Consider the following 144,179-nt stretch of genomic DNA (forward strand, 5'->3'; position numbering starts at 1 on the left):
GTGCCACCGGATCTTTGGAGAAAGAAGGGTTGTGTTGTTTCCAATTGTAAATGTCAGCTGCTGAAAATGGCCAGTATTGGGTCTGGCCACCGGTTCCCTGTCTAAGTGGGAAAGCCTGGGAGGTTGAATCTGGCATCACCTCGCGCTTATTGCGCAACCTCCCTGCGACAGGGGAGAAACCCTTATCAGACTGTGGCCCGGCAACTGATCTGGCCGGCGGCTCTGCCTCCTCCGTTTCAGCCGGGCCTGTCAGAGAGAAGATCTATGAGAGGGGAGTTTGGGTCTGCCGGGAGGACAGGTTTCTTAAGACGTGGCCGGCAGACCGGGCGGGGCCGAGGGGACAGGCTGGGGGTTGAGGGGAGGCCAATTCGGGTCCACGAAGGGTTCTGCCCAGGGGGAGGGTTTTAATGCGAGACTCTCTCAAGTGATAATATAAGAAACCTGGTCAGGATGTCTGTGGACGACCCGATCTTTAACCTGTAAAATAATGATCTTATTAAATGTGTCATTCACTGGCCATCCCGCTCCGAAAGTGGGCCACTCGGATGTGTAGAGAGTCTGTCATTTTCCTTTTTTTTTAACCTCGACGGACTGGTTGTGTGTCCGGTCGTGGACGTCTTTCTAATGATCAAGAGTGAGACTTAGGGGCATTGTTAGGGACTGTCCCATGTTAGTTCTAAGGAAGATTAGAACACAGAGAAAACAAACAACACCAACAGTCAAACAAACAACAGACAGGCATGCTGCATGGCTTTGGTAGCAAACTGAAAGCAAAAAGTCAGATGGAGGTGGCAAAGGTCCGGGGCCCTCTGAAAGCCAAAAATACAGACAGAGGTGCCGTTAGTCCGGAACTTTCTCCTCTCCCAGATTGGGCCCCGAAAAGTCGGGCCCCTAACACCCTTGGAACGTCTTCCAGGGCTGCGGGGCGAGAAGTCCGAGCTTGTCAGCTCCTTCTTTGTCCCGCCCAAATTCCAAACAACCTGGCTGAGCGCTCACAGAACAGACCTGGCTGAGCGCTCACAGAACAGACCTGGCTGAGCGCTCACAGAACAGACCTGGCTGAGCGCTCACAGAACAGACAGAATAAGGCAGAACGAGACAAAATCAGACAGACAGACAGACGCCGGCCGGCTTACCTCCCAGTGGGTGGTCGGTGGTCCCTTGGTGGAGGATCTCCTTTCCCGGCCAATGCACCAAATGAAAAGCTCTCAGGGAGAACTTTCCCTCGGGATGGAGACCCTCCAACTCCAAAGACCAGACCGAGACACCACAGGATGCAATCAGCAAGAGGATTTGGTTTATTGTCGGGATACACAGGCACAGGCACCTGCGGGCGCTTCAGTCACTCGGGGGACTGGCGCGCCCCACGGAACCAAGGATGGGCTTTTATAGGATTTTGGGGAGCAGAAGCAAGCATACAGAAGCAGATGCATGGTTACAGGGATATAATTGGTGGATTCTAATATGGCAAGGGTTTAGCCCGGGGGGCAAGTTTCCTAGCTACCTTCCTGAAACATAACGGCTGACTCGGCCCCCCAAGGGTTCAGCCCGGGGGCAAGTTTCTTAGCTACCTTCTTGGAACATAACGACTGACTCGGCCCCCCACCAGGGTGTGGGACCTCTCCTGGGGCTTTTTTTCATTGTCAGGTGCTCAACCGAAGTCGTCCTGTTGCCAGGCCTTCAACCAAACATATCTTGCTTGGCAGCCGCTGTGTACTCAGTGTTCTAACCTTTCCCTGAACCAGTCATCTTAAGTACAGCCTTGCAAAATGGCGTTACTGCTGCTAAGCTGGGGTCTTTCATGATGATGCCATGTAGTCTTGGTTTCTGTTGCTTGGGTACCTGCGCTTGCCTCTCGCCATCAGATTATCTCTAGTGTTACTTTGTTCTTCTATTTCTGACAGTGGCTAGACTGTCCTATAAGCCTGTGTGTCAGGGGTGCTGTAGACCTGTTTTCCTGTTTTCTTTCAGCCAGTTATGGGAACAGAGTGTTCTGCTTTCGGGCGTGTAGTTTTTCCTATCTACTGTTCTTCAGCTGTTCCTGTGTGCCTGTGTCTTGAGTACACCAGGCAGGGGGCTTGGAGCTGGAATGTTTGTCTTACCTGTGGTCCCAAGGCTCAAGTTTGCTCCTGCGGTGTTGCTTATGAGCTCTCCGAGGTGGCAGCAACCAGGATGATCTGCACCGCCCTTTCTGGGAGCTTCTGTGCACCAGGGTTACAGATGGCATTTGGTGTTTTCCTCTGGAGTCAGAGATGTGGGCTGAGTGTAGACTCTTCTGGTTTCCCAGGCATGTCTGCCTCTCTGAATGTTTAGCTCTCCCTCCCTCAGGATTTTGGTGCAGAGAACTGTTTATCTGGTCGGTCCCTTCAGGTTCCGGCAGTGTCTCAAATGCAGCAGTTTTCCTGCTCCTGTGCCCTTACCCAAGGGAACCCAGAGGCTGTATACAGTTTCCTCTTGGGCCAGGGATGTGGGCAGGGGTGGGCAGTGTTGGTGGTCTCTTCCACTCTGCAGTCTCAGGAGTGCCCACCTGTCTCGGCGATGAGCTCTCTCTCTCACGGGGTTTGGGAGCAGGGAGCTGCTGTGGGCAGGGATCTGCAGGTTTGGGACTCCTGCTAGAAACCACGATATATGTTTTGAGCAACAATATTGTTCAGTATTCTTATGTTATTATCTTAGTTTTAAAAATAAGATTATATTCTAAAGTATGTTTTGTCATTTACATATTTTTTACCTTTTTGTGTTTTAAAACAGTAAATATTTTATCCATCACAATTCCCCTTCCAATCTACTCCAACTCCTCTCATATATTCTTATCACTATTCCCTCCTAATTTCGTGTACTTATTCTTTTGTTTTATCATTCGTCGTCTACTTTGTATCGACAGTATGTGCTTGGATATAATGTTATCTGCTGTAACATGCACAGACTATCACTAATGCCTCCTCAGCTAAGGGTGTAATATATATTCCACCCCAATGTATTTTTGAATGTTGTCTGGCTTGATCTATGTAGATCTTGTATGGGCACTGACAAGCCCTGAAAATTTGTGTGTGCATTGACTCTCTTATGTCCAAATAACACTATTTTTCTGCAGTCATCAATTAACTCAACACTTACCATCCCTCCTCCCAAAACATACTCTTCTCTGATGATCACTGTGTCCTAGGAGGAAAGTCTATATATGTTCCATTTAGGGTTGAGATCTTCTCAGTCTCTTATAGTCTGCACATTGACTAGGTAGTTTTGCGTCTCTCTGTTAATAGTCATCAATTGCAAACAGAAAATTCTCTAATGAGATTTGAGAAATAACTAATCTATATGTATAAAGATAAGTACGCAAGGGTCAATTTTATAGTAAATTAATTTAGCATACCACAGTAGGCTCTCCGGTAGTGTTTATGGTACTTGGATCAGTTAATAGTATAAGCGATGTGTAGACCATGACTTAAATATAATTATAAAATAATTGCTGACTCACATTAACATTTATAACACTCATACTAGGCTTTATTATTGCTCACAAGATTCATAGCTAGGTACTTCAAGGTGGGTTTAAGCTTGATTTCTCCATGTTATATGACTCAAGTATATGCAATCTTAAGCAATTTTACCATCAAGTTTTAGAAGACCTACAAGAACAATGACAAAAACTGTTAATGTTTGAAGGAGAGTATGAGATGGGAACTCATTGAGTAAATAATGGGACACTGGGATCTCTTTCTCCCTCTGTCCCTCCCTCCCTCTTTCCTCCCCTCTCTGCCTTTCTCTGTCTCCCTCACCCTCTCCCTCTCCTTCTCCCCCTCCCCCTCCCTCTCCCTCTCCCTCTCCCTCTCCCTCTCCCTCTCCCTCTCCCTCTCTCCTCTGGCTTCATACCGACACACCTGGGCCACACCTGGGTGGTGGTCAATTCATTCCTGCCTTTTGTCTTCTCAGCCTTTGTCCTTGAGATTTAGGGTGGTCTTCCCGGATTTCTCCCTAGTTAATTCAGGTCACAAAGTCGGTCTTTTGTTACCGAAGTCACGAGCCAGGGTTTCCCACTATGCGTCCCAGATATTTTCTACCTGGTGAAATTGGGTATATAAGTGGTGAATAAAGCTACAGGAGCCTCTTCCTCTTCTGGCTTGACACGAATAACCTGTGTGTGTGTGTGCGTTTCTTTAATCCCGCAGGCTTTTGCCCAATTCTCGGTACCATGTCGGTGCAGGCATGGGGCACCGACAAATGGAGGTTCCACCGAGATTTGAACTTTGAATCCAGTGATCGGAGATCAGGAAAGACACGGTCTCCTGACAGGACGTCCCAGGAAGCCAGTGCAGGGACGTATTGGGGTAAGATGGGCTAGAAAAAGCCTTGATGATTTGGGCTAGCATGAGTAAAACTTGTAATAAAAAAGGGACAAGGTAATGGTAAAGTGTTTTTGTGTATGCATTCTTTTAGAGTTATGTTTTAGTCTTTAGACCCTGAGTAGAGATAGTTTATGCCCTAGATATGAGAGAGAATGAATGGGTTTAAGAGAAACAGTCCTCCCGGACTCTCTGCAGATGCTTTGGAAATTTTTCAGAGCTCTCCTAGGAACAGAAGGAAGGCAGGAGACGTCCTGCCTCTCTGCTGGCTCCTACTGGAGAAATGTTTATTTCTGGTTCGTGGTTCCATAGGTAGGATATGTGGGTCCCTTTGGTGGGACACCATCTAGTTTTTTCCCTCTATGTGTATTGTCTGTCCTTGGTGCACCAAGCTGTCCATGTCTGTCAGTTTATGCCTGTGGTTTTTGTTTCTTGTTGCTTAAATGTTTTATGTTTCATGTTCAAAAGAAAAAAATGATAAAAACTTTATCTGCTGGTCGTTCATAGCTTGATTTGGTTTTAACTCATTTCAAAACAGAAACCAATGAATAAAAAGCAGTTTCAGTTGGCCTTTGGAGCCCTGCACCTGTAGCTAGGAGCCTAGGTCAGCTGGAGAAGCTGCCCAGGGACCAAGCGTCTACATGAGCTGATCTTAAAGGCGCCAGCAGCTCCTCAGCTTCTATGGTACGGGAGCTGATGGCTGTTTCTCTTAGAAAAATCCCTGACTTATTATTAGACTTAGCAGGTGACAAGATGCTTCTCTTAAAACCACAGCTAGAAAAGTAAAAATGGTGCTTGGTCTAAATATTAAAGATATGTGTAGCCACTTCAATTTTGTTTCTGATTGGTTTTAAATGTATAAATATGCTGTACATGCCTTGGTTATGGACTATTGGCCTTTAAGTTATTGGATATGGTTAAAAAAAAGTAACATTGGTAACAGAAAATTGACATAAAACTTGTAATTTGTATGGAGTCATTCTAGACAACATGCGGCATGAGCCAACCTAGGGAAACAGGTCTCAATTGAGATAATATTTTTATGGAACTCTTATCCTAGAAACCAGGCTTCTAAAAGATTTTAGGGCAATGTCTCTTTGTTGAGGTATTGGAGACCTCACCATCATGTGTTCATATGTAGGAATTGGCAGTCAAACTTTGTAGCATGAAGGACAGACTTGGTGTTTTGGAGACTGGATTTTGGAGACTAGATTGTTTGTTGGAGGTTGAGTTTTGCTTTCCAAAATTGTGGTTTGTCCTAAAGTTATCTGTATTTTGATGCTAATTCCACTGCCCCAAGGACAGCTGCATAGTCACTTACTCAGAACTCAGGTGACCTCCCAAAGTTGTGGTTGTGCTCTGGTGTTACATGGAGAACTTAAGGATTGTGATTAAGGATTGCCAGTGTTACATTGACTAACTCAAAATTATTTGTAATTAAGAAAAAATCAAACAGGTAGAGATTGTTACAGGATTTACGAGGGATTGATGAGGTTTTGGAACTTGTGAGAGCATTACAGACTGTTTGCTTACTCCAACTGCCATTTTAAGATAGATTTAGAAGATTGTTTTTATACAGTTTGTTTATGTCCTGGCGATCATGAGGAATTTTCATTTCGTGAGCTTGCTTATAATTTTACAGAACCCATGAAGTGATATCATTAAACAATTTGCAAAAGAATGGCTAATAGCCTTATATTATGTAATTTTGTCACTTCTTCAATATAAGAAGTTAGAACTTTGAATCTTTCAGTGAATATGGAAATTTTTACTACAAACCTTCGGTCTCAAAATGAGCTTCAATATTTGGGGAGTAACTGTTGCTCCAGAAAAGATTCAATATTCCTTTTTAATATTTGAAACTAATTTTAAGCTTCTAAGGATATGTTAATTGGCTAAGTACCTCACCTTACCAGAGGACTTAAGCCTTTGTTTGTTATCCTCATTGGACATACAGCTTCAGTTGTGTTAATACAGAATTGTAGGCTAGAGTCTTGAAAGTATTTTAAAAAATAAACCTGGTAAAACATATATTATTCCAAACAGCAATTAAATTGGTTATTACAAAATACTGATATTTGCCCTATCTCATATACAAATTTTTCAGGCAAAATTGATCATTTTACTCTTTGCATGCTTTTGTATTTACTGTAAATTTTGTGCATGCAACCCATAGAAAATGCACTTACTGTATTTATAGGTGTTTCATCTAATGAAAATGCTACATATATCATTGAACCACTTGTTTATTCTCTAGAGTTTCCCCTTTTTCAGCACTGATTATTGAATTATGTGCTGTAGCCGCTGTTTTTTAAATGTTGAAAAATCAAGCTTTTAATTCATATACTGATAGCCAATGTGTGGCTTGTGGTTTACAATTGATTAAAAAGTTTTCCTTTTTATAGATACTACTAACCCTCAATTTGTATAACTACGTAATGCTTTATTAGAGACAAGTTTTCTACATGAAATCAGTGAGTGATGTTTTCAGTGTGAATGTCTGACAACTCACTGTCCTTTCAGTGCTCTGTCTCAGACAACTAAACAAAACCATTGACTCACACCCAGCTCTTTGAAAATGGTAATGGAGTTGATAGCACACCCTCACAAAAAGAGGAAGACTCCATTTGCTTACTCTTAACTCCCAGCCTTGCTCTGCCAGCTCAGGGATTTCTTAGTATGGCTGAATCTAGACAATATTTACAGGATTTTGCATTTCTAATTAATGCTTATGTTTAGATAAATAAAGTTTGTGAGGGGCTGGAGAGATGGCTTAGTGGTTAAGAGCACTAAATACTGTTCCTTTATAGGCCATTTAAGAACTCAAACTGGATTGCCTGAACTCCTTAGCAAGGGAGGGCAATGATACCAGGCAGATTATAGGCCTTACAAAGGAACAGTTAGTCAAAAAATCTCATTCTTTATATATCCAAAACAATAATTCTGGAGACAATAATTTGGTATACAATCAATTTATAAATACAAGTGCTCAGTGTCCTCAATTTAAACCTCGAGGACTTAGCTTAATAAACAATATTTTAACAATCTCTTAATAAATAAAAAGGGGGAGTTATCACTGTATGCTAAATGATGCTCTTTTTATTTCAATTTTAAAATGTGGATGCCAAGGAACACTCTGAGTGTTTATGGCACCCTACAACTAGGCATACTTCTGCCTAGGTGAAATAGAAAGATCCACATATTGGCATGATCCTGTTCAGGTATTTTATATGGGGAAGGGGGAATGTTTGTGTTTTTCCTACACGATGCTGCAGGAGTATGCCAGCTGCCAGAGGTGGCTGGTGAGACTTGCTGATCCTGGGAGCATGAAGATTCAGCTCTCATGGTTCGGGTCCCTGGAGTCATTTCTGTGCCCTTAGAGGAAGATGGAGGATTCCCCCTAATCTTTTGTCATCACAGAAATTCTGGCATTGCTGCAGTCATTGTTACTGCCACTGCATGTCCTGTCCCACCGAGACCTGATCTCCAACCCTCTTTGCACTGCTGCTTGCCAGAGAAGACTGGTCTCCAGCTGTTACCCCTGCTACCCTCATTCCCCTGGTGACTGGTGTTGTCATTTTGCCGTCTGTAGCTTCACAAGAATGCCATCTGTGTGAAGCTGCTGTGGACCGGGGAACTCTGCCCTGGTTGTTCGGATCTCAGACATGGTTCCATTGCCTGCCGGTTGTTCCAGAGAAGAATGGCTGATCCTGAACTGTCCTGGGAAAGACCTTGGCATTTTATCTGCTATTATAGCAGCCATTGCCTCTGGAGCCATTGTGTCTGCAGTGTCTGGAATTACCCTCCCCCAATCTATTGTTAGGTAAGCACAGTGGGTGAACGTTCTGGAGTAGTTGCTGATGATTGGGAATTCTAAATTTTACTACAGGAGCGACTTGACAATGGCCCTTGGTGTTATGGCTCTAGGGTCCTTGTGCTTCTTATCACATGCGCAAACAGCACTTCCAGTCCTGGGCAGCAACTAAGAAGGTGTTGTTCTCCTTGATAGGAGACAAACCTTCTGCCCAAATTGGGCTCAGCCTTCACAAGAAGCAGTTAGCTAATGACGGGAAACTCTTTGGGACCAGGCTTCGCCTAAGGTAGGAAATTCTGAGGATGGCAGAATATTCCAATAATGGGAAAGAAGCTTGTTATCTCAAAGTGACCTAAGACAGGCTGCTGCTTGAAATTATTATAGGGGGGTTGCTTAATAAATAAAATAAAATAAAATAAAATAGAGGGACTTGTCAGACCCTCCTGGGTCCACTGCAATGTTTCACCCCCCTTGTCAGACCCTTCTGGGTCTCTTGCAGGGTTTGACCCCTGCTGAGCCCTGCTGATGCATGTGGAAGCCTTTTGTTCCTAACAAAGAAACAGTCTGGTCTGGTACCGACACACCTGGGCCACACCTGGGTGGCAGTCAATTTGTTCCTGCCTTTTGTCTTCTTGGCCTTTGTCCTTGAGATTTAGGCTCATCTTCTCAGATTTCTCCCTAGTTAATTCAGGTTAAGTAGTCAGACTTTTGTTACTGAAGTCACAAGCCAGGGTTTCCCACTGTGCTTCCCAGATATTTTCTACCTGGTGAACTTGGGTATATAAGTAGTGAATAAAGCTACAGTAGCCTCTTCCTCTTCTGGCTTAACAAGAATAAACTGTGAGTGTGTGTGTTTCTTTAATCCTGCAGGCTTTCGCCCGATTCTCGGTACCGTGTCGGTGTGGGCATGGGGCACCGACACTCTCCCTCTCCCTCTCTCCCTCTCTCCCTCTCTCCCTCTCTCCCTCTCTCCCTCTCTCCCTCTCTCCCTCTCTCCCTCTCTCCCTCTCTCCCTCTCCCCTTCCCCCTTCCCCTCCCCTCCTCTCTCTGTGTGGTGTGATATGGTGTGTGTGTGTGTGTGTGTGTGTGTGTGTGTGTGTGTGCGCGTGTGTTTAGACAATGTATGTTATATTGAAGAGTAATCATTTCCCTGCTATGGAGTAAATACATTTTAACTCTATACATGTATATATTTTGGAAAGCTTACACAGCACTATGTTTACCTATAGCTTTTCCAAAAAAAAAAAATAGTGTTATTTGTCTCTACCATTCCTCCTCACTTCTACCCACTAAATCCTTCCTATTTTTAACTCATTTTTTTCTCCTTTGTAGCATCCATATTCTATCCATCCCTGGTGTATATCCTTAGTGGTGGTTTGAATTATAAATGTCCCAGAAAGACTCAGTTATTTGAAAATTTTGTCTGCAGTTAGAAGCATTATTTTGGGGGTGGGGGTTGTTCCAGCCTTCATGCAGTTTCACCCTGAGAGTTTAACACCTTGCTTGACTTCCAGTTTGCTTTCTCTGGTTCAGGTTTGTGGATCATGATATGGGCTCTCAAATTTCTGCTCCTGCCATCATGCCTAAAAACTACAGCAATGCTTGCCCACCATAATCTTTTCTCTTTGGAACCTTAAGACAAAATAATCTCTTCTAAAAATTTTCCTTGGTGTGATATATTTTTTCATAGTAACAGTATAAGAAATAATGAAATTTTTATGGCTTTTTACCAATTTTTGTCTTCTAGTACACTCTAATTTTAATATTGATATATTTGTATTCCAAACTATAATACATATGCCAGAATACATTCTTAACATATTTAAATGTATAATTTGTAATGTTCTTCTTCCTTTGTGAAATTCCTAATTTACATTTATAAAGAGTTATTCAACTTAATACTTTAACATTTTTAGGTATATATACTGATAATGAATTGTTTTAGTTTGTTAGTATAAACATGTATTTTTTCTTCAATATATTGTCTTTGACATAGAATTCCATATGCACAGTACTTGCTAACATTTTAATTATCTTCAAGATCCTGTTTCAGTGTTATTTCACTTGTATTTATTCCAGTGAGAATTCTACTGTTTGATTCTTTTCATAAAATGTCAATTTTTCTGTTTCCTTTTAAATGTTTTTCCTTAGTTACTAAATATACCCAGTTTGATTGTGATATTTTTTTACCTTGATTCTATCATAATTTATTTACATGAAGATTGTTAAGCTTCGGCGTCTAGGGCTTTAAAGTTTGTGTCAACAGTAGAAAATGTTTAGTCAATATTTTTAAAATAGTTTAAATGTTTATTAATTTGATATATTTTGGAACATATTTATCCTATATCTTCTCTACCCTACTTCTCTACCTTCACAACATTGTGCTTTCCTTTTAAAAGTACTTGTCTAGTTTAAGTGTTAGTAGTTTAAGTGTTAGTACAAATGTAGAAGAATGGAAATTGATCCATTTTTATCTCCTTGTACAAAGTTCAAGTCAAAGTGCATCACAGACCTCCACATAAAACCATATACCTTCTAAGAGAAGAGACAGTGAGAAAAAGCCTTGAGTACATTGGCACAGGGCTAATTTTCCTGAATTAACACAAAAGGCACAGGCTTTAAGATCAATTAGAGACAAACGGCATCTCATAAAATTGAAAGGGTTCTGTAAGGCAAAGGAAACTGTCAATAGGACAAAATGGCAACTGAAAAATTGGGAAAAAATCTTTACCATTCCTACATTCAATAGAGGGCTAAAATCCAATATACACAAAGAGCTCAAAAAGGTAGACTCCAGAGAATCAAATAACCCCATTAAAAATGGGGTACGGAACTATACAAAGAATTTTTAACTTTGAATGCCTGAGAAGCACCAAAAGAAATGTTCAACATCTTTAGTCATTGGGTAAATGCAAATCAAAACAACCCTGAGAATCCACCTCAACCAGTCAGAATGGCTAAGATCAAAAACTCATATGACAGCAGATTCTGTCAAGGATATGGAGAAATAGGAACATTCTTCCATTGTTGATGGGATTACAAGCTGATACAACCACTCAGAAAATCACTCTGGCAGTTCCTCAGAAAAATGGACAAAGAACTACCTGAGGACCCAGTTAATACCACTCCTGTGCATACACCCAGATGATGCTCTAACATATGATATGGACACATGCTCCACTACATTCGCAGCAGTTTTATTTATAATAGCAAGAAGCTCTAAACAACCAATATAAACAATATGGTACATTTACACAAAGGAGTACTACTCATCTATTAAAAACAATGACTTCATAAAATTTTCAGGCAAATGAATGGAACTACATACAACATATCATCTGGAGTGAGGTAACACATTCACAAAAGAGCACACATGGTATGTATTCACTGATAAGTGGATATTAACCCAAAAGTTCCAAATATCCATGATACAAATCACATGGAAATATGAAGCTCAAGAAGTAGGAAGACCAAAGTTTGGATGCTTCAGTCAGGCTTAGGAGGGAGAACAAAATAATCAAGGGAGGTAGAGAGAGGTAGAGACCTGGGAGGAAGATAGGAGGTAGAGAGAAAAGGGGGGAAGAATCAAGCATGGCAGGAGACAGGAGAGAAGTACAGAGTGTCAGGAAATTGAATTGAGGTAAATAGAAGTGGGGAATGGGAAACTGGGGGTAGCTACTACAAAGACCCAGATGCCACTGAAGCAAGCGTTTTCTAGGACCCAACAGGGATGACATTAGAAGAAATATCCAACAAAGGAGATATAGAATCTGTAGAGACAATAACCAGGGTTGGTTGAGGGATAGAGACAACCACCCATATCAAAAAGATTAGCCCAGAATTGCTCCTCTCTAAAGGAAATGTGGGGACAATGAGTTGAATAGAGGCTGAAGGAAAACCATCCAGAGACTACCCCACCTAGGTATCCATTCAATCTTCAGACACCAAACTCAGACTCTCTTGCTGTTGCCAAGAAATGATTGCTGACAGGAGACTTATACAGCTGTACCCTGAGAGGTGATGACAGAGCCTGACCAAAACAGATGTGGATGCTCACAGACAACTATTGCAGTGAGCACAGGGACCTCAATGAAGGAGTTAGTGGAAGGACTGTAGTAGATGAAGGGGTTTGCAACCCCATAGCAAAAACAATACCAACCACACAGATACCTGAGAACTCCAGGGACAAAACCACCAACCAAACGGTACAGATGGAGCCACCCATGACTCCAGTTGCATATATAGTAGAGGATTGTCTTATCTGGCATCAATGGGAGGGGAGGGCTTTTTCTCTGTAGAGGCTTGATGTCCCAGCATAGGGAGATGCTAGGGTGATGAGGCAGGTGTGGGTGGTGGGAGATAGGATAGGGGTTTTTAAGAGGAGAAACTGTAAAGAAGAACAACATTTGCAATGTAAATAAATAAAATAAACAATAAAACATGTGTCCAGTTCAATTATGATTTTGTATTTATAGCATATGTTGTATATCAATCTACACAAAATAAGTTTAGAGAAATTAAGCATAATTTTTTCCAGTAAGCAAATTTAATATTTTATTAAATATTTATTTAATATTTATTTTTGCTTTTTTTGCAAATTGTTTATTTTAAATCTTTTTAAAAATTTTTTATCATATATTTCTTTACATTTCAAAGGTTATTCCCCTTCCTGGTTTCCTGTCCATAAGCCCTCATTCCCTCCCCTCCCCCTCCCCCACACGGGTATTCCCCCTATACATCCCCCTTAGTGTACTCCCCCATATTCCCCTGCACTGAGGGTCCAACCTTGGCAACACCAAAGGCTTTCCCTTCCAGTGGTGCCCCAACAAGGCTATTTTCTGCTACATATGCAGTTAGAGATCTGGGTCAGTAAAACATTTTAATGCTAACATAACTCAAGGATTATATCATTAAATTTTACCACATAGCCTTTGTATAAAAAGAATGATTAACAGTATAGGTATTTTTTCCTTTATTTTTTTTTTCGGAGCTGGGGACCGAACACAGGGCCTTGTGCTTGCTAGGCAAGCGCTCTACCACTGAGCTAAATCCCCAACCCAGTATAGGTATTTTAATGATTACATTATATAATACCAAAATAAATTACATGAAATAACTCAAAGCTTTCATAGAGGGAATTAGAAAGAAATATCAAACTTTATATAGTATTTATTAAGTTTTGAGAATCTTATACAATATGTGTTTTCTTCATGGCTTATGAAAATATTTTTATAGGAAAGAAATTTTGAATCTACTGAATACTGATCTTTTATATTATATATAATTTAATTTAATATGATTATAGCCTTGTAAAATATATAAATATCAAATGTAGTGATTGATTATGAAAAACATGGTGAACACAGTACTCAGTATGGACCGAACTATATCCTTTCCAAAACTTTATGTGTAATCCAATTCTTCAATGTCATTATATTTGTAAATAAGGCCTTCAGAGCATAGGTGCTTAAATTGTAGGGCATGTAATTAAAGGCAGTGTTCTGAAAATCTTTGGCCACTTTGAAAAGTTTTCTGAAAAATGCAATAATCAGAGATGAATTTAAAAGAAAATTAAAAATGAATCCAAAGTGTTTCTGATAGCACACTCTTATAATGCATTCATTGTCAATCAAAGAAACATTAGCTCTGAACATGCAACAAACATAAATACTGTCACATGCTACAATTGCAGCAAATGGTGCTCCAAACAACAAATTCAAGGTTAGAAAATGTAGTGTATCACAGAACATTTTACTGTAATTCAAACAAACCTTAATTTCCATGTATGTATTTCCCAGGGTCCTAGTTTCATCCCTTCCACTCAAGAATGACCTCCGTATTGTGCTTGATCTTAGAACTAAGAACATATTTAGAAACTATTAAAGTATAGTAAACTGAAGGTATATTAGGCATGCACCACTTGTTTTCCTTCTTCTAGAAACTGATATTTTAGTCAGACTGCTGCTCAATGTCTATAAATCATTGGCAACACTATTTTTCTTTAGCTGTTTAGACAGAAAAATAAAAAAGACCTAGAAACAAAAGAAAGATTCTTTCCCTAAAGTATAAATACATATTTGTAAAAGCTGAATTTATAATTAGTTTGGAACTAAAGGGATTCACCACAATTTGGATTCAGACACTTCTCAGGCTTAGGAATGCCTGTCAAATATCCCGAGTATTTATGCCCCATTTTCCTATTTTTAGCTCTAGGAAGCAAATAAATAACAAAGTTTTCTGAGTGGAATATTTTCATTAGAGGTAATATATCCATCAAAGGTTGAATTCACTAAAGGAAGTTTATATACAAATAATAGGAGACTTTTACATTATTAATCAGACCTAGAAAGTTACAATTACATTATAATTTTATTTATTTATTATAATTATTCTTTAATATCATTTTTTCGGTTCAGTCATTATCCCCCTCCCCGTTCACCTCACTGTTCCTCATCCTGTTCCTCCTCCTCTCCAAGAGGAAGTCCATCCCCCACCCCAACAGACCTGCCCACTGCCTGGAGTCTCAAGCATTTTAAGCGTTAGGTGCATCTTTCTCGCTGAGGCCAGACCAGGCAGTCCTCTGCTGTGTATGTGTCAGGAGCTTTATATCAGCTAGTACATGTTGGCTGGCTGGTGACTCAGTGTCTGAGAGATCTAGGAGGGTCCAGGTCAATTGAAACTGCTGATCTTCTCCTACGGTTGCCCTGCCCTTCTTCCAATTTTTCCCTAATTCAACCACAGAGGTCCCTCTCTTCTGTCTATTGACTGAATATAAGTATCTGACTTGTTCTATCTATTGACTGAATATAAGCCTCTGACCTGTTCAGCTGCGTGTTAGGTCTCTCAGAGGTGAAACATACTAGGCTCCTTTCTGTAAGCATACCATAGCGTCAGTAACCTTGGAGCCTCCCCTTGAGCTGGACTCTAAAATGGGCTTATCACTGAACCTCCTTTCCCTCCATAATTTCTTTATTTTTGCCCTAGCAGTTCTTTTAGATAGGAACAATTCTGGGTCAGTTTTGGCTGTTCAATTGGCAACCCCATGCCTACTCTTGATACCCTTTCTACTGGAGATGGGATCTGCATGTTCCCTTTCCCCACAGTTGGGTATTTCATCTAAGATCCCTCCTTTTGAGTACTGTCTTTCACCTCTCAGGTCTCTGGAATATTCTAGAGACTTCTTCCCTACTTCTACATGCCGCGGTTGCCTGTTTCTATTCTTTCTAATGGCTCTCAGGGATTTACTTCTGTCTGTCCACCCAATTCCTAATCATTTTCCCTCTTCCCCCTTTCTCCTATTCCACCCTGGTCCTTCCCTCCCTCTGCCCCCTACACACGTGATTGCTTTCATCTCCGTCCCAAGTGGGAAAGAGGCATTTTCATTAGGACTTTTCTATTTGTTAACCTTGAGTTGAATTATATCCTTGATATTATGCAATTTTGGGGAATAATATCTACTGATTGGTGAGCACATACTATGCATGTACTTTTTGGTATGAGTTACCTCACTCAGGATGATATTTAATAATTATATCCATTTTCCTGCCAAACTGGGAATGCCCTCATTCTTAATAGCTGAGTGTATTCCATTGTGTAAATGAACCACATTGTTGTATCCATTCTTCATGGGACAACGGGATTTCCAGTTTCTAGCTATCATAAATAAGGCTGCTATGAACATAGTGGAATCTATGTCCCTGTGGTTGGGTGGGGCATTTTTGGGTGTATGCCCAAAAGTGGTATAGCTGGCTTTTCAGGTATATCAATTTTCTGAGGAAACTTCAGATTGATTTCTACAGTAGATGTACCAGTTTGCAATCCCACTAGTGTTCCTCTTTCTTTACATCCTTGCCAACCTGTGCTGTCACCTGAGTTTTTGATCTTAGTCATTCTGATTTGTGTTGGGTGGTATCTTAGGATCATTTTCATTTATTTCCCTGATTACCAAGGACTTTGAATATATTTTAAGTGTTTTTTTTTTTTTTTTTTTTGGCTATTCAAGTTTCCTCTCTTGGGAATTCACAGGTTATTATATAAATGGTTTATTCTATACCCAATTTTTGATTGGGTTCTTTGGGTTTTTTGGAGGTTAGCTTCCTGAATTCTTTATATATTTTGATTATTAGCTCTCTACCAGAAGTGGGGTTAGTGAATATTTCTTCCCAATCAGTAGGTAGCTGATTTGTCCAATTGACTATGTCCTTTGCCTTAGAGAAGCTTTTAGGTTTCATGAGGTCCTATTTATCAATTCCTTATCTTAGAGCCTGATCCATTGGGGTTCTGTTTAGGAAATTCCCCCCTGAGCCCATGAGGTCAAGGATCTTTCCCACTTTCTCTTCCATTATATTCAGTATATCTTGTTTTGAGTTGAGGTCCTTCATCCATATGAGATTGAGCTTTGTGCAAGGTGACAAATGTAGATATATTTTCATTTTCCTACATACAGACTGCATGTTAGCCTGGCACTATTTATTGAAGATGCTTTCTAATTTCCATTGTATATTTTTGCTTTCTTTTTCAAACTTCAATTGACCATAAGTGTTTGGTTTTATTTTTGTGTTTTCAATTCTATTCTATTGATCAATATGTCTGTCTCTGTTTCAATACTTTGCAGCTTTTTTCACTATTGTTCTGAGGTAGAAATTGAGATCAGAGAAATTAGGATGTTGATTCTCCCAGAAGTTCTATAATTGTTAATAAATGTTTTCAGTATCCTGGGTTTTTTGTTTTTACATATAAAATTGAGAATTGCTCATTCCTTGTCTTCGAAGAATTATTCTGGAATTTTCATAAGGATTCTGTTGAATCTGTAGATTATTTTTGGTAGAATGGCCATTTTTACTATGTTAATTCTATTTATCCATATGCATGGGAGATCTCTCCATTTTCTGAGGTCTTCTATTTCCTTCTTGGTAGACTTGAAGTAATTGTCATACATATGTTGCGATTTTTTGGTTAGAGTTACCCGAAGATATTTTATATTAATTGTGACTTTTGTGAAGGATATAGTTTCACTAATTACTCAGCATATTCAATATATGTATACATGAATGCTACTAATTTATTTGAGTTAATTTTTTCCAGCCACTTTGTTGAAGGTGGTTATCATCTTTAGAAGTTCTCAATAGAATTTTTGGGGTCGGTTATATATACTATTATATTACCTGGAAATAGTTATACCTTGACTTCTCTATAAATTTGTATCTCATTACAATCGTCTATTGCTATCTTATTCCTGTAGCTAGAAATTCAAGTACTATATTGAATAGATATGTGGAGAGAGGTCATCTTTGTCTTGTTTCTGATTTCAGTGAGATTATTTCCAGTATCTCTCCATTTAATTTTATATTGGCTGTTCATTTTCGGTATATTGCTTTTATTATGCTTAAGTATGGGTCTTGAATTCATGATATCTTCAATACCTTTAACATGAAGAGGTATCATATCTTGTTAATTGCTTTCTCAGAGAGGAAAGAGATGTTCATGTGATTTTTTTTTCTTCGAGTTTGTTTAAATGGTGTATTACATTATGGATTTTCATATACTTAATCAACCTGGTATTTCTGGGATGAAGCCTATTTAATTGTGGGGAATGAGATTTTGACTTGTTCTAGCATTTGGTTTTGGGGGATGGTTTGTATATGTTTGACCTAGGGAGTGGCACTATTAGGAGGTGTGGCCTTGTTGGAGTAGGTGTGTCTCTGTGGGTGTGGGCTTTAAGACTCTATCCAACATCTTAGAAGTCAGCAATTTGCTAGTAGCCTTCAGATGAAAATGTAGAACTCTCAGCTCCTGCACCAGGCCTGCATGGATGCTGCCATGTGCCTGCCTTGATGATAGTGGATTGAATCTCTGAACCTATAATCCAGACCCAATTAAACGTTTTTCTTACAAGACTTGTCTTACTCATGATGTCTGCTCACAGCACTAAATAACCCTAAGACAGTTTGCTAAAATTTTATTTAGTATTTTTGCATTGATATGCATGAGAGAAATTGGTCTAAAGATTTTTTGATATTGTTGTTGAAGTTGTTAAGTCCTTTTGTGGTTTGGTATCAGAGTAATCATGGTTTCATAGAATGAATTAAGTAGTATCCCTTCTGTTTCTATTTTATGGAATATTTTGAGGGGTGTTGGTAATACCTCTTCATTATAGGTCTGGTAAAATTCTGCATTGGAACCATCTGACCATGAGCTTTTTTTGGCTGGGAGGTTTTTAATGATTTCTTCTATTTCCTTAAGGGGTATGTACCTATTTAGATAGTTTACCTGCTCTTGATTTGAATTTGGTATGTGGTATATGTCTAGAAAATCATCCATTTCATCTAGATTTTCCAGGTTTCATTGAGTATAGTCTTTTGTAGTAGGATCTGAAGATATTTTTGAACATCCTCAGTTTCTGTTGTTATATATTCCATTTCATATCTCATTTTGGTAATTTGGATAATATCTCTGTGTACTTTAGATAGTATGACTAATGCTTTATCTGTATTGTTGACTTTTTCAAAGAACCTGCTTTTTCCTTTATCGATTCTTTGTATAGTTCTCTTGGTTTCCATTTGGTTGTCTTAGGATCTGTGTTTGACTATTTCCTGCCTTCTAATACTCTTGGGTATGCTTGCGTCTTCTTGTTCTAGAGCTTTCAGGGGTGCTGTTAAGTTGCTATTGTAGGATCTCTTAAATTTCTCTACCAAGGCACTTAGTACTGTGAATTTTCCACTTAGCATTGCTTTCAATGTGTCCCATAGGTTTGTTGTGTCATCATTTTAAGTGAATTCCAGAAAGCCATCAATTGCTTTTGCTATTTCTTCCCTGACCAAGTTATCATTGATTAGAGAGTTGTTCAGTTTCCATTTGTATGTGGGTTTTCAGGTTGATTTTGTTGTTATTGAAGTCTAGCCTTAGTCCATAGTGATCTGACAAGATACATGGAATTATTTCAATCTTCTTGTATCAGTTGACAGTTGTTTACGGATTGTTTTTTTATGATCAGTTTTGGAGAAGGTATCATGAGGTGCTTAGAAGAATGTGTATTCTTTTGTTTTAAGGTGAAATGTTTTGTAGATATCTCTTAAATCTAGTGAGTTCATAACCTCTATTAGTTTCACTTTGTCTCTGATTAATTTGTGTTTCAATGACCTGTCTATTGTTGAGAATGGGGTGTTGAATTCTACTACTATTATTGTGTGAGGTTCGATGTGTGCTTTGATCATTAGTAAAGTTTCTTTTTTGAATGAGCTGCCCTTACATTTGGGGCACAGATGTTAAGAATTGAGGATTTCTCTTGGTGGATTTTTATTTTGATGACTATGAAATGTCCTTTTCCATTTCACTTGGTAACTTTTTACTGAAAGTCTATTTTACTGAATATTAGAGTATCATTCCCAGCATGTTTCTTGGGACCATTTGCTTTGAAAAGCTTTTTCCAGCCTTTTACTCTGAAGTAGTGTAATGTCTTTGTTACTGAGGTTTGTTTCTTGAATTCATCAATATTTCAGACTATGTTTGACTATTCAGTATGTTAGCTTATGTTCTTTCATTGGGGAATTGAGTCCATTGATATTGAGAAGTATTAATGACAGATGTTTGTTAGTTCCTGTTAGGTTTGTTCATGTAGGTGGCATCAGGTGCATATGATTCGCTCCTTTTGGTTTTGTTGTGAGATGATTAATATGTTCTTTTTAATTTTTTTGTACTTACTTTCTTTGTGTTGCAGTCTTCCTTCTAGAATCCTCTGTATTGGTGGATAGGTAGATAGACCTTGCTTAAATTTGGTTTTGTCCTGTAATATTTTGGTTTCTCCATCTCTGTGGATTGAATGTTTTGCTGGGTATAGCACCCTACGCTGGTATTTGTGTTCTCTTGGAATCTGTATGGCATCTGCCCAGGCTCTTTTGGCTTTTAGTGTCTCTTTTGAGAAGTCTGATATAATTCTGATAGGTCTGCCTTTATATGTTACTTGGGTTTATTTTTTTGCTTACAACTTTTAATAATATTTATTTGTTCATTAATATGTTGATTATTATGTGACAAGAGGATTTTCTTTTATGGTTCAATCTATTTGGTGTTCTAAAGGCTTCTTGTCTATCTATGGCCATCTCTTTTATTTAAGTTGGGGAAGTTTTCTTCTAGGATTTTTTGAAAACATTTTCAGGTCCTTTGAACTGAGAATCTTAGCTCTCTTCTATTCCTGATATTCTTAGATTTGTTCTTTTCATTGTGTACTAGATTTCCTGGATGCTTTGGGTTAGGAGGTTTTATGTTTTGAATTTTCTTTGACAGCTTGTTCAATATCTTCTTAGCTATCTTCTTTTATACCTGTGATTCTCTCTTCAATCTCCTGTATTCTGTTGGTAATGCTTACATCTGAATTTCCTATCCTCTTTTCTAGATTTTCCATTTCAATGGTGGCCTGCATTTTAATGGATTTATTTGTTTCTGCTTTAAAGACTTCCACATGTTTACCTGTGTTTCCATGTATTTCTTTCAGTGAGTTATTTTTATCATACTTTAAGCACACCATTATAATCACAAGATAGAATTTTAGGTCAACTTCTTGATTTTCAGGTGTGTTGGTGTATCAAGTGCTTGCTGTGGTGGGAGAACTGGGTTCTGATGATGTTAAAGTATATTGGCTTCTGCAGCTTATCCTCTTGCTATCTGGCTATCTCTGGTGTTGGCTCTTCTGGGTATCTCTGTCTGGAGACTGCCTCCTGTGTCCCTGGGTTGCTGTAGATCTCTTGGGAGGCCTGTGGCCCTGGATGTAGCAAACCTCCTGTGGGGCATGCAAACTGTGTTGTTTTCAGAGTGGCAGATGAGCTGTAAATCATTTGCCCTGCATGCCACAGAAGTCCTACTAGACCTTCACACTGAGGGGTCTGTTGTTCTGTGTGCATTAAAACTCCTTGGAGGCCTTCAGACTGTTGGTTCTTCAGAGGAATTGTCAACCTGTTGCCCTGATTATTTGTGTTCTCCAAGGAGGCTTTCGTACTGTGGGGTCTCTTTCGCTGTGTGTAACAGAACTCTTGGGAGACATTCAGATTGTAGGGTCTTCATCTATGTTATAAAATTTTTAAAACATGTAAATATAAATCTCTCCTGCTACTACTATCATTTCTGCAGTCAAACTCTGGCAGTGGACTGGAATAGATAGATAGAAAGAAAGAAAGAAAGATAGATAGATAGATAGATAGATAGATAGATAGATAGATAGATAGATACCAATATATAAAGACACTATACTTGAACAAAGGAAACAATGGCATTTAGGAAGAGAACACTATGAGTCTGTGTTTAAATGCTGTTTACTATCTATGTTCTGGACAATTTCTGTACACACACACACACATATATGATTTTGAGAGAATTTTTTTTCAATTTTGTATTGTGACTGGAGTGTTAATAACTATGTAACACAAGGCAGCTATGAACTCATGATGATTCTTTTGACTGATTCTCTTTGGGTGCTGAAATAATAGGTATGAAACACCATGCTTGGCTCTTATTTTTGTTGCCGTTTAATTTGTGAGATTTTTATTAATTTTTTAAATTATTGAACACCTAGAAAACTCTTCCTATGTATATTTACCATCTGTTAGATTGAAGTTTATGATATTTGTTTTGGCTGAGGTAATTAAGACATGTGATGAAAATAAGAACCTGAATCTAGCAGACTACAATGTATAGCTGTGATTCATAAGTAAATTGCAATAAAAATAAATTATTTCATTTGAAAACATATAACAATATGTTGGAAAATTATATTGGAAGTGATGAGAAATTCAAGAAGTTTACAAAGGTAAAGGGGGAAGAAGCTGAAACAGAGATTAGGCAATGATACCCACCTTGAGGAAAACACATGTTTAAATCTCTGTCTCTGTCTTTGTCTCTGTCTCTCTCTGTCTCTCTGTCTCTGTCTCTGGCTATCTCTCTCTCTCTCTGTATGTGTGTGTGTTTGTGTATGCTTGTGTGTGTGTGTGCCCCTATTTGAATTAATCACTTCTCAAAAGAATTATTCCTCTATCAAAGAAAATTTGTCTTCTAGGAGAGTACACTATGAAACTGTGTTTAAATGCTTTTTCAAAATCTGCATCTGGAAATATATCATGTAGATGTATTTTAGAAAAATAGCTCTTCTTCCCACACATTCATAATTGAAAAAGAAAAGCTAAGTAAGAAATTGGTTGAAAGTAACTTAAATTTGATTTTTAAACAAAAAGATTACTTTTAATAAAAACAGAAATAGCAGATATTTTTAGTGTGCTTTTTCTACATGCTTGTATGATCTGATTCCATAGTTTGATGTGCCGAAGAGGCAGTTTTCAGAATGTGCAGAAGTTTTGGGGTAAAACCAAGCCTGCCTGTATCTTGATCTCAGTCTTCCAAATCAGCATGAAAATAAATTTCTGATCTTGAAAGGTCCCAGTTTGTGGTATTTTCTTATAGTTGCCCTGGATAACAAAAACAGAAAAAAATTCTACTTCTTTTAATGGGAAAATAGTTCAATCTTAGAATAATAATTCAGTTGTATTATTGAAATAAAAGAAAAGTCAGAGGGGAACATTTCATCACAGGAGTAGCAAGCTGTAGGCTACTTGATGACTTTCTAAACAAAATCATGTAAGGATGTATTATTTTCCAAGTTATTTTTCAACTCCTCAACATACTTACTCATTACATCAGTGCTTATTTTGAATAAAGTCAATGCCCTGTCAAAGCTCTAAGTTTGAGAAATAAAAACTCTTAAATCAATTATGTTGGTTCATATTGCTTCCATTAACATAATTGTCTGAAATATTATAGGATTTTATTAGATTAGAATTGCTATACATAAAATGGACCTCAAACGCTAGAGGCAGTGGGACTGGAAGAATAGAAGAGATAAATGATATGGATTAAAGAGTTATTTAATAGCCAATTTTATTCAGATCATCAATTTATACTCTGATGTTTCAGAACAGTCATATGAATAAAGTGTACAGTCATATGGGCAAGTCACATGTGATGGGGCTGCATGGGGCAGAAACAAGTCTTCCCTTAGTGGCATATAAAAAGTCCAGTTGTAATGAATAATCTAAAGTCTTTCTCCTACACTTAGAGGGGCACAAAAACATTTCAAAAACAATTCTGTGTTTTGGAGAAACTCAGGTCACAAGATTTGATTTCTTGGAGTTTTCTCAAAAGCAGTCTCAAATCTCATAATGATGTAATTCTTGATAAGTGTTCAAAAATCCTCATTTTAGTATGTTTTTATTCATGATAAGTACAAATATGATGAAGAACTGATACTTTGTTTTTACTACATTTTGTCTTTCTTCAATAAGTATATCTAATTTTATTGACTAGATGTAAAAAAAATGCAGTGCTTTAGGTTTCTTTTTGTTGCTGTAAAACTATAATAATTTTTTTTTACCCCACACTGGGTCTGGCAACTTGGTGCCCCATGACATCTGTTAGCTATTTACATCTCAGCCAGGAAAGCATCTCACTCGATTTGCTCCATTCCATATCATGCTGTCGATGTCTACACTCTGAGCCTGGCAGCAATCTCTCTACCCATCTAGTTCCCAAAGCAGGTTGCCACTATTCCAGACATAAACATCCCAATTCCATGGTAGCCCAGTATCTCCAGTCAATACACACTCTCTTGAATTCAGTTAAATCACACATGAAAGAACACACAACACAATAACCTCTGATCAAATTGAAAATATATAATTGCCCATCTAGACATACAAAGCCCTGTACACATCCATCCCTTAAGAATATTAATAATAACCTGTAAAATGTGCACAGAGGAATCTTAACATTCACTTACATGTTTTCTCAGATGCTTTTTCTTTCCATCACTCCTGTCTCCTCCCTCACTCTAAAACTTTTCTCCCGCCCATTCTTCCTTCCCTTCCAATTACAGGCCTCATTCTATCCTATACCTGCCTTCACTTGTACAATTTCCTCACCCCAAATGTCACCCTTTCTGTCTAATTAAAAAAAAAACTTTTCTCTCAGATATAAGCTGAGCACAAGTGTTATCATTTGTAATTAAAAGCATAAAATATACCTAACACCCAGTCCAACATTTTGTCAGTTAAACAGAACATTTAGTTATCTACTCCAGTTAAGAAAGGCTTAAAATCTATACTATACCCTAGCTAGCTTGTATAATACCTGAAAACAAATTAAATATGTATTTTCAAAGTTAAACAGCCTGACTAGGCTATGAGACTATAATCAGTCTTCAACCCTGTCAGAAATCTGAGAATGATTTATATATAAATATAGAAAGCCTAATACAGCTTCCAGAACTGAGACATTGTAGAGACAAATCTCCACTAGCACAGTGTTCTGTTAGCAACTTGTGAGCGTACATCTTCAGCCTTCTGGCCCAAAATCAACTGATAGACTCTTCAAATGCATAAACCATGAAGAGCTGATAATTCTGTCTCGGCAGAGACTATCAGTCTACTATTCTGCAAAAGGAGTCCGTTTTTGGACAGTATTAGTCTATAGATGAAATAGACAGTTCCTGGCCAGTGGCTGCCTAGTCCCAAGGTATTACTTCACCTGGAGGTAGAGATGCTCAATTTCTTCCCTAAATCTGCCAAAAGGGAACTGTTAGGAGCAGATATGTCTCAACAAAAGATAGATGACTTTAAATCTCATATTTTGTGGACTTTTGACTTTTTAAAAAACCATCTATGGTAATCTGGACTATTGTCTGTTAACTATCTTAGCATATTATCTTGAAAACACCCTAACAAATGCAGAGCCATAAATTTGCTTTTTGGCCCCTAACTCACATGTGTAATCAACTCAGAAGTGTGTAATTGCATCAATAGAAGGACTGGTTCTAAATCTTGTACTTTTAAATCTTTTTAACACATAAGTTCTATACCAAAGTAAAGCTATGATTTTGCTAGTTACCAAATGAGATTGTGGCTGTACAAATCAATCTAGCTAATTCCTCTCTGTTAAATTATGACCAGTTCTAAACTCCCCATAAAAACAACCTAAGAATAAGCACTTTCAGCCCCTTAAGAGTCAAGGGAATTTGGGCAATGACTCTTCAATAATTTATTCAAGCTGTATGTGGGTGTTGAGATATCCTTGGGGATTAGGGAGTAGGAAAAAATGGAACAAATGTTGTAGCCTGATGTGCCTGTCTTGATTAGACCCAGCTGAAAGTCCTTGAGATCAGGAATCCAAGCAGGTACATTCTACAAAATATAATTCTCAAGACAAAAGTTTAGAATCAAGATATCTTTCTGTTGGCTTCTCTTGAATTAAGTTCTTCAGGCAGTCTCCTTCTATCAAATCTGGTCCACATGACTCTGGAAAGTTTCTAGAGCCTGACCACCCTTCTTAAAAACATAAAGATAAAAACTTTCTCCCAAAATACCATTTTCCTTAGTCTGTAATCAGTAAAGCTTGTATCTTGTACTCTTTCCCAGAGGTATAATATAACCATAAACCCCAAAGTCACATCCATTATGAAGATTAAACAATTTTAAAAATGGAAATAAGCTAAACAATAGTATATGATCCTGTTCAGGCTTTTATAATTAGTCATATCATGAAATTAATCCAATACTCCTGGGGAGCCCACATTAAGAGAACCTGAGCTTCCTTTTGTGGTAAATATCAAAAATGACCACAAACTATAGCTAGTCGGCATCATCGAGCCATATGGCCTTTAGTGGGGTAATTCATAAAACAAATTAAACACTTTCTATCAATTCTACTACCAATAAGAAAACAACTTATCAAACCATGACTTTAGCCCAAAATATATCAATCTGTCAAGCTCTCTACCTGGAGGCTCAGATTTTTTATTTATTAATAACTTCCTAATATATGTCTGTATTCACTCTGCCTGGTGTAAAGACTTCTATTACAACTCTACTTGAAGTCAGAGACTAATTTCCCCTAAGTTCTGAACCATGGGTGAAAATCTCTATGTGATTAGGATAATCTTTGTACTCACTTCTTCTAAGTACGAACATAATCACCTTCTAATAATACCTATTATTAAGAAACAGGCAGCTTGTCTAACTAGAATTTTAACCAAAAATTCCCATGGAGCCCATGGTAGAAGGAATATAAGTATCCTGAAGTAGTTTCAAAACAAACTTAGTTTAAAAAGCTGCTTTTAATCTCTCTCTGAGCTGCCACTACTTATCACAAAAGGGGACTTGTAGCCTACAAACCTAGGGTGCATCTTTGTTTCTTTTTTTAAGGTTTCCGTGCTTGATACATCACGTGACTCAACATGGCACTGATGCTTCACCCTCTCTCCCTTCCTCCAGTCTCCCCCAGCCCCTTCCTAAAACTTTTCTCTTGCTCATCCTTCCTTCTTGTTCAGTGATTGGTCTAGTTCTATCTTATACCTGCCTTCACCTGTATAAATATATCATCCTACATCTTTTCATTTGTATTTGGTTGGTTTGCAAAAGAACCATGTTAATATTTGTGAAAAGCTTGATATTTCTAATATGCATTATAACTGTATTTCAGATATCTGAAACTCTTACTCAAACTACCACAATGATACTTGGACTTTCTTTTGTAAACAAAATTTATATTTTTTTCTTTTTTTTTCTCCATCTTTATTAACTTGGGTATTTCTTATTTACATTTCAATTGTTATTCCTTTTCCAAGTTTTCGGGCCAACATCCCCCTAGCCTCGCCCCTCCCCTTCTATATGGGTGTTCCCCTCCCCATCCTCCCCCCATTACCGCCCACCCCCAACAATTTAGTTCACTGAGGGGTCAGTCTTAGCAGGACCCAGGGCTACCCCTTCCACTGGTGCTCTTACTAGGATATTCATTGCTTTCTATGAGGTCAGAGTCCAGGATCAGTCCATGTATAGGCTTTAGGTAGTGGCTTAGTCCCTGGAAGCTCTGGTTGCTTAGCATTGTTGTTCATAAGGGGTCTCGAGCCCCTTCAAGCTTTTCCAGTTCTTTCTCTGATTGCTTCAATGGGGGTCCTGTTCTCAATTCAGTGGTTTGCTGCTGGCATTCGCCTCTGTATTTGCTGTATTCTGGCTGTGTCTCTCAGGAGAGATCTACATCCGTCTCCTGTCTGCCTGTACTTCTTTGCTTCATCCACCTTGTCTAATTGGATGGCTGTATATGTATGGGCCACACGTGGTGCAGGCTCTGAATGGGTGTTCCTTCTGTGTCTGTTTTAATCTTTGCATCTCTATTCCCTGCCAAGGGTACTCTTCTTCCCCTTTTAAAGAAGGAGTGAAGCATTCACATTTTGATTATCTGTCTTGAGTTTCATATGTTCTAGGGATCTAGGATAATTCAAGAGTTTGGACTGTTAGCAACTCATCAATGAGTGCATACCATGTGTGTTTTTCTGTGATTGTATTACCTCACTCAGGATGATATTTCCAGTTCTAACCATTTGCCTATGAATTTCATAAAGTCATTGTTTTTGATAGCTGAGTAATATTCCATTGTGTAGATGTACCACATTTTCTGTATCCATTCCTCTGTTGAAGGGCATCTGGGTTCCTTCCAGCTTCTGGCTATTATAAATAAGGCTGCTATGAACATAGTAGAGCACGTGTCTTTGTTTTATGTTGGGGCATCTTTTGGGTATATGCCCAAGAGAGGTATAGCTGGATCCTCAGGCAGTTCAATGTCCAATTTTCTGAGGAAACTCCAGACTGATTTCCAGAATGGTTTTACCAGTCTGCAATCCCACCAACAATGGAGGAGTGTTCCTCTTTCTCCACATCCTCGCCAGCATTTGCTGTCCCCTGAGTTTTTGATCTTAGCCATTCTCACTGGTGTGAGGTGAAATCTCAGGGTTGTTTTGATTTGCATTTTCTTTATGAATAAAGATGTTGAACATTTCTTTAGGTGTTTCTCAGCCATTTGGCATTCCTCAGCTGTGAATTCTTTGTTTAGCTCTGAACCCCATTTTTTAATAGGGTTATTTGCCTCCCTGCGGTCTAACTTCTTGAATTCTTTGTATATTTTGGATATAAGGCCTCTATATGTTGTAGGTTTGGTAAAGATCTTTTCCTAATCTGTTGGTTGCTGTTTTGTCCTAACCAGAGTGTCCTTTGCCTTACAGAAGCTTTGCTGTTTTATGAGAACCCATTTGTCGATTCTTGATCTTAGAGCATAAGCCATTGGTGTTTTGTTCGGTATATTTTTTCCAGTGCCCATGTGTTCGAGATGCTGCCCTAGTATTTCTTCTACTAGTTTGAGTGTATCTGGTTTGCTGTGAAGGTCCTAGATCCACTTGGAGTTAAGCTATGTACAGGGTGATAAGCATGGATCGATCTGCATTCTTTTACATGTTGACCTCCAGTTGAACTAGCACCATTTGCTGAAAATGCTATTTTTTTTTTCCATTCGATGGTTTTGGCTCCTTAGTCAAAAAGAAGTGCCCATAGGTGTGTGGGTTCATTTCTGGGTCTTCCATTCTGTTCCATCGATCTATCTGTCTGTCTCTGTACCAATACCATGAAGTTTTTATCACTATTGCTCTGTAATACTGCTTGAGTTCAGGGATAGTGATTCCCCCTGAAGTCCTTTTATTGTTGAGGATAGTTTTAGTTATCCTGTTTTTTTTTTTTTTTTTTTTTTTTTTGTTATTCCAGATGAATTTGCAAATTGTTCTGTCTAACTCTTTGAAGAAATGGATTGGTATTTTGATGGGGATTACATTGAATCTGTAGATCGCTTTTGGTAAAATGGCCATTTTTACTATATTAGTCCTGCCAATCCATGAGCATGGGAGATCTTTCCATCTTCTGAGGTCTTCTTCAATTTCTTTCTTCAGAGTGTTAAAGTCTTTATTGTACAGATCTTTTACTTGCTTGGTTAAAGTCACACCGAGGTACTTTTTATTATTAGGGTCTATTATGAAGGGTGTCGTTTCCCTAATTTCTTTCTCGGCTTGTTTCTCTTTTGTGTAGAGGAAGGCTACTGGTTTATTTGAGTTAATTTTATACCCAGCCACTTTGCTGAAGTTGTTTATCAGTTTTAGTAGTTCTCTGGTGGAACTTTTGGGATTACTATCATATCATCTGCAAATAGCGATATTTTGACTTCTTCTTTTCCGATCTGTATCACCTTGACCTCCTTTTGTTGTCTGATTGCTCTGGCTAGAACTTCAAGAACTATATTGAATAAGTAGGGAGAGTGGGCAGTCTTGTCTAGTCCCTGATTTTAGTGGGATTGCTTCAAGTTTCTCTCCATTTAGTTTAATGTTAGCAACTGGTTTGCTGTATATGGCTTTTACTATGTTTAGGTATGGGCCTTGAATTCCTATTATTTCCAGGACTTTTATTTTGAAGGAGTGTTGAATTTTGTCAAATGCTTTCTCAGCATCTAATGAAATGATAACGTGGATTTGTTCCTTCACTTTGTTTATATAATGGATCATGTTGACGGCTTTCCATATATAAAACCATCCCTGCATGCCTGGGATGAAACCTACTTGATCATGGTGGATGATTGTTTTTATGTGCTCTTGGATTTGGTTTGCCAGAATTTTACTGAGTATTTTTGCGTCAATATTAATAAGGGAAATTGGTCTGAAGTTCTCTTTCTTTGTTGGGTCTTTGTGTGGTTTAGGAAAACGAGTAATTGTGGCTTCATAGAAGAAATTCAGTAGTGCTCCCTCTGTTTCAATTTTGTGGAATAGTTTGGATAATATTGGTATGAGGTCTTCTATGAAGATCTAATAGAATTCTGCACTAAACCCATCTGGACCAGGGCTCTTTTTGGTTGGGAGACCTTTAATGACTGCTTCTATTTCCTTAGAACTTATGGGGTTGTTTAACTGGTTTATTTGTTCCTGATTTAACTTCAGTACCTGGTATCAGTCTACAAATTGTCCAGTTCCTGCAGATTTTCAAGTTTTCTTGAATATAGTCTTTTATAGTAAGATCTGATGATTTTTTGAATTTCTTCTGAATCTGAGGTTATGTCTCCCTTTTCTTTTTTTTCTTCTTTTTTTTTTAATCTTTTTTTTTTTTTTATTAACTTGAGTATTTCTTATATACATTTCGAGTGTTATTCCCTTTCCCGGTTTCCGGGCAAACATCCCCCTCCCCCCTCCCCTTCCTTATGGGTGTTCCCCTCCCAACCCTCCCCCCATTGCCGCCCTCCCCCCATAGACTAGTTCACTGTGGGTTCAGTCTTAGCAGGACCCAGGGCTTCCCCTTCCACTGGTGCTCTTACTAGGATATTCATTGCTACCTATGGGGTCAGAGTCCAGGGTCAGTCCATGTATAGTCTTTAGGTAGTGGCTTAGTCCCTGGAAGCTCTGGTTGCTTGGCATTGTTGTACTTTTGGGGTCTCGAGCCCCTTCAAGCTCTTCCAGTTCTTTCTCTGATTCCTTCAATAGGGGACCTATTCTCAGTTCAGTGGTTTGCTGCTGGCATTCGCCTCTGTATTTGCTGTATTCTGGCTGTGTCTCTCAGGAGCGATCTACATCCGGCTCCTGTCGGTCTGCACTTCTTTGCTTCATCCATCTTGTCTAATTGGGTGGCTGTATATGTATGGGCCACATGTGGGGCAGGCTCTGAATGGGTGTTCCTTCAGTCTCTGTTTTAATCTTTGCCTCTCCCTTCCCTGCCAAGGGTATTCTTTTTCCTCATTTAAAGAAGGAGTGAAGCATTCACATTTTGATCATCCGTCTTGAGTTTCGTTTGTTCTAGGGATCTAGGGTAATTCAAGCATTTGGGCTAATAGCCACTTATCAATGAGTGCATACCATGTATGTCTTTCTGTGATTGGGTTAGCTCACTCAGGATGATATTTTCCAGTTCCAACCATTTGCCTACGAATTTCATAAACTCGTTGTTTTTGATAGCTGAGTAATATTCCATTGTGTAGATGTACCACATTTTCTGTATCCATTCCTCTGTTGAAGGGCATCTGGGTTCTTTCCAGCTTCTGGCTATTATAAATAAGGCTGCGATGAACATAGTGGAGCACGTGTCTCTTTTATATGTTGAAGCATCTTTTGGGTATATGCCCAAGAGAGGTATAGCTGGATCATCAGGCAGTTCAATGTCCAATTTTCTGAGGAACCTCCAGACTGATTTCCAGAATGGTTTTACCAGTCTGCAATCCCACCAACAATGGAGGAGTGTTCCTCTTTCTCCACATCCTCGCCAGCATCTGCTGTCACCTGAGTTTTTGATCTTAGCCAATCGCACTGGTGTGAGGTGAAATCTCAGGGTTGTTTTGATTTGCATTTCTCTTATGACTAAAGATGTTGAACATTTCTTTAGGTGTTTCTCAGCCATTCGGCATTCCTCAGCTGTGAATTCTTTGTTTAGCTCTGAACCCCATTTTTTAATAGGGTTATTTGTTTCCCTGCGGTCTAACTTCTTGAGTTCTTTGTATATTTTGGAAATAAGGCCTCTATCTGTTGTAGGATTGGTAAAGATCTTTTCCCAATCTGTTGGTTGCCGTTTTGTCCTAACCACAGTGTCCTTTGCCTTACAGAAGCTTTGCAGTTTTATGAGATCCCATTTGTCGATTCTTGATCTTAGAGCATAAGCCATTGGTGTTTTGTTCAGGAAATTTTTTCCAGTGCCCATGTGTTCCAGATGCTTCCCTAGTTTTTCTTCTATTAGTTTGAGTGTGTCTGGTTTGATGTGGAGGTCCTTGATCCACTTGGACTTAAGCTTTGTACAGGGTGATAAAGATGGATCGATCTGCATTCTTCTACATGTTGACCTCCAGTTGAACCAGCACCATTTGCTGAAAATACTATCTTTTTTCCATTGGATGGTTTTGGCTCCTTTGTCAAAAATCAAGTGACCATAGGTGTGTGGGTTCATTTCTGGGTCTTCAATTCTATTCCATTGGTCTATCTGTCTGTCTCTGTACCAATACCATGCAGTTTTTATCACTATTGCTCTGTAATACTGCTTGAGTTCAGGGATAGTGATTCCCCCTGAAGTCCTTTTATTGTTGAGGATAGCTTTAGCTATCCTGGGTTTTTTGTTATTCCAGATGAATTTGCAAATTGTTCTGTCTAACTCTTTGAAGAATTGGATTGGTATTTTGATGGGGATTGCATTGAATCTGTAGATTGCTTTTGGTAAAATGGCCATTTTTACCATATTAATCCTGCCAATCCATGAGCATGGGAGATCTTTCCATCTTCTGAGGTCTTCTTCAATTTCTTTCCTCAGTGTCTTGAAGTTCTTATTGTACAGATCTTTTACTTGCTTGGTTAAAGTCACACCGAGGTACTTTATATTATTTGGGTCTATTATGAAGGGTGTCGTTTCCCTAATTTCTTTCTCGGCTTGTTTCTCTTTTGTATAGAGGAAGGCAACTGATTTATTTGAGTTAATTTTATACCCAGCCACTTTGCTGAAGTTGTTTATCAGCTTTAGTAGTTCTCTGGTGGAACTTTTGGGATCACTTAAATATACTATCATGTCATCTGCAAATAGTGATATTTTGACCTCTTCTTTTCCGATCTGTATCAACTTGATCTCATTTGTTGTCTGATTGCTCTGGCTAGAACTTCAAGAACTATATTGAATAAGTAGGGAGAGAGTGGGCAGCCTTGTCTAGTCCCGGATTTTAGTGGGATTGCTTCAAGTTTCTCTCCATTTAGTTTAATGTTAGCAACTGGTTTGCTGTATATGGCTTTTACTATGTTTAGGTATGGGCCTTGAATTCCTATTCTTTCCAGGACTTTTATCATGAAGGGGTGTTGAATTTTGTCAAATGCTTTCTCAGCATCTAATGAAATGATCATGTGGTTCTGTTCTTTCAGTTTGTTTATATAATGGATCACGTTGATGGTTTTCCGTATATTAAACCATCCCTGCATGCCTGGGATGAAGCCTACTTGATCATGGTGGATGATTGTTTTGATGTGCTCTTGAATTCGGTTTGCCAGAATTTTATTGAGTATTTTTGCGTCGATATTCATAAGGGAAATTGGTCTGAAGTTCTCTTTCTTTGTTGTGTCTTTGTGTGGTTTAGGTATAAGAGTAATTGTGGCTTCATAGAAGGAATTCGGTAGGGCTCCATCTGTTTCAATTTTGTGGAATAGTTTGGATAATATTGGTATGAGGTCTTCTATGAAGGTTTGATAGAATTCTGCACTAAACCCGTCTGGACCTGGGCTCTTTTTGGTTGGGAGACCTTTAATGACTGCTTCTATTTCCTTAGGAGTTATGGGGTTGTTTAACTGGTTTATCTGTTCCTGATTTAACTTCGATACCTGGTATCTGTCTAGGAAATTGTCCATTTCCTGAAGATTTTCAAATTTTGTTGAATATAGGTTTTTATAGTAAGATCTGATGATTTTTTGAATTTCCTCCGAATCTGTAGTTATGTCTCCCTTTTCATTTCTGATTTTGTTAATTTGGACACACTCTCTGTGTCCTCTCGTTAGTCTGGCTAAGGGTTTATCTATCTTGTTGATTTTCTCAAAGAACCAACTTTTGGTTCTGTTGATTCTTTCTATGGTCCTTTTTGTTTCTACTTGGGTGATTTCAGCTCTGAGTTTGATTATTTCCTGCCTTCTACTCCTCCTGGGTGTATTTGCTTCTTTTTGTTCTAGAGCTTTTAGGTGTGCTGTCAAGCTGCTGACATATGCTCTTTCCTGTTTCTTTCTGCATGCACTCAGCGCTATGAGTTTTCCTCTTAGCACAGCTTTCATTGTGTCCCATAAGTTTGAGTATGTTGTATCTTCATTTTCATTAAATTCTAAAAAGTTTTTAATTTCTATCTTTATTTCTTCCTTGACCAGGTTATCATTGAGTAGAGCATTTTTCAATTTCCACGTATATGTGGGCATTCTTCCCTTATTATGTCTCCCTTTTCATTTCTGATTTTGTTAATTTGGACACACTCTCTGTGTCCTCTCGTTAGTCTGGATAAGGTTGATTTTCTCAAAGAACGAACTTTTGGTTCTGTTCATTAATTCTATGGCCCTTTTTCTTTCTAGTTGGTTGATTTCAGCTCTGGGTTTGATTATTTCTGCCTTCTACTCCTCCTGGGTGTATTTGCTTCTTATTGTTCTAGAGCTTTTAGGTGTGCGGTCAAGGTGCTGACATATGCTCTCTCCTGTTTCTTTCTGCAGGCACTCAGCGCTATGAGTTTTCCTCTTAGCACAGCTTTCATTGTGTCCCATAAGTTTGGTTATGTTGTACCTTCATTTTCCTTAAATTCTAAGAAGTCTTTAAATTCTTTCTTTATTTCTTCCTTGACCAGGTTATCATTGAGTAGAGCATTATTCAACTTCCACGTATATGTGGGCATTCTTCCCTTATTGTTATTGAAGACCAGCTTTAGGCCGTGGTGGTCTGATAGCACGCATGGGATTATTTCTATATTTCTGTACCTGTTGAGGCCCGTTTTTTGACCAATTATATGGTCAATTTTGGAGAAAGTACCATGAGGAGCAGAGAAGAATTTATATCCTTTTGCTTTAGGATAGAATGTTCTATAAATATCTGTTAAGTCCATTTGGTTCATAACTCCTCTTAGTCTATCTCCGTCTCTTTTTAATTTCTGTTTCCATGATCTGTCCATTGATGAGAGTGGGGTGTTGAAATCTCCTACTATTATTGTGTGAGGTGAAGTGTTTGCTTTGAACTTTAGTAAGGTTTATTTTACGTATGTAGGTGCCCTTGTATTTGGGGCATAGATATTTAGGATTGAGAGTTCATCTTGGTGGATTTTTCCTTTGCGGAATATGATGTGTCCTTCCTTAACTTTTTTGATAACATTTAGTTGAAAATTGATTTTATTTGATATTGGAATGGCTACTCCAGCTTGCTTCTTCTGACCATTTGCTTGGAAAGTTGTTTTCCAGCCTTTCATTCTGAGGTAGTGTCTGCCTATGTCTCTGAGGTGTGTTTCCTGTAGGCAGCAGAATGCAGTGTCCTCGTTGCGTATCCACTTTGTTAATCTATGTCTTTTTATTGGGGAGTTGAGACCATTGATGTTGAGAGATATTAAGGAATAGTGATTATTGCTTCCTGTTATATTCATATTTGGATGTGAGGTTATGTTTGTGTGCTTTTCTTCTCTTTGTTTAGTTGCCAACACGATTAGTTTCTTGCTTTTTTCTAGGTTGTAGCTTGCCTCCTTTGTTGGGCTTTACCATTTATTATCCTTTGTAACTGGATTTGTAGAAAGATATTGTGTAAATTTGGTTTTGTCATAGAATATATCTTGGTTTCTCCATCTATGTTAATTGAGAGTTTTGCAGGATACAGTAACCTGGGCTGGCATTTGTGTTCTCTTAGGGTCTGTATGACATCTGTCCAGGATCTTCTGGCTTTCATAGTCTCTGGCAAAAAGTCTCGTGTGATTCTGATAGGTCTGCCTTTATATGTTACTTGACCATTTTCCCTTACTGCTTTTAATATTCTTTCTTTATTTTGTGCATTTGGTGTTTTGACTATTATATGTCGGGAGGTGTTTCCTTTCTGGTCCAATCTATTTGGAGTTCTGTAGGCTTCTTGTATCTCTTTTTTTAGGTTAGGGAAGTTTTCTTCCATGAGTTTGTTGAAGATATTTACTGGTCCTTTGAGCTGGGAGTCTTCACTCTCTTCTATGCCTATTATCCTTCGGTTTGATCTTCTCATTGAGTCCTGGATTTCCTGTATGTTCTGGACCAGTAGCTTTTTCTGCTTTACATTACCTTTGACTGTTGAGTCGATGATTTCTATGGAATCTTCTGCTGCCAAGATTCTCTCTTCCATCTCTTGTATTCTGTTGGTGAAGTTCCTATCTACGGCTCCTTGTCTCTTCTTTTGGTTTTCTATAGCCAGGGTTGTTTCCATATGTTCTTTCTTGATTGCTTCTATTTCCATTTTTAATTCCTTCAATTGTTTGATTGTGTTTCCTGGAATTCTTTCAGGGATTTTTGTGACTCCTCTCTATGGGCTTCTGCTTGTTTATTTATGTTTTCCTGGAATTCTTTCAGGGATTTTTGTGACTCCTCTCTATGGGCTTCTGCTTGTTTATTTATGTTTTCCTGGAATTCTTTCAGGGATTTTTGTGATTCCTCTCTGTAGGCTTCTACTTTTTAATTAATGTTTTCCTGTGTTTCTCTAAGGGAGTTCTTCACGTCTTTCTTTAAGTCCTCCAGCATCATGATCAAATATGATTTTGAAACTAGATCTTGCATTTCTGGTGTGTTTGGATATTCCATGTTTGCTTTGGTGGGAGAATTGGGCTTTGATGATGCCATGTAGTCTTGGTTTCTGTTGCTTGGATTCCTGCGTTTGCCTCTCGCCATCAGATTATCTCTAGTGTTACTTTGTTCTTCTATTTCTGACAGTGGCTAGACTATCTTATAAGCCTGTGTATCAGGGGTGCTGTAGACCTGTTTTCCTGTTTTCTTTCAGCCAGTTATGGGAACAGAGTGTTCTGCTTTCAGGAGTGTAGTTTTTCCTATCTACAGTTCTTCAGCTGTTCCTGTGGGCCTGTGTCTTGAGTTCACTAGGCAGGTCGCTTGGAGCAGAAAAGTTGGTCTTACCTGTGGTCCAAGGCTCAAGTTTGCTCGTGGGGTGTTGCTTTCGAGCTCTCCACGGCGGCAGCAACCAGGAAGATCTGCGCCGTCCTTTCCGGGAGCTTCCGTGCACCAGGGTTCCAGATAGCATTTCGTGTTTTCCTCTGGAATCAGTAATGTGTACAGAGTGCAGTCTCTTCTGGTTTCCCAGGCGTGTCTGCCTCTCTGAAGGTGTAGCTCTCCCTCCCATGGGATTTGGGTGCAGAGAACTGTTTATCTGGTCAGTCCCTTCAGGTTCCGGAGGTGTCTCAGACACAGGGGACCTGCTGCTGCTGTGCCCTTATCCAAGGGAACTCAGAGGCTGTGTACAGTTTTCTCTTGGTCCAGGGATGTGGGCAGGGGTGGGCAGCGTTGGTGGTCTCTTCCGCTCTGCAGTCTCAGGAGTGCCCAAAGTCCAGGTGGTGAGGGCTCTCTCCCTTGGGGTTTGGGAGCAGAGAGCTCGCGTTCCTTGCTCTTTTTTTTTTTTTTTTAATTAACTTGAGTATTTCTTATATACATTTCAAGTGTTATTCCCTTTCCCGGTTTCCGGGCAAACATCACCCTCCCCCCTCCCTTTCCTTATGGGTGTTCCCCTCCCAACCCTCCCCCCATTGCCGCCCTCCCCCCATAGTCTAGTTCACTGGGGGATCATCTTAGCAGGACCCAGGGCTTCCCCTTCCACTGGTGCTCTTACTAGGATATTCATTGCTACCTATGGGGTCAGAGTCCAGGGTCAGTCCATGTATAGTCTTTAGGCATTGGCTTAGTCCCTGGAAGCTCTGGTTGCTTGACATTGTTGTACTTTTGGGGTCTCGAGCCCCTTCAAGCTCTTCCAGTTCTTTCTCTGATTCCTTCAACGGGGGCCTATTTTCAGTTCAGTGGTTTGCTGCTGGCATTCGCCTCTGTATTTGCTGTATTCTGGCTGTGTCTCTCAGGAGCGATCTACATCCGGTTCCTGTAGGCCTGCACTTCTTTGCTTCGTCCATCTTCTCTAATTGGGTGGCTGTATATGTATGGGCCACATGTGGGGCAGGCTCTGAATGGTAGTTCCTTCAGTCTCTGTTTTAATCTTTGCCTCTCTCTTCCCTGCCAAGGGTATTCTTTTTCCTCATTTAAAGAAGGAGTGAAGCATTCACATTTTGATCATCCGTCTTGAGTTTCGTTTGTTCTAGGGATCTAGGGTAATTCAAGCATTTGGGCTAATAGCCACTTATCAATGAGCATACCATGTATGTCTTTCTGTGAATGGGTTAGCTCACTCAGGATGATATTTTCCAGTTCCAACCATTTGCCTACGAATTTCATAAACTCGTTGTTTTTGATAGCTGAGTAATATTCCATTGTGTAGATGTACCACATTTTCTGAATCCATTCCTCTGTTGAAGGGCATCTGGGTTCTTTCCAGTTTCTGGCTATTATAAATAAGGCTGCGATGAACATAGTGGAGCACGTGTCTCCTTTGTATGTTAAGGAATCTTTTGGTTATATGCCCAAGAGAGGTATAGCTGGATCCTCAGGCAGTTCAATGTCCAATTATCTGAGGAACCTCCAGACTGATTTCCAGAATGGTTGTACCAGTCTGCAATCCCACCACCAATGGAGGAGTGTTCCTCTTTCTCCACATCCTCGCCAGCATCTGCTGTCACCTGAGTTTTTGATCTTAGCCATTCTCACTGGTGTGAGGTGAAATCTCAGGGTTGTTTTGATTTGCATTTCCATTATGACTAAAGATGTTGAACATTTCTTTAGGTGTTTCTCAGCCATTCGGCATTCCTCAGCTGTGAATTCTTTGTATAGCTCTGAACCCCATTTTTTAATAGGGTTATTTGTTTCCCTGCGGTCTAACTTCTTGAGTTCTTTGTATATTTTGGATATAAGGCCTCTATCTGTTGTAGGATTGGTAAAGATCTTTTCCCAATCTGTTGGTTGCCGTTTTGTCCTAACCACAGTGTCCTTTGCCTTACAGAAGCTTTGCAGTTTTATGAGATCCCATTTGTCGATTCTTGATCTTAGAGCGTAAGCCATTGGTGTTTTGTTCAGGAAATTTTTTCCAGTGCCCATGTGTTCCAGATGCTTCCCTAGTTTTTCTTCTATTAGTTTGAGTGTGTCTGGTTTGATGTGGAGGTCCTTGATCCACTTGGACTTAAGCTTGTACAGGGTGATAAGGATGGATCGATCTGTATTCTTCTACATGTTGCCCTCCAGTTGAACCAGCACCATTTGCTGAAAATGCTATCTTTTTTCCATTGGATGGTTTTGGCTCCTTTGTCAAAAATCAAGTGACCATAGGTGTTTGGGTTCATTTCTGGGTCTTCAATTCTATTCCATTGGTCTATCTGTCTGTCTCTGTACCAATACCATGCAGTTTTTATCACTATTGCTCTGTAATACTGCTTGAGTTCAGGGATAGTGATTCCCCCTGAAGTCCTTTTATTGTTGAGGATAGCTTTAGCTATCCTGGGTTTTTTGTTATTCCAGATGAATTTGCAAATTGTTCTGTCTAACTCTTTGAAGAATTTGATTGGTATTTTGATGGGGATTGCATTGAATCTGTAGATTGCTTTTGGTAAAATGGCCATTTTTACTATATTAATCCTGCCAATCCATGAGCATGTGAGATCTTTCCATCTTCTGAGGTCTTCTTCAATTTCTTTCCTCAGTGTCTTGAAGTTCTTATTGTACAGATCTTTTCTTGCTTGGTTAAAGTCACACCGAGGTACTTTATATTATTTGGGACTATTATGAAGGGTGTCGTTTCCCTAATTTCTTTATCGGCTTCTTTCTCTTTTGTATAGAGGAGGGCAACTGATTTAATTGAGTTAATTTTATACCCAGCCACTTTGCTTAAGTTGTTTATCAGCTTTAGTTGTTCTCTGGTGGAACTTTTGGGATCACTTAAATATACTATCATGTCATCTGCAAATAGTGATATTTTGACCTCTTCTTTTCCGATCTGTATCAACTTGATCTCCTTTTGTTGTCTGATTGCTCTGGCTAGAACTTCAAGAACTATATTGAATAAGTAGGGAGATAGTGGGCAGCCTTGTCTAGTCCCGGATTTTAGTGGGATTGCTTCAAGTTTCTCTCCATTTAGTTTAATGTTAGCAACTGGTTTTCTGTATATGGCTTTTACTATGTTTAGGTATGGGCCTTGAATTCCTATTCTTTCCAGGACTTTTATCATGAAGGGGTGTTGAATTTTGTCAAATGCTTTCTCAGCATCTAATTAAATGATCATGTGGTTCTGTTCTTTCAGTTTGTTTATATAATGGATCACGTTGATGGTTTTCCGTATATTAAACCATCCCTGCATGCCTGGGATGAAGCCTACTTGATCATGGTGGATGATTGTTTTGATGTGCTCTTGATTTCGGTTTGCCAGAATTTTATTGAGTATTTTTGCATCGATATTCATAAGGGAAATTGGTCTGAAGTTCTCTTTCTTTGTTGTGTCTTTGTGTGGTTTAGGTATAAGAGTAATTGTGGCTTCGTAGAAGGAATTCGGTAGGGCTCCATCTGTTTCAATTTTGTGGAATAGTTTGGATAATATTGGTATGAGGTCTTCTATGAAGGTTTGATAGAATTCTGCACTAAACCCGTCTGGACCTGGGCTCTTTTTGGTTGGGAGACCTTTAATGACTGCTTCTATTTCCTTAGGAGTTATGGGGTTGTTTAACTGGTTTATCTGTTCCTGATTTAACTTCTATAACTGGTATCTGTCTAGGAAATTTTCCATTTCCTGAATATTTTCAAGTTTTGTTGAATATAGGTTTTTATAGTAAGATCTGATGATTTTTTTGAATTTCCTCTGAATCTGTAGTTATGTCTCCCTTTTCATTTCTGATTTTGTTAATTTGGACGCACTCTCTGTGTCCTCTCGTTAGTCTGGCTAAGGGTTTATCTATCTTGTTGATTTTCTCAAAGAACAAGCTTTTGGTTCTGTTGATTCTTTCTATGGTCCTTTTTGTTTCTACTTGGTTGATTTCAGATCTGAGTTTGATTATTTCCTGCCTTCTACTCCTCCTGGGTGTATTTGCTTCTATTTGTTCTAGAGCTTTTAGGTGTGCTGTCAAGCTGCTGACATATGCTCTTTCCTGTTTCTTTCTGCAGGCACTCAGCGCTATGAGTTTTCCTCTTAGCACAGCTTTCATTGTGTCACATAAGTTTGGGTATGTTGTACCTTCATTTTCATTAAATTCTAAAAAGTTTTTAATTTCTTTCTTTATTTCTTCCTTGACCAGGTTATCATTGAGTAGAGCCTTGTTCAATTTCCACGTATATGTGGGCATTCTTCCCTTATTGTTATTGAAGACCAGTTTTAGGCCGTGGTGGTCCGATAGCACGCATGGGATTATTTCTATCTTTCTGTACCTGTTGAGGCCCGTTTTTTGACCAATTATATGGTCAATTTTGGAGAAAGTGCCATGAGGAGCTGAGAAGAAGGTATATCCTTTTGCTTTAGGATAGAATGTTCTATAAATATCTGTTAAGTCCATTTGGCTCATGACTTCTCTTAGTCTGTCGACATCACTGTTTAATTTCTGTTTCCATGATCTGTCCTTTGATGAGAGTGGGGTGTTGAACTCTCCCACTATTATTGTGTGAGGTGCAATGTGTGTTTTGAGCTTTAGTAAGGTTTCTTTTATGTATGTAGGTGCCCTTGTATTTGGGGCATAGATATTTAGGACTGAGAGTTCATCTTGGTGGATTTTTCCTTTGATGAATATGAAGTGTCCTTCCTTATCTTTTTTGATGACTTTTAGTTAGAAATTGATTTTATTTGATATTAGAATGGCTACTCCAGCTTGTTTCTTCTGACCATTTGCTTGGAAAGTTGTTTTCCAGCCTTTCACTCTGAGGTAGTGTCTGTCTTTGTCTCTGAGGTGTGTTTCCTGTAGGCAGCAGAATGCAGGGTCCTCATTGCGTATCCAGTTTGTTAATCTATGTCTTTTTATTGGGGAGTTGAGGCCATTGATATTGAGAGATATTAAGGAATCGTGATTATTGCTTCCCGTTATATTCATATTTGGATGTGAGGTTATGTTTGTGTGCTTTCATTCTCTTTGTTTTGTTGCCAAGACGATTAGTTTCTTGCTTCTTCTAGGGTATAGCTTGCCTCCTTATGTTGGGCTTTACCATTTATTATCCTTTGTAGTGCTGGATTTGTAGAAAGATATTGTGTAAATTTGGTTTTGTCATGGAATATCTTGGTTTCTCCATCAATGTTAATTGAGAGTTTTGCTGGATACAGTAACCTGGGCTGGCATATGTGTTCTCTTAGTGTCTGTATGACATCAGTCCAGGATCTTCTGGCCTTCATAGTTTCTGGCGAGAAGTCTGGTGTGATTCTGATAGGTCTGCCTTTATATGTTACTTGACCTTTTTCCCTTACTGCTTTAATATTCTTTCTTTATTTTGTGCGTTTGGTGTTTTGACAATTATGTGACGGGAGGTGTTTCTTTTCTGGTCCAATCTATTTGGAGTTCTGTAGGCTTCTTGTATGTCTATGGGTATCTCTTTTTTTTAGGTTAGGGAAGTTTTCTTCTATGATTTTGTTGAAGATATTTACTGGTCCTTTGAGCTGGGAGTCTTCACTCTCTTCTATACCTATTATCCTTAGGTTTGATCTTCTCATTGAGTCCTGGATTTCCTGTATGTTTTGGACCAGTAGCTTTTTCCGCTTTACATTATCCTTGACAGTTGAGTCAATGATCTCTATGGAATCTTCTGCTCCTGAGATTCTCTCTTCCATCTCTTGTATTCTGTTGGTGAAGCTTGTATCTACAGCTCCTTGTCTCTTCTTTTGGTTTTCTATATCCAGGGCTGTTTCCCTGTGATCTTTCTTGATTGCTTCTATTTCCATTTTTAATTCCTTCAACTGTTTGATTGTGTTTTCCTGGAATTCTTTCAGGGATTTTTGTGTCTCCTCTCTGTGGGCTTCTGCTTGTTTATTTATGTTTTCCTGGAATTCTTTCAGGCATTTTTGCGATTCCTCTCTGTAGGCTTCTACTTGTTCTCTAAGGGAGTTCTTCACGTCTTTCTTGAAGTCCTCCAGCATCATGATCAAAAATGATTTTGAATCTAGATCTTGCTTTTCTGGTGTATTTGGATATTCCATGTTTGTTTTGATGGGAGAATTGGGCTCCGATGGTGCCATGTAGTCTTGGTTTCTGTTGCTTGGGTTCCTGCGCTTGCCTCTCGCCATCAGATTATCTCTAGTGTTACTTTGTTCTGCTATTTCTGACAGTGGCTAGACTGTCCTATAAGCCTGTGAGTCAGGAGTGCTGTAGGCCTGTTTTCCTCTCTTTCAGTCAGTTATGGGGACAGAGTGTTCTGCTTTCAGGCGTGTAGTTTTTCCTCTCTACAGGTCTTCAGCTGTTCCTGTGGGCCTGTGTCTTGAGTTCACCAGGCAGCTTTCTTGCAGCAGAAAATTTGGTCTTACCTGTGTTCCCGAGGCTCAAGTTCGCTCGTGGGGTGCTGCCCACGGGCTCTCTGCAGCGGCAGCAACCAGGAAGACCTGTGCTGCCCCTTCCGGGAGCTTCAGTGCTCCAGAGTTCCAGATGGTCTTTGGCTTTTTCCTCTGGCGTCCTAGATGTGTGTACAGGGAGCAGTCTCTTCTGCTTTCCCAGGCTTGTCTGCCTCTCTGAAGGTTTAGCTCTCCCTCCCACGGGATTTGGGTGCAGAGAACTGTTTATCCGGTCTGTTTCTTTCAGGTTCTGGCGGTGTCTCATGCAGGGGTCCTGCCGCTCCTGGGCCCTCCCCCACGGGAGCCCAGAGGCCTTATAATGTTTCCTCTTGGGCCAGGGACGTGGGCAGGAGTGAGCAGTGTTGGTGGTCTCTTCCGCTCTGCAGCCTCAGGAGTGCCCACCTGACCAGGCGGTTGGGTCTCTCTCTCACCGGGTCTGGGAGTAGAGAGCTGCTGCGGGCCGGGATCCGCGGGTGTGGGACTTCCGGTAAACACAGAACGTGCCTGGTCCTAGAGGAATTCTGCTTCCGTGTGTCCCAAGCTCACCATGCAGCTTTCTTGCAGCAGAAAATTTGGTCTTACCTGTGGTCCCGAGGCTCAGGTTCGCTCGTGGGGTGCTGCCCAGGGGCTCTCTGCAGCGGCAGCAACCAGGAAGACCTGTGCCGCCCCTTCCGGGAGCTTCAGTGCACCAGGGTTCCAGATGGTCTTTGGCTTTTTCCTCTGTCGGCGTCCGAGATGTGTGTGCAGGGAGCAGTCGCTTCTGGTTTCCCAGGCTTGTCTGCCTCTCTGAAGGTTTAGCTCTCCCTCCCATGAGATTTGGGTCGCGTTACTTATTCTTAATAGCACAGGTAGAAGGTTAATTTTCTATGGGACATTTTCATGGATGGGTTCGATATATTTTTCTTATGCAAGTAGTAAGTGTTGAATTTCTTTTGATGATATTACAGATTTAATTACCAGACAGCATCTGTACCAGTCATTTTAATTTTTTATGATACAGTGATTCAAATCTCATTGTTTTAAGCAACAAAAATGTACCTCCTTACATTTCTAGCCGTCAGAAGTCTGACAGGGCCCTCCTTGGACTATTTTCCTTCTTTACATTCTAGCAAAATCTATTTTCCAGCTTCCAGGGTCCATTCTTGTTGGATCATGGCCTTCAAAGCCAGAAATTTCAAAATAAAGTTTTTTCCAACAGAGTCACATTTTCCAACTTTTAATCATTCTGAGAATGATATAGAGTTCATACACACAATCTAGAATATTATCTCTAATTTTTCAGTCAAATATTTAACAGGCTCAATTTTACCAGAATCATTACGCATTTCAACAAGGTAACAAAGCATATCAGAAATTTGAGGGATAAGAAATGAACCAATCCTATAGCTCCCTGTACCCGAATTTGGAAGGGAAGAGAGTTTAACTTCCAGAAGTGTAGACAATCCTGAGACCTCAAGACAGACTTCCACTTCTTCCCACTTTTGCTCACTTCTGTCCACATTACCAGCCCAAGAAGAAACTGCATAGTGCCTCTGGATACAGGAAGATAGGAGCAGTCACGGGCAGGAACCAGCTGGTTTCTGTCTGCCTGAAACTGAACTGATATGAACAGTACCACAGCTCCATGCACACAAATGCTGTTGGGAAAGAGCTGGGCCCTCAGAAGTGCAAACACTCCTGAGAACCCAGAGGGAATAACAATATTGTGCCCACATTCCTGACCCAAGAGGAAATCACGTTGTTCCACCTGTGCCCCTTGGGCACAGGGTCCTAGGAGCAGTCAGGAGCAGGATCCTTCATGTTTCTGCCTATGCCAAAAGTTGAAAGCAAGACAGCTGGAGTGCCTAAAGACCAGAGAAAAGAGTTCTCTGTTCCCAAAACAGGCTGAAAGAAAACAGATGTATAGGAGTGCTGACACACAGGCTTACAGGAGGGCCAAGTCACTTTCAGAGACAGCAAGACAAGCTAATATCAGAGAAAAACCTGATGGTTAGAGCCAAGGACAGGAACCTAAGAAACAGAAACCAAGAATATGAGCCATCATCAGAAACCAGTTCTCCCACCAAAGCAGATACTGGATATTACACTGGAACCAAACACACTGGAAAAGCAAGATTTGGATTTAAAATCAGATTTTATGATGATGATGGAGGACTTTAAGAAGGACATAAATAACTCACTTAAAGAAATACAGGACAACATGAGTAAAATTTAGAAGTCCTTAAAGAGGAAGCACAAAAATCCAATAAAGAGTAGCTTAAAGAATTACAGGAAAACACAAAAAAGTGAAGGAAATGGACAAAACCATCCAGGACTTAAAAATGGAAACAGAAACAATAAAGAAAGCACAAAGGGAGACAACCCTAGAGATAGAAAACTTAAGGAAGAGATCAGGAGTCTTAGATGCAAGCATCCCCAACAGAATACATGAGATAGAAGAGAAAAACACAGGGGAAGAAGATACCATAGGAACCATCGAAGATAATGTAAAATGCAAAAAAGGACCTAGCACAAAACATTCAGGAAATCCAGGACACAATAAGAAGATCAAACCTAAGGATAATAGGTATAGAAGAGAGTGAAGGCTTCCAAAGTAAAGGCCAGTAAATACCTTCAACAAAATTATAGAAGAAAACTTCCCTAACCTAAAAAGAGATGCCAAGAATCATACAAGAAGCCTAGAGAACCCCAAATAGATGGGACCAGAAAAGAAATTCCTCCCATCACATAATAGTCAAAACGGCAAAATGCACAAAACAAAGAAAGAATTTTAAAAGCAGTAAGGGAAAAATATCAAGTAACATATAAAGGCAGACCTATTAGAATTACACCAGAGTTCTCAAAAGAGACTATGAAAGCCAGAAGATCCTGAAAACATGTCATACAGACCCAAAGAGAGCAAAAGTGCCAGGCCAGGCTATTATATCCAGCAAAACTCTCAATTAACATAGATGGAGAAACCAAGATACTCCATGACAAAACTAAATTTGCACAAAGTCTTTCTACAAATCCAGTCCTATAAAAGATAATAGATGAAAAACTCCAATACAAGGACAGAAACTGCACCCTTGAAAAAGCAATAAAGTATTCTCTTTGCAACAACAAAAGAAGAAGAAGAAGAAGAAGAAGAAGAAGAAGAAGAAGAAGAAGAAGAAGAAGAAGAAGAAGAAGAAGAAGAAGAAGAAGAAGAAGAAAAATGGCACACAAACACAATTCCAACTCTAACAACAAAAATAACAGGAAGCAACAATTACTATTCCTTAATATTTCTGAACATCAATGGACTCAATTCCCCAATTAAAATATGTAGACTAACAAACTGGATACTTAAAGACGTCCCAGCATTTTGCTGCATATAAGAAACATACCTCAGGACAAAGACAGACACTACCTGAAAGTAAAATGCCAAAAAGCAACTTTCCAAACAAATGGAAAAACAAACTGGAATAGCCGTTCTAATATAGAATAAAATTGACTTTATCAAAAAATGAAAAGGAAGGACACTTCGTATTCATCAAAGGAAAAATTCACCAAGATGAACCCTCAATCCTATATATCCAGACTCCAATTGCAAGGGAACCTACATTCATAAATAAAACCTTATTAAAGCTCAAAATACACATTGTTCCTAACAAAATAATAGGAGATTTCAACACACCATTGTCATCATTGCACAGATCATGGACACAGAAATTAAACAGAGAAATAGAGAAACTAACAGATGTTATGAACCAAATAGACATAACAGATATTTATAGCAATATCCTCCTAAAAGAAAAGAATATAATTCTTCTCATAACCTCATGGTATCATCACCAAAATTGAACAATTAATAGGTCACAAAGCAGGCCTGAAGAGATACAAGACATTTGAAATAACCCCATGCATCCTTTCAGGGCACCACAGACTAAGGCTGGTCCTCAATAACAACAATAGTGACAAAAAGCCCACATATACATGGAAGTTGAACAACGCTCTACTCCATGATAACTTGGGTAAGGAAGAAATAAAGAAAGAAATTGAAGACTTCTTAGAATTTAACAAAAATATACAATATTCCCAAAGTTATGGGACACAATGAAAGTAGTGTTAAGAGGAAAACCATAGCTCTGAGTGCCTACAAATAGAAACTGAATAGAGCTTCCATTAGCAGCTTGACAGCACACCTAAAAGCTCTAGGTCAAAAAGAAGGAAATACAGCCAAGAGGATTAGAAGGCAGGAAAATAATCAAACTCAGGTCTGAAATAAAGCAAGGAGAAACAAAAAGGACTATACAAAAAATCAACAAACTAGGATCTGATACTTTGAGAAAATCAACAGAATAGATAAACCCTTAGCCGGGCTATCCAGAGGGCACAGAGACAGTATCCAAACTAACAAAATCAGAAATGAAAATGGAGACATAACAACAGAATCTGAGAAAATTAAAAAAAAAACATTAGATCCTACTACAAAAGACTATATTCAACTGGAAAATCTGGAGGAAATGGACAATTTTCTAGACAAATACTAGTTACCAAAGTTAAATCATGATCAGATAAACCGTATAAACAACCCTATAACTCCTAAAGAAATAGAAGCAGTCATTAAAAGTCTCCTAAACAAAAAGAGCTGGGACCAGATAGGTTTAGGCAGAATTCTATCAGAGCTTCGTAGAAGACCTCATACCTATACTGTCCAAACTGTTCCGCAAAATAGAAACAGATGGAACAATACTCAATTTCTTCTATGAAGCCACAATTAAGCTTACACTTAACCATGCAAAGACCCAACAAAGATAGAGTATTTCAGACCAATTTCCCTCATGAATATCGTCGCAAAAATACTCAATAAAATTCTTGGAAACTTAATCCAAGAACACATCAAAATGATCATCCATTATGACTAAATAGGCTTCATCCCAGGCATGCAGAAATGGTTCAATATATGGAAATCCATCAACATAATACACTATAAAAAGCAAACTCAAAGGAAAAGCAAAACACAAGATCATTTCATTACATGCTAGGAAAGCATTTGACAAAATTCAATACCTCTTCATTGTGAAAGTCCTGAAAGATCAGGAATTTAAGGACACACCTAAAATAGTAAAAGCAATATATAGCAAACAAGTAGCTAACATTAAACTAAATGGAGAGATACTTCAAGCAATCACTATAAATTCAGGGACTAGACAAGACTGCCCACTCTCTCCCTACTTATTCAATATAGTACTTGAAATCTTAGCCAGAGCAATCAGACAATGACCAGATTTCAAATTGTTACAAATTGGAAAGAAAAAGTCAAAATACCACTATTTGCAGATGATATGATAGTATATATAATTTAGTGATTCCAAATGTTCCACCAGAGAACTACTAAGCCTGATAAACAACTTTAGCAAAGTGACTGGATATAAATTAACACAAACAAATCAGTAGCCTTCCTCTACTCAAAGGTTAAACAGGATGAGAAAAAATAGTGAAAGTATACCCTTCACAATAATCACAAATAATATAAAATACCTTGGTATGACTCTAACCAGTCATGTGAAATATCTCTATGACAAAAACTTCGAGTCTCTGAAGAAAGCAATCAAAGAAGTTCTCAAAAGATGAAAAGACCTCATAGTCTCATCATTAGGCAGGATTAGTATAGTGAAAATGGCCATCTTGCCAAAAGCAAACTACAGATTCAATGCAATTGTCATCCAAATTCCAACTTAATAGCCTTAGAAGGAACAATTTGCACATTCATTTGCAATAACAAAAAATCCAGGATAAGAAAACTGTTCTCATCAATAAAAGAACTTCTGGTGGAATGACCATCCCTGATCTCAAACTGTATTACAGAGCAATATTGATAAAAACTGTATGGAATTGATACAGAGACAGGCAGGTCGATCAGTGGAATAAAATTGAAAACCCAGAAATGAACTTATACAGCTATGGTCACTTGATCTTTCACAAAGCATCTAAAATCATGCAGTGGAAAAAAGAAAGCATTTCAACAAATTGTGCTGTTTCAACTGGTAGTCAACATGTACAAAAATGCAAATTGGACCATTGGCTCAAGGCCAAGTTGACAAGGTCCTCCATATAAAAAAAGTTAAACTGAAACTAATAGAAATGAAAGTAGGAAAGTTCCTTGAACACATGGGAACAGGGGTAAATTTCCTAAACTGAATATCAATGGCTTATGCTCTAAGACAGAAGACATTCTCAATAGGACAAAATAACAACCAAGAGATTGAAAAAAATCTTTACATATCCTATATCAGATAGAGGACCAACATACAGTATATTCAATAAACTCAAGTATGTAGACTCCAGAGAATCACGTAACTGTATTTTAAATGGGCTACAGTACTAAACAAAGAATTCTCAATTGAGGAATAGCAAATGGCCAAGAAGCACCTAAAGAAATGATCAATATCCTTAGTCATCAGGGAAATACAAGTCAAAACAACCCTGAGTTTCTACCTCATACTAGTCACAATGGCTAAGATTAAATTCCCAGGTGACAACAGATGCTGGAGAGGATGTGGAGAAGGAGGAACACTCCTCCATTGTTGGTGGGATTACAAAAACTTATAAACACTCTGTAAATAATTTTGGAGGTTCCTCAGGAAATTGGACATAATACTACCTGAGTACTCATCTATACCACTCATTGGCATAGATGCAAAATATTCTCCAACAAGTAACATGGACACATGGCTCCACTATGTGCATAGAAACCGTATTTATTATAGCCAGATTCTGGAAAGAACACAGATGTCCTTAAAAAGAGGAATGAATAAAGAAATAATGTGGTACATTTACATAGTATAGTACTACTCAGCTATTAAAAACAATGACTTCATGAAGTTCTTCAACTAATGGAACTAGAAACTATCTTGAGTGAAGTAACCCAATGATAGAAGAACGCACATGAGATATGTTCTCACTGTTAAGTGTAAATTAGTGCAAAAGCTCAGAATACCCAAGATACAATTTCCAGACCATATGAAGCTTAAGAAGAAGAAAGACAAAAGTGTGGATACCTCAGTACTTCTTAGAGGGAGGAACAAAATACTCACAGGAAGAAATACAGAGAAAAAGTTGGAGCAAAGACTGAAGAAAAGGCCATCCAGAGACTGTCACATGTGGGGATCTGTCCCACATATATTCACCAAACACAGTCACTATTGGGGATGCCAAAAAAGTGCATGCTGACTGGAGGCTGATATAGCTGTCACCTGAGAGGCTCTGCCAGAGCCTGAAAAATACAGAGGCAGATGCTCACAGCCAACCACTGGACAGAGAACGGGGTCCTCAATGGGGGAGTTAGAGAAAGGACTGAGATAACTGAGGAGGTTTGCAACCCCTTAGGAAGTAAATCAATATCAACCAACCAGATACCCCAAATCTCCCAGGACCTAAACTATGAGTCATAGAATACACATAGAGAATCTCATTGCTCCAGCTGCGTACATAGCAGAGGATGGCGCTTGTTGGGCATCATTGGGAGTCGAGGCCCTTGGTCCTGTGAGGGTTAGAAGCCTCAGTGTAGGGGAATGCCAGGGCTGGTAGTTGGGGGGAAGTGGGTGGGTTGGTTGGTGGCAGAGCACCCACAATCAAAATTCCTGACCCAGATTTTGTTTTTGTCTATAAGAAATTCAGAGAATAAATGGCAAAGAGACCGAAGACAAAGCCATCAAATAACCAACTCAAATTTGGCATCCATATCACAGGTGCCACCAAGGCCTGACACTACTATGTGATGGAGCCAAGCACAAATGTTCTCTGAAATGCCTTATCATCAGCTGACTGACACAGACGAAGATACCAACTATAATTTGGACTGAAGTCGGGGCCCCCTATGGTTTAATTAGGAGAAGGTTTTGAGAAGCTGAAAGGGAGAGTGACCATACAGGAAGCCACCAATCAGGAGCATAGGACAGCTGGTCTGAAGCCCCTGGGCATGTATGTACCAGGGGTCTGCCTGTTCTAACCCAGGTGGGTAAAGATGCACTTAATCCTTGAAAGACTTGAGGCCCTAGGGTAAGGGAAAATCTAGTGGGGGGGCACCCTCTCTTAGGCAAAAGGGTGGAAAAAAGTTATGAGTAAGTGTAAGAGGGGGGAACTGACTGGGGGAAATTATTGGAATGGAAATAAATTAAATTAATTAAATTAAAAAAAAGAATAATAGATATAGGAGGGAGTAACAGTTTCCAACTTAAAGGACCAGGAAACATCTTCATCAAAATTATAAAAGAAAACTTCCCTAACCTAAAGAAAATGATGCCAATGAATATACCAGAATCCTAGAAAAAAGCAAACAGATTGGACCTGAAAAGAAAGTCCTCCCTTCACATAATAATCAAAAGACCAAATGCACAAACAAGAATAGAATCTTGAAAGTAGTAAAGGAAAAAGATCAAGTAACAGATACAGGCAGAATTATGAGAATTATACCAAACTTCTCACCAGAGACTATGAAATCTAGAAGACATACTGGGCAGATGTCATACAGACCCTAAGAGAACACAAATGCCAGCCCAGGCTACTATACTCAGCAAAGCTCTCAATTATCATAGATGAGAAACCAAGATATTCCATGACAAAACCAAATTTAAACAATACCTTTGCACTAACCAGCTTTACAGAGGATAATAGAAGGAAAACTCCAAGACAAGGAGGGGAATGACACCCAAGAAAAGGCCACAAATTAATAATCTCACAACAAACCACCAAAATGAGAACTACATAAACATAATTTTCCTTCTAATAACAAAAATAACAGTAGTCAACAATTTTGGTCCTTAATATCTCTTAACATTAATAGACTCAATCCCCCAGTAAAATGACATAGGGTAACAGACTATATACATAACAGGACCTAGCATTTTGCTGCATATAAGAAATACACCTCGGGGAGAGAGACCTCACCGCCTGATCAGGTGGGCACTCCTGAGGCTGCAGAGCAGAGGAGACCACCAACACTGCCCACCCCTGCCCACATCGCTGGCCCAAGAGGCAACTGTATAAGGCCTCTGGGTTCCCGTAGGGGAGGGCCCAGGAGCGGCAGGACCCCTGCGCCTGAGACACCGCCGGAACCTGAAGGAAAAAGACCGGATAAACAGTTCTCTGCACCCAAATCCCGTGGGAGGGAGAGCTGAACCTTCAGAGAGGCAGACAAGCCTGGGAAACCAGAAGAGACTGCACTCTGTGCACATCCAGACGCCAGAGGAAAACACCAAACGTCATCTGGAACCCTGGTGCACGGAGGCTCCCGGAAAGAGCAGCGCAGATCTTCCCGGTTGCTGCCGCCTGGGAGAGGACTTAGGCAGTACCCCACGAGCAAACTTGAGCCTTGGAACCACAGGTAGGACCAACTTTTCCCCTGCAAGAAACCTGCCTGGTGAACTCAAGACACAGGCCCACAGGAAGAGCTGAAGACCTGTAGAGAGGAAAAACTACATGCCTGAAAGCAGAACACTCTGTCCCCATAACTGGCTGAAAGAAAACAGGAAAACAGGTCTACAGCACTCCTGACACACAGGCTTATAGGGACAGTCTAGCCACGGTCAGAAATAGCAGAACAAAGTAACACTAGAGATAATCTGATGGCGAGAGGCAAGCGCAGGAACCCAAGCAACAGAAACCAAGACTACATGGCATCATCAGAGCCCAATTCTCCCACCAAAGCAAACACGGAATATCCAAACACACCAGAAAAGCAAGATCTAGTTTCAAAATCATATTTGATCATGATGCTGGAGGACTTCAAGAAAGACATAAAGAACTCCCTTAGAGAACAAGTAGAAGCCTACAGAGAGGAATCACAAAAATCCCTGAAAGAATTCCAGGAAAACACAATCAAACAGTTGAAGGAATTAAAAATGGAAATAGAAGCAATCAAGAAAGAACACATGGAAACAACCCTGGACATAGAAAATCAAAAGAAAAGACAAGGAGCTGTAGATACAAGCTTCACCAACAGAATACAAGAGATGGAAGAGAGAATCTCGGGAGCAGAAGATTCCATAGAAATCATTGACTGAACTGTCAAAGATAATGTAAAGCAGAAAAAGCTACTGGTCCAAAACATACAGGAAATCCAGGACTCAATGAGAAGATCAAACCTAAGGATAATAGGTATAGAAGAGAGTGAAGACTCCCAGCTCAAAGGACCAGTAAATATCTTCAACAAAATCATAGAAGAAAACTTCCCTAACCTAAAAAAAGAGATACCCATAGGCATACGAGAAGCCTACAGAACTCCAAATAGATTGGACCAGAAAAGAAACACCTCCTGTCACATAATAGTCAAAACACCAAACGCACAAAATAAAGAAAGAATATTAAAAGCAGCAAGAGAAAAAGGTCAAGTAACATATAAAGGCAGACCTATCAGAATCACACCAGACTTTTCGCCAGAAACTATGAAGGCCAGAAGATCCTGGACAGATGTCATACAGACCCTAAGAGAACACAAATGCCAGCCCAGGTTACTGTATCCTGCAAAACTCTCAATTAACATAGATGGAGAAACCAAGATATTCCATGACAAAACCAAATTTACACAATATCTTTCTATAAATCCAGCACTACAAAGGATAATAAAGGGTAAAGCCCAACATCAGGAGGCAAGCTATACCCTAGAAGAAGCAAGAAACTAATCATCTTGGCAACAAATCAAAGAGAAGAAAAGCACACAAACATAACCTCACATCCAAATATGAATGTAACAGGAAGCAATAATCACTATTCCTTAATATCTCTCAACATCAATGGCCTCAACTCCCCAATAAAAAGACATAGATTAACAAACTGGATACGCAATGAGGACCCTGCATTCTGCTGCCTACAGGAAACACACCTCAGAGACAAAGACAGACACTATCTCAGAGTGAAAGGCTGGAAAACAACTTTCCAAGCAAATGGTCAGAAGAAGCAAGCTGGAGTAGCCATTCTAATATCAAATAAAATCAATTTTCAACTAAAAGTCATCAAAAAAGATAAGAAAGGACACTTCATATTCATCAAAGGAAAAATCCACCAAGATGAACTCTCAATCCTCATCTTCGGTTGGTTTATATACAAGTGTGCAATTTCTAGGCTTGAAAGTAAAATGATGCTATCTGGTGCTGGATAGAGGAGCCTTATTTTTTATTATGGCAGCTTGCTATTTTTGTAACATGGTGATTTGGTTGAACACAATAAAGTACAGTAGTAACTGAAAAAAAAAAACAAAAAAACAAAAAAAAATTGTCCTTATAAGACTTGCTTCAGTCATGGTGTCTGCTCATAGCAATAAAACCCTAACTAAAAACATTAATCTCTAAAACATTGAATATAGAAAACAACAAATGACATGCCAAATATTAATACGTACTACAGAACTATAGTGATAAAAACCTCATGGTGGGTTGGGGATTTAGCTGTGGTAGAGCACTTGCCTAGGAAGCACAGGGCCCTGGGTTCGGTCCCCAGCTCCGAAAAAAAAAAAGAACCAAAAAAAAAAAAACCCTCATCGCATTGGTACAGAGACCCAGCAATAAACCCACACACCTACAGACACTTGATCTTTGACAAAGAAGCCAAAACCATACAGTGAACAAAAGAAAGCATCTTCAACAAATGGTGCTAGTCTAGCTGGTCATATGCATGTAGAAGAACCCCAATTGATCTCTATTTATCACTTTGTACAAAGCTCAAGTACAAGTGGATCAAGGAGCTTCTCATAAAGCCAAATACACTGGATCTAGAAGAAGAGAAATTGGGAAATATCCTTGAAAGCATTATCACAGGGGGAAATTTCCTGAACAGAACACCAATGGCTCCAGCTCTAAGATCAACAATTGACAAATGGGACCTCTTTAAACTGAGAAACTTTTGTAAGGCAAAACAAAGAGATCTTCACTAACCCTACATCTAATAGAGGACTAATATCCAAAATATATAAAGAGTTCCCATATATATTTCTAAAAATAATAATAAAAATTTGAAAACCCTATAAATTAAGAGAGCTGAACACCTACATTGTCTAGGGATCTTCATCAAACACATGAACAGAGAAGTAAATACAAAATGATTAACCTCACTTCCAACTATCATAATGTAAATACACACAATACTAAGCACAAACCTGTACCTGTTAAGTTATGCATTCATGGTTAATGTTGAAAGTGTTTTCACATGATGTTGGTGGTATTGTAAAACCATTTAATATTTTGAGACTCATTTTTGGCATTTCAGACTTTGTGATGAACATAATTTTTGAATGTTGCATGTTTAGAAAGTATTCAATAATACTTTCAAAGATACAGACACATTGAATTTAATAACATTTATTATTATAGAAGAAAATCAAACTATTCTAGGCATATTTCATTAGAACACCGACTACTTTGAGGTGTGCACATTGGAGAGTGTTCTATGGATATTTTTGGGAAATGAATTAACTCTAGAGAGGTAAGACTGGCCTTCCTGAATAATTAAAACTTTAAAAATGTATGTAACAGTTTTTCTCTTAGTAATGTTGGTAAAATTATGACAGTTAGACCTTTTCTGCCTAGATTTCATTGTAACTATACTTTGATACATTTAGATATAACAAAATTTGCACTAAAATATGTGTGTATGTGGAAAAAATCATTTATTTATAAGAAAATGTTACCACAATACAATATTTATAAAATATTAATGTGTTTATAAATTTAAAAAAAAAAGAAATACACCTCAGTGACAAAGACAAACACTACCTCAAAGTAAAATGCTGGAAAAAATTTCCAGACAAATGAGTGAAAGAAACAAGCTGGAGTAGACATTCTAATATTGAATAAAATTGACTTTCAACCAAATGTTATCAAAAAAGATAGAGAAGGACACTACTTACTAATCAAAGAAACAGATACACCTAGATGAACTCTCATTTCAGAACATCAATGCCCCAAATACAAGTGCTCCTCCATTTCTAAAAGACATGTTACTAAACTGAAAGCACACATTGCACTTCACTCAATAATAGTACGAGATTTAACTCCCCACTCTAACCAATGTACATGTCAGTTAAACAGAATCTAAACAGGGACACAGTGAAAGTAATAGAAGTAATGAACCAAATGGATTTAAACAATATCTACACAATATTTCACCCTAAAAAATAGAAGATATCTTCTTCTTGGTACTTCATCATACCTTCTCCAAAATTGACCATATAATCGTACACCAAACAAGTCTCAACAGATACAGGGACATTGAATTAATCACATGTATTCTATTGGATCTCCACCATCTAAGGCTGTCTTCAATCAGAACAAAAAGTACAGAAATCCCACATACACATGGAAGCTGAACAACTCTCTACTCAATGATAACTTGGTCAGGAAAGAAAGAAAGGAAGAAGGAAAGAAAGAAAGAAAGAAAGAAAGAAAGAAAGAAAGAAAGAGAAAGAAACCCCCTCTCTACTCAAAGATAACTTGATCAGGAAAGAAAGAAAGGAAGAGAGAAAGAAAGAAAGAAAGAAAGAAAGAAAGAAAGAAAGAAAGAAAGAAAGAAAGAAAAAAAGAAAGAAAGGAAGGAAGAAGGAAAGAAAGAAAGAAAGAAAGAAAGAAAGAAAGAGAAAGAAAGAGAAAGAAATCCCCTCTCTACTCAAAGATAACTTGGTCAGGAAAGAAAGAAAGGAAGAAAGAAAGAAAGAAAGAAAGAAAGAAAGAAAGAAAGAAAGAAAGAAAGGAAGAAAGAAAGAAAGAAAATAAATACTTTCTAGAATTTAACAAATATGAAGGCAAAACATATGCAAGCTAATGGGACACAATGAAAGGAGTGCCGAGAGGAAAACTGAGTGGTTCCATAATGAAATTGGAGAGAGCATACACTAGAAGCTTAACAGCAAATATTGATGCTGTAGAACAAAAAGCAGCAAATATACCCAAGATAAATAGATAACAGGAAATGATCAAACTGAGGGCTGAAGTCAACTCAGTAGAAACAAATGAAACTATACACAAAGAATCAACAAAACTATTAGCTGTTTTTTGAGAAAATCAAAACAGATAGATAAACCCTTAGCCAAACTAACTAGAGGTCACTGAAAAAATATCGAAATTAAAAAAAAATAGAAATGAAAAGTGAGACATAGCAACAGAATCTAAGGAAATTCAAAAAAATCCTCAGATCCTACTACAAAAGTCTATACTCAACAAAACTGGAAAATCTAGATGAAATGGGTGATTTTTAGACAGAATACTACATACCAAAATTAAATCAAATTCAGACAAAGCATTTAAACTGTCCTATAACCTCTAAGGAATCTATAACTTCTAAGTAGTCATTCAAAGTCTCACATGCATAAAAAATCCAGAGCCAGATATTTTATTAGACTTTCAAAGAAGACGTAACAATACTTCTCAAACTCTTTTAGAAACAAAAGGAACACTAATCAATTCATTCTATGAAGCAACAGTTACAGTGGTACCTAAACTACACAAAGACCCAACAAATTAAAAGAATGTCAGACCAATTTTCCTTATGAATATCCCTGCAAAATACAGATTAAAACTCTGGGATACTGAATCCAAGGAAACATCAAAATGCTCATTCATCAAGGTTAACTAGGCTTCAGCCTAGGGATGGTTTAATATATGGGAATCCATAAACATAATCCACTATATAAACAAATTCAATGGAAAAAAACACATAATTATCTCATTAGATCATGAAAAAGCCTTTGAAAAATACAACACCCTTCATATTAAAAGTATTGGAGAAATCAGGAATTCAAGGTCCACACTTAAACAGAATAAAAGCAATGTACAGCAAAGCAATAGCCAACATCAAATTAAATGGAGAGATACTTGAAACATTCCCTCTAAAATCAGGGACAGACAAGGTTACCCATCCTTTCCCTACCTATTCAATATAGTACTCTGGGGAATCTAAGATGGCTGAGAATCACTGAAAAAAATTTCAACATACTTAGAAATCAGAGATCTGCAGATTAACATGACCCTGAGGTTCCATCTCCCACCATTCAGAATGGTCAAGATAAAAAACCCAGGTGAAAACACATGTTGGCAAGGCTATGGAGAAAATAGAGGAATACTAATTAATTGCCGTGGTATTGAAAACTAAACTGGTACAACCACTCTGGAAATCAATCTGGAAGTTCCTCAGAAAATTAGAAATTGTTTTACCTGAAAACACAGTTATACCACTACTGAGCATTCACTAAAATGATGCTCCAATATATAGCAAATGTTCCACTGTGTTTATAGTAGCCTTATTCATAATACCCAAATGCTGTAAACAACCAGATGTCTCTCAAGAGAAGAATGGATACAGAAAATGTGATATATTTACATAATGGAGTACTACTCAGCTATCAAGAATAGTAACTTCTTAAAATTCTCAGGCAAATGGATGGAACTACAAAATATCATGCTCAGTGAGGTTAGCCAGACACAAAAGAATACACATGGAATTTATTCACTCATAAGTAGATATTAGTCCAAAAGCTCAGTATGCTCATAGTAAAACTTACAAGCCATACAGAGCTTATGAAGAAGGAAGATCAAAGTGTGGATTCTTCAGTCCTACTTAGAAAGGGGAACAAAATAATTGCCATAGGATGTAGAGGGAGGGAGGGACCTAGGAGGGAGAGAGGTTGAGGAGGGAAAAGGGGGCCAGGGTCATATATTGGAAGGGGAAGCAGAGAAGTAGAGAGGGTCAGGAAATCAAATAGAAATATGTAGCAGTGGGGAATGGGGAACTAGGCATAGCCAGTAAAAATTTCCATACTCCAGGGAAGCAAGAGGCTCCCACGACCCAATACAGTTGATTGTAGCTGAAATATGCAGTAATCAGGAAATAGAACCTGTAGATACCACCTCTAGTAAAGATTCACGACCCAGAGTTGAGGGATGGGGAAAACCACCCATCTCAAAATTTTTGACTTACAAATGTTCTTGTCCCACTGTATGACAGGAACAAAAAGTGGAATAGAGACTCAAGAAAAGGCTATGCAGAGACTGTCCTATGTAGAAATCCATCCCATCTGCAGGAATCAAACATGGACAGTATTGCTGATGGCAAGAAGTGCTTGCTAACAGGAGCCTGGTATGGCTGTGTCCTGAGATATTTTACTAGCACCTGACTAATATGGATAAAGAAACTCAGAGCCAACCATCAGACTGAGACAGGGGATCTGAATGGAAGAGATAGGGGAAGGAATGAAGGAGGTGAAGGGTATTGAAACGCCATAAGAAGAACAACATCAACTAACTGGAGCACTCAGAGCTCCTAGAGATTAAACCACGAACCAAAGAGTGTACAGAAAGATATCCATGACTCCAGATGTATATGTAGTAGAGGATGACAATATCTCACATCAAATTGAGGGGAAGCCCTTGGTCCTGTGGAGATTTGATGACACCCGCTTAGAGGGATGCTAGAGCAGTGAGGTGGGAGTGAGTAAATAGGTGGAGTAGCACCCTCACAGAGGGAAAGGGGAGGACAGAGAGGGTAATCGGATGGGAGGGTTGTGGAGAGGTAACCAGAAAGGGGGATATCTTTTGAAATGTAGACAAATAAAATAATTAACAAAAAAGAAAGCATAAAGAACCAACCAAACAAACAGAACAAAACAAATCCAAGAAAAATCATGAAAAATATACACAGACTGCCAGACACACACACACACACACACACACACACACACACACACACACACACACACACACAAACACACACACACACAGAAATTGCATAGAAATTAAAAACCATAATATTTAAGCATAATCTGCAAGGTTTAAAAAACATGTCCAGATAAAATTTTGTGAGACCAAAAAAAGAAAAAAAAAAGAAAGAAAAAACAAAAACAAAAACAAACAAAAACAAAAACAAAAACAAAAAACAAACAAATAAAACCAAACAGCAACAACAAAAACACCTCCGAAAATGTAATATTGAATTCATTTTGTTTTGTTTCCCACTACTGCCATGTTTAATGTCTTTACTTATATGTAGTTTGTATACCCAGTGAAATTCTATTGTAAAAATAATTAATTTTTTCTTAGTCACAGACTATCAATCAAAAATTCCTTCTGTGTTAGAGATGAAGGTTTGCCTACATCCTTCATGGAATTGTTAGTGCATCTGAGTGAGACCTGTGGCAGGCCATGTGAATGGTGCTATAGTCTTTGTAGGTTTGTATGTGTGTCAGTCCTATTGTCTATAGAAGGCCTTGTTATCTTGGTGTGTTCCATCCCCATTGGCTTTTTTTTTTAGTTTTTTTTGTTATTGATTTTTTTAATTTACATTTCATGCTTCTGGTTCTTCTGTTGCAGAGTTCCCTGAGTCTTTAGAGGCCAAACATTATTTGATGGAGACATCCAATTAAGAATGGAGTATTCCAAAGTCTTTTACTCTTTGTACACTGTAGAGTTGTGGAGATATATGTATATATCTATACATATAAAATTTGTTCCTGTCTACTTAGTAAGATGCTTCCCTAAATGATGACTGAGCATGATATTAGTTTATGGTTATGGCGGAATGTTATTAAAAGTGATTTTCTTGCTATATTTCTTTAGTTGAATAGTAACATCAGTTTTCTTCTAGGTCCATGATCTATCTATTCTCAGGTTCTTGCCTATCTGAACAGTGTTTTTCATGGGTTCCATCTCACAAGATGGGCTTTAATTAATTCAAGTTAAATAATAGTTACCCCACAAATTTTGTGTCACTATTGCAACAGCATATCATGAAGATTGATCACTGTTGCAGATAACATATTTATAGTTGGCTTGATGTTTACATTTCTTTTCTAGTATTGTGTAGAATAACTGCCAGTATTATGATCACTAGTCAATAGGGATGAATTTTCTAAGAATTCAGTTAAGTTACATAGGTGATATCTTCAACAATATAGTCTTATCAGTTTGTCCAGAGCAGTCAATAGCTGTGGCATTTGTCCAGGATATTCAGGGGTTTCCATGTAGCCTCCTAAGCCAACAACTCAATTACGTATAACCTAGTCCTGACACTGGAGGTTTCATTTGATGGCCAGAGATGTCTGCTTTGGGTTTTACCTTCCCTGTTATATGGTGAGTTCATACATGTATATATTTTCCTAATATTCTAGTACTTTAGATTTCCATATGACCTCACAGTAGCTCTTTATTTTATATGCCCCTGCCCCATATTCTCTCCCTCACCTCCTTCTTCCCTTTCTCTCCCTGTTTGATCTTCCTATTCCAGTTACCCTCACCTTCTGTTAACCCATTAATATCTATTCCCATCTTGTTACTACAGAAATCATTCCTTCGCCCAGCTCCTAAATCTGTCTCTAATCTCTCTGCTTATACAGTCTGTAGTCTCCTTATGAAAGTCATATAGCTAACATCCACACATGAAAAAATATATACCACATTTGTCTTTTGGTGTCTAGGATACTTCACTCAGGACAACTTTTCCTGGTTCCACATATTTACCTGTGAGTTGCATAAATTTTTTAAAGAGTGGAGTAATATTCAATTGTTTAAATGTGTCTAATTTTCTCTATTCATCTGTAACTTCTAGTTGTGCTAAGTATTTAAAGAAAGATCAAAAATTCATCCATTATACTTGACTGTGACCCTGGTAGCCCACCTGTATTGTATTTCCTTTCGTCTATTTTGGTCTCTGCAGACTATACTTAAACCTGCTACTGCCTTCCCTCAATCTCTGAGCCAATTTTCTTAATTCAACTCCATTCACCTTGGATCCTTGATGTGAAGCCATGTTGTTCTTCAGTATTCTGTGTCAAACATTTCAGCTTTTTCTTCTACCCCATCTCCATTCCTTTGTAACTATCAAATGACTTGAATAACAGCTCTCTATTAGAATCCCATAGCCAACACAGTTGACCTGGACCCAGAAAGACTGAATATGACTTCCCTCCTCTTATTATTTCCATTCTCTTCAGACTCCTCTTAGGACTGCTGCTACCTATGTGGCTGCATCCTTCCTCCCAGCAAATCTGCATTACATTGGGATTTAAAGTACTCCCTTCAGCTTTTCTTTCCATTTCCTGAGTTGTCTTTAAGATACTGACATCCAAAGTAACAGTATATCAGGGGTCTCACAGCCATCAGGCTGAGCTAGGAAAAAGAGTAGGGTAATAATCAAAGAATGGAACACACATTCAACCAAAGTGAGACTAGATATTTACATGAACAAAGACCTCAAACACCAAAACTCAAGATGTTGAGATACTAGCGTGGGAAAATGAAACTTAAAAATACAAATGAGCAAGACAACACATTCCATTCAGAAGGCATCAAGTACATTGTAATAGGCCCCGAGTAAAGTATTTTAGCTGAAGCACAAGACTGGCACTTCAAAATAGCCATTATAAATATTCTCAAGGACATTTAAAAGAATGTGAATAATGAATGTCTTCATGAGTACTGTGAAAATACAAATTTAATGAAAAAATAAGAAAATTCAAGACATGAAAGTAGATTTCAGCAAAAAAAAATAGCTAATAAAAAACTCAAACTGAAATAAATTTCAGGAATATCTCAGGAAGACAAATAAAAACATCAGAGTTAAACCCTCATCAGCTAACTATAAAAAGAAAAGAAAGAGACCATTTCAGGTCTTGAAGGCAAGGTGAAAAATGTTCCATGATGTTCCATCATAAAACATCCATGAAATCTGTAACACTTTGAAAAATAAACTATGAAAAATAAGTTGAGAGAAAGGGTAAAAAAGTCTGGACAAGCAAAGGAAATATTCTTGAACAACATTATAGAAGAAACCATCACTCATCTAAACAAAGAGGTACCTATCAAGGTACAGGAGGCACAAAGAACAGCAAATAAATTAAGTGACCAGAAATTAAATACCACATTACTCATAATAATATGAACACTAAATGAGCATAATAAAGAAAGGATTTTAAAAGCTGTAAGGAAATAGGACCAAATAACATATAAAGGCAGACCTATTAGAATAACGCTTGATATATTTTCAATATAGACTTTCAGATACAAAAGGGAGCACAGAAATGCTCTAACATACCAATACTCCTCCAGTAAACTACTAGACCTAGCAAATCAAGTAATCACAATTGATCGAGAATGAACAACATTTTAAAATAAAAACACATTTAAAGAATTTTTGTCTACCACACATCTATAGAAAGCAGTAGACAAAAAAAATTGAATTTGAATAGAAAGTTAACTGCTGATAAAAGACACATGAAATTAATAGTCCTGAATCAGTTATTTAAAAAGGGAAGAACACAAGACAACATCATAATATCAGGAATTAATAAATACAGCCCCCAAATAATTCAATATTACTGGTCTCAATTTCCCCCCACCCAAAAAAGAAATAGATTATTAGATTGGATTTGATAACATAATCCATCATACTGTTGCATCAAAGAAACATACCGTCCATCAAGAATATAGAATGCCTTAGGACAAAAGGATAGAAAAGGGTATTTTGACAAAAGAAAAGAACCAAGAAGCAAAAATGTATAGCTATACTTTTGGTTTTTCTGTTGATTTTTTTAAAGATTTATTTATTTTTATTAATATGGGTACACTGCAGTTTTCTTCAAACATAAACCAGAAGAGTGCATCAGATCCTGTTCCAGATGCTTGTGAGCCACCATGGGGTTGCTGGGGATTTGAACTCAGGACCTCTGGAAGAACAGGCAGTGCTCTTAACCGCTGAGTCATCACTCCAGCCCTTCTGTTGATTTTTATTTATTATTTATTTTTTTTTATTAACTTGAGTATTTCTTATATACATTTCGAGTGTTATTCCCTTTCCCGGTTTCCGGGCAAACATCCCCCTCCCCCCTCCCCTTCCTTATGGGTGTTCCCCTCCCAACCCTCCCCCCATTGCTGCCCTCCCCCCATAGACTAGTTCACTGGGGGTTCAGTCTTAGCAGGACCCAGGGCTTCCCCTTCCACTGGTGCTCTTACTAGGATATTCATTGCTACCTATGGGGTCAGAGTCCAGGGTCAGTCCATGTATAGTCTTTAGGTAGTGGCTTAGTCCCTGGAAGCTCTGGTTGCTTGGCATTGTTCTACTTTTGGGATCTCGAGCCCCTTCAAGCTCTTCCAGTTCTTTCTCTGATTCCTTCAACGGGGGTCCTATTCTCAGTTCAGTGGTTTGCTGCTGGCATTCGCCTCTGTATTTGCTGTATTCTGGCTGTGTCTCTCAGGAGCGATCTACATCCGGCTCCTGTCGGTCTGCACTTCTTTGCTTCATCCATCTTGTCTGATTGGGTGGCTGTATATGTATGGGCCACATGTGGGGCAGGCTCTGAATGGGTGTTCCTTCAGTCTCTGTTTTAATCTTTGCCTCTCCCTTCCCTGCCAAGGGTATTCTTTTTCCTCATTTAAAGAAGGAGTGAAGCATTCACATTTTGATCATCCGTCTTGAGTTTCGTTTGTTCTAGGGATCTAGGGTAATTCAAGCATTTGGGCTAATAGCCACTTATCAATGAGTGCATGCCATGTATGTCTTTCTGTGATTGGGTTAGCTCACTCAGGATGATATTTTCCAGTTCCAACCATTTGCCTACGAATTTCATAAACTCGTTGTTTTTGATAGCTGAGTAATATTCCATTGTGTAGATGTACCACATTTTCTGTATCCATTCCTCTGTTGAAGGGCATCTGGGTTCTTTCCAGTTTCTGGGTATTATAAATAAGGCTGCGATGAACATAATGGAGCACGTGTCTCTTTTATATGTTGGGGCATCTTTTGGGTATATGCCCAAGAGAGGTATAGCTGGATCCTCAGGCAGTTCAATGTCCAATTTTCTGAGGAACCTCCAGACTGATTTCCAGAATGGTTTTACCAGTCTGCAATCCCACCAACAATGGAGGAGTGTTCCTCTTTCTCCACATCCTCGCCAGCATCTGCTGTCCCCTGAGTTTTTGATCTTAGCCATTCTCACTGGTGTGAGGTGAGATCTCAGGGTTGTTTTGATTTGCATTTCCCTTATGACTAAAGATGTTGAACATTTCTTTAGGTGTTTCTCAGCCATTTGGCATTCCTCAGCTGTGAATTCTTTGTTTAGCTCTGAACCCCATTTTTTAATAGGGTTATTTGTTTCCCTGCGGTCTAACTTCTTGAGTTCTTTGTATATTTTGGAAATAAGGCCTCTATCTGTTGTAGGATTGGTAAAGATCTTTTCCCAATCTGTTGGTTGCCGTTTTGTCCTAACCACAGTGTCCTTTGCCTTACAGAAGCTTTGCAGTTTTATGAGATCCCATTTGTCGATTCTTGATCTTAGAGCATAAGCCATTGGTGTTTTGTTCAGGAAATTTTTTCCAGTGCCTATGTATTCCAGATGCTTCCCTAGTTTTTCTTCTATTAGTTTGAGTGTGTCTGGTTTGATGTGGAGGTCCTTGATCCACTTGGACTTAAGCTTTGTACAGGGTGATAAGCATGGATCAATCTGCATTCTTCTACATGTTGCCCTCCAGTTGAACCAGCACCATTTGCTGAAAATGCTATCTTTTTTCCATTGGATGGTTTTGGCTCCTTTGTCAAAAATCAAGTGACCATAGGTGTGTGGGTTCATTTCTGGGTCTTCAATTCTATTCCATTGGTCTATCTGTCTGTCTCTGTACCAATACCATGCAGTTTTTATCACTATTGCTCTGTAATACTGCTTGAGTTCAGGGATAGTGATTCCCCCTGAAGTCCTTTTATTGTTGAGGATAGCTTTAGCTATCCTGGGTTTTTTGTTATTCCAGATGAATTTGCAAATTGTTCTGTCTAACTCTTTGAAGAATTGGATTGGTATTTTGATGGGGATTGCATTGAATCTGTAGATTGCTTTTGGTAAAATGGCCATTTTTACTATATTAATCCTGCCAATCCATGAGCATGGGATATCTTTCCATCTTCTGAGGTCTTCTTCAATTTCTTTCCTCAGTGTCTTGAAGTTCTTATTGTACAGATCTTTTACTTGCTTGGTTAAAGTCACTTTATATTATTTGGGTCTATTATGAAGGGTGTCGTTTCCCTAATTTCTTTCTCGGCTTGTTTCTCTTTTGTATAGAGGAAGGCAACTGATTTATTTGAGTTAATTTTATACCCAGCCACTTTGCTGAAGTTGTTTATCAGCTTTAGTAGTTCTCTGGTGGAACTTTTGGGATCACTTAAATATACTATCATGTCATCTGCAAATAGTGATATTTTGACCTCTTCTTTTCTGATCTGTATCCCCTTGATCTACTTTTGTTGTCTGATTGCTCTGGCTAGAACTTCAAGAACTATATTGAATAAGTAGGTAGAGAGTGGGCAGCCTTGTCCAGTCCCGGATTTTAGTGGGATTGCTTCATGTTTCTCTCCATTTAGTTTAATGTTAGCAACTGGTTTGCTGTATATGGCTTTTACTATGTTTAGGTATGGGCCTTGAATTCCTATTCTTTCCAGGACTTTTATCATGAAGGGGTGTTGAATTTTGTCAAATGCTTTCTCAGCATCTAATGAAATGATCATGTGGTTCTGTTCTTTCAGTTTGTTTATCTAATGGGTCACGTTGATGTTTTTCCGTATATTAAACCATCCCTGCATGCCTGGGATGAAGCCTACTTGATCATGGTGGATGATTGTTTTGATGTGCTCTTGAATTCGGTTTGCCAGAATTTTATTGAGTATTTTTGCGTCGATATTCATAAGGGAAATTGGTCTGAAGTTCTCTTTCTTTGTTGTGTCTTTGTGTGGTTTAGGTATAAGAGTAATTGTGGCTTCGTAGAAGGAATTCGGTAGGGCTCCATCTGTTTCAATTTTGTGGAATAGTTTGGATAATATTGGTATGAGGTCTTCTATGAAGGTTTGATAGAATTCTGCACTAAACCCGTCTGGACCTGGGCCCTTTTTGGTTGGGAGACCTTTAATGACTGCTTCTATTTCCTTAGGAGTCATGGGGTTGTTTAACTGGTTTATCTGTTCCTGATTTAACTTCGATACCTGGTATCTGTCTAGGAAATTGTCCATTTCCTGAAGATTTTCAAATTTTGTTGAATATAGGTTTTTATAGTAAGATCTGATGATTTTTTGAATTTCCTCTGAATCTGTAGTTATGTCTCCCTTTTCATTTCTGATTTCGTTAATTTGGACGCACTCTCTGTGTCCTCTCATTAGTCTGGCTAAGGGTTTATCTATCTTGTTGATTTTCTCAAAGAACCAACTTTTGGTTCTATTGATTCTTTCTATGGTCCTTTTTGTTTCTACTTGGTTGATTTCAGCTCTGAGTTTGATTATTTCCTGCCTTCTACTCCTCCTGGGTGTATTTGCTTCTATTTGTTCTAGAGCTTTTAGGTGTGCTGTCAAGCTGCTGACATATGCTCTTTCCTGTTTCTTTCTGCAGGCACTCAGCGCTATGAGTTTTCCTCTTAGCAAAGCTTTCATTGTGTCCCATAAGTTTGGGTATGTTGTATCTTCATTTTCATTAAATTCTAAAAAGTTTTTAATTTCTTTCTTTATTTCTTCCTTGACCAGGTTATCATTGAGTAGAGCCTTGTTCAATTTCCACGTATATGTGGGCATTCTTCCCTTATTGTTATTGAAGACCAGTTTTAGGCCGTGGTGGTACGATAGCACGCATGGGATTATTTCTATCTTTCTGTACCTGTTGAGGCCCGTTTTTTGACCAATTATATGGTCAATTTTGGAGAAAGTACCATGAGGAGCTGAGAAGAAGGTATATCCTTTTGCTTGAGGATAGAATGTTCTATAAATATCCGTTAAGTCCATTTGGCTCATGACTTCTCTTAGTCTGTCGACATCACTGTTTAATTTCTGTTTCCATGATCTGTCCATTGATGAGAGTGGGGTGTTGAAATCTCCCACTATTATTGTGTGAGGTGCAATGTGTCTTTTGAGCTTTAGTAAGGTTTCTTTTACATATGTAGGTGCCCTTGTATTTGGGGCATAGATATTTAGGACTGAGAGTTCATCTTGGTGGATTTTTCCTTTGATGAATAAGAAGTGTCCTTCCTTATCTTTTTTGATAACTTTTAGTTGGAAATTGATTTTATTTGATATTAGAATGGCTACTCCAGCTTGCTTCTTCTGTCCATTTGCTTGGAAAGTTGTTTTCCAGCCTTTCACTCTGAGGTAGTGTCTGTCTTTGTCTCTGAGGTGTGTTTCCTGTAGGCAGCAGAATGCAGGGTCCTCGTTGCGTATCCAGTTTGTTAATCTATGTCTTTTTATTGGGGAGTTGAGGCCATTGATATTGAGAGATATTAAGGAATAGTGATTATTGTTTCCCTTTATATTCATATTTGGATGTGAGGTTATGTTTGTGTGCTTTCATTCTCTTTGTTTTGTTGCCAAGATGATTAGTTTCTTGCTTCTTCTAGGGTATAGCTTGCCTCCTTATGTTGGGCTTTACCATTTATTATCCTTTGTAGTGCTGGATTTGTAGAAAGATATTGTGTAAATTTGGTTTTGTCATGGAATATCTTGGTTTCTCCATCAATGTTAATTGAGAGTTTTGCTGGATACAGTAACCTGGGCTGGCATTTGTGTTCTCTTAGGGTCTGTATGACATCAGTCCAGGATCTTCTGGCCTTCATAGTTTCTGGCGAGAAGTCTGGTGTGATTCTGATAGGTCTGCCTTTATATGTTACTTGACCTTTTTCCCTTACTGCTTTAATATTCTTTCTTTATTTTGTGCGTTTGGTGTTTTGACAATTATGTGACGGGAGGTGTTTCTTTTCTGGTCCAATCTATTTGGAGTTCTGTAGGCTTCTTGTATGTCTATGGGTATCTCTTTTTTTAGGTTAGGGAAGTTTTCTTCTATGATTTTGTTGAAGATATTTACTGGTCCTGTGAGCTGGGAGTCTTCACTCTCTTCTATACCTATTATCCTTAGGTTTGATCTTCTCATTGAGTCCTGGATTTCCTGTATGTTTTGGACCAGTAGCTTTTTCTGCTTTACATTATCTTTGACAGTTGAGTCAATGATTTCTATGGAATCTTCTGCTCCTGAGATTCTCTCTTCCATCTCTTGTATTCTGTTGGTGAAGCTTGTATCTACAGCTCCTTGTCTCTTCTTTTGGTTTTCTATATCCAGGGTTGTTTCCATCTGTTCTTTCTTGATTGCTTCTATTTCCATTTTTAATTCCTTCAACTCTTTGATTGTGTTTTCCTGGAATTCTTTCAGGGATTTTTGTGTCTCCTCTCTATGGGCTTCTACTTGTTTATTTATGTTTTCCTGGAATTCTTTCAGGGATTTTTGTGTCTCCTCTCTATGGGCTTCTACTTGTTTATTTATGTTTTCCTGGAATTCTTTCAGGGATTTTTGCGATTCTTTCAGGCATTTTTGTGATTCCTCTCTGTAGGCTTCTACTTGTTCTCTAAGGGAGTTTTTCATGTCTTTCTTGAAGTCCTCCAGCATCATGATCAAAAATGATTTTGAAACTAGATCTTGCTTTTCTGGTGTGTTTGGATATTCCATGTTTGTTTTGATGGGAGAATTTGCCTCCCATGGTGCCATGTAGTCTTGGTTTCTGTTGCTTGGGTTCCTGTGCTTGCCTCTCGCCATCAGATTATCTCTAGTGTTACTTTGTTCTGCTATTTCTGACAGTGGCTAGACTGTCCTATAAGCCTGTGTGTCAGGAGTGCTGTAGACCTGTTTTCCTCTCTTTCAGTCAGTTATGGGGACAGAGTGTTCTGCTTTCGGGCGTGTAGTTTTTCCTCTCTACAGGTCTTCAGCTGTTCCTGTGGGCCTGTGTCTTGAGTTCACCAGGCAGCTTTCTTGCAGCAGAAAATTTGGTCTTACCTGTGGTCCTGAGGCTCAAGTTCACTCGTGTGGTGCTGCCCAGGGGCTCTCTGCAGCGGCAGCAACCAGGAAGACCTGTGCCGCCCCTTCCGGGAGCTTCAGTGCACCAGGGTTCCAGATGGTCTTTGGCTTTTTCCTCTGGCGTCCTAGATGTGTGTGCAGGGAACAGTCTCTTCTGGTTTCCCAGGCTTGTCTGCCTCTCTGAAGGTTTAGCTTTCCCTCCCACGGGATTTGGGTGCAGAGAACTGTTTATCCGGTCTGTTTCTTTCAGGTTCAGGTGGTGTCTCAGGCAGGGGTCCTGCCGCTCCTGGGCCCTCCCCCACGGGAGCCCAGAGGCCTTATACAGTTTCCTCTTGGGCCAGGGATGTGGGCAGGGGTGAGCAGTGTTGGTGGTCTCTTCCGCTCTGCAGCCTCAGGAGTGCCCACCTGACCAGGCCGTTGGGTCTCTCTCTCACCGGGTCTGGGAGCAGAGAGCTGCTGAGGGCCGGGATCCGTGGGTGTGGGACTTCCGGTAAACACAGAATGTGCCCGGTCCTAGAGAAATTCTGCTTTCGTGTGTCCCAAGCTCACCAGGCAGCTTTCTTGCAGCAGAAAATTTGGTCTTACCTGTGGTCCTGAGGCTCAAGTTCGCTTGTGGGGTGCTTCCCAGGGGCTCTCTGCAGTGGCAGCAACCAGGAAGCTGTTGATTTTTTTAGATTATAATATGATTACATAATTTCTTCTTCTCGTTCCCCACTCCAAACTTTCCAGTATATCCCTTTTTGCTCCATTTTAAATTTTTTATTAATTGTTGTTGCATATATTTACATCCATATCAATAAATATGTAAGTAAAATCTGCTGAATTTGTATGATGTTTCTAGTTACTTATCTTTTATATATATGTAATTAAGACTGACCATTTGATGTTGGATAATATATTGATGTTCTTTAGAAAGAATATTTCTCCAATTCTCAGCATTCCTTACCTGTTGGTAGTTTTCTGTGTAGGGTTGAGAATGTCTTGATTTCACCTGTCTACCTCATTGCAACTATTATGTTGTACTGTACAGTTAATGTTCACATAGTCATGTTATAAGACTTTAGGGGGTGGACTTTCAGACATTCCTAGAAGACACTAAATCACAGGAGTCTTCCTATTCCTCTACCTCATACAATTTTTTGCCCCCTTTTCTGTAATGATCCCTGAGTCTTAGATATGAGATTTATGTTGTAGATGTTTATACTTTGAAAGTGAGTCCTACAACGCTGCATGTTTATTAGTTGTAGATTTCTGTAATGGCCTCTTTTAGCTGAAAAGAAGAATTTTCTTGATCCTGAGTGATGACTACACTTATGTGTCAGTACAAGGACAAATATTTAAAATGTAGTTATAGATTTTGTTGTTTTAGTAAACTGGAAACTATAAGTTCTGTAAGATTCATGACTTCACTAGTCCTGGGTACTTGGCTAGCTTTACAGTACAAGATATTATTTCCTTCTAGTTGAGCTGATCTTAAAGCCAATTAGACAGTTGATGGCTACCACCAATGTATGATATCCATTACTGTACCTAAAGAGTTTTGCCAGGTTAGTCATTGTTGTGTTTCCTAGGTATCACATTAGGGTAGGATAGTTGGTTGTTTCCCTTTATTAGAAGTTTATATTGGTGTCTCCTGGTCCCATGAAACTAGTCTTTGGAGAGCAGTCTATCAAGCAGTTTTCAGATCAGAAGACACTGTTTCTGAAATGCATGGTATTTTCAGCAAGGTTTTTATGTTCTAACCAAAAGCAATAGCTTAGCAATACCCTATAACATTTTGGAGGTCTCTTGGAAAACCCTGAACAACAACTCAAGAAATGGTTTCCAGTTTCCCTTTTGCAGTTTTTACTCATGGCCTTTGCAATTTTAGGTAACATTATCTGCTTTGAAGATAAAATGTGATAGAAAAATATAATTATCTACCTAAAATAGTTGTTATACTTGTAAGTCTCTGTATGAATTTTTCAGACATTTGTATTGCTATTTTACACTTCTTCCTACTGATTGTAATCCATTCTCCTTCCTCTTTAGAGCCCTCTGTTCTTTCCATTTCCCATATCAAAATACTTGCATCCTTATATTCTCCTTTTTATTCCTCCCCAACCCACTTCACATATTAGAAATGATCCAGGTTTACTTTATTGGTTTTTGCAGTTACTGAAGAATATGTACTTATATCTAAATATTAGAAATACAATGTCAAGTTCTACTTTCTGGATCTTAGTTACTTTACAATATGATCTTTTCTAATTTTATCAATTTTCTTGCAAATATTATGTTTTCAATTTTTTCTGCAATGGTAATAATATTCTGTAGAGTCTCTGTATAATATTTTCATCCATTGAAGAAAATTTAGGTTGTTTTTATTTCCTAGCTATTGTGAATATTTTGGCAATGACTGAACAGAGGTATGAGGTGAAATTCATTCTGCATTGTAGGAGAAACATAGCCAAGCAAGCCCAGCAAAAATGCTAGCTCAAGCACTCCTGATATTTTCTTTGCAAGCCAACCTACAGTCTACTGGCATGGCTAGAGACACTTGATGCTGAATCCGGTGATGGAGTGAGCCAATGAGATAAGATACCACACCACATTTGACTACTTGAGAGTCGATGAGATTCTGGGAGTAATAAAGGTTTCCTCAGTTCTCGCAATAAATGAGTTTGTTTTGCCACTTACCTGACTCATGGAGTGTCATTTACTGTGCCTTCTTATCCATGCCCTCAAGGGTCTTGTCAGTCACAAGCAATACAGCAAGTGTCGAGGAATAGAACAGCTAGCCGGTATCATAGAGATTCAATTCTAGCTTTCTGAGAATTTTCTGGAGCAGTTTGCAAATATGATCATTATAAATGATGATGCCTTTTTCCTATTTTGTTTCTCATTCTGATACTGATTGGAGAAAGATAAAATCTCAACCTATTTCTGATTTGCATTTTTTTAATTTCTAGAGGAAATATATACTTATTGAGATATTTCTTATCCAGTTTTGAATAGGTTGTATATTTCCTTTACTCTTCATTTTGTATGTTTTTTTTATCTATTTTGAATATTATTTTTGCCAATATGTGTCTTGTAAGATTTTCTCCCATTTTATGGGCTTTCTCTTCACTGGATCTATTGTTTCTTCACAATTGTCCAGAAAGGAATCTACTGATTCAAGGCAATACCCATTAAAATTCAAACTCAATTCTTCATAGAGTTAGAAAGAAAAATTTGCAAATTCACTTGAGATAAAACAAACAAACAAACAAACAGGATAGCAAAAAACTATTCTCAACAATGAAAAGAACTTCAGAGGAAATTATCACCCCTGACCTCAAGCTGTATTGCAGAGCATTCATGACAAAACCTGTATGGTATTGGTACAGAGTCAGGCAGGTAGATCAATGGAATATAACTGAAGACCCAGAAATGAACCCACACACCTGTGGTCATTTAATCTTTGTCAAAGGAGCTAAAATCATCCAGTGGAAAATAAAGGCAGCATTTTCAACTAGTGGTGCTGGTTCAACTGGCACTCAGCATGTACAAGAATGCAAATCAAAACATTCTTATCTCCTTGTACAAAGCTTAAGTCCAAGTAGATCAAGGACCTCTACATAAAATCAGATACAATGAGAAAAATAGGAGAGTAAGTGGGCAGGGAGTCTCAAACACATGGGCACAGGGAAATTTTCCTGAACAGAACACCAATGGCTTTTTCTCTAAGATCAAGAATCTACAAATGGGACTTCATAAAATTGCAAAGTTTCTGTAAGGCAAAGGACACTCTTAATAGGACAAAATATTAACCCACAGAATGGAAAAAGATCTTTCCAAATCCTACATCTTATAGAGGGCTAATATCCAATATCAATATATACAAAGGACTCAAGAAGTTAGAATCCAGAGAATCAAATAACCATATTTAAAATGGGCTACAGATCTAAACAAGGACTTCTCAATTGAGGAATATGGAATGGCCAAGAAGCAACTAAAGAAATGTTCAAGATCTTTAGTTATCAGTGAAATGCAAATCAAAACAAACCTGAGAGTCTCCCAGTAAGAATGGCTAAGATCAAAACTCATGTGACAGTAGATGATAGCAAGGATGTGGAGAAAGTGGAACACTCCTCCCTTGTTGATGAGATTGCAAGATGATACAACCACTCTGGAAATCAGTCTGGCAGTTTCTCAGACTATTGGACATAGTCCTACCTGAGAACCCAGTTATATCACTTCTGGGTATATACACAAAAGGTGTTCGAACATATAACGAGGACACATGCTCCACTATGTTGATATCAGCCTTATTTATTATAGGCAGGAGCTGGAAGGTACCAAGATATCCTTCAGCAGAGGAATGCATATAGAAAATGTGTTACATTTATAAAATGGAATACTACTGAGCTACTTTAAACAATGACTTCACAGAATTCTTAGCAAATTGGTGGAACTAGAAAGTATCTCCCTGAGTGAAGTAACTCAGTCACAAAAGAACACACTGATATGCACTCACTGATAAGTGGATATTAGCTCCAAATCTTGGATTACCCAAGATACAATTTACAGACCATAAGAAACTCAAGAAAAAGGAAGACCAAAGTGTGGATGAATCAGTCCTTCTTTGAACGGGGAACAAAATTCTCCCCGGAGGAAATATGGAGACAAAATGTGGAACAAAGTCTGAAGGAAAGTCCATCCAGAGACTGCTCCACTTCGGGATCCATCCCATATATATTCACCAAACCCAGACACTTTTGTTAATGGGAAGAAATGCATGCTGACAGGACCCTGATAAAGCTGTCTCCTGACAGGCTGTACCAGAGCTTGACAAATACAGAAGCAGATGCCTACAGCCCACCATTAGTCTGAGAATGTGGTCCCAAGTGGAGAAGTTAGAGAAAGGACTGAAGGAGCTGAAAGGGTTTGCAACCTCATTGGAAGAACAACAATATAAACTGATCAGATACTCCAGAGCTCCCAGGGACTAAACCATCAACCAAAGAGTACACACGGAGTGACACATGTCTCCAGCCAGATATACAACAGAAGATGGCCTTCTTGGCCATCAATGGGATGAGAGGCCCTTTGTCCTTCCTGTGAAGGGTCGATGCCCCAGTGTAGGGTAGTGCTAGGGTGGGGAGAAGGGAGGGAGTGGGTAGATGGTTAGCGGGGACACACTCATAGACTTGGGAGAAAGGACAAGGATGGGATATAGGGTTTCCAGAGGGGAAACCTGGAAAGGGGATAATATTTGAAATGTAAATAAAGAAAATGTCCAATAAAAATTGTCAATTGTTGACCCCAATTCTTTTGCAAATGGATTCTGACAAAGTACTTTGCTAAACCTATACTACATAGGATGTTGTGCATGTTTCTTCTAGTATTTTTAATGTTTTGTGTTGACTGATTAGGTAATTTCAAGCTAATTTTTATAAACAAATGATTGATAAATATCCAATCTTATTCTTCATAGAAGCGTCCCAGTTTCTCTTAGCCTTTACTTAAAGATGTTCTCTTCACCACATGTTTTTGAAATCTTTGTCAAATACTAAATGGTTTAAAGTATGGGTACTCATGTGCAGATGGTTTATTTTGTTCCTTTTTTAAAAGAGAGAGGGGAGAGAGAGAGAGAGGGGGGAGAGAGAGAGAGAGAGAGAGAGAGAGAGAGAGAGAGAGAGAGAGAGAGAGAGAAAGAGGGTGATGGGAAAGTATATGGAATAAATATATTTGGTATGAAGATATTTCTAGATAAAAACTTATTTTATTCATTTTAAGTGTAACGGGGACTTTCATTTGGGAAGAGGTGTCTACTTGATACAACCTAGACTTATTTTCAATGAAGGAGTCTAAATGGAGAAAATGTCTTCATAAGACTTGTCGGGGTACAGCCTGAACACGGGATCATAGTTCTCCAGGGGAAAAAGGGATATCTGGAAGCTGCATAATAAATATACACAGACTATTCTTTGGGTACAATCTGACAGGCAATATCAAGGCTAAAGATCTCTCTCTCTCTCTCTCTCTCTCTCTCTCTCTCTCTCTCTCTCTCTCTCTCTCTGTTCTTTTTCTCTTTTGTTTGCTCATCTGCAGCTTGAGGTTGCACACACTCTGTATTATCTTGTGCACTTTTTTTCCCCTTTGTGCTTTTCTTTTCTCAAACTCCCACACTCATGCATACTTCTTCATACACACCTCAAACACACCATATGTACTCTCCTTACACTCACAAACACGATCTTCATAGACACCTCACACTCTCTCTTCACTCACTCTTCACATGTTCTCATGTACGCTTCGCATGCTCTCTTGCCTTACTCTTTACCAGTCTTTCATTGGTAATTCAAAAACAGGTAAAAAAAAAAAAGACATTGTATAATCATTGCCAAATCAAATTCAAAAGAATAACCACATCCCAAAAAGAATTAAGGATTACAATTTTTCTCCAAAGTTTCAAGCTTCCCCTATTAGTAGGTTTGTAGCCAAAATAATAATAATTGCAAACTTATCATTATTTAACCTTTAACTTTTGACTCATTATACTTCAGAGCTCAGAGCTCTAAGGTCAGCTACTTGGCATTTTTCATTGAAGCTCTAATGATAAATGACATGGACAAAGCTGCCAGGCAGTGACCAGAAAAAATCAAGTTAACCCTTAACTCAGTAGTTCCACTAGCTTTCTCTTCCTTTACATTGCACACAATGACTCTCATAAGAGTCCCAATAATTTGACTTAGTTTTACTAATATATAATTTTATGCATTCTATACTTTCTTTTGAGGAACCACTCTCAAATGTTATGCAAAATTTATTTCCTAAGTTCAATACCTTTCATTTCTTGGGGTCCCAATATTGGCTCTAATTCATTTTCTAATAATTTCTTCAAAGTTTCTTTGCAAGTCAAGCATTAATCTTGAACTGCCATTGTGCAATTATTGCATTGTTTCCAAGATGAGAACACATAGCAGGTAGCTGGGCCATTAGGGCTATGTTGTGCTGTGTCCCTATGCCTCAATTTCCAATTGTTTAAGAATCATTACATCAAGGAACATCTAGTTTCACAGAATTTACCAGAGCAGAAGGAGAAAGAAGTAAGAATAAAATACATAATAGAATAATTATGCAGATCAAGGCCAACTGAAAAGCAATCATGCACAAATGAAATCTATACAGCCATTCTCTAGGGCAAAGGTTAGGAGAAATGGGAACAACCTTTTTCTACAAAGAGCTGCTGCTGGCTACTGAGATGTGTCCATCCTGCCCTACTGCAGGCAGCCTCTTATTTCAGATGGCAGGTCCTCTGGAAGGATGTGTCTCCTGCTTCTCATGGTCCCATATGCTACCCTTATTTACAAGGAGCTGCTGCAGGCTTCTGAGATATCTCCATCCCTGCCTACTGCTGGCAGTTCCTGTCCTGGTATGCTGTACCTAGCATAAGACTTACTTGCATGCAAGTCTGTTTGTCATTTTCTTGATTCATGACTGACATTGTAGGCTCTATCCTATTATGGATACTGCAACCATTTAGTATGTGGTTCTGAATTGTATAAGGAAGCAGATTGTGAAATACATGGGGGAGAAAGCCAGTAAACATCAAAACTCCATGGATTCAGCTTTAGTCTGTCTCCAGATTTTTGGCTTGAGTTCCTGCTTTGACTTCCTTCACTATAGACTGTGGTCTAAAAATGTAAACTGAAATAAACTCTTTCCTGTAACCATTTGGATTTTTCTATATCTGTTCTAATTCCTGAGTAAAGACAAGTGGGCTTATTTTTATTTGCAGTGCTTATGGCCTTAGTTTAGGCTTGCTTCCGAACTAGTTCTTATCTTGACTAAGTTTATTTTAATTAGTATAAATTAACTTCTTTATACTAACTTAAATTCTGTCACATGGCTGTTTACTTCTTAGTTTCATATGTCCAATTTCTTCCATGCCTCAGTGGTGAATCTTTCCCAGATTTCCTATCTCTTACTGGAAATACTTTCTAGTCTCTCTTGCTTTGTTATTGGAATTCAGTTCTTTATTGACAGGTGATGCTTTCACACTATGCACCAGAGATCATCATCCTTATATTTTCTTCCTTAAATTGCTCTTAGTCTTGTACTATTGTTGTACTAGAAATTAGACTAAGATAGACATTGATAGCAGTTTCATGGCATGATTTCATAGATTGCTAAAGAGTTTTGGGACCTTAGTTTAGAAAATTCAAACAATGTTTTGCATTTAGTGAGTTGTTTGGGGAATTTAGAAGAAAATACTCAGAATAATGCAGATGATAGGTACTTGGCTTGTGACATTTCAGAAAGAAGTTTGGGCGTATATAAAGATGCTATTAGGGATAATTCAATTATTTTGCATTCAGAATCCGTGGTTCTCATCAGCAGAGGCTGAAGAATAATTGATTGTGGTGATAAAGAATCAGATGCAATAAAGAAGAGATCAGCATAATTGTGACAGAATCTTGAGGGATGTTTTTTCTATAGTTAGCATATAGAAACTATGGTCCATATGTGGCCAAGGCTATAACTTTTGCTTGCTGCTAAACTTGGTAATGTGTATGATTCTCCCAAGTGACACTAGTTTGCAGGCATAGGTCAGTCATGGAGAGCAGACTGAGACTTAGAATTGTGGGAGGACAGAATAAGCCATTGGTAAGAATGCAGTTTCTCTTACAGTAGAACCCCAGGGTTGAAGAGGTAATGGAGAGAAGCTGAGGCTTGGCACTATGTACTAGGTTTTAAAGTTCCTGAGGAGAGCCAAAGAGAATCTATTAATGAATATGCAGCCGAGTTACAGCAGAAGTCTCAGTATTTTGGTGATGACAGTATTGTGATGTAATCACCAAGTACAACAGCAGGTATAAGATAGAGTCAGGTTGATCCTACAAGAAAAACTACATCTACTGTGGAAGACAGAGCAAGATAAGAGGAACTGTCTAGTTCCTTTGTAGTCCAGAAAATTGAGACTAAATTCCCAATGTCTGACACCAAGTTTTTTTTTTACCCTGTTGGACTTTGTTTTTGTTTGCTTGCTTTTTGTTTGTTTGTTTGTTATTTGATTGTTACTTTGGCCTACCTCCTACCATTTGAAAGAACTAGTCTGTAACTTTTTTTTGCAGAAGCCAATGGGACATTTTAGAATTTTAGAGAGATTATGAAATTTTAGAGAGACTTTGAATATTAAGAGACACCCTGAAATTTGGGAGAGGTCTTAGACATGTTTAAAGACAATGGATTTCGAAATGTTGAAAATGTAAACTGTTAAGACTGTAGAACAATACTTTTTTTTCTGTGATATTTATATGATATCTTGGGAATGGAAAGGAAAGAAAAGATTAGAGTTGAATAATGATGTATTTTTTTGTCAAGTTGAAAAGTGGTCAATTTTCCTGGTTGACAGAGTGTCAACTTGACATAAGTTAGAATTATTTGGGAAAAGAGCCTCCATTGAGAAAATACCTCCAAAAGATTGGCTTATAGGTAATCTTGTGGGACATTTTATTAATTAGTGATTGATATGCAAGTGACAATCCCATTTTGACTAGTGACATCCTTGGACAGGTGGAACCAGAGCATAGAAAAATATGTCTACATTGACGAACCCATGGGAGCTGATAACCTAGCATTGTTCCTCCATAGCTTCTACTTTAGTTCCTTTTTCCAAGTTTCTCTCTTTATTTTCTGCTCTGATTTCCTTCCATAATGGACTGAGATATAGAGGCATAAGTTAAACAAAAATTCTTTTATGCCCAAGGTTCTTTTTGTCATGGTGAATTAACACAGCAATAGAACAAAGTCTGATACAGAAGGAAAGGGGAAAAGGAAGAACAAATAACACTAAGGTTGTTTTCGAAATCCATAGTAACCATATTGTTTTATATCTACCTAAAATCAATATATGTCTTAAATGGTATTATGCCACTTAGGATGAAAATGCTTCTTACAAGAACCATAGACTAAAAACCTCCCCAGTACCAGATGTGATATATCTCCTTTCTAGTTGTTGATTAGGGTAATTTGAGGTATTTTCAAGTCAGTATACACTACTGCTCTTGCCTTTGGTTGCCTCTCAGAAGATGAAGATGAATTTCTACTGCTGAAAAAAGGATACAAATGAGACACATGATGCAGAATATTCAATCTGGTTCTGAAAAACCTTCATTCTGAGGTCTGACATTCATACCATAAATTTCTATATAGCCACCAAGAGGTAAAATCAATCAATAGTACTATCAAGCTGTGACACTTATAAGCAAAAGATTTACCATCCTGATAAGAAATTCCCAATGGCACAAAAGTGGCACACATATCTTGGAATAACCAACAACTGTAAACTGAACATGAGACCCACTCTACAGGAGTAACATTATGCTTACTAATAGAAAGTTAGCTGAGTACACAGTACTAGTGAAACAGTGGATCTGAGTAAAATACTCCATATTTCCACTTTATCAGACCAGCAAAATTTTTAATTAAACTCTGAATATATGTCATTATATCCACAGATAAGTATATTTCTGGCTTCTCATCAAAGCTTCTCTTTGAAGCTGATAAAAGCCATTACAGAAAACTGCAACTAGTTGAAGGCAGATACCAACTGATCTTTTGGGTTTCCAGCCCAAGAATATCTACTTATAGTACAACATATGCACTTAAGACTGAGGGAACATTCTGCATGACTAAGTAGAAATATTGATGAGCCAGAAGATCAGAAAGTTGACTGTCAGATTTAGTTTCCTAGAAATCACAGAAAAAAACAAACTACACCATGATAGTTCAACGGTATTGCTGCCTAAATAAAACCTGACCTGTGACAAACCAACAAGCAGGTTAATGTGGAAGGGTGTATTGTATGAAGGAGACACCTAGACGAAGAAGTACAGGCAACAAAAGACAGCTGAAAGTGGGAGAAGTAGTTTCTTGGAAAGGTCCCCTAATTGTTTAGCCAATATCAAATGCTCAGCCATGAAATTATATACAGAAGTAATACTAAATAGAAATTAGTCATTTGTATTTATTATGTCTGTGTTTACACAGACATGTATGTAACAATAGTAATAACAGAATAAAGAGACAATGAATTTTGGAAGGAGTTAGGGAGCATGGTGGGTATTTGGGGAGAAGAAATGGCAGGGACTGGAAGGAGGAAACAGAATGGGAGGGATGATTTCATTGCATGTTAATGAGAATAAAAAACATTAAAAATAAAAGCATAGTATAAAAGCAGAACTTCAAACTTCAGCATGCTCTAAAATATTCTGCAGAGCTTATTAAGGCATATTCTGATGCTCATCACTGGCACTAGCTAAGTCAGTAGGCCTGTTCTAAAGTTCATAAATTTGTGTTTTCAAGAAATTTCAAAATTGGGTTGATGCTACTGATCTACGGACCACATTTTATAGTAACTTTTATAATAGAGAAAAAAAATGCTTGGTTTTTTTTTCAGTCTAAATCTTCTGGGCTTAAATGTTTGTTTAATCATTTTATTATTTGTATAACTTTGTAGAGAGTGATTTAGCCTATCCTTATTTGAGTGTATGCAGCACAACACATATTGAAAGAAATACTTTGCAAGGCTATAAAGTATCATAGCTATAAACATTATACTTCATTAAACATATGTAAATGTGCTGTTTTCCGGAAGACACTCAACAGATATGAATATTTAGTTTCATGCTGAAATCACTACTTTTTTTTAATGCAATGGAATTATAAAGCCAAGTGAGAATAGTGAAATGGGGCAACATATTTTCCTTCGGAATAGCATTAAAACTTAAGATTAGCAAATGCATAAAGACTCTAGATCCTACGTTAGACAATACTGAAAGAAGACATGTGAGAGAGAAGAGGAAACTGCTAAGAGTTAAAGGTCCTCTATTAAAAAAAAAAAAAAAAAAAAAAAAAAAACCTGGGCAGCAGCTGGGGTCTTACCTAGCTCTTAAGCTCTTGATTTGTTTTAGACTAATTGAAGCCAATTATGATAATCAGTGTTCTCTTCTTCCCATAAGTGATCATAAAACCCATTAACATTAGGTTTTCTAAAATGGTTTCTGATTTAAGGAGTTTGAGAAATGCTGGCTTTGCCTTATTTTTGATGGAAAAATCTGTATTTTGCGTTCTAGAGTTCTTAAGGGAAATATATGTCTATGATTTTTTTTTTTTTTGGTTTGTGGTCAGATAAATGTAATTTACTTTTATTTTGTACATATAACAACTTACAAATTATATAAAAATTTTGAATATACTTTAAATTTATGACATTAAATATTTCAACATATTGCCATATGTAGTCATGTGACTTCTGTCAATGGAAATTCACCAACAGCTATTCACAGTCTTTCTTGGTGAAATAAGAGTAGTAATTGTGCTGTAAAATTATAGGTATTATGGATTTAAATTGAAATTATTCTATATCAACTATTCTGTGTTATATACATTTCAACATCAGGAAATTTGTATTGTGTCAGGTCTATATTATCAAAATGCTGGAAATGTTTTCAGGCTATCTCTCTGATCTTCTATTAGACCTATTTATTAGCTAAAATTCTTTGGTAAGTAAGAAGTCTTACATTCTTTAATAAGAGTGGATTATGAACATTAGATAATATTTGTCATGTCATTATAAATAAAGGGAAGGTCATAATGAAAGAAAGAGGATAGGAGAGGGTAACTAGAAAACAAATAGGGCCAAAGTTCCTAACATACTTGAATAAAAATGATGCAATTAAGCCAATTACTACGTATAATTAATACTAGTAAATTTTTTAAGAGAAAGGGGGCTCTCAAGATAGCTCATGGTATAAAGGAATATGCCATCAAACCTAGTAACTTGAGTTGAAACATTTCAGGACTCATAAAGCAAAAGGCAGTAATTGATTCTTTACAAGTTTTCCTCAGACCTCTACATACATACCATGGCTTACGCTCAATTTCTCTTTACCCACTCTTCTCTCTCTCTCTCTCTCTCTCTCTCTCTCTCTCTCTCTCTCTCTCTCACACACACACACACACACACACACACACACACACACACACACACCTTAAATGTAATTTTTAAAGTGATAAATAAATACAAGGATGAAATGTTTTCATATCTTCCTTGAGACATATTGTCATTCCCACCACTTCTCCCTCCACCATTCCCATTCCCAATGGGGAACATTGGGCAATGGTGGAATAATACAGATGGTCAAAGTCTACTCTTTCCTTCAGTGGATTTTTTTACTCTTATTTTACTCTTTTTTTTTTTTTTTTTTTTTTGAGCTGGGGACCGAACCCAGAGCCTTGCGCTTGCTAGGCAAGCGCTCTACCACTGAGCCAAATCCTCAACCCCTGGATTTTTTGTTTATGGGAGAGTTCAAATTTCACAGAGAGGTGTAGGATAAGTCTTCATCTAGGCACAAGGTTGAACTCCATTATTTTAAAACTGCTTACACATGTACTTGCTTCTATCACTTGCTTTCTCTGTCTTTGCTTATAAGTACTTCAACTAAACACTCTTGAAATTAGATAACAAGTGATTTTAGTCAATTTTATCTTGCACTTTTCAATGTTTTAACAAAAATATGAAGATATTGACTTACTATACATCTATGACCCTCATAAAATAAAGATCATAGAAGATGTTGAATATTGTTGTACCATTTGATGCAACTAACGTCAAGTTGCAAAATGTGCTAAAGCTTATTATATTTGGGTTAAAGAATAAGATGAAAACCAAGGCAGTATAGGAAATAATGCCATCTGTCACACACAGTGATGAAAAGATAACTTCAGTTAGGGCTGCAAAGCATGAACAGAAGTGCAGCCTAGTAACCTAACAGCCAGTGCTTGATTGTCTCAGTATTTCTTTTGCTGATATAACATTACAAACATTGAGGGCAAGTTATTAACAATGTAAATTTGATTAATTGTTCTAAAATGTTTGCTATTCAAGATCAATGAATTATACTTGGGAAGGGCTTTCTTGCTACCTCAGAAAATGTAAGAAGGTGTCAAACAGAAAGATAATATGACAATAGAACATGTGAGAAATAACTCTTCTATGACTAATAAATCCAAAGACAATAACCTTACTACACTCATGAAGACAAATCTCTCAAGATGTTATCACTGCCTAAGGGCTTCAATTCGGAATGCTTTCCAGATGCTATTCAAATTTCAACCTGAGTTTTGGAGAGGAAAGTCAAATGTCAATATTGGGAAACATTTTTGATACTCTGTAGATCTATGACTCCTGGTAGAAAGTAACAAATCAATCTGAATTTTAAATTGTTAGTTTCTCATGTGAACAGCAACATGAATCTTTGAGAAGCTATTTTGTTGCACTGGGACAGTTTTCTATTTAGTTATATGATCAATTATTGTGCAGTTTCCTTGCTCTTCTTTTTTACTGATCACAGAGTTAATTGTCCAAAGAGCAAAAAGGAACTAAAAAATATTTTCTAATTTGTAAATCGATCAAAGTGTACCTAACTCTCCTTGTCACAACTTTGCAAATGTATTTAGTCGATATTAATTTTATAAGCTCATTCAAATTACCCAGTGTTGTTTGGAAAATATAATGAAACATTCGTAGTAGTAAAAACAGGACTATCCTATTAATAATTTAAGCTTTTCCATTCTAAAATATGTTTGTATGTTCTGTCCGATGTTTACTGTCTTCAGAGATATTACTCTTCTATTTGGGGGGGGGGATATATTCTTTATTTACATTTCAAATGTTATCCCCTATCCAGGATTCCACACCAGAAATGCTATATCCAAACCACTTTTCCCCTGCTTCTATGAGGGGGCTCTCCAATTTACCCATTCCTTCATGACTCCCTGCAATGGCAATCTCCTACACAGGGGCAACAAGCCTTCAGAGGACCTCAACTTGCATTCATGTCCAACAAGGCCATCCTCTGTAAAATATCTGGTTGGAGCTATGACTCTTTCGGCGTGTACTCTTTGGTTGGTGGTTTAGTACTAGGAAGACCTGGAGTTTCTGGTTGGTAGATATTGTTATTCTTCTGGTGTTGCAAACCCCTTCAGCTAATTCTGTCCTTTCTCTAACTCCTCCATTGCGGAACCCATGCTAACTGCAATATGTGGCAACATGCATCTGCCTATAAATTGGTCAGTCTCTGAGAGAGCCTTCCAGAAGTCAGCTATATCAGGCTCCTGTCAGCAAGCAATCTTTGGCATCAGCAATATTGTCTGGGTTTGGTGACTGTATGTATAGGGGCTGGATCGCCAGCTTGGGGTAATCTTGGACGGCTTTAACTTCAGTCTCTGCTCTACACTTTGGCTCTGTATTTCCTTCTGTGAGTATTTTGTTTCCCCTTCTAAGAAGGAGTGATTCATCCACACTTTGATTTTCCTTGTTGAGATTCATATGGTCAGTAATTGTATATTGGCTATTCTGAGGTTTGGGGATAATATTCACATATCAGTGAGTGCATACCATGTGTGTTCTTTTGTGAATGGGTTACCTCACTCATGAAGATATTTTCTAGTTCGATCATTTTGCCTGAGAAAAACAGGAAGTCGTTGTTTTTAATAGCTAAGTAGTGGGGCTGGGGATTTAGCTCAGTGGTAGAGCCCTTACCTAGGAAGCACAAGGCCCTGGGTTCGGTCCCCAGCTCCGAAAAAAAGAACCAAAAAAAAAAAAATAGCTAAGTAGTAATCCATTGTGTAAATGTACCACATTTTCTATATTTTTATATTTTTATTACAAACCTTTGCTCTCAAAATGAGCTTTAATATTTGGGGAGTAGCTGTTACACTACTCTGGATAAGAATATTTGAAGCTAATTTTAAGCTTCTGAAGATATGTTAATTGGCTAAGTACCTCACCTTACCAGAGGACTTAGGTCTTTGTTATGCACATTGGAGATAAAGCTTCAGCTGTGTTAGTACAGAGTTGTGGACTGGAGTCGTGGAAGTATTTTGAATAGAAACCTGGTAAAACATATCTTATTCCAAGCAACAGTTAATTGGTTACTACTAAATACTGATATTTGGCCTATTACATATACAAATTTTTCAGACAAAATTGATAATTTTACTCTTTACATGCTTTTGTACTTCCTATATATTTGTACACACAACCCATAGGAAATGTGCTTACTGTATTTATAGGTGGTTCATCTAATGAAAAGGCTACAGGTATGATTGGATCACTTGTTTATTCTCTGGAGTTTCTATTGCTTCAACACAGATTATTAAATTCCATGCTTTAGCCGCTGTTTTTAATATGTTAAAAAATCAAGCTTTCTATTCATATACTGATAGCCAATGTGTGGCTTGTGGTTTACAATTGATTTCAATTACTTAATGCCTTATTAGAGACAAGTTTTCTACTTAAAATCAGTGAGTGATTTCAGTATAAATGTCTGACAACTCACTGTCCTTTCAGTGCTCTGGCTCAGACAACTAAACAAAACCATAGACCCAGCTCTTTGAAAATGTTAATGGAGTTGATAACACACCCTCAGGAAAAGAGGAAGACTCCATTTGTTTACTTTCAACTCCCTGCTTCACCCTGCCAGCTCAGAGATTTCTAGTAAGACTGAATCTGGACAATATTTACAAGATTTGACATTTCTAATTAATGCTTATGTTTAGGTAAATAAAGTTTGTGAGGTGCTAGAGAAATGGCTTAGTGGTTAAGAGCACTAAATACTGTTCCTTTATAGGACATTTAAAAACTCAAACTGGATTGCCTGGGCTCCTTAACAAGGGAGGACAAGATTCCAGACAGATTATAGGCCTTACATAAGAACAATTAGTCAAAAAATCTCATTCTTTATATATCCAAAACAATAATGCTGGAAACGATAATTTGGTATACAAGTCAATTTATAAATACAAGTGCTCAGTGTCCTCAACTTAATCCTCGAGGACTTACCTTAATAAATAATATTTTTACTATATCTTAATAAATAAAAAGGGGGAGTTATCCCTGTATGCTAAATAATGCTCCTTTTATTTCAATTTTAAAAATTTGGATGCCAAAGTTTATGGCACCCTACAACTAGACATACTTCTGCCTAGGTGAAATAGAGAGATCCACTTATTGACATGTTCCTGTCCAGATATTTTATATGGGGAAGAGGGAATGTTTGTGTTTTTTCTACAGGATGCTACAGGAGTGTGCCAGCTGCCTGGGTGGTTGCTGAGACTTGCTGATCCTGGTTATTCAGCTCTCCTGGTTCGGGTCCCTGGAGTCATTCCTCTGCCCTGAGAGGAAGATAGAAGATGCCCCTTCATCCTTTGTCATCACAGAGATTTTGCCATTGCTGCAGTCAGTGTTACCGCTGCGTGTGTTCCCGTCCCATTGTGGCCTACACTCAGACTCTGTACACTGCTGCTTCCTGGAGAAGACTGGACTCCAGCTGTTACCCCTGTCCTTCATTTCCCTGGTGACTCTTGCTGCCTTAACTGGTAACTGGTGTTGTCATTTTACAGACTATAGCTTCACAGAAAGCCACCTGTGTAAAGCTACAGTGACTGGAGAACTCTGTCCTGGTTATACAGATCTCAGAAATGGTTCCATTGCCTGCTGGTTGTTTCAGAGAAGAATGACTGATCCTGAACTGTCCTGGAAAAGACCTTGACACTTTCGCTGCTATTGTAGCAGCCATTACTGCTGCAGACATTGTGTCTGCAGTGTCTGGAATTATCCTCCCCCAATCTATTGTTAGACAAGTACAGTGGGTGAACTTTCTGGAGTAGTTACTAACAATTGGGAATTCAAAATTTTATTATAAGAGCAGCTTGACTACGGTCCTTGGTGGTAACAGCTGAGGAGGACCATATGAGGTGCCCACTACTTATCGGGAGTGGCTCTGTTTGATGCAGCCCTATGCTGTGGATCAGTATTCATACCATGGTTGGTTTACAAACTCAGATCTCAACAGTAACGTGATAAGGCCGTTATCACTCAAGCACTTGTGGCCATTGTACAAAGGGCCTCACCTGGAATTTGGTTATCTTGTTCAGGATTTACTCTGTATCTGAGTTCCCTGCTCCTGCACCCCATGGATCTGTGGATCCATTGCACTGGGAGGAGAGGGATACTCTCTGTATCTGAGTTCTCTGCTCCTGCACCCCATGGATCTGTGGATCCATTGCACTGGGATTGAGAGAGACTCAGTGTTCCTTTGATCAGCCCTTGCACATCGCTGAGGTTTCCTCATTGCACGCGATAGGGTGATCATTTTTGCTATAAAATTATATAAATTATAAGGGTGAGATGTAGAGGGCCGCAATATGTGCGCCACCACTAGATGGCGCTGTCTTCCACTGTGCCCCACGTGGTAGGTCAGGATAGACTCCGCCATTACAAGATGGCACCAACCTTCGCCGCGCCAGCCGGGCCCCCCTTTCAGGTAGTTAACTGTGCTCATGTGCAAGAGTGCCTTCGTGCCAGGTCTTTGCCCACTCCGGGGCGTGCCTTATGAGATCATGGGTAACAACCAATCAGGTGTGGGTGCGCTGCACGAGGGTTTTATAAGCGCCCCATGTTGGCGCGGCGTAGCTTTTCCTCTTCTAAGATTAATAAAGTGGTCACAGTAAGGATTTCTAATGTCCGCGTGCTCCTTGCCGGCGAAAAGTCGCGCGCGGGACACAGAAGTTCATTTTTTGTTGAGGGTAGTTTTTGCTCTCCTGTGTTTTTTGTTATTCCAAATGAATTTGCAAATTGCTCTTTCTAATTCTATGAAAAAATGAGCTGTCATTTTGATGGGGATGGCATTGTATCTGTAGATTGCTTTCAGCAAGATGGCCATTTTTACTATAATAATCATGCCAATTCATGAGCATGGGAAACTTTTCTTTTTATTTTCTGAGGTCTTCTGCAATCTCTTTCTTCAGAAACTCGAGGTTTTTGTCATACAGATCTTTCACTTGCTTGGTTATAGTCACACCAATGTATTTTATAATATTTATGGCTTTTCTGAAGGGTATCAATTCCCTATTTTCTTTCTCAGCTTGTTTGTCCATTGAATAGAGGAAGACTACATATTTGTTTGAGTTAATTTAATATCCAGCCATTGTGCTGAAGATGTTTATCATGCTTAGGAGTTCTCTGTTGAAAGTTTTGGGGTCACTTAAGTGTCCTGTCATATCAACTGCAAATAGTGATATTTTGACTTATTCCTTTTCAATCTGTATCCATTTGAAATTCTTTTGTTGTCTATTTCTTCTGGGTAGTTCAAGTACTATACGGAATAGGTAGGAAGATAATGGGAAGCATTGTTTAGTCCCTGGTTTCAGTGGGATTGCTTCAAGTTTCTCTCCACTTAGATTGATATTGGGTACTGGTATGCTGTATATTGCTTTTACTGTGTTTAGGTATGGGCCTTGAATTTCTAATCTTTTGAAGACTTTTTACCATGGAGGAATGTTGAATTTTGTCAAATGCTTTCTCAGTGTCTAATGAAATGATCCTGTTTTTATTTCTTTTACTTTGTTTATATAATGGATTAAACTGAAGGATTTCCATATATTAAACCATACCTGCATCCTGAGATGAAGTCTTCTTGATCATGGTGGATGATAGTTTAATGTTTTCTTAGATTCCATTAGAGAGAATTTTATTGAGTATTTTTGCATCAATATTCATAAGGGTCTTAAGTTTGTTGGTCTTAAATTCTCTTTCTTTGTTAGGTCTTTCTGTTGTTCACATATAAGGGTAATTGTGGCTTCAGAGAAAAACTCACGTAGTGTTCCTTCTGTTTCTATTTGGTGGAATAGTTTGAAGACTATTGGTATAAGTTTTCTTTGAAGTTCTGATAGAATTCTGCACTAAATCCATCTGGTCCTTGGCTTTTTTTTTTTTTTTTTTTTTTTTTTTTGGAGATGATTGCTTCTATTTCTTTTGGGGCTATGGGGTTGTTTATATGGTTTATCTGATTCTGATTTAACTTTGGTAGCTGGTATCTGTATTGAAAATTGTCCATTTCCTCGAGATTTTAGTTTTGTTTAAGTTAGGTTTTGTAGTAGCATCTGATGATATTTTGAATTGTATCAGTTTCTGTTATGTCTCCCTTTTCATTTCTGATTTTCTTAATTTGTATACTCTCCCTGTGGCCTCTGGCTTAGAGTCCATCTATCTTGTTCATTTTCTTAAAGAATCAGCTCCTGCATTTGATGATTCTTTCTGTAGTTCTTTTTGTTTCCTCTTGGTTGATTTCAGCCCTGAGTTTGATTATTTCTTACAATCTACTCCTCTTGGGTGTATTTGATTACAATTTTAAGAGCTTTCATGTGTTCTGTCAAACTGCTAATGTATGCACTTTCCAGTTTATTTTTAGAGGCACTCTGACCTATGAGTTTTCCTCTTAGCACTGATTTCATTCACTGTGTCCAAAAAGTTTTGGTATGTTGCAATTTCATTTTAATTAAATTCTAAACATTCTTTAGTTTCTTTCCCTGTTTCTTTCTTCACCAAGTTATCATTGAGTAAAGCATTCTTTCATGTTTATTTGGGCTTTCTGGTTTTTCTCTTTGTTTGCTTTGGGATTCTCTCTCTCTCCTCTCTCTCTCTCCCTCTCTCTCTCTGTATTGAAGACCAGCTTTATTCTGTGGTGCTCTAACAGGATGTATGGGATTATTTCTATTTTTTCTATTTCTATTTTCTTCTGTCTCCTGAGGCCTGTTTTGTGACCGATTATATGGTTAGCTTTAGAGAAGGTACCCTGAGGTGCTGAGAATAAGGTATGTTCTTTTGTTTTAGGATGAAATTATATATATATATATATATATATATATATATATATATATATATATGTTAAATACATTTGGTTCATAACTTCTGCTAGCTTCACTGTATCTCTGTTTATTTTCTGTTTCCCTGATCTGACTATTGATGAGAGTGGGCTATTGGAATCTCCCACTATTATTGCGAGAGGTACAATTTGACCTTTAGTAATGTTTCTTTTATGAAATGGGTGCCCTTGCATTTGGAGCATAGATGTTCAGTAATGAGAGTTCATCTTGAATTCTCAGATATTGCACCTCAATTGCCAATCCATGTTCAGCATTCCTCTTTGCTCAGGTTTGGACTTTGTTTTTTTTTTTTTTGTATTTTAACAGAGATATTTACAACTTGTGTTCCTAACGTACCTATTTCTGGATAAATTATCATACTTGTACCATTGGAAAATTACTTTTAAAAATCCTAACACAACCTTGAAACACGATCTTCCCCCTTTTGATAATAATAAAAATGAGAAATTACACAAAATAGCGTATACACAAAGCATTCTAAATCATTCTTAATTGAATATTATTTAGTTTTTATCCAAATTTCTTGTTTTTTTTTAATGTTCCTGTTTATCTGTATTCACTTGTTTGCAATGGATAACACCGATTCCTCACCTGGCAAAAAGATTACTAATTCATTTGACAAAGTACATGAGAGCCAAAAATGCATGTAAATTTTATTCACCCTGAGCATTTTTTACCCTAATTTATCAATATCTGTATAGTATTGCATAGAATTTTATATTTTCATTAATACACTACATTTTCAATTATGATATTGAAACATATAAGTGGTTTTATTTTTTTCTAGGAAAATCTGCTAAGAATTTTTTAATTCATATATTCTTATTATATAAGATGAGTTTTTCTGGGTTGCATGACTGAGAGACACATTTATAAGAAACCAAAATATTTATTTCCTATTGCATTTTGTAAAGCCACTTTATAGTCCAAAGACATTCATTCAAATTTATTCCCAATACAGTATGTAAGGTTCTAGTTACATCCCCATTATATCCTTGATGTTTAAATTTTCCCACTATGCTGTGAACAAAATAATATTTAATTGTGACATTAATTTCAATTTTTCTTTTTAAATTTTTCTTTTTTGGGGTGTGTGTATGTGTGTGTATTTGTGTGTGTCTGTGTGTGTGTGTGTGCGCACGCGTGTGTGCTTGTGTGTATATGCTACATATATTCAAATGCCAGATGAACCTATAAGAGTGTGACAGATGTCTGAAGCTAAATTCACAGGTGATTATTAGCCACCTGATATGTGTGCTGGGAAACAGTGGTTTGCTAGAAACAGCAAGCATTCTTAAAAACAGATCCATCTATCCAGCATAATTTGTATTTTTTAATCAGTAATGAGACTGGGTATTACAATTTTTAAATTAACTATTTTATTTATTTATATTCCAGATGCTGTCCCCCATCCCACAGTTCTTTAACTCATTTCCTTTTTTCTTAGAATCTGAGCAGGTAATTCCACCCCATCCCTGTAACCCCCCTTCCCTGGTGACCTCAAGTCTTTACAGAATTCGGTACACCCTCTACAACTGAGGCCAGACAAGGCTCCATATGTTCTGGGGGCCTCAGACCACTCTATGTATGCTATTTGGTTGGCAACTTAGTCTCTAGCAACTCCAAGGGGTGAAGGTTACTTGTCAGTGTTGTTCTTCCTATGGTGTTGCTATCTCCTTCAGCTCCTTCATTCCTTCCCATAACTCCTCCATAGGGGACCCCAACCTCCATCTAGTGTATAGTTCTAGTTATCTGAGTCTGTCTTAGCTACTGGTAGAGCTTGTCATAGGTGAGCCATTCAAGACTCCTGTCATTAAGCACAACATTACATTAGTAATAATATCAGGCTTTGGTGCCCACTTACGAGATGGATTCCAAGTTGGGCTAGTCACTTGACAGCCTTTCCTTCTGTCTCTGCTCCATTTTTGTCCCTTTCTTTTAGAAAGGGACAAATCTGGGTCAGAAAATATGACTACAGGTTGATAACCCCAGCCATCCACTTTGGGCCCTATCTGTTTACTAGCGGTAATCACTTCAGCTTCTGTCTCCCCACTGTTGGTCATTTTGTCTAACGTCACCCCCGTTGAGTCCTGGGAGGCTCTCACATCCCAAGTCTCTGGGACATTCTAACGGGTACTCCACCACCCAGAAGCTGCAGATTGACATTCATTCTCCTGGAGCATCTCTCCTGTTTTTTCTCCCCATACCTGATCCTAGCCCCCTTTTGTCCTCCTCCTACCCTCTCCAACACAAGTTCCTTGCTCCCTCTCCCTCCCATGATATTTTTGTTCCCCCTTCTAGTTTGAATTGAAGCATCCTCACTAGGGGTTTCCTTCTTGTTAAACTTTTTATAGTCTGTGGGTGGTATACTAAGTATTCTGTACTTTTTAGCTAATATTCACTTATCAGTGAGTACATATTAAGTATTTCCTTTAGGTCTTGGTTACCACACTCGATATAATATTTTTAGCTACATCCATTTGCCTGCAAAACTAATGATGGCCTTGTATCTAATAGCTGAAAAGTATTTCATTGTGTAAATGAACCATATTTTCTGTATCCATTCTTCAGTTGAAGGACATCTGGATTACATCCAGCTTCTGACTATTACCAATAATGTTGGTATGAACATAGTGAAGCATGTGTCCTTGTGGTATGTTGGAGCATCTTCTGGGTATATGCCCAGAAACAATATAGCTAGATATTTAGGTAGAACTTTTGACAATTTCTTTCTTCAGGGACTTGATGTTCTTATCCTACAAATCTTTAACTTGCTTGGTTAGAGTTACACCAACATATTTTGCATTATTTGTGGCCATTTTGAGGGGTATTCTTCCTCTCATTTCTTCTCATCTTGTTTATCATTTGTATAAAGGAAAGCTCTTAGTATGCTTGAGATAATTTTATATCCAGCCCCTTTGCTGAAGTTGTTTATGTGCTGTAGGAGTTCTCTGGTGGAATATTGGGGATCAACTATGTATAATATCATACCATACACAATGATGATACTTTGAATTCTTCCTTTCCAATTTGTATCCTCTTGATCTCCTTTTATTTTTGAATTTCTCTGGCTAGAAATTCAAGTACTATATTGAATAGATAAAGAGAGAGTGGGCAGGCTTGTCTTGTCCCTGATTTTAGTGGAACTGCTTCATGTTTCTCTCCATTTACTTAGATAATGGATGTCAGCTTACTGTATATTGCCTTTATTGTGTTTAGGTATGTGACATGAATTCCTGATCTCTCTGAAGGGTTTTTGTAATTTGTCAGAGGATTTTTCAGCATCTATGAGATGATAATGTGACTTTTTTCTTTGAGTATCTTTAAATAGAGGATTATATTGATGGATTTTAATATATTGAGCCTATTTCATCATGGTGAATGATGGTTTTGATGTGTTCTTGTATTTGGCTTGTGAGAGATTTATAGAGTATATTTATATCTATATTCATAAGTGAAATTTAGTTGAGTGTTTTTGTGGTATAGGTTTCAGGGTTTGTGGCCTCAGAGAAATGAGTTTGAAAGTGTTACTTCTGTTTCTATTTTGTGGAATATTTTGAGAAGTAATAGAATTACCTATTCTTTGAATGTCTTGAAAAAATATGTACCAAAACTCTCTGGTCCTGGGCTTTTGTGCTGGGAGAATTTTAACGACTGCTTCCATTTCTTTTGAGATTAATCTCGATTCAAGTTTCATAATTGGTAACTGTCAAGCAAATCATGTTTCTTTAAGGGTTTCCAACTTTATGGAGTAGAGGCTCTTGAGAACCTAATGATTCTTTGAATTTCTTCAGTGTCTGTCTTTACGTCTCCCTTTTCATTTCTGATTTTGTTTTATTTGGACATTGTCTCTGTCTTTTGGCAAGTCTGGTCATATGCTTGTGTATCTTCTTGGTTTTGTCTAAGAACAAGTGTGAGATGATGCCACAGGTGTGGCAGATACAAGATAGAATGAGGCCTGTCATTGGAAAAGAAGGAAGGATGGGCAGGAAAAAAGTTTGAAGGAAGAGGAGGAGACTGGAACAGAAGAGACGGGAGAAGGTGAAAGGTAGAAAAGAGAGAACGTGAAGCTGAAGTTAAGATTCCATTCTGTACCTTTACAGGTTGTTAAGAATGTTCTTAAGGGATGGATGTGTACTGGGCTTTGTTATGTTTAGGAGGGCAATTATGTCTTTTCAATTGGATCAGAGGTTATTGTGCTGTGTGATATTTTTGTGGCAATTTAAGTGTAAGAAAGTGTGTGGTGGTTAGAAGACACTGGGCTGCCAGGGAATTGGGATTTGTGCTTCTGGCAAGATATTTAGCAGATATCTTAGTACACTGCAGTGTCAGAACTAGTGGGGGATAAAAGATAATTTTTATAATTTTACAAGAAAACATGATGAACCAGCTTGATGGGCAAAAAACCACGTGTAATCCTCAGAGTTCAGAGAAAGTTATTTCTTCTAAGTAAGAGGAGATCTGCGCCATGTTGAATCACATGATGGTCCAAGTGTGGAAACTTTAAACAAAGATACACAAAAGCAGCCTGGGTTGGTAGGCTGTAGGTCCCCTGCTGTGTAATTAGTGGCAGCTCAGAGAGTTAAAGATTACAAGCTGCTTTTTTTTTTGTTTAGAAAGTATTTCAGGATACTCATATTCTATTGGGTTGAAATCCTAGTTAGACAAGCTTCTTTTTTTTCCATGTATATTAACTTGAGTATTTCTTATTTACATTTTGAAATACCATTCCCCTTCCAGGTTTCCAGACAAACATCCCCCAACCCCTCCAACTCCCGTTCTATATGAGTATTCCCCTCTGCATCCTCCCCCCATTACCACCCTCCTCCCAAAAATCACGTTCACTGGGGGTTCAGTCTTGGCAGGACCAAGGGCTTCCCCTTCCACTGGTCCTATTTCTAGGCTATTCATTGTTACCTATGAGGTTGGAGCCCAGGGTCAGTCCATGTATAGTCTTTGGGTAGTTGCTTGGACCCTGGAAGCTCTGGTGGGTTGGCATTGTTGTTAATTTGGGGTCTCGAGCCCCTTCAGCTGTTCCAGTCCTTTCTCTGATACCTTCAACCGGGGTCCCGTTCTCAGTTCAGTGGTTTGCTGCTGGCATTCGCCTATGTATCTGCTATATTATGGCTTTGTCTCTCAGGAGAGATCTACAACCAGTTCCTGTCGGCCTGCAATTCTTTGCTTCATCCATCTTACCAAATTGGGTGGCAGTATACATATGGGCCACATATGGGACAGGCTCTGAATGGGTGTTCCTTCTGCCTCTGTTCTAAACTTTGCCTCCCCATTCCCTCCCAAGGGCATTCTTGTTCACTTTTAAAGAAGGAGTGAAGCATTCACATTTTGGTCATCCATCTTGAGTTTCATGTGTTCTATACATCTAGGGTAATTCGAGCACTTGGGCTAAAATCCACTTATCAATGAGTGCATACCATGTGTGTTTTTCTGTGTTGGGTTACCTCACTCAGGATGATATTTTCCAGTTCCCTCCATTTGCCTATGAATTTCATAAAGTCGTTGTTTTTGATAGCAGAGTAATATTCCATTGTGTAGATGTACAACATTTTCTGTATCCATTCCTCTGTTGAAGGGCATCTGGGTTCTTTCCAGCTTCTGGCTATTATAAATAAGGCTGCGATGAACACAGTGAAGTATGTGTCTTTGTTATATGTTGGGGTATCTTTTGGGTATATGACCAGGAGAGGTATAGCTGGGTCCTCAGGTAGTTCAATGTCCACTTTTCTGAGGAACCTCCAGACTGATTTCCAGAATGGTTGTACCAGTCTGCAATCCCACCAACAATGGAGGACTGTTCCTCTTTCTCCACATTCTTGCCAGCATTTGCTGTCACCTGAGTTTTTGATCTTAGCCATTCTCACTGGTGTGAGGTAAAATCTCAGGGTTGTGTGATTTGCATTTCCCTTATGACTAAAGATGTTGAACATTTCTTTAGGTATTTCTCAGCCATTCGGCATTCCTCAGCTATGGATTCGTTGTTTAGCTCTGAACCCCATTTTTAATAGGCTTATTTGTCTCCCTGTGGCCTAACTTCTTGAGTTCTTTGTATATTTTGGATGTAAGGCCTCTATAAACTCTATGATTGGTAAAGATCTTTTCCCGATATGTTGGTTGCCATTTTGTCTTAACAACAGTGTCCTTTGCCTTACAGAAGCTTTGCAGTTTTATGAGATCCCATTTGCTGATTCTTGATCTTAGAGCATAAGCCATTGGTGTTTTTTTCAGGAAATTTTCTCCACTGCCCATGTGTTCGAGATGCTTCCCCACTTTTTCTTCTATTAGTTTGACTGTATCTGATTTGATGTGGATGTGGAGGTCGTTGATCAACATGGACTTAAGCTTTGCACGGGGTGATAAGCATGGATTGATCTGTATTCTTCTACATGCTTACCTAGAGTTGAAATAGCACCATTGGCTGAAAATGCTATCTTTTTTCCATTTGACGGTTTTTGGCTCCTTTGTCAAATATTAAGTGACCATAGGTGTGTGGGTTCATTTCTGGGTCTTCAATTCTATTCCACTTGTCTATCTGTCTGTCTCTGTACCAATACCATGCAACTTTTATCACGATTGCTGTGTAATACTGCTTGAGTGTAGGGCTAGTGATTGCCCCAGAAGTCCTTTTATTGTTGAGGATAGTTTTAGCTATTCTGTTTTTGTTTTTTTTTTTTTTTGTTTTTTTTTTGTTTTTTTTTTGTTATTCCAGATGAATTTGCAAATTTTTCTGTCTAGCTCTTTGAAGAATTGGATTGGTAGTTTGATGGGGATTGCATTGAATCTGTAGATGGCTTTTGGTAAAATGGCCATTTTTACTATATCAATCCTGCCAATCCATGAGCATGGGAGATCTTTCCATCTTCTGAGGTCTTTTTCAATTTCTTTCTTCAGAGTCTTGAAGTTCTTATTGTACAGATCTTTTACTTGCTTGGTTAAGTCACACCGAGGTACTTTTATTATTTGGGTCTATTATGAAGGGTGTCATTTCCCTAATTTCTTTCTCGGCTTGTTCTCTTTTGTGTAGAGGAAGGCTACTGATTTATTTGACTTAATTTTATAACCAGCCACTTTGCTGAAGGTCTTTATCAGTTTTAGTAGGTCTCTGGTGGAACTTTTGGGATCATTTAAATATACTATTATATCATCTGCAAATAGTGATATTTTGACTTCTTCTTTTCCATTCTATATCCCCTTGTTGTATGTTCTATATCCTTTGGTTGTATGATTGCTCTGGCTACAACTTCAAGAACTATATTGAATAAGTACAGAGAGAGTGGGCAGCCTTGTCTAGTCCCTGATTTTAGTGGGATTGCTTCAAGTTTCTCTCCATTTAGTTTATTGTTAGCCAGTGGTTTGCTGTATATGGCTTTTACTATGTTTAGGTATGGGCCTTGAATTCAAATTCTTTCCAGGACTTTTATCATGAAGGGGTGTTGAATTTTGTCAAATGCTTTCTCAACGTCTAATGAAATGATCATGTGGTTTAGTTATTTCAGTTTGTTTATATAATGGATTACGTTGATGGTTTTCCGTATATTAAACCATCCCTGCATGCCTGGGATGAAGCCTACTTGAAAATGATGGGTGATTGTTTTGATGTGCTCTCGGATTCGGTTTGCCAGAATTTTATTGAGTATTATTGCGTTGATATTCATAAGGGAAATTGGTCTGAAGTTCTCTTTCTTTGTCGGGTCTTTGTGTGGTTTAGATATAAGAGAAATTTTGGCTTCATAGAAGGAATTCGATAGTGCTCCATGTGTTTCAATTTTGTGGAATAGTTTGGATAGTATTGGTATGAGGTCTTCTATGAAAGTCTGATAGAATTCTGCACTGAACCCATCTGGACCTGAGCTCTTTTTGGTTAGGAGACCTTTAATGACTGCTTCTATTTGACAAGGTTCTTCTTCTTGACAGATATCATTAGAAAGTGATTAAGTTTCATTTTAAAAGGAAGAGAATACTCGAATCATGTGGGGATTTTCATCCATGTTTCAGGACTTATATAGGCAAAATTATTCACTGACTCTAAGTAGAGTATTGTGATATTTACAAGTTATTAAGGTTAAATAAAAACCTGTGGCTCTGGTAGAAAGCTTACCAGATGGATATATTTGGGCTAAAGTACTAGTTTCATAAGTGTCTTATTGATATTAGAGTTGATAGAAGGTGTTTAGTTTGTTCTATTAATTACCCTGCTAAAGGCTGTATGGCTCATTGATGCCAGCTAGCAAGGGTTTCTGGTTATTTTTTATATTTGCCCCAATAGCAAACTCAGATTCTCTTAACGTGGGCTCCATGGGAATTTTGAGTTTATTTTCTGATGTCACAGAGTATAAAAGCCTATCGGGCTCATTGTGTAAAACTATTGTTTAGCTTACTTCCTTTTTTTAAAATTGTTTAATATTCATAATGGGTGTGATTTTGAATGTCATGGTTATATTATTACTCTGAGAGAGAGTGCAAGAGACAAGCTTTTCTGGTTACAGACTATGGAACGCAGTATTTTGGGAGAAAGATTTTGTCTTTTTGTTTTTAAAAAATGTGATTAGGCTCTGGAAACTTCTCAGAATCATATTGATCAGATTTGAGAGAGGGAGACCACCTGAAAAATCAGATTCAGGAGAATCAAACAAAAAGATATCTCGATTCGAAACTTTTGTCTTGAGACTTGTATTTTGCAGAGTGTGCCTACATGGATTACTGGTTTCAAGGACTTTCAGCTGGGTCCAAACAGGACACATCCAGCTACAGCATTTGCTTCATTCTTCCTAACCCCTACCCCCAAGGATATCTCAAAGCAAATGTACAGCTTGAAGAAGTTATTGAGGAGTCATCGCCCCAATTCCCTGGACTTTTGGGAGGCTGAAAGTGGTTATTTTAAAGTTGTTTTTATGAGGAATTTAGAAATGGTGGTAATTTAACAGGGAGGAATTAGCTAGATTGAGTTAAAAAATCATAATCTCATTTGGTAGCTAGGCTGGGATCATATCTTTGCTTTGGTATAGAATTTATTTGTAAGCAGATTTAAGAGTATAAGGTTTAGAGTCAGTCCTTCTATTGATGTCATTACAAACTACTGAGTTGATTGCACCTGTGAGTAGAGGGCCAAATGGCAAATTCATGGCTCTGAGTTTGTGAGAGTACTTTTAAGATAGTATTTAGGATATGGAGACCACAGTCCAGATTCCCTTATATAGATGGATGGTTTTCAAAAATGTCATGAATTCACAAAATATGAGATTAAAAGTTATTTATCTTTTGTTGAGAAATATTTGCTCCTAAAAGTTCCCCTTTGGTGGATTTAATGAAAAATTTGAACATCTCTACCTCCAGGTGAGGCAATACTTTGTGGCTAGGCAGCCACTGGACAAAACTGCCTGTTTCACCTGCAGACTAATACTGTCCAGGAAAGGACAAATTATGAAGAATAGTTGACTGATAAGCTCTGCCAAGACAGGGTGGTCAGCCCTTCAAAAATCTGCATTTCAAGAGTCTGTAAGTTGATTTTGGGCCAGAAGGCTGAAGACTTGTGCTCAGATGTTGCTAACAGAGGACTGTGCTAGTAGAGATTTGTCTACACAACCTCTCAGTTCTGGAAGCTGTGTTAGGCTCCTGATGTGTACAGATATTTGGTCATTCTCAGATTTCTGACAGGGTTGAAAAGTGATTATAGTTTCATAGACTATCAGGCTGTTTAACTCTGAAAATACATATTTTATTAGATAGTTATTAGATACTGTACAAGCTAGCCAGGATATAACATAGATTTTAAGCCTTTTTTAAGCTTGAATGGATAAATAAATGTTTTGTTTAACTGATAAAGTGTTGGAGTGGGTGTTAGATATATTTTATGCTTTTAATTACAAAATGATAATAGTTATACTCAGCTTATATTTGAGAGAAAAGTTCTTTTTTTTAATTAGACAAAAAGGGTAAAATGTGAGATGATGTCACAGGTGAGGCAGGTACAAGATAGAATGAGGTCTGTCCTTTGACAAGAAGGAAGGATGAGGAAGAGAAAAGTATGAAGGAAGAGGAGGAGACTGGAATGGAAGAGACAGGAGAACGCGAGAGGTAGCTGAGAGAGAACATGGAGGCTGACATTAAGAGTCCATGCTGTACCTTCACAGGTTGTTATGAATGTTCTTAAGGGATGGATGTGTACCGGGCTTTGTATGTTTAGTTAGGAAATTATATCTTATCAATTGTATCTAAGGTTATTGTGTTGTATGGTCTTTCATGTAGCAATTTAAGTGTAAGAGAGTATGTGGTGGCTAGTCTGTGCCTCCCTGGAATTGAGATGTGTGCTTCTGGCAAGATATCTACCAGATATTTTGGGGCACCACAATGCCAGATCTAGAGGGAGTAAAAGACAACATTTATATTTTTTTTTATAATTTTACAACAACAGAACCAGCTCTTGGTTTCATTGATTCTTTGTATTGTTTTCCTTGTTTCCAAATTACTGATTTCAGCACCAAGTTAATTTATTTCCTGAATATTCTACTCCTCTTTGGCTTGTTTGCTCCTTTTGATTCTAGAGAATTCATATATATATATATATATATATATATATATTTACTTTTTATTACTTTTATTTTTTATAGTCCAGTCATAACACCCTTCCAGTCTTCCCTCCCATAGTTCCACATCCCAATAATCCTCCACACTGTCTCCAAGAGGATGTTCCCACCATCATCCCAGCATCTGTCAGTCCTCCCCACTCCCTGGGGCCTCAAATCTCTCAAACGTTAGGTGCCTTTTCCCTCACTGTGGCTAGACCAGGCAGTCTTCTGCTCGAAATGTGTTGGGGGCCTCATATCAGCTGTTGTATACTTCCTGTTTGGTGGCTCAGGGTCTGAGGCACCTTAGCAGTCTAGGTTAATTGAGGCCGATGATGTTCCCAAGTGGTTGCTCTCTTCCTCAACTTCTTCTAGCCTTTCCCTAATTCAATCAGAGTGGTAAATGGCTGCTGTCTTTGTATTGGGTAAAATAACTGCATCTGTCTCCATCAGCTGCTTGTTTGTCCTCTCGGAGGATAGTCATGCTAGGCTCCTGTCTGTAAGCACACCTTAGCTTCAGTGATAATGTCAGGCCTTGGAGCCTCCCTTTGATATGGATCCCAAGTTTCTGGACCTCCTTTTCCTCAGTCTTCTCTCCATTTGTATCTCTGCAGTTCTTTTAGACAGAGACAATTCTTAGTAAAAGTTTTTGACTCAGTCTTTTCCTCAGTCTTCTCTCCATTTGTATCTCTGCAGTTCTTTTAGACAGAGACAATTCTTAGTAAAAGTTTTTCCGCAGTCTTCTCTCCATTTGTATCAGTCCTCAGTCTTCTCTCCATTTGTATCTCTGCAGTTCTTTTAGACAGAGACAATTCTTAGTAAAAGTTTTTGACTATGCAATGGAAACCACATCCCTCCAATTAATTCCCTGTCTTTCTACTGGAGTGGGACACTACAAGTTCCTTCTCCCCGCTGTTGAGCATTTCATCTAATGTCTGACCCTTTGAATCCCAGGTCTCTGATATATTCCTGTGGGTCCCCTCACCTCTGAAACCCTACAGATTGCACATTTCCTTTCTTTCTGCCGGACTCAGGGCTTCTTTTCTCACCCCTCCCATAACTGACCATGTTGCCCTTTTTCAATCCCCATCCTGTCTCCCACCCATTTCCCTCTCTCCTGCAGGACTCTGGTTCCTTCTCTCTTCCTAGGGGGATTAAAGCATCCTCACTTGGACCCTATGGCTTGTTAATCTTTTCGAGTTGACTTTAACAATCTATTCTCACCAATTTACTGGTCATTGAAACTGAAACTAAACAGAGACACAGTGAAACTTATAGAGGTTATGAACCAAAGATTTTTAACATATATCTACAAAATATTTCACTCTAAAACAAAAGAATATACTTTCTTCTCAGACTCTTATGGTACATTCTCCAAAATTGACCATATAGTTGGACATAAAACAAGCCTCAACTGACACAAGAAAATTGAAATAATCCCATGCATCACATCAGATCACCACAGACAGAGGCTAAATTTCAAGAAGAACAAAAACAACAGAAACTCACATGCTCATAGAAACTGAACAACTCCCTACTCAGTGATAATTTGCTCAGGGAAGAAATAAGGAAAGAAATTAAAGACATTTTAGAATTCATCAGAAATGAAGGTACAACACACCCAAATTTATGGAACATAACGAAAGTAGTGCTACAAGGAAAATTGATATCCCTATGTGCACTTGTAAAGAAATTGGAATGATCCTATTAACATCTAACAACTTAATAGTCCACCTGAAAGCCCTAGAAGGAAAAGAAGCAAACACACCCAAAGGGAGTAGTATGTAGGAAATATTGGAACTCAGAGCAGAAATCAACCAAATAGAAACAAAAGGAATAATAAAAGAATTAGCAAAGTCAAAAGCTTGTTTTTGAGAAAATCAATAAAGATAGATAAACCCTTAGCCAGACTAACCAGAGGCCATAGGGATGGTATCCAAATAAACATAATCAGAAATGAAAAGGGAAACATAACAACAGAAACTGTGGACATTCAGAAAAATGATCAGATCCTACTACAAAAGTCTATATTCAAGAAAACTAGAAAATCTAGATTACATAGATACATAGATTACTTTCTGGACAGATATCACATGGAAATTAAATCCAGAGCAGGTGAACTATTTAAACAGGCCCCATATTCTAAGGGAATAAAGGAAGTATTAAAAACTTTCCAGCCGGGGGCTGGAGAGATGGCTCAGTGGTTAAGAGCACCGACTGCTCTTCCCAAGGTCCTGAGTTCAAATCCCAGTAACCACATGGCGGCTCACAACCATCTGTAATGAAATCTGATGCCCTCTTCTGGTGTGTCTGAAGACAGCTACAGTGCACTCATATATAATAATAATAATAAAAAAACTTTCCAGCCTTAAAAAGCCCAGGGCCACATGGATGTAGTGCAGAATTCTACCAGGTGAACTTTTAAACTGCTGATATGGTAACTTTTTAATTACTTTATGAAGGCATTTATTGCTATTACTTTATCTCTTAGATTTCATCATGTCTCATAATTTTGGGTATGTTGTTTCTTCATTTTCATTGAATTCAAAAAAATCTTTAATTACTTTATTTATCTCCTGACCCAGAGATCATTGAGTAGAAAGCTGTCCAGTTTCCATAAGTTTGTGTTCTTTCTGTTGTTGTTTAAATTGTCAGCTTTAACTTTTGTGGTCTGATAAGATACAATGCATTATTTCATTTTTTGTGCATGCTTTGATACTTATTCTGTGACAGACTATATGATCAACTTTGGAGAAGGAATCATGAGGTATTAAGAATATATATTCTTTTATGTTTGGGTGAAATATTCTACACATGTCTGTTAGCTGCATTTTATGCATAATATCTGTTAGTTTCATTATTTTTCTGTTTAGTTTTCATCTAGATATCCTGTGAATGGGTGAGAGTGGGGTGTTTAATTGTCTAACATTGTATGGGGCTTGGTATGAAGTTTATGCTTTAGCAATGATTCTCTTAAAAATATGGGTGCTCTTGTCTTCGGGTTATTGATGTTCAAAACGGAGATATCATAATTTAAATTTTTCTATTGATGAGGAAAAACTGCCCTTCCTTGTACCTTTTGATTAATTTTAGATGAAGGTCTATTACATCAGCCATTAGAATTGCTATGCCAGCTTGCTTCTTAGGTATGTTGCCAGGAAAACCCCCTTTCCTGACCTTTACTCTGAAGTAACGTCTATCTTTATTGTTTAGATGTGTTTCTTGTAGGAAGCAGAATGATGGATCTTGTGTTTGAATTTATATTTTTAGCCTGTTTCTTTGTATTTAGAAACTTAGTCTCTTGATGTGTGAGATATTAATGACCAGCGATCATTATTCCCTGTTATTTTGATGTTGATTCTCTCTCTCTCTCTCTCTCTCTCTCTCTCTCTCTCTCTCTCTCTCTCTCTGTGTGTGTGTGTGTGTGTATGTGTGTATGTGTGTATGTCTCTATGTATGTAGTATGTATGTATGTATATATGTATATATGTGTGTGTGTGTGTGCTTTAGTTGTTTTTGCTGATGTGGAATTACATATGTCCATGTCTATTTGGATGTACTTATCCTTTGCTATCTCATTTGATAAATTTTGTTTTTTAAGTCTATTTTGTTAGATATTAGAAAGTCTATACCAACTTGTTTCTTAGATCCATTTAGAAAATCTCTTTTGAACCCTCTACTCTAAATTGATGTTGATCTTTGAGGTTAAGGTACAATTCTTATATGAAGCAGATGACAGATAATGTTTTTTTGTAAAATTTTTTATTAATCACTGTCTTTTTGTAGTAGAATTGAGTCCATTGATATTCTCAGATATCAATGAACATTTATTGCAATTTTTTGTTAATTGTTGTTATTTTGGGGAGTAGTTATTGTGTCTGTGAATATGTGTGTGTGTGTTTGTGTATTGTGTGCCCCCTTCTGTGTGTGTGTGTGTGTGTGTGTGTGTGTGTGTGTGTAGATTGTGTTTAGGGGCTTTCTCATTTCCTCTTTAAAAACCTCCCTCTTCACAGAGTTGATTTTAATGATACATTCTTGTTCTTTCTTTGTGGTGGAATATTCAGTGTTTCCTAGACTAGGATAATTAGGCTCTGCTACTGAGAAAATACCTTGACCATTATTGATTGCTTTCTTACACTTATGTATAGGAGCCTGGATTTGTGTGGTCTGAGTGTCAACTTCTGAGTTTTGTTTCAGCTCATTTTGTCGTTGTTGTTGTTGTTGTTGTTGTTGTTACTGTTGTTGTTGTTGGTGGTGGTGGTGGTGTGTGCGCGTGTGTGTGTGTTTGTGTTTGTGCATATTCATGTTTCGTTTCTCTTAGTTTTGCTAATGTGAGATTATTTATGGTCTATGTTTTCTTGTATGTAGTTAACCTCCTTACATTGGAGTTTTCCTTCTTGGAACTTCTGTAGGACTGGGTTTGTAGATAGATATTGTTTAAATTTTACTTTTAGAGTAAGTATCTTATTTTCTCAATAAGTTCTGATTAAAATTTTTCTGGGTAGAGTAGTCTGGGGTGATATCTGTAATCTCTTAGAGTCTGAAATACATCTTTCCACATCCTTATGACTTTTGGATTTTCTTCATACGGAGACTGGTGAAATTATAATGGATCTCCCTTTATATGTTAGTTGCTTTTTGTCTTGTATCATTTATTAATATTTCCTTACTGTGTGTTTAATGTTTTGCTTATTATGTGATGAAGAGACTTTCCATTTTGGTCCAATTATTTGGTGTTCTGTAAGATTCTTATACTTTTATAGCCATGACCTTCTTATGTTAGCAAAACTTCTTCTATGTCTTCATCAAAAATATTTTCTGTGCCTTGAACTGAGGAATTTTTTCCTTCCATTATTCCTATCATTCTTAGGCTTCATAACATTCCAGATTTATTGGATGGTTCGTGTCAATTATTTTTTAGATTCAACATTTTCTTTGAAATATCTATTTGTTCTATCACTTCCTCAGTGACTATGGTTCTCTCTTCTGTCTTCTGTCTCGTGTGTTCTGTTGTTGATGCTTGCATCTGTAGGTCCTGTCCATTTTTGTAGATTTTTTTTTTTTTTTGCTTTCCAGAATTCCCTGTTTGTGTTTTTTCTTTATTGCTTCAATTTCCACATTTAGGTCTTGAAATATTTTACTTATTTCCTTCTATTTTTAGCTGCTTTATTGGATTTCTTTAAGAAATTTATTTATATACTACAACTTTTTATGTTTTCCTGGCTTTCTTTGTGTAGTTTATTCATTTCCTCCAATTATTTGTGTTTTCCCTTGATTGCGTTTAGGGGCTTTTTCATTTCTTCTTTAAAAACCTCCCTCTTCACAGAGTTGGTTTTATTGATACATTCTTGTTCTTTCTCTGTGGTGGAATATTTAGCGTTTGCTAGACTAGGATAACTAGGTTCTGCTATTGAGAAAATACCTTGACCATTATTGATTGCTTTCTTACACTGGAGTATAGGAACCTGGATTTGTGTGGTCTAAGTATCAACTTTTGAGTTTTGTTTCAGCTCATTTTGTTGTTGTTGTTATGGTTGTTGTTGTTGTTGTTTTTGCTGTTTGTTTTTAATTTCTGTTTTTTTTTTATTTGTTTTGATGGATTTTTGTTCTTGGTTTCCATTTCTTCTCTGGTGTTCTAGCAAGAGTGGCCTGTGGTTGAGGAGATAGTTTATGCTTGAGTTGGATATTGGATGGGACACAGAAATGGCTTTAGCATATTCAAGGCATCATAGAGCCATAATTTAAAATATATCTTATCATAATTTCACTCACCTCCTCTTTGACTCAATTGTTTACAGTAACAAAGGTCATGATTAGAAAAAGGAAAACATTTGAGGACATATTTTATCCACAGGAAGACAAAATTTCATGTTGAACAGAATGGAATGTGAGAGCTAACAATTTCCCTGTCATAAAAAGATTGTCCATGCTTCTGGTTTCTGCCTGCATGCCAAGCTGACCCATTCCCACAACTCTCTGTGCCCAGATCCCAAGAGGAGAGAGCAGAGTCTCAGAAATTTGGACAATCCTTAGAGCATAGAGGAGACCACCAATTCTGCTCACATTCCTGGTCCAAGGGGAGCCTGCCTGGAGCCCTCGGGACAAAGGAACATATGAGCAGTATGGGACAGGAGTCTTCTGGTATCTGCCTGAGCCCTGAGCTGAAAGCCAGTCTCCAGAAACACTGACACACCTGAGACCACCACTTCTGCTCTGAGGGTACCATTGGGAGCCCTCAGGATACAGGAATCAAAGAGCAGTCAGGGACAGGATCCTTGCAGTTTCTGCCTGCATCCAGAGCTGACCCAGTCCCATAGCTCTCTGTATGTGGGAGAGAGCTGGGCTCTCAGAAGTGCACAGGGGAGACCACCACTTCTGTTCAATATCCTGGCCTAATAGGAACCTGCCTGGAGCCCAATGGACACAAGAACCAATGATCCTGTGGAAATGGATCCTTCTGGGTTCCATGTACATCCAAGCTGATGCTGTGACAAAGCACTCTGTAGCCAGATCACTCTGAGAGAAAGCTGATCTCCAGGAATATTGACATACAGGCTTACAGGAGGGTCAAAGCACTGTCAGAGACTGTAAGACCAGATAACACCAGAGATAACCAGATGGCAGGTGCCAAGCACAAGAAACTAAGCAACAGAAATCAAGACTACTTGGTATCAGCAGAATCTAGTTCTCCCACCAAAGCAAATACTAGATATCCCAATACACTGGATTTGGATTTAAAAACACATCTTATGTTGATTATACAGGATTTTAAGAATGACATAAATAATCCCTTTAAAGAAATGCAGGACAACACAGGTAAACAAGTAGAAGCCCTTATGGAGGAAACACAAAAATCCCTTAAAAATAATAGGAAAACGCAACTAAACAATTGAGGGAATTGAACAAAACTATCCAGGACCTAAAACTGGAAACAGAAACAATAAAGAAATCAGAAAGAGAGAAAAACCTAGAGATTTGAAAATCTAGAAAAGACATCAAGTGTCATAGACACAAGCTAACAGAATACAAGAGATAGAAGAGAAAATCTCAGGGGTAGAAGATACCATAGAAAATATTGACACAACTGTCAGAGAAATTATGAAACAGAAAACAGTCAGGAAATTCAGGACACATGAGACGATCAAACCTAAGGATAGAAGAAAGCAAAGATTCCCAACTTAAAGGCCAGTAAATATCTTCAAAAAAATTATATAAGAAAACTTCACTAATCTAAAGAAAGAGATGCCCATAAATATAAAATGATCTTACAGAACTCCCAATAGGACCAGAAAAGAAAAATCTCCCATCATTTAATAGTCAAAACAACAAATGCAGAAAACAAAGAAACAATGTTAAAAACAGTAAGGGAAAAATGTCAAGTAACATACGAAGGCACACCTATCAATATTATACCAGACTTCACACCAGAGACCATGAAAGCCAGAAGATCTTGGGAAAATGTTATACAGACCCTTAGAGAAGGCAAATGCCTACAAAAGTCTCAATTAGCATAGATGGAGAAACCAAGCTATTCCATGACAAAACCATATTTACACAATATCTTTGTACAAATCCAATCCTACAAAGGGTAATAGAGAGTAATCTCCAACCCAAGGAGGAAAACTACACCCTAGAAAAAGCAGTAGTCTCTTTGCTACAAACCCAAAAGTTAGAGAGCCACACAAAGATAATTATACCTCTAACAACAAAAATAATAGGGAACAATACTCACTGTTCCTTAATATCTCTTTACATCAATGGACTTAATTCCCCAATAAAAGATATAAACTAATAGATTGGATATATAAAGAAGACCCAGTAGTTTGCTGCATATAGGAAACATCCCTCAGTGACGATGACAGAAACTTCCTCAGATTAAAAGCCTGGGAAAATATTTTCTAAGCAAATGGTCCCAGGAAACAAACTGAAGTAGCCATTCTAACATCAAATAAAATCGACTTTCAACCAAAAGTTATCAAAAAGGTAAGGATGGACACTTCATTTTCATCAAAGGTAAAATCCACTAAGATGATCTCACAAACCTAAATATCTATGCTCCAAATGCAAGGGCACCTACATTCATAAAAGAAACCTTACTAAAGCTCAAAGCACATACTGGATCTCACACAATAATACTGGGGAGACTTCAACACCACACTGTCAGCAATGGACATATCCTGGAAACAGAATCTAATCAGAGAAACAAAGAAACTAACAGAAGTTATGAAACAAATGGATTTAACAGATATTTATAGAACGTTTCATCTGAAAATAAAAGAACATACCTTCTTCTCGGCACATCATGGTGCCTTCTCCAAAACTGACCTTAAATTTGGTAACTAAACAGGTCTGAACAGATACAAGAATATTGAAATAATCCCATACATCCTGTCAGATCAAAACGGACTGAGGCTGGTCTTCAATAACAACAAAAATGACAGAAAGCCCACATAAACATAGAAGCTGAACAACTCTCTACTCAATGATAACTTGGACAAGGAAGAAATAAAGAAATTAAAGAATTTTAAGAACTCAATGGAAATTAAGGCACAACATAGTTAAAATTATGGGATATGACAAAAGCAATGCTAAAGGAAAAGTCATAGATCTAAGTGCTTCTAAGAAGAAACAGGAGAGAGCATACACCAGCAGCTTGATAGTACACCCAAAAGTTTTAGGAAAAAAGCAATAAATATACCCAAGAGGAGTAGATGACAGAAAATAATCAGAATCAGGGCTGAAATCAATGAGGCAGAAACAAAATGAAATATAAAAAGAATCAACAAAACCAGGAGCTGGTTTTTTGAGAAAATCAAAAAGATAGATAAACCCTTAGACAGACTAACCAGAGGGCACAGAGTGGAAGTATTCAATTAACAAAATTGGAAATGAAAAGGGAGAGATAACAACAGAAAAATCATCAGATTCTACTGCAAAAGCCTATGCTCAACAAAACTGGAAAAATTGGATGAAATGGAAAATTTTATTGACAGATACCAGGTGCCAAAATTAAAACAGGATCTGATAAACCATCTAAACAATCCAAAAAAAGAAATAGAAGGATTTAACAAATTCTCCCCACCAAAAAAAAAATCCCAAGACAAGATGGGTTTAGTGCTGAATTCTATCAGACATTCATAGAAGACCTAATACCAATATTCTCCGAAATAATCCACAAAATAGAAACAGAAGGAATACTGACCCATTCCATCTATGAAGCCACAATTATGTTTATATCTAAACCACACAAAGATCTACAAAAAGAAAGAACTTCAGAACAATTTCCTTTATGAATATCAGTGCAGAAATATTCAAAAAAAATTGGCCAAACCAATTACAATAACACATTATCTCATTAGATGCTGAGAAAGTATTTGTCAAAATTCAGTACCACTTCATAGTAAAAGTCTTAGTTCAGGAATTCACGACCCATATCTAAACATAGTAACACAATATAGAGCAAACCAGTAGCCAACATCAAACTAAATGAAGAGAAACTTTAAGTAATCACACTAAAATCAGGGACTAGAAAATGTCCATTCTCTCCCTACCTATTCTATATAGACTTGAAGTCCTAGACAGAGCAATCAGACAACAAAAGGAGGTCAAAGGGATACAAACTGGAAAGGAAGAAGTCAAAATATCACTATTTGCAGACGATATGATAGAATACTTAAGTGATCCCAAAAGTTCCACCAGAGAACTACTAAGCCTGATAAACGAGTGCAGCAAAGTGGTTGGGTAAAACGTTATCTCAAACAAATCAGTAGCCTTCCTCTACTCAAAGAAAAAACAGGCTGAGAATTAAATTAGGGAAATGAAGCCCTTCAAAATAGTAACAAATAATATAAATAATATATTATACCCTGGTGTGACTCTAACCAAGCAATCTGGATGTTCCTCAGAAAATTGAACATAGTATGACCTAGGACCAAGATATACCTCTCCTGGACATATGTCCAAAATATGCTCCAACATATATCGAGAACACTGTGTTCATAACAACCTTATTAATAATAGCCAGAATCTGGAATCAACCCAAATGTCTTTTAAAACTGGAATGGATACAGAAAATATGGTACATTTACACAACAGCGTACTACTCAGCTATTAAGAACAATGACTTCACGAATTCTTAGGCAAATGGATGGACCTAGAAAAACTCACCCTGTGTGAGGTAACTCAATCACAAATAACCATACATGGTATGTTCTCACTGACAAGTAGATATTAGCCCACAACCTCAGATTTACCAAGATACAAACCACAGACCACATGAAGCTCAAGAAGAAGGACAACCATAGTGCAAATGCTTCAGTCCTTAGAATGCTGAACAAAAATATTCATAGGAGGAGATATGGAGAAAAAGTTTGCAGCAGAGACTGAAGGAATGGCCATTTAGATCCTGCTCCACATGACGATCCAGTCCATATACATATAGTCATCAACCTCAGACATGATTTTGGATGCCAAGAAGTGCATGCTGATAGATTCCTCTCCTGCTAGGCTCTGCCATAGCATGGCAAATACAGAGGCGAATCTCTGCAGCCAACCATTCGATTGAGAACAGGGTTCCCACTGGAGAAGTTAGAGAAAGGATTGAAGGAACTGAATGGGCTTGCAACCCCATAAGAATACTAACCACCCAGAGCTCCCAGGGACTAAACTACCCTCCAAAGAGTATGCATAGATAGATCTATGGCTCCAGCTGCATATGTAACAGAGGATGGCCTTGTTGGGCACCAATTGGAGAAGAGCCTTGGTCCTGCAAAAGCTGGACCCTCCCCCATTGTAGGGGAATGTCAGGGTGCAGAGTCAAGAAGGTGTGGGTGGATGGGTGGGGGAACACCCTCATAGAAGAAGGGGGACAGAGTAGGGCGTTTATGGACAGGAAACTGGGAAAGGGAATAACATGTAAAATGTAAGTAAAAAAATCTAATAAAAATGAAAGATCGTCCCTGAATATATTGGCATGTGATACAGAGTTCATGATGTACTGGAGTAAGCCTTGTACTGAAACAAAATTTTATTTTTCTGGTTCTGGGGATGGCATCTTATTTTTAGATGATATATTTTTTTTATTTGCCCCAGCATTTCATTGGCATATACCGTGAAGGTTAGCATATACCAAAATGTTGGTAATGAAATTTCCTTTTGCTTACAGGCCCAAGCATCACACTTATGAGTGAAAATACTTCTGAGAAATAAAATCCAATATAGAAAGAATATATAATATTTTCCAGGCTTTCATTTTTAAGGTAAGGAGACAGATCCCTTTAAGAGTATCTGTTACATAAGAACATTCTTTTTAGAAAGATTCTTGGATGCATCACTAGATTCTGCCAGAACAAAGGCAAGCTCATAGACTCAAGTGCTCCTGAGAGAGGTTTGTTGGTAATAGTTCAGTAAGAGAGGATTGGGAAGTGTCAGTGCTTTCTCCTGCAAGTAATTCTAATGACTTTGGACCCTTTTGTGGCCTCTGCTATACATTTATCCCTCAGTAATCTGCTCTCTTATGATTTTTCAGAATTGTGACCACAGCAAACTTTCTGGCCAAGAACGTGAGGAACAGTGACTTCTGGACAGAGTGCAAAAAGCTGACATATGCACAAAGATGTGGCCTAGCAAGGTAAGGCCAGAGATGAACATGAAAGACAAACTTCATAGAGTGAAAGTCTATGCCATGTTAGAAGACAAGCAGTGGAAAGACATAGGTACAGGACAAATTTCATCAAAATTCATCAAACTCCAGGGTATGTGCCTGTTTGTTCACTCAGAATCAGATGGCTCACCAATTATGGAGTGTAAGATACATCCTAACGTGCCCTTTAAGAAACAACAAGGAGAGGTAATCATTTGGTTTGAAGCTAAGAACCGAGGAATGGCAATACATTTCCAGGACCCAAATGGTTGTGAAGAGATCTGGAAAGATATCTGCCAAGTTCAAGGAAAAGATCCAAATGTAGAAATCACACAAGAACTTACTGATGATGTAGAAAATTTTGAAAATCTGCCACTGAACTGGGATCAGATTGAGATGTTAAATTATAAATTCCCTACACTCAAAAACATGGCAAATTTACTTACTATTATTGGTGAAATGCCAAGGCTCAAGGAAAGACTGGTGCTGGTCTTAGAAAATGAAAGTTACATTAAAAAATTGCTACAGCTGTTCAACACTTGTGAAACAAAGTTGAACATAGAAGGCTTGCACTATTTGAATAGTGTCATTAAAGGAATACTATTTCTAAATGATACACGGTTGTTTAAAATCATGTGTTCTGATGAATTTTTTATGGATGTGGTAGGATGCCTCGAATATGGCCCTGATTTGAATCAGCCAAAACGGCACAGGGAATTCTTGACTCAAAATGTGAAATTTAAGGAAGTTATTCCAATAACCCAAACCCAACTTAGGCAAAAAATACAACAGACCTACAGATTGCAATATGTTCATGATATTATGTTGCCTACCCCATCCATGTTTCAAGCAAATCTTCTTTCCGATCTTACCACTATGATTTTTTTCAATAAAATTGAAATAATTACCATGCTGCAAGAAGATGAAAAATTTTTGCTCGAAGTTTTTACTCAGTTAAAAGATAACACTGTAGGTGATGATAGAAGGTATGAGTTGTTATTATTCTTCAAGGAATTTTGTGTATTTGCTAAGACATTACAGTCTCAAGACAAAAATGCATTGCTAAAAACACTGATAAGGTTAGGAATCATGAATACTCTGAAAGTTGTAGTGCACATGAATGATAATCAAATACAAATAGCTGCTCTAGATATATTTGCTTATCTAGTAGAATATAATCCTCGCATAGTACAAGCTTATGCAATGGAAGAAGCTCAGAACAGTGAAAATAATGATGATCTTCTCATTAATATAATGATCAAAAGAATGATCTGTGATTCTGATCCTGAATTTTCACGAGGCATCATTTTGCCAGCAGTTCTTCATGCTCTTCTTGATCCAGAAAATATGCATGTCACAGCTAATGGATGTGAAAGAAAGGGATTTTTGAATTTCTTCTATACACATTGCATGAATACTCTCATAGCACCAATTTTGTCTACCACAGTACAAAATTACAGTGATGAAAATAGGGCTAATATCTGCCCTGATAATTATCAAAATGCACAATTACTTGAAGTAATTTTAGAAATACTAACATTTTGTGTACAATGCCACTCAATGTACATAAAAAATTATATTTTAACCAACAATTTACTCAGCAGAATTTTGGTGCTCATGAGTTCAAAGCATACTTTTCTGATTTTGTGTGCTCTCCGGTTTATGAGAAAGATGATTGGCCTTAAAGATGAAATGTATAATCTTTACATAATTAAGCAAAACCTGTTTGAACCAGTTGTACGTACTTTTATGCATAATGGACCTCAGTACAATATGTTAAATTCAGCTATTATTGAGCTATTTGAATTTATAAGACAAGAAAATATCAAGTCTCTCATTGCAAACATTGTGGAAAATTTTTTTACTGCTTTTGAATCAGTTGAGTATGTTCAGACCTTTAAAGGTTTGAAGACTAAATATGAAGAAGAGAAGAAGAGAGAAAGTCGAATACAAAGGTATTTACATAATATGATATACCAGAAAATATGTTGTAGACATATCCAAGTTATGGAGGTAAAAGTCAAGGCAGACATATGTTGTAGAGGAATAACAGAAGAAAAAGAAGAAGAAAAAGAAGAAGGAGGAGGAGGAGGAGGAGGAGGAGGAGGAGGAGGAGGAGGAGCTATTGTACCAATGGGAACTGACTTTCCAAATCATTATGAATTATTTATGAAAATTAAAGAGACAAATGAAAGAGAAAATGAAATAGAATGCCCAAAGAGAAAATTATCTGAAGTCTCCAAATGTTCTTCATATGAAAGTGATGATTCTGACAACGGAATGAGTAGAGTTCACTGTAGTAGCCTTGTTCCTTTAGTGGATTACCCATATGATACTGATGGTGACAATGATGATGACCCTTATGATAAGGATGAAAATGAAGATGAAGAACCCCCCCAAAAAAGACCGAACCTAAGATCATAAATCATGTGAGGCCATTATCTCTTGGTTCAAATAAAATTCTATAAACATCACAAATATGAAAAATCTAATTAAATTCTTTCTTCCATGGAGTTTTAGATATGGTAGAATATGGAGCAAAATAATGAACAAGAGGCCTCAATTTTATATAAAGAAAACCTCCCATATATGCATAGGATAAAGTAAACAGCAAATGAGTCATAACTTCTTATTGAGAACCTCTTACTTCAGCATGATTGGGAGGAGGAAGTTTGATAAAATAATACATATTAGAAGCAACTACAAAGGTTTTATTGTAAAGCCTACTTTCAAATAAAGGGTCTAGCATGGGCATTTTTTAATAAATTGAAGTTTATTTCAAGTGTCTTTTGTTTCTATGGAAGACAAAGTCATATTAAAGTAAAAATAAAGTGAGACTTTTCAATATTTCCGTGAAAATTCAACAGAACGTCAGCATTATGAATGATAATAGGGAAATAGCATTGAGTGCAATTCAGTACAATTTTTGTGAATAAATTGCTAAGAATACTAAAGAAACTGTTGATATATATATATGTCAAGAAGTGTGTCTCATAAGTGTAGATTGTGTTAATTATTGACTATCACTAATTAACCAACCCTTTTACTCATTAGCACCCAAGTATATAATTATTTAGGCATAACCTTCTACCATCTCATACAGAATTACAAAAAGTACTTAGTCTAATTGTAAAACACCCTATAGCATTTAATGATTTCAACACTGCTCAAAATTGTAAGGACAGAGTTTTTTCAGAATATGTCTCTTAACTGTCAGGTATCATACCATAAAACAAAACACATCAGTAACTTTTTGTGGTTAAAAACACGAGAAAAATTGTATATGAAGGCTAGAGAGATGGTACAACAGTTAGGAGCACTTCCATAAGTTTGCATGTATAAGTCCAGTCCATGAGGAATGTTTACATCTTTTGCCTGTACTGACTCTTCATTCATGTGAAATACAGAACATACATACAGGCAACACACAGACACACACACACGCACACACACACATGCACACACACACACGCACACACATACACACACACACACACACACACACACAAACGTGTGTGTAAAAATTAACTCATGCTTTTGGCTTATGGCTCTAGAAGGATAAACCCATAAATGGAAGGGGAGGCATAACAACAGATAGACAAATAGAAAGCTCGTATTCACATTTTATCCATATAAAGAATGAGAAAGAGAGAGAGAGAGAATGTTCTTTCTTTAGCAAAGCTTTACTTTCTGATGTTTCCATACCCTACCCAAACAGTATCAACAACCATAGACCAATTGTTCAAATACTTGGACCAATGATGTGAAGGCAATTTTCATGTAAACCACCATATATTGCCCCATTTCTCCCATAGGTCTCTAGTTATGTCAAAATGATCTTATATGACAAAACTTTTCCTGGGGAGATGAAATATATATGTTTATTCACCCCAGATATGTAACCCAGGACAAAACAAAGTACAGATACCACCAAAGTCCAATTTGGTGAACCAATGAGATTTACTGGGGTTATTTACAGAAATATGATTAAGCAGAAATGACACAAGGTCAGCTGCATCACCAAAGCCCAACCCAGCAAGAGTAACAGATCATATAACCTGAAAACCTGGGGCATATTGTACAGCTTTCAGGCAATACAATGGATTGAGGACTGTCCTTTCAATATAACTCAGTTGGTCCAAAACTCAGACAGTTAGGCTGGATTTTTTTTTTCTTGCATGCAGCTGGCCTGGTGTCACAGTCTTCTGTGCAGCTTTGCTTGTTTTAGAATGACTCTTAACAGTATCTTATGGTTTATTGCTTTTTATTCTTTATATGGATGATATACTGACCAGAGTATTCCCTACCTCCACTCCTTACATCACCCTTCACCGTCTCCCCTCTGTCCTAAATTCACCTCTTCTTCATTTCCATTCAAAAAAGAGTAAGTATCCAAGGGATATCAACTGAACATCACAATTTACAACAAAACAAGACCTACACCCTCATGTCAAGGTTGAAAAAGGGAAGGGTCCCAAACACAAGCTAAAGAGACAACAATATCTACACAGCCTTCTGTGTAGATATACTTGGATGGGAATCCACATGGTCTCTAGAAGAAACACAGATCAAGAAAAACCAAACATCCATGAGCTACAGCACAGTCCAGAGAAATCAAGATCTATTTAGGTCAGCACAGACCACTGAAATTACCCTGGCCACCCATGGTAACACTGACTACAGACATCAACATAACCCTCAGGCACAAAACAGACCACGGACACCACCATGCTTCTCAAAGAGTTGTCTTGTGATGCAACCTGAGGCCATGTTGATGTATCATGGTCCATTTGTTAACCTGAGGTTCATGTTGGGGCCCTTGATCCTGTTGCAGCTGGAGGTGATACATATGTTTTTGGCTCATATTATGACTGAAAGCTATGTGAATAGACATCATCTATGCTGCCAGCTGAAGACATGTTGAGGACAGAGGGCCAAGCTGCACTCTTTGGGTCTATGAAGCCCAGTGTGGACATCCTGTACATTATGGCTAATATCCATTTATAAGTGGTCCATACCATAAATGTCATTTGGGGTCTGGGTTACCTCACTCAGGATGATATTCTCAAGTTCTGTCCATTTGCCTGCACAATACATGATACATTTGTTTATAATACCTGAATAGTATTCCATTGTGTAGATGTACCACATTTTGTTTCTCTATTAGGCAGTTGAGGGACATGTATAGTCCAGTTTCTGGCTATTAAGAATAAACATGCTTTGAACAAAGAATGGCAAATATTCTTGTCAGATGGTAGAGCATCTTTTAGGTATAGTCCCCGGAGTTTTATAGCTGACTCATGAGGGAGAACTATTCCTAGTTTTCTGAGAAACTGCCAAACTGATTTCATAGTAGTTATACAAGTTGACATTCTGTCCAGCAATGGAGAAGTTTTCCCCTTGTTCCACATCCTGACATGCATATGCTGTCTCTTGAGTTTTTAATCTTAGCCATTTTGATGGAAACAAAGAGTTGTTTTGATTTGCATTTCTCTAATGACTAAGGAGTTTGAACACTTCTTTAAGTGTTTCTTGGCCACTCTAGATTCCACTGTTGAGAATTATCTGTTTAGCACTGTACCACATTTTTCCCTCCATCTTTATTAAATTGGGTATTTCTTATTTATATTACAATTGTTATTCCTTTTCCCAGTTTCCAGGCCAACATCCCTCTAACCCCTCCCACTCTCCTTTCAGTATGGGTGTTCCCCTCCCCATCATCTCTCAATTACTGCCTTCCCCCCAACAATCCCGATCACTGGGGGTTCAATTGGCTTGACCAAGGGCTTCCCCTACCACTGGTGCCCTTACTAGGCGATTCATTGCTACCTATGCAGTTGGAGCCAAAAGTCAGACCCTGTATAGTCTTTGGGTAGTGAATTAGTCCCTGAAAGACCTGGTTGGTTGGCATTGTTGTTCATATCGGGTCTCAAGCCCCTTCAAGCTCTTTCAGCCCTTTCTCTGACTCCTTCAACGGGGTCCCATACTCAGGTCAGTGGTTTGCTGCTGGCATTCGCCTATGTATTTGCGGTATTTTGGCTGTGTTTCTCAGGAGAGATTTATATCCAGTTCCTATCAGCATGCACTTCTTTGCTTCATCCATCTTATCCAGTTCGATGGCTGTATATGTATGGGCGTCTTGTGGGGCAGGCACTGAATTGGCATTCCTTCAGTCTCTGTTCTAAACTTTGCCTCCCTATCCCCTCCCAATGGTATTCTTCTTCCCCTTTTAAAGAAGGGGTGAAGCATCCACATTTTGGTCATCCTTGAGTTTCATGTATTCTGTACATTTAAGTTAATTTGAGCATTTGGGCTAGTATTCACTTATCAATGAGTGCATGCCATGTGTGTTTTTCCGTGATGGGGTTACCTCACTCAGGATGATATTTTCCAGTTCCATCCATTTGCCTACGAATTTCATAAAGTCATTGTTTTTGATAGCTGAGTAATATTCCATTGTGCAGATGTACCATATTTTTTTTATCCATTCCTCTGTTGAAGGGCATCTGGGTTCTTTCCAGCTTCTGGCTATTATAAATAAGGCTGCTATGAACATAGTGGATCATGTGTCTTTGTTATATGTTGGGGCATATTTGGGTATATGCCCAAGAGAGGTATAGCTGGGTCCTCAGGTAGTTCAATGTCTAATTTTCTGAGGAACCTCCAGACTGATTTCCAGAATGGTTGTACCAGTCTGCAATCCCACCAACAATGGAGGAGTGTTCCTCTTTCGCCACATCCTCGCTAGCATCTGCTGTCACAAGAGTTTTTGATCTTAGTCTATCTGACTGATGTGAGGTGAAATCTCATGGTTGTTTGATTTGCATTTCCCTTATGACTAAGGATTTTGAACATTTCTTTCAGTGCTTCTCAGGCATTCGGTATTCCTCAGCTATGAATTCTTTGTTTAGGTCTGACCTACAATTTTTTTTTCTTTTTTCTTTTTTTTTTTTTTTCGGAGCTGGGGACCGAACCCAGGGCCTTGCGCTTGTTAGGCAAGCGCTCTACCACTGAGCTAAATCCCCAACCCCCTGACCTACAATTTTTAATAGTGTTATTTGTCTCCCTGGACTCTATCTTCATGAGTTCTTTGTATATTTTGGATATGAGACCGCTATCTGTTGTAGGATTGGTAAAGATCTTTTCCCAATCTGTTGGTTGCTGTTTTTTTTCCTAACAACGGTGTCCTTTACCTTACAGAAGCTTTGTAGTTTTATGAGATCCCATGTGTCAATTCTTGATCTTAGAGAATATTCTATTGGTGTTTTGTACAGGTAATTTTCTCCAGTGCCCATGTGTTCGAGATGCTTCCTCACTTTTTCTTCTATTAGTTTGAGTGTATCCGGTTTGATGTGGAGGTCCTCAATCCATTTGCAATTAAGCTTTGTACAGGGTGATAAGAATGGATCTATCTGCATTCTACATGCTGAGCTCCAATTGAACCAGTGCCATTTTTTGAAAATACTATCTTTTTTCCATTCGATGCTTTTGGCTCCTTTGTTAAAAATCAAGTAACCATAGGTGTGTGGGTTCATTTCTTGGTCTTCAGTTCTGCTCCACTGGTCTATCTTCCTGTCTGTGTACCAATACCATACATTTTTTATCACTATTTCTGTGTAATACTGCTTAATATCAGGGATAGCGATTCCCCTAAAAGTTCATTTATTGTTGAGAATAGTTTAAGCTATCCTGGGTTTTTTGTTATTCCAGATGATTTTGCAAATTGTTCTGTCTAACTCTCTGAAGAATTGGATTAGAATTTTGATGGAGATTGCATTGAATCTGTAGATCACTTTCTGTAAAATTTTTACTATATTAATCCTGCCAATCCATGAGCATAAGAGTTCTTTCCATCTTCTGAGATCTTTTTCAATTTCTTTCTTCAGAGGCTTGAAGTTCTTCTCATACAGATCTTTCACTTGCTTGGTTAAAGTCACACCGAGGTTTTTTATATTATTTGGGACTATTATGAAGGGTGTTATTTCCCTAATTTCTTCCTCGGCTTGTTTCTCTTTTCTGTAGAAGAAGGCTACAGATTTTCAGGAACAGATAAACCATTTAAACAACCCCATAACTCCTGAAGAAATAGAAGCAGTCATTAAAAGTCTCGCAACCATAAAGAGCTCAGTCTATCTGGGTTCAGTGCAGAATGCTATCAGACTTTCTTATAAGACCTCATACCAATACTATCCAAATTATTCCACAAAATTGAAACAGATGGAGCACTACCAAATTCCTTATATGAAGCCACAATTACTCTTATACCTAACCCACACAAAGACCCAACAAAGAAAGAGAACTTCAGACCAATTTCCCTTATGAATATCGACGTAAAAATACTCAATAAAATTCTGGCAAACCGAATCCAAGAGCACATCAAAACAATCATCCATCATGATCAAGTAGGCTTCATCCCAGGCATACAGGGATGGTTTAATATACGGAAAACCATCAATGTGATCCATTATATAAACAAACTGAAAGAACAAAACCACATGATCATTTCATTAGATGCTGAGAAAGCATTTGACAAAATTCAACACCCCTTCATGATAAAAGTCCTGGAAAGAATTTGAATTCAAGGCCCATACCTAAACATAGTAAAAGCCATTTACAGCAAATCAGTAGCTATTATTAAACTAAATGGAGAGAAACTTGAAGTAATCCCACTAAAATCAGGGACTAGACAAGGCTGCCCACTCTCTCCCTACTTATTCAATATAGTTCTAGAAGTCATAGCCAGAGCAATCAGTCAACAAAAGGAGATCAAGAGGATACAGATTGGAAAGGAAGAAGTCAAAATATTACTATTTTCAGATGATATGATAGTATATTTAAGTGATCCCAAAAGTTTCACCAGAGAACTACTAAACCTCACAAACACCTTCAGCAAAGTGACTGGGTATAAAATTAACTCAAATGTACTACATTTTTAACTGTGTTATTTAGGTTGTTGGTGTCTAGCTTCTTGAGTTCTTTCTAAATTTTGGATGTTAGCCCATTCTCAGATGGAGGTTTTGTGAATATCCTTTGCCAGTCTGTAGGATTACATTTTGTTCTAGTGACAGTGTCCTTTGCCATAAAAAGTTTACAATTTCCATGAAGTTCCGTTTATCAATTGTTGATCTTAGAGCCTGAGCCATTGGTATTTTATTTAAGAAATTGTTTCCTTTAACAGTGCTTTCAAGAATATTTCCCAGTTTCTATTCTTTGAGATTCAATATGTTTTGTTTAATGTTGGAGTCCTTAAACCACCTGGACTTGAGTTTTCTGCAGGGTGATAAGTATGGATCTATTTACATTCTTCTACATGTAAAAAACTAATTTCACTAGTACCATTTATCGAATTTATTTTCTTTTTTCCATTGTATGATTTCATGTTTTTTTTCATCAAAAATCAAGTGTCCATAGGTGTGTGTTTTTATTTCTGACTCTTTGATTCCATTGCATTAATTGACCCGTGTATTTCTGTACCGATACCAGGCAAAGTTTATCACTAATGCCCTGTATCAGAGCTTCAGATGAGGAATGGTGATTTCTCTGGAAGTTAGTTTAATTTTCAGGATTCTTTTGGTTATTCTGGGATTTTTGTTTTTACATATGAAGTTGAAATTTACTCTTTCATTGTCTATGAATGTTTTGTTGGTATTTGGATGGGTATTACATTGAATCTGTAGATTGCTTTTGGTAAGATGAGCATTTTCACTACATTAATTCTATGGATTCATGATGATGGGAGATCTTTTCATCTTCTGATATCTTCTTCAATTTCTTTCTTCAGGGAATTGAAGTTATTGTCATACAGACCATTGACTTGCATGGATAGAATTATAGCAAGATATTTGATAGTATTTGTGGCTGTTGCAAAGAGTGTTGTTTCTCTAGTTTCTTTCTCAGCCTATTTATCATTTGTATGAAGGAGGACTACTGAATTCCATGAATTATTTTCTTTGTAATCTAGCCACTTTGCTGAAGGTGTTTATCAGCTACCGGTTTTCTCTTGTAGAATTTTTAGGATGGAGATATATATATATATATCAATGTCAATATGTTGACTTCTTCCTTTCCAATTTGTATCCACTTGATCTCCTTTAGTTGTCTTATTGCTGTGACTAGAACTCAGGTTATAGAATAGATAGGTGGTGAGTAGTAAGCAGCCTTGTCTTGCCCCTGATTTTAGTGGACATGTTTTACGTTTCTCTCCTTTTAGTTTGTTGTTGGTTACTGGTTTGCTGATTATAGCACTAAATGCATTCATAAAGAAATTAGAGAGTTCTCATAGCAGCAATTAAAAAGTACACCTGACAGCTCTAGAAAACAAAACAAAACAGCAAAAACCACCACAACAACAGGAGCAACAACAACAGCAAAGAACCCCAAGCACACCAAAGAGTAGTAGGAGGCAATAATTAATCAAAATCAGGGTTGAAATCACTCAGCTAGAAATAAAGTAAACAATAGAAGGAACCAATGAAACAAAAACTGTTTTTTTTTGAGAAAATCAACAAGATGTTTTCTTTTTTCCATTGTATGATTTCAGTTTTTTTTTTTTTCATCAAAAATCAACTGTCGATAGGTGTGTGTGTTTATTTCTAACTCTTTGATTCCATTGCATCGATTGACCCAGGACTTTCTGTACTGATACCAGGCAAAGTTTATCACTAATGCCCTGTATCACAGATACACAGATAGGTAAACCCTTAGCCAAACTAAGAGACAGAGAGATGGTATTCAAATCAAGAAACCAGCAATGAAAAAGGACACATTACAACTGACAATGAGAATATTCAAAGAATCATTAGATCTTACTTCAAAAACCTGTACTTCACAAAACTGGAAATTCTAAATGAAACTGATAATTTTCCAAACAGATACTACTTACCAAAGTTAAATTGAGTTCAGGTAAACTACTTAAAGAGGGCCAGATGGATTTAATGCAGAATTCTACCAGCCTTTCAAAGAAGAGCCAATTCAAATAGTTCTCAAACAATTCCACAAAATAAAAACAGAAGGAACACTACCAAACTCATTCTATGTGGCAACGTTCACCATGGTACCTAAACCACACAAACACTCAACGATGAAAACAAATTTCAGAGTGATTTTTTAAATGAATTTGATACAAAAATACTCATAAACTGAATCCAGGTATACATCAAATACATTATTGATGAATATCAGGTAGGATTCATCCCAGGGATACCAGGATGCTCCTATATACATAAATCTATTAATATAATCTATAATGTAAACAAAACAAAAGAAAAAAATCACATGATTATCACATTGGATATGCCTTTGATAAAATCTAGACCCCCCTCTATATTAAAAGTATTAGAGAAATCAGGAATACAGGGCACATGCCTAAACATCATCAAAGCAATATACAGCAAGCCAATAGCCAACATCAAACTATACTGGTTCTTATTACAAGCCCAGTTGAAAATTTCCATATATTCTTCTGGACATGGGAAGGAAATAAGATTTGTTTCTAGCATTTTCTTACTTTCGAGGTATGGCTCTTTTGGACTTCAACTCATGTTTAGGGTCTTTCTGATTAGAATATTTCTCTCTGTCTATTCTCTCTGTGGTCTTGAGATAATGTTAAACCCACAGTTGAAGTTCCTGTTTGTCCAATATTGTTTACTTGAAAGATAAATATCAATTTATTTGTTTCTCTTGGTTCCACTTCACATTTGTTTTTATTCGGCTTTTGAATCACTTATTACAAGTTTTTCTTGTGTTGATTTTGACCTGTGTGTTTCAAATTATTTCCATCATTTTTATTTGTTTTCACTGAAAGTGTTCAAATTACTTTGTTTGTTAAGATTCGAGAAGCAATAACTTAAGCTGTATGACTTCTGACCTCACTTTCAACTTTGTGGTTAATGCTGTGTTCACTATATTAAAGATTTGTTGTTACTAAGTGCCATATTTTTGCAAGCAGGCAGTATACTTGCCCACTTGTGATAGGTTTGTGAGCCCATGTTTCCATAGTTTATGATTCAGTGCCCTTGATCTAGGCAGTTCCATTTGACAGGTAAGAAAACAACAACAAGAACAAAAAAAAAACCTTTTTAGTTAAATAATAGGCTCAGTTTAACTCAGTCTCCATTGTATCAATCATTTCCTAGGCTTTATTTACAACTTGATAATTACTGAATATTGCTTCTTTTAATGAATGACATATCTCTAATATAATAGACAAGCTGCTACATAATGAGATGAATCAACTATGGACTATGTTAGCCACTTTTAGACATTTATTTAAGTATGCATTGTTTCTAAGCATGCATTTGGTCTTGTAATTGTATACATGTGCAATAAATCATGTTTTTGGTTTTCTAAAATTAAAATTTATGCAATTTCAAAACTACTAATATATAGTTCTAGGATCTTAGATGTTATGTGAAAGTTTTTGTATACACAAAGGACTAGTGCATACATTTTATGAAATTAAATGTTATACACACTGAGATGTTATATTACTTTAAAGTATAATAAATAGGTAGATGCTTACTTTTGTTCTAACTATGATTCTAATGATGGAACAAATGATGTATGATTTTAATTACTTTAAATTTCTAAAATTTACCACTATCTGATATAAAATAAGCACCAATCACAAGCCATCCTTATTTATGTGATAATAAATGACAACTATATACCTATGTAATATCTAATGTCACTGAAATACTTATTTGAAAAAAACAGTAATTTGGACTAGGGATTTTTCTTACCTTTTGTTTTAGTTTTCCTTTACAAATAATATTTATTAAGTTATAACTGTAACAATTTCACAATAAGATAAGTAGATAAGAGAAATATTAAGATTTCCACCAGTATTAATAAAGAGACATTCATTGTTTAATTAATTTCTCATAGTATTAAATGAAGTGCATACTTAAATTTCTTTTCTTTTCTTTTTTTTGCATCTACAAGAGATAACCTGTATTCTGAAGTAACTTTGATCATTCCATTGAATTGTGCCAACAATGCCGAGATTGTTGGCGTACTTAAATTTCTAATGGTGTGTTACCATGGTCACCTTTCAGGCTAGAAAATACTTATGAGAAGGCTTAACAAAAATATACAAAAATCAATATTTCTAAGTATGGAAAAATTAGTAGTACCCAGAGAATGTACTTTCTGAAGCTGATAATGCCTAGAATATCTCAGTGTAATCAGAGTGCTTGAGTTGTGCAGAATATAAACATCATCAGTTTGCAAATTTCTTCCAGCCTTTTAGGTTTATGGTGGATTTTTAAGGGAAAAATTATGATAACCATACCTGGTTGATACATTATTTTTGTATGTTAGCATTTATAATTTCTATCAAATGGTATTAGTAACATTATCTGTACTTAATAAATGGCTGTGAAACATGATTGAGTTTTAGCTATATTTCAAAGTAGACATTATATCTGAAAAAAATCAAAGAGAAGTTTAATTTAACCTGTCCTTAATAAATATATCCTTACATAAGACATATGTCCCACTAATGTTTAACATGAAATTTATGAACATTATCAACTAAACTTCTAATAAATCTTTTTGAGAAATAGAGATGCTCTTTTCAAGATTTCTCCATTTTCTGTAGCTATACATTGAAAGTCAGGAAGAAAAACTAATACCATATGTATGAATATGTTGGAAAAGGGATTATATTTTGCTCTCAGTTTAGATTTTGGAAAAAGAGGATAGAAATGAAAATGTGCTTACACGATGTGGTCTTTGAGATGTGGCTAGAAGTCATAAGAAGTTCACAGGTTATCTATGACAAGTATGTGTTAATGTTAATCCAAAGATCTCACTTGCTATCATATTTCCTCACACAGTGAATCAAAAGAATATAAACTATAAAACCTACAGATAATGGTCTGTTGTGGTATAATAAATAATTCACTCCCATCCATTATGACATTAAAATGGCAATATACTGATCTATGGGTATGCTATGCTTTTTTTCTGTTCATGTCAAATTCTCAGTTTCTAATTAGTTTTCTTTTCTCACTTAGATATTTCAAAAGTAATAGTAGAAGAAAGTAACAGTTTAACAAAGTATTTCATTTTAGAAGCAATCATGTGGAAGCAACTAACATATTTTTTGAAGCCAAAGAGATTAGTGGTAGAACAAAATAGCATGATTAGACTGAATTATAAATAATATGGGAGCTGTATTTACAAAGTAGAACTTTTATTATAACAAAATGTAATTGAGCCCTATATGATAACAATTTTTCAATGTTTTTCTTCCTTCTCTATTGTCCATTACATTTGAATTCAGTGACAAAAAATATAGCAAAAAGGGAATCAATATAGTTGGGGATATCTGATTTATTAGCATATACATGTAAATAAATATGAAATCAGATGCCAGTATCACTTTACAATAATCCAGTCATATAATTATTACATTAATCTCTTCAAGAGAAAAGAATTCAAATCATTAATTAGAGTTTTACTTCCATAACATGTATCTACAACAGGAATGAAATCATAATATGAATTTGGTAGAAATAAACCACATTGAAAATGAACATACTTCCAAGAAATTAATCATTTAAATAATGTGGAAGGTATTACAGGAATACACAGAAAGAACAAAAAATGTCTTATTGCTACCAAAGTTATCCAAAGAAGCATTATACTGAGACGGTAATACATTTGATACAACTTTGAAAGATGTATGATAAAAGGGACTGGAAAGATGGGTAAGGAGAATAATACTGCAGCCATGTGGGCCTTTTCTATGGCCATACCAGCTCCAGAATAATGCCACATAAACTTATATTTATTTAATAGCTTTTAGACTTATACCAGGCACGGTTCCCATGAGATCATATTCCAATTATCCACTTTATACTAATCTAAGTTTTGCTATTTGGTTGTATCATAACCTCTCCTCAGTTTCACTCTTCTGATTTCCCCTGCAACTCTGTCCTTTCCCAACTTTCTTTCTCGGCAGGATGTCCCACTTAAATTATACTATCGGCCATAGTCATTTTTATTTTAACCAGTCAGATGGTTACTTAGGCAAGAAAGGATGGATAGAGATACTTCTCACTGTATACAAAAATATTACTTTCACACTCATCAGAGGGCAAAAAATAATAACGGTAACATTATGATTAAGTATATTTTTATTCAAAGAATGAATAATCTCTTGATACTTCATCACTGCAAATAAGAATATGTTATCATAGACTGAAAAAAAACTTGAATAAGACTTTTATTTTCAATAATGAAAACCAAGATTTTAAGCAAAGAGCATTATTTGATAACTAATTTAACACTGTAGAAAATAAACTTTATAAAAAATGATGTTTTAAACTTTTATTATTTTATTTTTCATTTTAATTGACATAATAATTACACATCTTTATGAAGATAGATAACAGATATCAAAGTGCATTGAGGTAGACGCAATTATTTCAAATTTCCCATAGCTTGCAACATTTACATTTTTAAAAAAGATTTATGTTTTCTTCTCAGAAGCATCAGTTTTAATAGTAAACTCAAGGTGCTATAATGTTAACTTATGAAACTAATCCTTAACTAACTTAGAATAAAACACTAGAACATTTACTTTTATTAAAAATGAATAAGATGTGACTGGAAAACTGGTTCAGTGCTTACTTAACAGTTCATGCTACTCTTGTAAACATTTAGGTTCCCAACAACTATTCCTTGGTTACAAGATAAGGATATGGAAATAGATGATGAAAATCTTAAAGAATAATTACTTTCTGTGTATGAAGTAAGCATGAAACAAATTGGGTCAATAATATAAGGTAGTCCTACACTACATAGACATATTTCACTTAACTAACAAATATATGTGTTACAGAGATACCATAATATTGAACTGCTCAATGATAGTACAGTAATATTAGTTCATATAAAGACATGATGTTGGTTGCATAATGACAAAATCAACATCATTTGAAGTTGGGTTTCTCAGAACATAAAACTCTAATTAAGTAATACAAAATGGGAAATTAGTCTTAACAAAAACACTCGAAAAAACATACACCAACTAACTATATTTAAGCCAGGAATAAAAAAAATATAAATGTGTAACTTACAAACAACTCTGAGGTTACACCATGAAAAATATAGACTGAAAACATTTGCTGTTATGCTTTAAATATTGCATAGAATGTAGCAAGCAAAAAATAGCCTTCTAGTTTTAACCATAGAAAGAAGGGAAAAATTTTCTCTGAGAAAACACATCTGTAGTGTTATGTAGTCAGCTCATAGTGCTGATATATTATGACATAATTGCAGTCCCTGTTTTATAAGTTTTGAACATTGATAAGAATCAGTAACTGTCATTTGTATTAAGCCTGTTCTCTTTTTAAACAAAAGATTACCTTTTACTGCTCTCTATATTTCCTATCATTTAATATCAAGTAAGCAGAAGTCAAATAGTGTGCTGGAAATAACAAATGTACGATTCTGGGGGAGATGATGACCCATAATATATTATGCTTAGATTTTGACATGTAGTAATTTTGGTATATTGATATATAACTTTATATTGATGAGTATTTGGATCATTCCTCAAATTTATAAATGTCCAATTTCTAATATGCTTATGAAAGCTTTTCCATTTAATATAGCAGATAGCTACTCATAAACAAATAATCTCAGCATTAAAATTATTTTAAACATACTAAGTGCTTTCATTCATTTAATATGTGTAAAATACAAGGGGATTTTGGTCATAATTTTTCAGAAGCCTCACACTGGAATAGTCATATCCTAAGTTGCTTTACATCTCTTGAGGGTATATCATTGTATTCTATTATTCTTATTTAAAGAAAAAGTGTTCCTTAAAAATTCATAGAATATACTTTTATCGTAACATTCCACAACCCCAAGTTCCTCCCAGATATTGTTATTCTCCCTACGTATTCGACTTTATGCAATGTCTCTTAAAAGAACGCCCAGAGAAAATATGAAGTCCAAGTTGGTTTGGCCAATTACTTTTGAGCTTGGATACTGTACAGAAATGTGGTTGGTATTTCCAGTGTCACTTCAGTGAGGAAAACTGGTTTTCTTTGTCCTAGCAGCTATCTGTAGCAAATAACTACTTGGTTAGGAGTGTGATTTTGTGTTGCCCTTCTCTCCTTTGTGCTTTGATTTTGTCTTTCTTGAGCTTATTTATTCTCTCACAATCTTGGTGAGTTCATGTAGGATGATATCATCATGCAGGTGTAGACAGGTACAAGATGTAGTGAGGCCTCTCATTAGATAAGAAGGAAGGATGGGTGGGAGAAAAGTTTTAGATGGAGGAAGAGACAGAGCAAGCAAAGAAGCCACTGGGAGAACATGGGGGTTGATGTTAAGATTCATCTCTGTACATTTACAGGCTGTTATGAATATTCATAAGGGATGGATGTGTACAGTGTTTTGTATGTCTAGATGAGCAAATTATTTTTTATCAATTGGATCAGGGGTATTGTGTTTTGTGTTCTTTCATATTGTGATTTAGGTTTAAAAGAGTTTGTGTTGGTGGAGACACTGGGCTGCCACAGAATTGAGATATATATTTCAGGCATGGCGATAACCTGCCTTGGGAACTAGATGGGTAGAGAGATTGCTGCCAGGCTCAGAGAGAAGCCTTCGGCAGTGTGATATGGGATGCAGCAGAACGGGTGAGACAGGGTGAGACACTTTGCTGACTGAGATGAAGATATCTACCAGATATCTTGGGGCACTACACTGTCGGATCTAGTATGGATAGAAGACTACAATTTTACAACAAGTTCACATGTGATGTGCATCTGCCCTGTTATATCTGAAAAATGAAAATGACATGTACTTAAATTTGTTCACCACTTCTGGCTCTTAAAATCTTCTTCAAAGATCCCTGAATGTTAGGGGGAGAGGTGTGATAAAGATTTGAATATAATACTGAGGCATAAGCACTCAAAAATCTCCCATGGTCTGCACCATTTTACCAATTTATAAGTGTCTGTGTTATAAATATAATTGCGAAAAGTTTTCATGAAGAAGTTTGAAAAATGCACTGATATATGTGTATAGAAATATATTAAGTTTCTTTATATTACTGCGCTCATTTATTAAAATGATATTAAAAGATTTCTCCAATGTTCATAAAACTATTCTACCTGTGGGAATTAAATGGTTTTTTTTTGTTGTTGTTGTTGCTTCCTTTTATTTTCTTTCTTTCCTTGTACTGGTATCTATATAATCAAATTTTATTGAACAATATAGAGGTGAAAATGATTTTTTTCCATTTAGGTTAAGATAGTACTCTGTTTTAAGCAAGAACAGGGAGAGGCAAGTTTATTTATTTATTTATTTATTTATTTATTTATTTATTATTTATTTATTTATATGCACATGGTCATTCATGTGTGGGCTTGAGTAAGTGCCACACTGGAGGTATAGAATATTTTGCAAGCTAGAAAGCTGTGTTCTTTCCTCTTGGATGGAATATTCTTTTGCTAGTAAATAAGTTAATTTTCAAAGTGTTTCTGAAATATTGCTTATCATAGGACAGAAAGATACAGGGAACCTGTTTACAGAGTTACATATAAGTTTTGGAGTGTTTGTTTTATTATACTTTTAATATAACATCACTGAAAATCATTCTAAATATTACATTATGTTGCTTTCCAAAATACTTTATTCTTCCTTATTATTGTACTTCCATTTGGAATTTCTTTCTTCCTGAAGAATACTACTTAACATTTAGTTTAATGTCAGCCTCTGAAATCATCTTCCCCTTAATATCTTATATTGCCTCTGAAAATTATTTTGTTTACATACTTTAAATTATTGTAACTGCAAACAATTTAACTGTATTTGCTATAAATCTTCAGAATTTTAAATAGCTCTTTCTATTTTCTTTCCATTATTGTTCTGTTTCTTTAAGAAAGAAAGCAATCAGCCTTATTAATGTTTTATTTAAGTAACTATTTTCAGTGTTATTCTCTAAGCATACTGTATTGTGTAAGTGGTATAATTTGTATTTACTTCATTTGGATACATAAATATTTGAAACTTACAGTATCACTTTGGGAACATTTTCCCCAGTAACTTTAAATATTCTTCTTATACTATTTTATCAAACATTTCAATGAGATTTTAAAGATGTTCCCTCATTACACAGAATGTATACACATGAGGAAAAGCCTACCACTTCCCAGTTTGTCTTCTCTGTTTTCTATGATAAAATGCTTGACAGAGGTAAATAAATGTCTTCAAAACCTTGCCTCCTGTGCTCTGCCTATTTCATTTTTTTTTTATTTCTGTAAGAATAGTTGTATTAGTTTGGAAATCTTCTTTTTTATTATAATTCTATTTGTCTTGGATATTTTATGTTTTTACATTTCAAATTTTATTCTCTTTTCCCCCCTCACATACCTCCTCCCCTACCCCTGCTTCTATGAGGATGCTCCCATTTCTACCTACCCACTCCCACATCAATGCATTTGCTACACTGGGAAAATAAGCCTTCACAGGTAGAAGGCCTTTTCCTCTTCCTGATGCTGGACAAGGTCATCCTCTGCTACATATGCAGCTGGAGCCATCGTCCATCATTGTGTACTCATTGGTTGGTAGGTTAGTCCCTGGGATCTCTGGTGTGGTTTGGTTGTTTGATATGGATGTTTTTTTCCTATGTTGTTACAAACCCCTACAGCTCCTTCAGTCTTTTCTCTAACTGCTACTTTGGAATCCCCTTGTTCAGTCCAATGGTTAGCTGCAACCATCTTCATCTACATCAGCAGGGCTCTGGAAGAAACTCTCAGAAGACACCAATATCTGGCTCATGTATGCAAGCATTTCTTGGAATAAGCGATGGTGACTGGGTTTGGCGACAGCATACGGAATGGATCCTCAGGCTGGGGAGCCTCTGGATGACCTTTTGTTCAGTCCCTGCCTCACTTTTTCTCCATGTTTTTTTTTCTCCTGTGAGTATTTTGTTCTCCAGTCTAAGAAGAAATGAAGCATCCACATTTTAGTCTTCCTTCATGGGCTTCAAATGATCTGAAAACTTTTTCTTTAGGTATTCCAAGGTTTAGGGCTATTATCCACTTATCAGGGAGTGCTTACCATTTGTGTTCCTTTGTGACTGGGTTACCTCACTCAAGATGCTATTTTCTAGTTCCATCTATTTCTCTAAGAATTTCATGTAGTCATTGTTTTTAATAGCAGAGTAGTAGTCCATTGTGTAAATGTATCACATTTTTTGTATCCATTCCACTGTTGAAGGACATCTCAGTTCTTTCTAGCTTCAAGCTATTATAAATAAAGCAGTTATGAACATAGTGGAGCATGTGTCCTTGTTTTATGTTGGGGAATCAGTTTGGTTTATGCTCAGAAGTGATACAGCTGAGTCGTCAGGTAGTACTATGTCCAATTTTCTGAAGAACCTCCAGACTGATTTCCAGAATAGTTGTACCAGCTTGCAATCTCACCAACAATGGAGAAATGTTTCTCTTTCTCCACATCCCTGCCAACATCTGTTGTCACCTGAGGCTTTTTTTTTTAACTTAGCCATTCTGACAGGTATGAGGTGGAATCTCAGGGTTGTTTGGATTTGCATTTCCTTGATGACTAAAGATGTTGAATATTTCTTTAGGGGCTTCTCAGCCATTTTATATTCTTCAGTTGAGAATTCTTTGTTTATCTCTGTACCCCATTTTTAATAGGGGTATTTGGCTCTCTGGGAACTAACTTCTTTAGTTCTTTGCATTTATTAGATATTAGTCCTCTATCTGACATACAATTGGTAAAGATCTTTTCCCAGTCTGTTGGTTGCCATTTTGTCCTAAAGGCAGTGTGCTTTGTCTTACAGAAGCTTTGTTGTTTTATGAGGTCTCATTTTTTGATTCTTGATCTTAGAACACAAACCTTTGATGTTCTGTTTCAGAAATTTTCCCCAGTGTCCAGGTGTTTGAGGATTTTCCCCAGTTTTTCTTCTATTAGTTTCAGTGTATCGGGTTTTACACATAGACCTTTTATCCACTTGGATTTGAGCCTTGTATAAGCCAACAAGAATGGTTAAATTTTCCTTCTTCTCCATGCTATCCTACAGTTCAAACAGCACTATTTGTTGAAAATGTTCTCCTTTTACATTGTAGAGCTTTATATCCTTTGTCAAAGATTAAGTGAAAATAGGTATGTATGTACATTTCTGGGTACACAATTCTATTCTGTTGATCTACCTGCTTATCTTTGTATCAATACCATGCAGGGTTTTTATTTTTGTTGTCCGTTTGTTTCGGTTTTGTCTTGTTTTGTTTTGTTTTATCACGATTGCTCTGTAATATAGCTTGAGGTCAGGGATGGTGAACCCCCAGAAGTTCTTTTATTCTTGACGATAGTTTCCACTGTCCTTGGGTTTTTGCATTTGCAAATGAATTTGCAAATTGTTTTTTCCACTCTATGAAGAATTGTGTTGGAATTTTGATGGGAATAGCATTGAATATGTAGATTGTTTCCAGTAAATTGGCCATTTTTACTATATTTATCCTGCCAATCGAGGAGCAGGGAGATCTTTCCATCTTCTGAGATCTTCAATTTCTTTTTTCAGAGACTTGAAGTTCTTGTCATACAGATTTTTCACTTGCTTGGTTAGAGCCACTACAAGGAATTTTATATTATTTGTAACTGTTGTGAAGGGTGTTGGTTCCATAATTTCTTTCTCAGTCTGTTTATCCTTTGAGTAGAGGAAGATCATTGATTTGTTGGACTTAATTTTATATCCAGGCATTTTGCTGATGTTGTTTATCAGTTTAGGAGTTCTCTGGTATAATTTTTGGGATCACTTAAGTATACTATCATATGATCTGCAAAGTCCAAAGTTCAAAATCTCTTCCAAGATCCATCTAATCACTTAACTGTAATCCCCAAATTAAGACAGGCAACCAGCTGGGCAAACTTCAAATTCTGCCTTCTCCATGTTGGAGGTCCAAGCAGTCTTCAGATCTTTAACTCCTTTTTCTCTTTGTTGACTGCAACGAACTCCTTTCTCCTGGGCTGGTTTTAGTCCCTGTTAGTAGCTATCTTCAGCAGATAGCCCATGACTCTTACATCTTTAACATTTTTGGGTCTCTAAGACAGGTTCAATGTTACTGCTTGTTTCAATGTCTGGGATCCACACATAATCGTCCAAAGGGCTGGCTTCACTTCTCCAGCTCTGCCCTCTGTAGCAGTTTAACTTCAGGTTGATCCACACTACACTGTTGCTGTTGTTCTTGGTGATCATCCCATGGTACTGGCATCTCTAATACACTGAGGACTTCCATTGCATCTAGGCTTCACCAATAGCCTCTCCTAGGCTCTCTTCATGGTGCCAAGCCTCAACTCCTTTGCCTGACCCCTTCAGTCCTGGGCCATCAATTGCAATTGAAGGTGTACCTTCAAAAATGGCCCCTCACAGTGTTCAGCCTCAGCTGCTCTTCATGACCCCTTCATGCCTTCAAAACCAGTACCACCTGAGTGACTCTTTCACATTACCAAGTCCAGCCGCAGCACGAGCTACAGCCTTGGCATTTCTGCAACAGAGCTCTCAAAAAACACTTCCCAGAAGATTTCACCTCAGTGATGCTGATCTCTTTCTTAGCTCCAGCTAACCAGCATCAATCATTTCCTTCTTCTCTTGAATATAAAGCGGGAGACACATGGGTGAGGCTGCTGAGTTCTGCTGCTTAAGGGAGCTGGAACATGGCCCTCTTGTTGTATTATACTTCTAACTCCTTCACTGCCTAAAAGCTTGACTGTCCTGGATCTTGCTCTGTAGATTGACCTTGAATTTAGAGGTATGCAAGTTTGCCTCGTGGGATTAAAGGTGTGTAACACCACACCCAGATTTAAGTTTTTCTTCACCTAAAACTTGGCCTGCTCAAGGCTGGCCTTGAACTCAGAGATATGCTTATCTTTGACTACAATTAAAGGCTTGTATTAAGTTGCCTGTAGCTAATTTAGCTGGCTGGGATCTTGCCCCAAGGTCATTACTCCCTTAATTCAATTTAATATCATTGAACACAGGATTCAGATCCATTTCACTTCTGGGTGTCCCTTTAATACTCAAACCATATATTTTGTATTTTTCCTTTCTCAACTTCATTTTTTCATTAACATACTCTTCATAAGAGTGAATTTTAGTAACCACACAACAGGATTTATACCAGGGTGCTTTGAGACTGCCTTTTTCAAAGCAATTAATCTAAATCTCTTCACCTTAATCTCAGGCACATTCTTTGGACCATGGCAAAAAGCAATCACATTTTTCGCCAAAATAACACAAGAACAGTCTCTAAGCCACATATTGAAATAATTCTTCACTGAACCATCTTGAGCCAGGTCTGAGTAAATTGCTCTCATTAACAAAGTCTTCCGTATTCCTCCTAAGATAGCCCATTAAGCCACATTTAAAGCATTCCACTGCTTTCCAAATCCAAAGTTGAAAAATCCACATTCTTCCAAACAAAAGCGTGGTCAGGAATGTCACAGGAATACCCAAGTCCTTCATACCTGCTTCTGTCTTATTGCTGTGAAGAGACACCATGACCAACATGACTTTTATAAAGGACAACATTTTTTTCCATTTTCATTAAATTGGGTATATTATTTACATTTGAAATGTTATTCCCATTCCTAGTTCCCTGTCCATCAGCTCCCTAACCCCTCATCCTCCCCTTCTATAGGAGGGTTCCCCTCCCCATCCAGCCCCCTTACCACCCGCCAAAACAATCACGTAAACTGGGGGTCCAACTTTGGCGGGACCAAGGACTTCCTCTCTCACTGGTGCCCCAACAAGGCTATGCACTGCAACATATGCAGTTGGAACCCAGGGTTAGTCCATGTATAGTCTTTGGCAAGTGGTTTACCCTCTGGTAGCTCTGGTGTGTTGGCATTGTTTTTCTTAGGGGGTTGCAAGGCCCTTCAGCTCTTCCAGTACTTCTCTAATTCCTCCAAAGATGGTCCCCGTTCTCGGTTCAGTGATTTGCTGCTAACATTCGACTATGTATTTGACATGTCCTGGTTGTGTCCCACTGGAGAGATCTATAACCAGTTCCTGTCAGCATGCACTTCTTAACTTCTTAGCTTCATCCATCTTATCTAGTTTTGGTTGAGATTATATATATATATATATATATATATATATATATATATATATATATATATATATATATATATAATCTCACATGTGAGACAGGTTCTGAATGGCCATTCCCTAAACTTTGTTTCCATATCCCTTCCTATGGACATTTTTGTTCCTCTTTTAAAGAAGTGAAGCACCCACACTATTTTGGTCATCCTCCTTGACATGCAACTGGTCCATGTATCACATCTTGGGTAATTCGAGCATTTGGGCTAATGTCCACTTATCAATGAGTGCACACCATGTGTGTCTTTCTGTGATTGGGTTACCTCACACAGGATGATATTTTTTAGTTCTGTCCATTTGCTTATGAATTTCATGAAGCCATTGTTTTTGATTGCTGAGTAATACAGCAATTGTGTAGATGTACCACATTTTCTGTATCCATTCCTCTTTTAAAAGGCATCTGGGTTCTTTCCAGCTTCTGGCAATTATAAATAATTATAAATGAGGCTGTCATGAACATAGGGTAGCATGTGTCTTTATTGTATGTTGGAGCATCTTTTGAGTATATGTCCAGGAGAGGTATAGCTGGGTGCTCAGGTAATACACTGTCCAATTTTCTGAGGAACCTCCAGAATGATTTCCAGAGAGGTTGTACCAGTTTGCAATCCCACCAAAAATGGAGGAGTGTTCCTCTTTCTCTGCATCCTCACCAGCATCTGCTACCTCCGGAGTTTTTGATCTTAGCCATTCTGACTGGTGTGAGGTGGAATGTCAGGGTTGTTTTCCCTGATGACTAAGGATCTTGAACATTTCTTTAGGTGTTTTTCAACCATTAGATATTCCTGAGCTGTGAATTCTATGTTTAGCTCTGTACCCCATTTTTAATAGGGTTATTTGGTTCTCTGGAGTCTAACTTATTGAGTTCTTTGTATATTTTGGATATTAGCCCGCTTTCAGATGTAGGATTGGTAAAGATATTTTCCCAATTAGTTAGTTGCTGTTTTGTCCTAATGACAGTGTCCTTTGCCTTACAGAATCTTTGCAGTTTTATGAAATCCCATTTGTCAATTCTTGATCTTAGAGCATAAGCCATTGGTATGCTGTTCAGGAAATTTTCCCCAGTTCCTATATGTTAAGCAGCTCTTCCCCCTTTTTCTTCTATTAATTTGAGTGTATCTGGTTTGATGTGGAGGTCCTTAATCCCTTTGGACTTAAACTTTGTACAGGATAATAAAAATGGATCAATCTCCATTCTTCTACATACTGACCTCCTGTTGAAACAACACCATTTGTTGAAAATGCTATCTTTTTTCCATTGGATGGTTTTGGCTCCTTTGTCAAAAATCAAGTGATGATAGGTGTGTGAGTTCATTTCTTGGTCTTTCATTCTATTCCACTGGTCTATCTGCCTGTCTATTTACCAATACCATAGAGTTTTATCACTACTGCTCTGTAATACATCCTGAGATCAGATATGGTAATTCCCCCAGAATTTCTTTCATTATGAGGATAGTTTTAGCTATCCTGTTTTTTTTTGTTATTCCAAATGAATTTGCAAAATTTTCTTCCTAGCTCTTTGAAGAAATGAATTGGAATTTTGATGGGGATTGCGTTGAATCTGTAGATTGCTTTTTGCAAAATAGCCATCTTTACTATATTAATCCTACCAATCCATGAGCATGGGAGATCTTTCCATCTTCTGAAATCTTCTTCAATTTCTTTCTTCAGAGACTTGAAGTTCTTATCATACAGACCTTTCCTTGCTTGGTTAGAGTCACACCGAGGTATTTTTTATTATTTGGGACTCTTATGACAGGTGTCATTTCCCTAATTTCTTTCTCAACTTGTTTATCCTTTGAGTACAGGAAGGCTACTGATTTGTTTGAATTAATTATATACCCAGCCACTTTGGTTAAATTGTTTATCAGGTTTAGTAGTTCTCTGGTAAAACTATTGGGAATAGTGATATTTTGACATTTTCCTTTCTGATTTGTATCCCTTTAATCTCCTTTTGTTGTCTGATTGCTCTGGCTAGGACTTCAATTACTATATTGAATAAGTAGGAAGAGAGTGGGCAACTTTGTCTAGTCCTGGATTTTAGTGAGATTGCTTCAATTTTCTCTTCATTAAGTTTAATGTTAGCTACTTGTTTGCTGTTTATGGCTTTTTCTATGTTTAGGTATGGGCCTTGAATTCCTGTTTTTTCCAGGAATTTTACCATGGAGGGGTGTTGAATTTTGTCAAATGCTTTCTTAGTATCTAGTGAAATGACCGTGTGGTTTTTAATCTTTGAGTTTGTGTTTGTAGTGGGTTACGTTGATGGTTTTCCATAAATTGAACCACCCTTGCATACCTGGGATGAAGCCTAGTTGATAATGATAGATGATTATTTTGTTGTATTCTTGGATTCGGTTTCCAAGAATTTTATTGAGTATTTTTGCATCGATATTCATAAGGGAAATTGTTCTGAAGTTCTCTTTCTTTATTGGGTATTTGTGTTTCAGGTATAAGAATAATTGTGGCTTCATAGAAGGAAATTGGTAGTGCTCTGTCTGTTTCAACTTTGTGGAATAGTTTGGACAGGATTGGTATGAGGTCTTCTATGAAGGTCTGATAGAATTCTGCACTAAACGCATGTGGTCCTGGGCTCTTTTTGGTTGTGAGACATTCAATGACTGCTTCTATTTCTTTAGGAGTTATGGGGTTGTTTAAATGCTTTATCTGTTCCTGATTTAAATTTGGTGCCTGGTATTTGTCTTAAAAATTGTCCATTTCCTCCAGATTTTCAAGTTTTGTTTAATATAGGCTTTTGTAGTAGGATCTTATGATGTGTTTTAATTTCCTCAGATTCTGTTGTTATATCTCCCTTTTCATTTCTGATTTTGTTAATTTGGACACACTCTCTGTGCCCTCTGGTTAGTCTGGCCAAGGGTTTATCTATCTTGTTGATTTTCTCAAAGAAGCAGCTATCAGTTCTGTCGATTCTTTCTATTTCTTTTCATTTTGTTTCTACATGCTTGATTTCAGCCATGAGTTTGATGATTTCCTGCCTTCTACTCCTCTTGGGTATATTTTTCTTTGTTCTAGAGCTTTTATGTGTGCTGTTAAGCTGCGGATACGTGCTCTCACCTGTTTCTACAGGCACTCAGAGCTATGAGTTTTCCTTTTATCACAGCTTTCGTTGTGTCCCATAAGTTTGGGTATGTTTGACCTTCATGTTCATTAAATTCTAAGAAGTCTTTAATTGCTTTCTTTATGTTTTCCATGAACAAGTTGTCTTTGAGTAGAGCATTGTTGAACTTCCATATATATGTGGACTTTCATTCATTATTTCTGTTATTGAAGACCAGCCTTAGACATTGGTGATCTGATAGGATGCAGGGGATTATTTCTATCTTTCTGTACCTGTTGAGGCCTGTTTTATGACCAATTATATGGTCAATTTTTGGAAAAGCTACCATTAAGTGGTGAGAAGAAGGTACATCCTTTTGTTTTAGGATGGAATGTTCTATAAATACCTGTTAAATCCATTTGGTTATTAACTTTTGTTAGTCGCTCTACATCTCTGCTTAATTTCTGTTTCCATCTGTCCATTGATGAGAGTGGGGTGTTGAAATCTCCTACTATTATTGTATGAGGTGAAATGTGTACTTTGAGATAACTGATGCCTTTTCACTGAAGTGTGTTTTCTCTATACCAAAAAATGCTGGGTCCTGTTTCCATATCCAGTCTATTAGTCTATGACTTTCAATTGATGAATTGAGTATATTGATTGTAAGAGATATTAATGAGTATTGATTGCTGCTTCCTGTAGTTTTTCTACAAAATACCTTAAAGAACTACAGTTAAACACAACCAAAAAGGAGAAGGAAATGAACAAAAGCATACAGGATTGAAAATGGAAATCAAAACAATAAAGAAGTCACAAAGGGAGACAATCCTGGAGATAGAAAACCTAGGGAAGAGATCACGAGTTATAGATGCGAGCATCACCAACAGAATACAAGAGATAGAATATGAATGTGGATAGAATCTCATAGCAGAAGATACCATATAAAACATCAACACAACTGCCAATGATAATGTAAAACAGAAAGAGCTCCTATCCCAAAACATACCAGCATCTGTTGTCACCTGAGATTTTGATCTAAGCCATTCTGAATGGCTTAAGGTGGAATCTCAGGTCATTTATATTGGCATTTTCCTGATATCTAAGGATTTTGAACATTTCTTTAAGTGCTTCCAAGCCATTCGAGATTTCTCTGTTGAGAATATATTATCTCTGTAAACAATTCTTAATAAGGTTATTTGGTTCTCTGAAGTCTATCTTCTTAAGTTCTTTGATTATGTATAGTATACATTAGCCCCCAGGAAACAAGATGCAGTAGTCACTCTAATATAAAATAAAACCAACTCCCAACCAAAATTTATTTAAAAATGAAGAAGGACACTTCATACTCATCAAAAGAAAAACCTCCCAAAGTGAACTCTCAATTCTTTTTTTTTTTTATTTTTTTTATTTTTTTTGAACTCTCAATTCTTAACATCTATGCTATCAATGCAAGGATATCCACATTCATAAAAACATTTACTGAATCTATAGAGCACATTGAAAGTCATATGGTATTAGTGGAAAATTTCAATACCCAACTCTCAGCAGTAGACAAACAATAGAAACAGAAACTAAATAGAGACTCAGTGAAACTTACAGCAGTTATGAACCAAATGGGTCTATCATATATCAAGATAAAATTTCATCTTAAAACAATATACCTGATTCTTAGCACTTCATGGTACTTTCTCCAAAACTGACCATATAATCAGTGAACAAATAAGTCTCGACAAATATAAGAAGATTGAAATAATCTCATGAATCCTATCAGATAAAAATGGACAAAGCTGATATTCAATAACAACAAAAACTACAGAAAGCCCACATAAACCTGGAAGCCAAACAACTTTCTACTTAATGATAACTTGGTCAGGGAATAAATAAAAAAAGTAATGAAATACATTTTAGATTTTAATGAAAATGAAGGCATAACATATCAAACTTATGGGACATAACAAAAGATATGCTAAGAGTAAAACTCATAGTTCTGAGTGCCTCCATAAAGAAATTGGGGAAAACATACACTCGTAGTTTAAAAGCACATCTGGAAACTCTGGAACACAAAGAAGGAAATACAACAAAAAAGATTAGATGGCTGGAAATTATCAAACTCAGAACTGAAATCAACCAAGTAAAAATGAATAGAACTGAACAAAGAATCAACAAACCAAGGAGATGGTTCTTTCACAAAATCACCATAATAGATAAAACCTTAGCCCAATTAAGCAGGGGGCACAGAAACATTATTCAAATTAACAAAATCAAATATGAAAAGGAAGACATAACAACAGAAACTGAGAAAATTAAAAAAAATCAGATCCTACAATGAAAGCCAATACACAACAAAATTGAAAAATCTAGAAGAAACAAATACTTTTCTAGACAATACCAGGTACCAACAAATCAGGATGAGCTAAATCATCTCAAGTGTGCCATAACCACTAAAAAAATAGAAGCAGTCATTAATAGTTTCCAAAACAATAATAGCCCAGGACCAGAGAGTTTTAGTGCAGAATTCTATCAGACATTCAAAGAAGAGCAAATGCCAATAATTCTCAAACTATTCCATAAAATAGAAACAGAAGGAACACTATCTAATTAACTCTATGAAGTCACAGGTATGTTAAGGACTAAATCACACAAAGACCCAACAAAGAAAGAGAACATCAGACAAATTTCCCTAATGAATATTGAGGCAAAATATTCAATAAAATTCCCTCAAACTGAATCCAAGAATGCTTCAAAAGATCATTTGCAATAATGTTAAGTGGAAAAAGCTACTGGTCCAAAACATACAGGAAATCCGGGACTCAATGAGAAGATCAAACCTAAGGATAATAGGTGTCCCGCGCTATTGTCTCGCCAGCAAGAATGGACGCGGACACCAGGATCCTTCTGCAGCAAAGCGTTTATTGCATATTGAAGAGGAAGACACCCGGGGCCCAGAAAGGCGCTGCTTATAAAACCCTAGCATGGCGCGTCCACGCCTGATTGGTCGCTTACCCATGATCTCACTGGCACACCCCGGGGTGGGCAAAGACTTGGCGTGAACACACCCTTGTGCATGTGCACACAGTTTGTTTACAGGGAGGAGCCGGGCTGCCGCAACGGAAGTCAGTGCCATCTTGTAACGGCCGAAGCTATTACGGCTTTCCACATCTCCCCCTTTCTGTTTTACTAGAACAAGGCTGGTCTAGGCTTCTGCAGTTATGTCTATCTGCTGTGGCTCCTGTCTTAGGTCGTTCCTCTAAAGTCACAGCCTTATCCGTCATAGGGTAACCCTATCGCCACCGGGCCCTGTGTCTTAGATTGGACTATGCATGAGGAAAGTTGCCGTTTCTGGATACTGCAGTACTGTGTGACAATAACTGTTAAATGGCCTAGGGCGAACTCTACAAAAGAAGCCAGCCAAAAATGAATTACTGGGGAAGTGATGATCACCCTATCACGTGCAATGAGGAGACCTCGGTGATGTGCAAGGGCTGATCAATGATCGTTGAGTCTCTCTCATCCCAGTACAATGGATCCACAAATCCATGGGGTGCAAGGGCAGAGAACTCAGATGTCGACTAATTTTTGAGGATAGATAACCATATTTCAGGGGAGGCCCCTTGTTCAATGGCCACAAGAGCTTGAGTGATAATTATCTTGTCACGTTTCTGTTGAGATCTGAGTTTGCAGACCAACCATAGCATGAACACTAATCCACAGCATAGGGCTGCACCAACCAGAGCCACTCCCACCCATTCTTTGAAGTAAGGAAAGGCTGAAGAAATCCAGGAAGAGTGTCCCTCCGTGGGCTATACATGTGGTTTTTTGGGGAGAAACTGGGCAGAGGAGCATTTGACCGGCCCATACATTTAAACGGGGTGTAGCCACCTCTGTCTTAGGATCGCCCTGTGGAACCCCAGCCTAATCTGTCATAGGATCACCTTGTCACCCCCAAGGTTCCATGTCTTAGATTGGTCAAGGGTCAGAGGAAGTTGCCTGTCGCTGAGGAAACTACATCGGGTCATCTTCTCATTCCACTTACTTGAGCCCAGGAGCGAAAGAGTA

At 37.6% G+C, this 144,179-nt stretch overlaps 1 protein-coding gene across 3 annotated transcripts; it reads left to right on the top strand.

The window, feature by feature from the left end:
- Nucleotides 1–8,238: 8,238 nt before the first annotated feature.
- Nucleotides 8,239–116,671, top strand: Ppp4r3c (protein phosphatase 4 regulatory subunit 3C). Of its 3 annotated transcripts, none has more exon segments than NM_001408850.2 (2): nt 8,239–8,443; nt 112,804–116,671. In NM_001408850.2, a coding segment is annotated over 1 exon segment (2,451 nt). In that variant the 5' UTR covers nt 8,239–8,443; nt 112,804–112,890; the 3' UTR covers nt 115,342–116,671.
- The last annotated feature ends 27,508 nt before the right edge of the window (nt 116,672–144,179 follow it).

This window comes from Rattus norvegicus, chromosome X (genome assembly GCF_021556685.1).
Source record: "Rattus norvegicus strain SHRSP/BbbUtx chromosome X, alternate assembly SHRSP_T2T, whole genome shotgun sequence".
NCBI lineage: Eukaryota > Metazoa > Chordata > Mammalia > Rodentia > Muridae > Rattus > Rattus norvegicus.

What these genes read in the sequence shown, in the direction of transcription:
- Ppp4r3c (XM_087599628.1), top strand. Translation starts at nt 112,891, where the DNA reads ATGTGGCCTAGCAAGGTAAGGCCAGAGATGAACATGAAAGACAAACTT.